Source organism: Rosa rugosa, chromosome 4 (assembly GCF_958449725.1).
Source record: "Rosa rugosa chromosome 4, drRosRugo1.1, whole genome shotgun sequence".
Taxonomy (NCBI): domain Eukaryota; kingdom Viridiplantae; phylum Streptophyta; class Magnoliopsida; order Rosales; family Rosaceae; genus Rosa; species Rosa rugosa.
The window spans coordinates 32508162-32650014 of NC_084823.1; the positions used below are offsets into that span (position 1 = coordinate 32508162).

The 141853-nt window shown below is 38.0% G+C and overlaps 12 protein-coding genes and 3 long non-coding RNA genes across 31 annotated transcripts in view; 8 read left to right on the top strand and 7 right to left on the bottom strand.

The window, feature by feature from the left end:
• The first annotated feature begins 846 nt into the window (after window positions 1-846).
• Window positions 847-1664, top strand: LOC133744663 (uncharacterized). Its single transcript, XM_062172732.1, has 2 exons — window positions 847-1218; window positions 1263-1664. The coding sequence occupies exons 1-2, from the start codon at window positions 847-849 to the stop codon at window positions 1662-1664; spliced, it is 774 nt and encodes a 257-aa protein (XP_062028716.1).
• Window positions 1665-22854: 21190 nt separating this feature from the next.
• Window positions 22855-26233, top strand: LOC133746494 (alcohol acyl transferase 1 allele GSa-like). Its single transcript, XM_062174668.1, has 3 exons — window positions 22855-23013; window positions 23388-23807; window positions 25170-26233. The coding sequence occupies exons 1-3, from the start codon at window positions 22951-22953 to the stop codon at window positions 26070-26072; spliced, it is 1386 nt and encodes a 461-aa protein (XP_062030652.1). The 5' UTR covers window positions 22855-22950; the 3' UTR covers window positions 26073-26233.
• A 920-nt stretch (window positions 26234-27153) lies between these two features.
• Window positions 27154-29509, bottom strand: LOC133707116 (uncharacterized). Its single transcript, XR_009844929.1, has 3 exons — window positions 29068-29509; window positions 28316-28391; window positions 27154-27382 (listed from the first exon to the last, which is right to left on the bottom strand). It is a non-coding gene; the product is annotated as an uncharacterized LOC133707116 (long non-coding RNA).
• Window positions 29510-42831: 13322 nt separating this feature from the next.
• On the bottom strand, window positions 42832-44652 carry LOC133707345 (uncharacterized). 3 transcript variants are annotated; one of them, XM_062132898.1, is made up of 3 exons: window positions 44540-44652; window positions 44205-44383; window positions 42832-43127 (listed from the first exon to the last, which is right to left on the bottom strand). In XM_062132898.1, the coding sequence occupies exons 1-3, from the start codon at window positions 44580-44582 to the stop codon at window positions 43122-43124; spliced, it is 228 nt and encodes a 75-aa protein (XP_061988882.1). In that variant the 5' UTR covers window positions 44583-44652; the 3' UTR covers window positions 42832-43121. The 3 variants fall into 3 exon arrangements, with proteins under 3 accessions (XP_061988882.1, XP_061988880.1, XP_061988881.1); XM_062132896.1 differs by having other exon boundaries at window positions 42832-43387; XM_062132897.1 differs by lacking the exon at window positions 42832-43127 and adding an exon at window positions 43395-43826.
• Window positions 44653-46461: 1809 nt separating this feature from the next.
• LOC133745475 (phytochrome-interacting ankyrin-repeat protein 2-like) lies at window positions 46462-49560 on the top strand. Its single transcript, XM_062173555.1, has 3 exons — window positions 46462-47197; window positions 48674-48845; window positions 48970-49560. Exons 1-3 carry the CDS (start codon window positions 47054-47056, stop codon window positions 49182-49184), a joined length of 531 nt encoding a protein of 176 aa, XP_062029539.1. The 5' UTR covers window positions 46462-47053; the 3' UTR covers window positions 49185-49560.
• A 694-nt stretch (window positions 49561-50254) lies between these two features.
• On the bottom strand, window positions 50255-56434 carry LOC133745474 (F-box/kelch-repeat protein SKIP25-like). Of its 6 annotated transcripts, XM_062173554.1 has the most exons (7): window positions 54554-55087; window positions 54105-54324; window positions 52573-52719; window positions 52279-52487; window positions 51532-51636; window positions 50549-50643; window positions 50255-50468 (listed from the first exon to the last, which is right to left on the bottom strand). In XM_062173554.1, exons 4-7 carry the CDS (start codon window positions 52333-52335, stop codon window positions 50411-50413), a joined length of 315 nt encoding a protein of 104 aa, XP_062029538.1. In that variant the 5' UTR covers window positions 52336-52487; window positions 52573-52719; window positions 54105-54324; window positions 54554-55087; the 3' UTR covers window positions 50255-50410. The 6 variants fall into 6 exon arrangements, with proteins under 6 accessions (XP_062029538.1, XP_062029537.1, XP_062029535.1 ...); XM_062173553.1 differs by having other exon boundaries at window positions 50255-50643; window positions 51579-51636; window positions 52347-52487; window positions 54554-56434; XM_062173551.1 differs by having other exon boundaries at window positions 50255-50643; window positions 52347-52487; window positions 54554-56434.
• A 6824-nt stretch (window positions 56435-63258) lies between these two features.
• On the bottom strand, window positions 63259-77212 carry LOC133744064 (ATP-dependent DNA helicase Q-like 2). 2 transcript variants are annotated; one of them, XM_062172193.1, is made up of 20 exons: window positions 77025-77209; window positions 76042-76259; window positions 74496-74642; window positions 74194-74409; window positions 73441-73545; window positions 72421-72525; window positions 72228-72350; window positions 71684-71772; window positions 69168-69204; window positions 69042-69075; window positions 68696-68748; window positions 68547-68624; window positions 68397-68462; window positions 68047-68113; window positions 67865-67918; window positions 66577-66684; window positions 65728-65792; window positions 65308-65386; window positions 63978-64195; window positions 63259-63707 (listed from the first exon to the last, which is right to left on the bottom strand). In XM_062172193.1, the coding sequence occupies exons 1-20, from the start codon at window positions 77092-77094 to the stop codon at window positions 63519-63521; spliced, it is 2121 nt and encodes a 706-aa protein (XP_062028177.1). In that variant the 5' UTR covers window positions 77095-77209; the 3' UTR covers window positions 63259-63518. The 2 variants fall into 2 exon arrangements, with proteins under 2 accessions (XP_062028177.1, XP_062028178.1); XM_062172194.1 differs by lacking the exon at window positions 63259-63707 and having other exon boundaries at window positions 64057-64195; window positions 65739-65792; window positions 77025-77212.
• An 8894-nt stretch (window positions 77213-86106) lies between these two features.
• LOC133744664 (protein COBRA-like) lies at window positions 86107-87178 on the top strand. The gene is made up of 2 exons (XM_062172733.1): window positions 86107-86567; window positions 87163-87178. Exons 1-2 carry the CDS (start codon window positions 86107-86109, stop codon window positions 87176-87178), a joined length of 477 nt encoding a protein of 158 aa, XP_062028717.1.
• A 2316-nt stretch (window positions 87179-89494) lies between these two features.
• LOC133745682 (uncharacterized) lies at window positions 89495-92092 on the bottom strand. Its single transcript, XR_009863739.1, has 3 exons — window positions 91566-92092; window positions 91375-91486; window positions 89495-89941 (listed from the first exon to the last, which is right to left on the bottom strand). It is a non-coding gene; the product is annotated as an uncharacterized LOC133745682 (long non-coding RNA).
• Window positions 92093-103262: 11170 nt separating this feature from the next.
• LOC133741992 (uncharacterized) lies at window positions 103263-106326 on the bottom strand. 9 transcript variants are annotated; one of them, XM_062169691.1, is made up of 5 exons: window positions 105718-106326; window positions 104542-104654; window positions 104052-104133; window positions 103864-103960; window positions 103263-103667 (listed from the first exon to the last, which is right to left on the bottom strand). In XM_062169691.1, the coding sequence occupies exons 1-4, from the start codon at window positions 105861-105863 to the stop codon at window positions 103870-103872; spliced, it is 432 nt and encodes a 143-aa protein (XP_062025675.1). In that variant the 5' UTR covers window positions 105864-106326; the 3' UTR covers window positions 103263-103667; window positions 103864-103869. The 9 variants fall into 9 exon arrangements, 4 of the variants coding, with proteins under 4 accessions (XP_062025675.1, XP_062025673.1, XP_062025676.1 ...); XM_062169689.1 differs by having other exon boundaries at window positions 103264-103667; window positions 104052-104225; window positions 104568-104654; window positions 105718-106299; XM_062169692.1 differs by having other exon boundaries at window positions 103265-103667; window positions 103864-103948; window positions 105718-106307.
• A 1925-nt stretch (window positions 106327-108251) lies between these two features.
• On the top strand, window positions 108252-109988 carry LOC133742256 (ubiquinol oxidase 2, mitochondrial-like). The gene is made up of 4 exons (XM_062169927.1): window positions 108252-108780; window positions 108892-109020; window positions 109121-109609; window positions 109726-109988. Exons 1-4 carry the CDS (start codon window positions 108364-108366, stop codon window positions 109783-109785), a joined length of 1095 nt encoding a protein of 364 aa, XP_062025911.1. The 5' UTR covers window positions 108252-108363; the 3' UTR covers window positions 109786-109988.
• LOC133742254 (uncharacterized) lies at window positions 109930-123060 on the bottom strand. Its single transcript, XM_062169926.1, has 23 exons — window positions 122846-123060; window positions 122318-122603; window positions 122137-122205; window positions 121835-121972; window positions 121620-121737; window positions 120138-120220; window positions 119713-119808; window positions 118186-118354; window positions 117966-118108; window positions 117812-117898; window positions 117411-117596; window positions 116720-116887; window positions 115960-116080; window positions 115793-115862; window positions 115167-115254; window positions 114935-115055; window positions 114559-114752; window positions 114362-114470; window positions 113443-113598; window positions 113120-113222; window positions 112483-112656; window positions 111935-112080; window positions 109930-110427 (listed from the first exon to the last, which is right to left on the bottom strand). Exons 1-23 carry the CDS (start codon window positions 123022-123024, stop codon window positions 110234-110236), a joined length of 3198 nt encoding a protein of 1065 aa, XP_062025910.1. The 5' UTR covers window positions 123025-123060; the 3' UTR covers window positions 109930-110233.
• A 7948-nt stretch (window positions 123061-131008) lies between these two features.
• Window positions 131009-135012, top strand: LOC133745505 (urea-proton symporter DUR3). Its single transcript, XM_062173589.1, has 9 exons — window positions 131009-131417; window positions 132023-132130; window positions 132236-132331; window positions 132448-132530; window positions 132645-132865; window positions 132968-133230; window positions 133333-133571; window positions 133782-134431; window positions 134518-135012. The coding sequence occupies exons 1-9, from the start codon at window positions 131232-131234 to the stop codon at window positions 134799-134801; spliced, it is 2130 nt and encodes a 709-aa protein (XP_062029573.1). The 5' UTR covers window positions 131009-131231; the 3' UTR covers window positions 134802-135012.
• A 1323-nt stretch (window positions 135013-136335) lies between these two features.
• Window positions 136336-137532, top strand: LOC133746329 (uncharacterized). Its single transcript, XR_009864066.1, has 2 exons — window positions 136336-136625; window positions 137284-137532. It is a non-coding gene; the product is annotated as an uncharacterized LOC133746329 (long non-coding RNA).
• Window positions 137533-140678: 3146 nt separating this feature from the next.
• The window catches only part of LOC133744665 (MDIS1-interacting receptor like kinase 2-like), a 3248-nt gene continuing 2073 nt past the window's right edge, over window positions 140679-141853 (top strand). The window contains exons 1-2 of the mRNA XM_062172734.1: window positions 140679-141198; window positions 141271-141853. The exon at window positions 141271-141853 is cut by the window's right edge and continues 1631 nt beyond it. Coding sequence (XP_062028718.1) covers window positions 140679-141198; window positions 141271-141853 — 1103 coding nt within the window. The remainder of the gene's footprint in view (window positions 141199-141270) is intronic.

Here is a 141853-nt window from a genome sequence, read left to right on the forward strand (position 1 = left end):
ATTCTTAGATTGAATCCATTGTTCATTTTGTTTTGGATGCTTGGCTTGAGCAGATGTAGATTGATTAGCTAGTAGTCCAGTTAAAATGAATTCTTTTTCTCATTGAACCAAGTATTTAAAACAAAACACGCTAACGTGTTTACCTTCCAAATGTCCACTCACGCTAACGTTTTTATCTACTTTCCCCTGGGCCCTTCGGTTTCAAATGCCCAGTCTGCAGAGTAGCTGGTTCGGCATAGTAGGATTCGGGGTATAGCATCTGCTGCTGTTGTTTTCATATTGTAGGTTAATTGTTGAACCTACTTGTATTATGAATTCTTATTCTTCTCTAGATTGCTCTGATAACCTGTGGGACAAATGTTGTAAAGTTTGGGTGTTACCTTTATGTATTTGGGCTATGTTGTATGGTTCGTATTTCAATTGTAAATTGTGGAGTTGTTGTGATTTGGGGAGCAGGGCGGCTCCAGAAGACAAATGATGAGTTATTAGAAGTGTGAATGTGTTTTCACAGGTTTTGGGTAGTCCATTTTAGGGGTGACTCTGCCGAATTTTTGGTAGAGTTATTTCTAAGGTGGGCCCCACAGGGCCACCTCGGATTTCAGGGTGAAATTCGGGGCGGGTCCTGTCAACTTGGTATCAGAGCATTAGGTTGTTAGGTTCTGTAGACTCTTTTCTTTCCTACTACTTTATATGCTTAGTGGCGCCTAGTACCTCTCGAGTGATGGTCCGACCGCGGCGGATCCCCATCATATACTCTTCGGTGCTAGTGCGTTCATTTTGTATGTAAAGTAGATAGGTTAATGTTCTAATCCTTGAACCTTGTTATCTTTCTCTTCTTCAGGTGCTATGCCTCCTAGACGCCGAAACCGCAGGGAGACTCCTCCCGCTCCAGGAGATGGGAATGCTCCTGAAGGACTAGCGAACGCCTTGGGACATATTGTCCAGCAGTTGACTGCAGCGCTTCCTGGCTCTAGAACTGATTTTACCATGGAGCGAGCGAGGAGACATGGAGCGTATAGTTTCTCCCATGCTCCTGATGCTATGGACGCTCAGAATTGGCTGAACAAAATGGAGAGAGTTTTTACTCATATAAATTGTCTGGAGGACCGGAAAGTGGGCTTGGCAGTAGACTTTCTTGATGGTGTTGCTTATGATTGGTGGGACATGACTAGCAAGGAACCAGGAAATGTTGGCCCGATGACTTGGGAACAGTTTAAGGTACATTTTAATAGGCGGTATTATGGCACAGCTATTCATGACAGGATGAAGTAGAGTTCTTACATCTAGAGAAAGGGGACAAGACCGTGTCGGAGTTTGAGCAGCGGTTCACCCAGCTATCCCAGTTTGTGCCAGATTTGGTAGGCACTGATGAGAAGCGAATCTACAGGTTTATTGAAGGATTGGGGGGTGATTATCGTCTGCAGTTGACAGCTGTACCATTCTATACTTACCATGAGGTGGTTAATGCTGCTTTGAGACTCGAGACTATGTTTTTGTCTGGTGTTCGACCTCGAGATGCGGGTGGCCCTAGCCAGGGTCCATCCAAGAGAGCTGCTTCCACTTCTGGTTCAGGATCTTCTGGAGGTGGTAGACGTGTTAGCTCGGATTCGATCACCCTATCTGATTTTGGAGGACTTAATATGGGAGGTGGTCAGTCTGAGTAGCAGTTCAGTGACGGCACTAGTCAGTATGGTGGTACCTCAGAGAGATTTCATATTGGGAGAGATCGTCCCCAGCGTTAGACGAGGGATGTGACGTGCTATCAGTGTGGACAGTAGGGTCATTATAGAAGGGATTGCCCTACATTGACTCAGGGTGTTACTCCAGACGTCAGTCAAGGTTCTAGTTACGCATCAGGAGGTTCATCTAGCGGCACTCACACTAGTTCTGCCAGGGGCGGCACTCCCACTAGTTCTGCCAGGGGCGGTACTCAACGAGGTAGTGGCCGCCGTGGACGTCCAGCGACTCAAACGAGACTTCATGCTATGTTTCAGCAGGAGGATTACATTCCTCCAGATACTCCCGACGGTACGATATTCTTTCCCTTGTGTTATTTTCTTATATTGTTTCACCGGGGGACGCGTAACCAATAGAGTTGGATTAGTTAAGCGTTTAGTCGTTCGTGTGAATTTCGAGGACGAAATTTTTATAAGGAAGGGAGATTGTAACATCCCATATCTCAATTTACCTGTTTACTAGTCATTTGGACGGTAAACGACAACTACTTTCACTTTTTACTTTGTTTCGATACTTTTAGTGGCCCTAAAAGTTGACTTTTTGTTCGGGTCAAAATTTGAGAAAATTTCCTTCATGAAAGTTGTAGAGGACGTTAAACCGAGCGGGTGCATATGTGATACATAAAAATCGGAGCTCGTATGCGGAAGTTATGAGTGAAATACAGAAGTTACTGTTCATGGTAAATTGGTTATAAATATGGAATTTTTACTGTGGTAGGTTTCCAAAACCGGAAACCCGCCTTTCTCTCTCCTCTTCCCCGAGCTCTCTCTCTTTCCCCTTTCGGCTTTCTTCTTCTTCCCCTCGATTCACCGCCGTCCGGCCATTAACCGGCGTGCAACCGGCCACCACAGGAGCGCCCCTTCCTCCTCTACACCCTAGTGACCTTGGGTTACGGCGATTTGGCCGGAAAACCTCGAATCGAAGCAAAAATCATCACTGTAGCAGTTAGAGGTTTTCAGGCGATTCTTCCATTTCCGGCCATCTCCGACCACCAAACTGGGTCTAGTAGGAGCGCCTTGAGCCAGTGACCAATTGCCCTCAAGCTATTAGTTCCAATTCACAGCGTGGAGGATGAATCGAAGGAATTTCCGAATCTAGGGTTTGAAATTTCTGGGTTTCTCTTCACCGGCCGATTTCGACTATTTCAAGGTAAAATTGGAACTTATTGTAGTTGAGAAAAATGTTGGGCTTGTTGAGTTGTTGTTGTATATGAAATTTGGTGACCAGAGGTGGAGGTGGCTGCCGGTGCGTGGGCCCCACGCGCCGCCACTGTGGGTGGCGTGTGGAAGTGCGTAGGGCAGCTTTTAATTTTGATTTTCTTTGCTAGTTAAATCCTATAATTGTTGAAGAGGTTGAATATATGATTTTGGTGAATTTTGGGAGAAGTTTGACATTGATTGTGAATTTTCGAAGTTTGGAGTTTCGGATGTCGATTTGTGGGAATCCGACCTTCGGATTTCCCTTATTCTGCTATGGAATGCTTTAATCGACGGATTGATATTAGTAGTGAAGTTTGGCTTGAATCCGGAAAGAAATGGAGATGTTGATTCACGTGGGGTTTTCCGGATTCATTATAGAATCGTACTTATTTATCGAATTGTTGTTTACGGAATACAATTGTGTACAGGACGAGGTACTGACTTATCACTCGACGAGGATCCTTACGCTTGGATACCACGTTAGCCGTATACTGTGAGTGGACTTTTGTTTCTAAATATTGATGCATGCAATTGTTTTTCCCGAAATAAGTATTTATTTAATTAATTATCATATTATTATAATTTACTTTCGGGAAATTGATATTCATTTATCTCGATTATGATTTGGGAAATGGATTAGTGATTTAAATTATTGTTTTTTTAAATTATCGAGCATATTAATTGGATTTAAGTTTTCATTACCATATCGATTGGAATTTTGAATTGAAGTTTGTTATGATCAATTTTGAATTTGTGATTTATATTGAATTTCAATGAAGTAATTTCCCGAGGCGATTTCCGGAATTATTTATATTTTCATTCGTCGATTCTGAGATTTCTGAAAGGTCTTCGAAAATGGGATTTTCGAGAGAATTTTACTCATCTATTATTCCTCGCCTATTTATTTATGAATTCGAGAATATTTTGGCGTGCGGGGCCACGTCGTTGGAATATGTTTTTTTCTCGTGAGATATTGGGGAAGCCTTACTGATTTTCGATTTTCGTATGATTTTAACCCACCATACCTGGGTCGTCATATTTATTGCTAGCTAGCCTATTAGTACTCCTCCCCGCTTACTCTGTGTTCGTGGGTGAGTTGAGCAGAGCATGGGATGCTCAAGAGTGTGGGACACTCCGACCAAAGCCTGGGAGGCTCCCTTATTCGTATGGTGATGACTTCTTCCCCATACTTTGTTGTTACTTGACTAGCGGGGCTAGTTTGATTTTCGTTTAACCAGCGGGGCTGGTCTTATTTTCTTGAGTATCGGAGTTTCAATCTTTTTACTTGGTTGTTGTGACTAGCATGGCTAGTCTGTTTTCTTGAGCTGAACATCAGCCGGTTTGTGTTCCTTGATTATTGCATGCATCGGTTTTTAATGAAATAAACGTGGGAAAGTATAAACTCCTTTTCTTTACAATTATTTATTTTTGTCCACTCACGCTAACGTTTTTATCTACTTTCCCCTGGACCCTTCGGTTTCAAATGCCCAGTCTGCAGAGTAGGTGGTTCGGCATAGTAGGATTCGGGGCATAGCATTTGCTGCTGTTGTTTTCATATTGTAGGTTAATTGTTGAACCTACTTGTATTATGAATTCTTATTCTTCTCTAGATTGCTCTGATAACCTGTGGGACAAATGTTGTAAAGTTTGGGTGTTACCTTTATGTATTTGGGTTATGTTGTATGGTTCGTATTTCAATTGTAAATTGTGGAGTTGTTGTGATTTGGGGAGCAGGGCGGCTCCAGAAGAATAAGGATGAGTTATTAGAAGTGTGAATATGTTTTCACAGGTTTTGGGTAGTCCATTTTAGGGGTGACTCTGCCGAATTTTTGGTAGAGTTATTTCTAAGGTGGGCCCCACAGGGCCACCTCGGATTTCAGGGTGAAATTCGGGGCGGGTCCTGTCAAGGGATGCTTATATAGAGAAGAGAGAGAGGAGTAAAATGATGAATGGAAGCAAAAGGGAGCAGCTCAAGCATTGTAAGAAGCATGGAGGTGGAGTATGAGAGTGATAATAGATCCTAAAAACAAGGGAAAAGAGTATGGAATAGATGGAGTAAAAAGAGGGAAGTAATGATGAGTTATTAGAGTGTAGAGTAGAAAAGATGACTTAGGAGAAGAGAAGAGCAGCTGCTCTCTTTATTGTGCATGGAAAACAAGAAAATGAAGAGTGTTGGAGTGGTTTTGGGTCACCAAAGTCAATGTGACAACCAAAGGAGAGAAGGTGCATAGGGATGCCTATTATCCAAAGGATAGTATGATGGACTAATCTTGTCATAATCTTGTAGGATTCTTCTAGGGCTCTCCTTGATAATTTCAGCATCATAGAGGCATAGACCTTTCAAAAATGCACAAGAAATCCGTCCAAAGAAGGTTCTAGGCCAAACTGCCATGTTTTGACTTTGTTTTCTGCTTCTGAAGCTTCCTTCAATTGAATCTCCACCGAGACTTCGGAATTGGCCTTCGACTTATTCATACCAAATGTTCCTTGATAAGTGTAGATCATCTTGGTAAAATTTCAGAGCTTAGTTCACCGTGGTTTAGCCGGAAATGCTGCCGGAATCAGTATAGGTCCGGCTCTACAGTTTTCGTCTTTTAGTCAGAAACTTGGACCGATCTTTTGAAGGCCTTACACTTCGAACTAGCTTTTCACTCTTCATAAGAAATGATCTTTAGGATGTCTAGAATGTATCTGGAAAGTTTCAACTCATTTGGAGTTCGTTTGATCAAGATGCCGCCCCTCCTTCCTTGTCTAGCTCGCTTTCTCCAAGCCGGAGTAAGAAAATGTGCTAAGGTTGACTTTTTAGTGCATTTCCATGCTTCTCCATCATTTCCTAGCATGATAAGGAAAACAATATAAATATATATAAATAAACACAAAGGTTAAGTAAAAGTACAAGATTAGGGAAATAATGGAATTAGATTAGTCAACATTAAATTGGACTTTAGAACAAGTAATTTCCATGTTTTAGGGCACAAATATGTATATGAATTATGATCCAACAACTGCCGACTAACCATCACATGCCATCTGGAGGGTACTGCCGACCAGGTGATGTACGGAGGGTACTGCCGACTGGAATACTATGAGGCGATAGCTAGAGAATGTTGCCGACTAACCATATTATGCCATCTGGAGGGTACTGCTGACCATGTAACGCATTGGAGGGTAATGCCAACCATAATATTGTATGGAGGGTGTTGCTGGCCAGACCATTACCTGGAGGGTACTGCCGACAAAGTAATGCATGTATGCTCTGATAACATAATTTACCTATTCTAATTCATAACTCCAACTCATAAATTTCTCATTTCACATTTAACTCATCATCTTTCCGAAAGGAAATGTCTATAGCTCGATGAAATAATAAAGGCTTCACCAGCTTCGTAAATCATCATCATGTCATTGAAAACATAACTTAAAGTGATTCTGATAAATTTTTTATAAATAGTAAAATCAATCAAGCCTCAACCATTATTAATTTAAATCAATATGAAAATAATACTGCATGCGTAATAATTTAAAAGCAAATGTCCACTCACAGTGAATCGGCTACAATTGCCATCAAGCCGAGACTTTCCAAGTCAACGGCTCGACAATTCTTCCATTCAAACCTTTTTCCGACTTTGATCCTTCATTCAATTTCAAGTAGTCATGCTTGGTCCATTCCACTTTTCCAAATTAGGATGGATTCATTTCTGCTGCTCCAACTCAACTGCTCCATCGTCATTGGTTCTGAAAGCCCAGAACAAAAACATTAATTCGGCTGTATTCATGTCAATGCTGCAGCGGTACTGGTTGGGGTTGAAAGTTTGGACCAGGGGGTTTTGGTGAAAGGAGAAGCGCTGATTCTAGCTTTGGAGGTGGTTTGACTCAATTCACGCCGGAGGTTAGAGAATGGGGAACTACAGAGTCGACATCTCCGGTGATAGTGCGTATGGTGGTTTTCAGGCCTCGGTGGTGATGAAACTTCTGGGTTTTGATGTCCGGCTCCCTCTAAGCTCTCTGATGGCGGTGGTGTGTGGAAAAGATTGTCGGACATCAATGAAATAGGAGAAGCAGTGCCGTCGAGGTTTTAGAGGTCGCATGTAGCGACCGGAGCCTTAATCGACGGTGCGGTGGCTGGGCTTTGGTCGGGTTTGTGTTGTGGTTCGATCGGTGGTGGCGGTGTCAAGAAAGATGGCCAGACGGAATCTTTTCCACGATAACAGAGAGGTCAACAGGAAAAAGAGAGAGAAAGGTCCCTGTGGCCGAGAGGGAGAAGGAGAAAATGAGAGAGAGGCTAGGGTTTTACCTTTAAATACTAGAAGACGTGAAAAGTCAGTTTTGCCTTTTCAATAATCTCTGAAAAATTTTGACATAGAAATAAACTTCCGTATATCGTAACTTATTCATACGAATTCCGATTTTAGCGTACAATGTGTCTATGAAATCGGTTTAACGTCTTGTACAACTTTCATGAATGTCGTTTTCTTGAAAAGTAGACCAAAGAAAAAGTCAAACTTGGATCCCATGAAATTCAAAATGAAAATGAAAATTAAAGATTTTAATCATTTACGATCAAAATGAACAGTAAACAAATAATTTTGGGTACGGGACGCAACAAATACTTGATTATGATGCCAAAAACAATTAAAAAGTGTTGAGGTGGCGAGCAAAAATGAACTCTACTATATGTTGGTACTTGTCCTTTGACACCTGTGATTATACGCATTTATATACGTGTAATTATATTTTTTTTTTTTTGAAAGGACGTGTAATTATATTTAAAACACTATAAATAAGCAAATCTCTATGTCAATTAATATGTAATTAATCTATTTTTATTTATTTTGTAGAAAATAAGCGGAATTGCATAAACGAGAGAAAATAGTGCGAAATTGGAGCAAATTGGAGTTTCCGACAAAAGAACGAAATTGTCAATGCAGGTCAACCGTGGTCAACGCCATCAAGGGAGCGGAATCCAATTACCTTCGGTAGTATTTGCGGAAGTGCATTGAGAAGAGAGAAGAAAGAAGAAGAAGAGGAAGAAGAAAAGAGAGAAAGCAAAACAAAGTAAAAGAGAAAAAAAAATTATGAACCATGCTGACGTCATGCACATGCCATTTCCTTTTCCCTTCTTCCTCACCCGTGCAGCCTTTCCTTTCTTTCTTTTTTTTTCTTTTTTTTCCACTCTTCCTCTCAATTTTGGACACATGTCCCTTATCTCTCTCCTTCTTTTCTACCACAACCAAACCACACAACCTATGGTAAATCTCATTCCTTTCTCTACCTCTACACACAGCCGAAAACATCACCAAAACAAAAAATTTCCATTTCCATTTCCCCACCTCAAAATAAGGGACATGTGTCCAAAATTGAGAGGAAGAGAGGAAAAAAAAAAAAAAAAAAAAGGAAAGGCTGCACGGGTGAGGAAGAAGGGAAAAGGAAATGGCATGTGTCATGACGTCAGCATGGTTCAGAATTTTTTTTTTTTTTTTTTACTTTGTTTTGCTTTCTCTCTTTTCTTCTTCTTCTTCTTTCTTCAAACTTCTCAATGCACTTCCGCAAATACTACCGCAGGTAATTGGATTCAGCTCCCTTGATGGCGTTGACCATGGTTGACCCGCTTTGACAATTTCTTCCTTTTGTCGGAAACTCCAATTTACTCCAATTTCGCACCATTTTCTCTCGTTTCCGCAATTCCGCTTATTTTCTACAAAATAGATTAATTACATATTAATTGACATGGGGATTTGTTTATTTCTAGTGTTTTAGATATAATTACACGCATATAAATGCGTATAATCAACCTGCTATCAGTTAATTTAGTTTGCATATATTTCTAACAAGATTTTCACTTTCCAAGTTCCCGCTTTTTCCGTGTTTTAATATTTCATCTTTCAAGTGTATTACTAGAAACTGTGTTAGCTCAGTGAACATTGGCTAATTGTATAAATACGAGAGACAAACTATGGTACTGTGATGTTTATCATACACTCAATTTACATCTATTTGAACAAAAATTATAATCTATTTGAACAACACATATCTAAGCTTGATTGCGAGAGCTTCTCTCTCTAGGTTTTAGAGAGAGAAAACAGATCTGAGAACTACTTCCCCCTCCCCCTTCTCTCTTGCCCAGATCTTGATCCATCCGGATCTAGATCGACGGCTTCAGAGTTGGGAGCGGGTCTATTGTTAAGGCTTTAGCACAGAAATGGGGGCAGAATGCCCATAATGAAAGCAAAAAAAAAATTGATTTGGGCACCCAGAGAATGCTCTGGACACCAGAAATGAACATCGAAAATCTCTTGTATGAATTGAAGTCGGCAAACACCAACACTCAGACTTCAATTCTTCACCAATCACACAATAGATTCAACATCAGTTTATCAAAACCATAAGAATTTCTTTCAAGACAAGAACTGAAAAACACATCTCCCAACAGTGAGGGATACCTTGATTACCGCTTCAAAACATAGAAATCCAACACCATCCGTCGATCCTCGACCGGACGACGAAGTCGAACTTCTCCGGCGGCTGTCCGGCATGTGAGTGGACCATGGTCTCGTCGAGATCGAGGACGATCATCATCTTCTCCGACGACGTCTGCGGCGGGAGCGGGCCACCGGTAAAGAAGAGCGCGCGACAAATCGGGGCTTCTTCGGGTCAGGTCGGGTCGGGTCGTGGGTTTGGGCGGTTGTCTTCTTGAGGATCTTGAAGCCTTTGTGGCGGTTGGGCGTGCCCACACAGGCTAGTTTGTACAACATTTCCATTATTCTGTATTGTAGAATCGCTGTAAATCTATATGTAATTAGGATTTTATTTAATTAGGATATCCTGTAATTATGGAAAGATTGTTTCCTATTAGAGTTAGACTACTCCTTTGTACTTGTATATATACCCTCATTGTGGGATGAATAGAATTATCGAATTAACCCTGAATTAAAGTATTCTTTTCTACTTGGTATCAGAGCAGGTTCAATCTTTGAACTTGTGCTGCATCCTTTGAATCCTGAATCCTGAATCTCGAAGAACACCACAAACCGCTGCGTACCACCACCGTTGAAATCAAACCATCCTGAATTTCAAACCACCATCACCCTACCTTTTTTCGAAAAAAAAAAAAAAAAAAAAAAAAAAAAAAAAAAAACTTTTTTTTCAAAAACATTCATATCCATCTTGAAACCCTTGAAAATCCAATCCTGCGAAAATCATGAATTCCTCAATGATGCAATCAGAGAAACATGCTATGGGGCATTCGGTGACTACCGAATTTTCTGTTATGGCTCAACGCAAACAGGGTCCTCCAGGCTTCTCAGGACCTTCTCCACACCGTCCTCTAGGTAAACCAAATCCATATGCAAACAAAAGGTGCATTATCTGTGGAGAATTAGGTCATAGCAAGGAGCGGTGCTATGAAGTGATTGGTTACCCTGATTGGTGGGACTTCACCAAGAAACCGCGAAAGAATCTGGGCAAGGCCGCTGTTGCTACTAACGAGGAAGTTTACCTAGACAATGCCTCCGCTAATGTAGCGCAGTCAGGTATGAAGGGTAAGGTTACTTTTAATAGTACATGGATAATTGATACAGGTGCATCTGACCATATGACCAATGACCCAAGTCTTGTGAAAAACCTTAGACGTTCCCCTCAAGACGTTGTCTCTACTGCTGATGGTACTCCAACTCCGGTCACCGGAGAAGGTTCTATTGCTTTATCTGATACCTTAACCCTTGAATCTGTCGTAGTTGTTCCATCACTAGCTTATAATCTCCTGTCTGTTGGTCAAGTTATTTTAGCTCTTGCATGTATTGTGACCTTCTATCCGTCTTTCTGTGTGTTTCAGGACATTCTGACTCGACGGATTCTTGGTTATGGTGTTAGAAGGGGGAAATTATACTATATGGATCTGACAGAGACTGGAAAGAAACAGAAGCATCTTTTGGGCCAAGCTAATCAGATCAACGGGGTAGAGAATGCGAAGGAAGCTGTATGGTTATGGCATCGCCGTTTAGGTCATCTATCCTTTCGTTATCTTAAGAAGCTGCAACCTCAATTGTTTTCAGTTGTTAGTGATTTGGATTTCCACTGTGACATCTGTGAACTGGCCAAGAGTCACCGTATTTCATATTCACCAAGTCTTAATAAAAGTCCTGTTCCTTTTATGAAGATTCACTCCGATGTCTGGGGTCCTGCGAAAATTCCTTCTCTCTCTGGAGCTCGGTATTTTGTAACGTTTATTGATGATTGCACTCGCATGACATGGGTGTCATTACTGAAGAATAAGAGTGATGTATTTGGAATGTTTACCGAATTTCACAAAATGGTGGCAACTCAGTATCAACAATCCATCAGAGTGTTTCAGTCTGACAATGGTGGAGAGTTTGTGAATGGCCCTATGATTGAGTTTTGCCAGTCACATGGAATTCGTCATCAAACCTCCAATTCTTATACTCCTCAACAGAATGGTTTAGCAGAACGGAAGAACAGGCAGTTGATGGAAGTTGTTCGTGCTTCCTTATTTGGCATGAATGTACCTCGGTCCTATTGGGGAGAAGCAGTAAAATCAGCAGCATATCTTATCAACCGTACTCCTTCACGGGTGATTGAGTTTCAGAATCCTCATCAGAAGCTTCATACACTTTTGACCATCCCTTCTATGCCTAATTTGGAGCCCCGGGTGTTTGGGTGCACAGCCTATGTTCATATTCCCAAGCCTCAACGCAGCAAGCTTGATCCCCGTGCCCGTAAGTGTATCTTTGTTGGTTATGCTGACTTCCAGAAGGGTTATCGATGTTATGATCCCCTTACTGGCACTATACATGTCTCTCTTGATGTTGCTTTTCGTGAATCCGAGCCTTATTACTCAGGGGGAGCTTCTCAGTCTTCCCTTCAGGGGGAGAGAGGTTGTGAAGGGAATCCTCGTTCTATTATTGATTTTGATGTCTTTGAAGACTTGGAAAATTTGGAGGATACATTTGAGGGTAGAAATTTGGAAACAGAAAATGCAGTTGCCGAACAGAGCATTGTGAATTCCGAAATAGACAATGCGACTGCCGAACGAAGTGTTGCGAATTCGGAAACAGAAAATGCGACTGCCGAACAAAGTGTCGTGAATTCCGAAACAGAAAATGCGACTGCCGAACAGAGTGTCGTGAATTCCGAAACAGAAAATGTAACTGCCGAACAGAGTGTTGTGAATTCCGAGACAGAAGAGACGACTTTTCTGGATAGTTTGAATCAAAATCAAGACGTATCTGAAGCTCACACACAAGATATTCCCCCTTCTGCATCACCAACTGAAGATCCCGGTCAGAATGATCCTCCTCAGGTACCCCTAAACTTTAATGAATCTTCTGGGTTAGAAAGTGTCGAACCTAGGAAATCACAAAGGGTTACCAAGGGAATTCCTAAGAAACAATATGAACCAGATATCAAAGCCAAAGCTAAATACCCTATAGCTAATTTTATGTCTAACCGTAGGATTTCTGGTCACATGCACTTGTTGTTGATCAATTATCTACTGTATCTATTCCTAGTAACGTGCAGGATGCATTGACGGATCCAAAATGGACAAAGGCGATGAATGAAGAATTGGAAGCTCTTCAAAAGAATGCAACATGGGAGCTAGTACCTATGCCGGTTGGAAAGAAGACCGTAGGGTGTCGTTGGGTATTTACTGTGAAGCTTAATGCAGATGGAACTATTAATAGATACAAGGCGAGGTTGGTTGCCAAAGGATATACACAACGCTATGGGATTGATTATGAGGAGACTTTTGCACCTGTGGCAAAGATTAATACTGTCCGGATTCTAATCTCACTTGCAGCAAACAAAGATTGGCCCTTGCACCAGTTTGATGTGAAGAATGTGTTTCTTAATGGGAATTTGGAGGAAGAAGTGTACATGGATGTGCCCCCAGGTGTTAAGAATTACCCAAGTGACGTTGGCAAGGAGTGTAAATTGAAGAAGTCTTTGTATGGTCTGAAGCAGTCTCCAAGAGCTTGGTTTGGAAGATTTTCAAAGTCCATGAAAGCCTCTGGGTACAGACAGAGCAATTCTGACCATACCTTGTTTATCAAACGCAAGAATGGTAAGATTACAGCTCTTATTGTGTATGTTGATGACATGATTGTTACAGGGGATGACCCGAAAGAGAAGAATGAATTGCAAAAGTATCTGTCAAAGGAGTTTGAAATGAAGGATCTGGGACAACTGAAGTATTTTCTGGGTATTGAAGTTGCAAGGTCTAAGAAGGGGATTTTGCTTTCACAAAGGAAGTATGTCCTTGATTTACTTGCTGAAACAGGGATGCTGGACTGCAGACCAATGGAGACACCCATTGAGATGAATCACAGACTTGCTATTTATCCTGATCAAGTTCCAACTGACAAAGGGAGGTATCAACGTCTTGTAGAAAGGTTGATTTATCTTTCACATACTAGACCTGATATTGCTTATGCTGTGAGTGTTGTTAGTCAATTTATGCATTGTCCTAGTGAAGAGCATATGGATGCAGTCTTTCGTATTTTGAAGTACTTGAAGATGGCGCCAGGTAAAGGGTTACTGTTTCAGAAAAAAGATGAATTGGAAGTTATTGGGTACACAGATGCAGATTGGGCTGGTGATAAAACTGACAGACGTTCTACATCTGGGTACTTCACTTTTGTTGGAGGGAACCTTGTCACTTGGCGTAGCAAAAAGCAGAAAGTTGTTGCCAGATCAAGTGCAGAAGCTGAGTTCCGAGGTATGGCACACGGAGTCTGTGAAATGTTGTGGATTCGTAATGTCTTGAAAGACCTGGGTTACAAGCTTAAAAAGCCTATGGATTTGCATTGTGATAATACAGCTGCCATTGAGATTGCACATAATCCAGTTCAGCATGATAGAACAAAGCATGTGGAGGTTGACCGTCATTTTATTAAAGAAAATCTTGACAGAAAGGTTATTCGCTTTCCATTCGTAAACTCAGAGGAGCAATTAGCTGATGTTCTTACTAAAGGAGTGTCCAGGAAGGTATTTGACAGCTCAGTTGACAAGTTGGGCATGATAGACATCTATGCACCAACTTGAGGGGGAGTGTAGAATCGCTGTAAATCTATATGTAATTAGGATTTTATTTAATTAGGATATCCTGTAATTATGGAAAGATTGTTTCCTATTAGAGTTAGACTACTCCTTTGTACTTGTATATATACCCTCATTGTGGGATGAATAGAATTATCGAATTAACCCTGAATTAAAGTATTCTTTTCTACTTGTATGAGCAAATAACTTTTTAGGTACACTCCCCTTTCTTTAGTACTTTGAAGACAACATGTGATTATGTTTGATTTGGCTATAGGATTTTGGAGATTTGCCTATTATTATTACAGCTTTAATAGAGAAGACACCTCAATCGGGACAATATCTTTCCTTCAATTTGATCTCATCGCTGACCACATCGTTTTTTCAGTTAATCATAACCTAGTCCTACACAGCTTTCCTCCTACCATTTCATAGAACCAAACAGATAAATCTAACATGAACCCTGCCACAGGCCTTGACTACAAAAGCAACGAATTAACAACCAAAAGGCAAAGTAATCAGCTCGAACACTAATTATAAGAACTCTGAGCCAGAGTTCTTCATGGGAGGGAGCAAATGATTCACTCTGAACAGACCAATTCTTTGCCATCTTCTTAGTTCATACGAATAGATTTCTTGATCTATAGCAAGACAGAGTTCAGAGCTGCCTCATTTCTTTTAACAGTAGTCATGCACATTTAAGAAAGGGAAGATGTTTTGCTTTCAAATCAGTTTCATAGTACATAGTACAATTCCAAAAGACACATGACAGTTTTTAATTTTAGTAGTTCCAACATGTTTTCAACATCATGAATTCAGCTCTGAAAACAAAGTAAAACCAATTGCAAGCAGTTTCAAAGAGGGGAATGCATCTCTATCGAGTGGAAAAAAAAAATTACTGATTGCCTGCACATTATGAAATTGTATGGTGAGTATAAGAGAACAACAGAGGAATGCCATGCAACAGAAGAAATAAAACATTTAGTACCTCAGTAGCATTCCTAACTTTCTTTTTGGACATAATCAGGCTTTCTGCAATCCTCTGAAAACAAAGTGAAATTAAAGAAATACAGGTCAGGCAAGAACAAAATGACAAATGGGTCATAACATTTTAATATCTCTACTACAATAAATCGAAGAGTCTAAAATATATATAAATAAAGAAACATTGCTAGCATCAGCATGTTCACATATACTTTAGTTGACAAAGTAATTGCTTTCTGATGATAACCAAAAAAAAAAAAAAAACTTACATCGATAGATGGAGTTATTCGTTTCTCTTCCAATCTAACTTTTGCATTTTTGATTAACCCTAACCTCTCATGCAAATGTAAGGTTCTGGAATTTTCAACCAGTGCTCTTGAAACACCCTGGACTGCAAAGAAAATGTATACCAGTTTTAGCCTTGCCAAGGAATCAATCTCTCATGATAAATGTATCTCACCAAGTTGTCGACCATTTAAATTGAAAAGAGTGGTCTCACCTGACGTATCCACCAGTAGACATAAGTAGAGACTTTGAACCCCTTTGATGAATTAAATTTCTCAACATCGCGTAGTAGTCCAATTAATTAAGCCACCCTATAATAAGCTTCTTATATGAGAGTTGGACCGTCCTCGATATAGTTACAGGGGTGGAGTCTGGAATAGGAAATCATGAAATCAATTAAACATAGAGATGCAGCAACATTAAAGAGAACAGCCATAGAGCATGAGGGTAGATGATATTCTAAATGGCAGACGTATAAAAGAACTGAAGGCATGAAAATTTTAAAGCTGTATGCCGAAGGGAGAAGTCAATTAAACCCAAATTTAATCCCAAATAGCCGCCCCAAAATAGCTGAAGCTAATATAAATTCAAGAAAGCACTTTGTTTCAGCAACCAGTGGCGGATCCAAGATTTGAGACTTGTCTAGGCTAATTAGAACAACCACTATTTTTTTTTTTTGCATAAACCCAGACACTATCACCAAAACTCTAAAAAAATTCTCTAATCTGCAACACAAAATGCACATCTTTAAATAAAAAATAATCACAACATAATCAGAAGCCAAAGAAAGCATCAAGAAATTCCAAAGCCCAACAAAAGCTTGACTGCTTGAGCTGAAAAACCAGTCATTGTTTGATGTTTCCGAACACCCACCAGAAATAGTGTACACTAACAAACCCAAAACTGATAGCCCCCAACTCACCAAGCAAAACCAATAGTAAGAGCAGTCCCAACAATCCCAATCCTCAACTTATACACAAAAGCCCAACTCACAATTACATCCGCCACTGGTAGCAAACAGAATCGACGAGCTTCTCCTTCTGCAATTTCTTTAAGAAAACCCCATTGGGAAAAACAGAGCAGGAAGAAGAACAGAGATGTATCAAAAATTCAAAACAGGAGAGATCGATAGAGTTTCATACCTTGTTTACGAGAAAGCGAAAGAAAGATTGTTGCTTTGGAGATTCCTTGATCTGCGTCGCAGACTGAGGCTACTGGACAACAAGGGGTGAGATTTTCCACAAGAAGGGAACTTGGGTGTGGATTGCTTGAGGCATTTCGCTTTCGAAGATAAGTAGTGTGAGGCTCCATCGAAAGAAAGATTGTTGCTTTGGAGATTCCTTGGTCTGCGTCGCAGACTGAGGCTACTGGACAACAAGGGGTGAGATTTTCCACAAGAAGGAAATTTGGGTGTGGATTGCTTGAGGCATTTCGCTTTCGAAGATAAGTAGTGTGAAGCTCTTGTTGCTTTGGAGATTCCTTGGTCTGCGTCGCAGACTGAGGCTACTGGACAACAAGGATGAGATTTTCCACAAGAAGGGAATTTGGGTGTGGATTGCTTGAGGCATTTTTCTTTCGAAGATAAGTAGTGTGAGGCTCTTTGTTGCTTTGGAGATTCCTTGGTCTGCGTCGCAGACTGAGGCTACTGGACAACAAGGGGTGAGATTTTCCACAAGAAGGGAATTTGGGTGTGGATTGCTTGAGGCATTTCGCTTTCAAAGATAAGTAGTGTGAGGCTCTTGTTGCTTTGGAAATTCCTCAGTCTGCATCGCAGACTGAGGCTACTGGACAACAAGGGGTGAGATTTTCCACAAGAAGGGAATTTGGGTATGGATTGCTTTAGGCATTTCGCTTTCGAAGATAAGTAGTGTGAGGCTCCATCGAAACACACAAATCTGACCTACTGAGTAGTGTGCGGCTGTGAGCTGCTGTGGGAGACTGGGAATACACACAACTTTTACAGATAATTTTTTTTTTCTTTGGGCTGGTATGGGCTAAAATATTGTCTAGGCTTGAGCCCATATAGCCTTCTACTTCTTTCCGCCCCTGTCAGCAACTATCATCACCTTCCAACAAAGCAGGGTTCTTCCTTATCCTAATGTAATCACCTCACACAATAGTTTATTTTCTAGCAAATATAAGATACTAACTGACACTTGCAATCTATACCAGTAGTTCATTGACAAATCTGTAACACAGTGAATATAATGAATGCTTTACAAACAAGGGCCCATCTATTAAATCGTAATAATTTCAACAGAAACATCAATGATAAATTCAAGGTTCAGAAAACTTCAGACTAAGATAGTAAGGCCAAAGCATTAAGAGATAAGACATCAAGTTAACTCATGTCCTAAGGTCTTCTAAAATTAAAAGCTGTCATGTGTCTTCTGGAATTGTACTATGTACTATGAAACTGATTTGAAAGCAAAACATCTTCCCTTTCTTAAATCTGACTCAAATAATGAAACAATACCCATGACAAAATAAAAAACAAAGCACCAGAAGAGTTTCCTGAAAAATAACCTGAAGGGGATCGATCAGAAACCTATATAGAGCAGAAAGTTTATGGACTGCTTGGATGAGTTGAGAATTGAGCTGAAAAAAAAGTTTCCTGAAAAAAAAATTCAAAATTTCATATTTTGTCTGTGACATACGAGTTTCACAGAAATTTTGGACAAAGTTTCAGTGTGAATTTTTAAATATACTTTGTGTGTAGATATTTCAGAAATTAAGAGTTTTGCGGAAATGTACGGAAAATTTTGAAAAATTTCGGGAAACTCCTGATGGAAATGATATAGCATATGAATTTCGTTAGTACTTCCAAATTATGGAAATTTTAGTAGTTTCAGAGAAAACGTTGGTTATTACTTACTCTTTGATGACCTACATCTTCTCTTTTACAGATAAATCGGATGTGCTTTTCTTTCTGTTTATATATATTGTTTTTTTATTTTATTTTATTGATTTGCATGGGATAAGGGATTTGACTTTGGGTACATAAAATGTTGCTTCAATTTCAAAGTTAGGTTCAACCATACAAAAAAGAATTCAGTGAGAATCAAGCTACTTACCCAATTTATATGGAAATTCTAGAGGAGTTGATTCTGGTACGTTCTTAAGAGGGGAGGCATTATGTTTGATATTAAAAACCTCACTAATTGTGATCAGCTACCAATAATGACTGTAAAACCCGCAATAAAGCGTGGGCATGCCACCTAGTGTACCTGGTTATTTATCTAATAGCAGAACTTGAGAAGGCTGTGAGCTTGTGATGCATTTGAAGACGGGGGTGCGGGGGGGTGAAATAGGTAAAATAAGTATGCATGACGATACCTCATTACGTAAGCCTTACATATATAGTTCATTGTTTGGCCCATGTCCTACATATATAGGGTGCGTTTGGGGGAGCTTTTTAGCTCCTCCGCTTATAAGCACCAACCCTTTTGGTGTTTGGTAAATTGGTTGGGAGCCTGCTTCTTCCAAAAGCAGCTGCTTTTTCCTTTGAAAAGCATAAGCTAGGCTTGGCCTCCTTTTAGAAGCAGAAGAAGCAAAAGCCGCGATATTCAGGGTTAGTTTGGGATTGCTGTGACTTTTAAAAAAAACTGCTGCTGCTGTGTTGTAAAAATAATCAGCTGTGAATTAAAACAGTTTCGTGTTTGGTAAATAATATTTTTAAAAGTGCTGTCAGTACATAAAACCTCTGGGCTGCTTCTAAAATCTGCTGCCAGTGATCTATAACTTTCAATTAAAGCTGCTTTTTATTTATTTACCAAACACAATAAAACCTAAAATTTTGAACAAAAGCTGATTTTTTTTAAAAGCGAAGCAATCCCAAACGGGGCCTCACTGTAGCGGTGATCACTGTAGATTAATTCAAAATACCAACTTCTATTCTCTCTTCCTTAAAGAAATTATGCATAGACACTTCTCTTCTTCTGATCAACTCTCTCTCTCTCTCCCCTTCTGGATCACTGGCAGCACCAACTACGGATTCCTGACGACACGACCTAGCCGTAGCTCGCTCTGCCGAACCAATCGACCCCGAATCGAAATCCGGAGGTAACGTTTTCTGGTGTGAATTGCCTGATTGTATTGCTTCGTCTATGTCGTTATGCTCTTTCTGGGGATTGAATTGCTTCGTCTATGTTTCTAGTTTGACATAGTCAACTTATGCTTTGTCGATTCTTTATGGATTATCAGTTAGTTATGATTTAATACCCTATATAGGAATTGGGGGATGTGGGAGAATGGTTGTGTTGGCATGGGAGGTTATGCTTTAGCTCCAATATCATGTCAAATCTTATTAGACATTCTAGGTTCTGGTTATGGATATTTTACTAGAAGAAAAATTGGTGTTCCAAGTGTTGCTCTGAAGTGGCATTCTTTAGTAAAGAAAGTATTCATCACTCTGCTAGTATTCTAGAGGAGTTGCTTGTGGTACTTAAGAGGGGAGGCATTATGTTTGGTATTAAAAACCTCACTAATTGTGATCAACTACCAATAATGACTGTAAAACCCACAACAAAGCGTGGGCATGCCACCTAGTGTACCTGGTTACTTATCTAATAGCAGAACTTGAGAAGGCTGAGAGCCTGTGATGCATTTGAAGAAGTGAGTGGGGTTGTATCAGTGAAATTAGGGGTCATCATTTGGCCCTTCGGCCCTTGCTTTAGGGCGGGCTAGCCCGACCCTTTCTCAAATAGGGTAGGGTATGGGCCATGCAAATGAAGCCCGGCCCGGCCCGTTTGAGCCCATTAGGGCCAAGCCCAGCCCGGCCTTTTAAGCCCGCCCAATTAAGCCCTAATCATTTTCTATTTTTTTTCTTTCTATTTTTTAAATATATTTCTCTTTTTTCTATAACATACAACTTATCTCTTTCTTTGTAATTGATTTCCTAAGCTTTATTTTCTTTAATCTTTGTTTCCTTTGTTAAACAACAATTAATTTTGGGAGATAGTTAATTGAATATAACTACCTTAACTTATTTATAAATGTTATAAGTTAATTCTAATATATATATATATATATATATATATATATATATATATATATATATATATATATTAAATATGATTAACAAAAAACAATGAGTCTTATATTACCTATATAACCATTGAGCCATATTTTGAGAAATAAAAATAAAAATAATGTATTTCTTTTTGTTAAACAAAATAAGGCCCTTTTCGACCCTATTTGGCCCTATTCGGAAGGCCAGCCCGACCCGGCCCTTTTGGCCTTAACGGCTCGGGCTTTTCGGGCGGGTAAGGGCTAGCATATTTAAGCCCCGGCCCTACCCGACCCTAAGCCCTAAAATATAGGGTAAGGCCGGCCCTAGCCTGGCCCATGATGACCCTAAGTGAAATGAGTATGCATGACGATACCTCATTACGTAATCCTGCAGATTTAGTTCATTTTGCTTGGCTACATATATGGTTCATTACTGTAAGATGATCAGTGGTGTTAGCTCAGTGGTTAGATCACCCACTACCTAAGATCTAGGTCATGGGTTCGAGTCACCATGGGGGTAAGAGTGAAATCTTTTGATCCTCTTTTAATATATATATATATATATATATATATATTTCAAGCCCTAACTTAGTATTAATTGCTCCTAACCTAGTGTGTGTATATATATATATATAGGGAAAATCGTTCGTACAGTACCTGACATTTGACCAATTCTAAACTTCTTTACCTTACGTTCAGAAAATATCAGAACGGTACCTGAGGTTCGGACCCCGACGAAAAATGGTACTTGGAGCATTAGCTTCGTTACAAAAACTGATGGCTGGCAAATTTTGATCATTAAATGACCAATTCACCCTTTAGTTTTTGTTTTCTTTGGTTTTTTTTTTCTTCATATAATAATAAAAGCAAAAAAAAAAATATTGATTTGTCAAATTTTATCTTTCGAGCCTGTAGATGTCGTTACGAGATCGTAAAAATTTTCGGAGGATTTTTCAGACACCCGAGCTATTTTTGATGATTTTTGGAAGTTGGTAATATCCAAAAATATAATTAAAAATAGAAATTAGAGGCGGTTTAATCTGGAGCGTCCATTTTAATCACCATTTGATCTCAGCCGTCGGATTTGAGTATATATAAGTTGAACCGGCATGAGAAGCACCAAATTACAGCCCAGACCGACCTCAGTCTCGACCCGTTTTGTAGCGACGACAGATCCGATGATATCTCCACTTTCCGGCCATCTCTCTATGTGAGACCGACGTCGTTCGACTCCTCCAGATGTCGCGAACCGGAGCCCCATCGTCCCTGCTCCGGAAGACCGGCGATGGAGGCAGGAAGAAGCCCAAAAACTTCTCCGGTTCGCCGGCGGGTTTTCCGATTCCAGCTACGTCGAGGCGTCTCACTGGTGTCAGAAGCTTCCTTTCAACCTCGTCGACCTATCCATGGTGTTGGTTTGTCCAGATGATAAGGCATGAGAGAGAATCAAAGGGGAGAAGAATTTTGAGATTTCCGGCGAGTTTCCATTTTTTTGCCGACCAATCTGTTTTAGTTTGCTTGCAATTATTCTCTTTTGAAGATTATGCTTTCTGGGTTTTGATTGTTTCAGTGTATAATTGCTAGATTTGGCTACTACGATTTGTTGGGCCACTGTGTTCTTGATAAACTTGAATAGCTAGAACAGAGGGAACGAGAGAGAGAGAGAGAGTAATGAATTCAGACATGAAAAGACAAAAATATCCTTTAGTTGTGACTTTTTGTAACGGAGCTCACGGCTTCAGATATCATTTTTCGGTTGGGGTTAGAACCTTAGGTACCGTGTTGATATTTTCTGAACGAAAGGTACAGAAGTTTAGAATGGGCCAAACTTCAGGTATTGTATGGACGATTTTCCCATATATATATATATATATATATATATATATATATATGGGAAAATCCAATCCAGAGCGGAGCTCCGCTTTGAAATTAACGTATGAAGTTCGAGTTTTGGGCCACTTTTTTGTCGCATATCCACATCTCGACCGTTCAGTTTTTAGGTACTAGTGTATAGATCATCTCTGCAAATTTTCAGCCAAATTGATGATCATTAAGGTATCTAACTCGCTTAAACCAATGGACGGACTGAATCTGTCAACCTGAACCATACTAGCTTTAAGGCAGTTATCAATGACTTAACGATCATCATTTTGGCTGAAAATTTGCAGAGACGATCTATACACTAGTACCTAAAAACTGAACGGTCGAGATGTGGATATGCGACCGAAAAGTGACCCAAAACTCGAACTTCACACGTTAATTTTCAAAGCGGAGCTCCACTCTGGATAAGATCTGTATATATATATATATATATATATATATACACACACACACACTAGGTTAGGTCGTTAGGGGTTGGCCCATGTCCTAGTATTAATTGCTCCTCATGTGGACATGATTTTCCCCAAACCACAACTGAGCCCTACAAACGTGGCCTCTAAAACTAGACCACAAAAACCTAAATATCTCCCCCAATAATATAGACAATAAATTGCAAGTCCTGCCAACAATTGTTTCTTTCACAACTTCTTTTTTTTGGTAAAATGGAGGCAACAAGCCCAAAAAAAAAAAATAAAAAAAAAGTATTCAGCCATTGTTAACAACTTCCCTAGGTCTAGCAACACCCAGGATAGCTTCAACAACTAGAGCGGGGAGGAGAGGTGAAAGTACAAATACCAGCAGAGTGATGAATACTTTTTTTTGCAAGGATATTAGCAACATTATCTTCTCTGTGGATATGCCTAATCTGGTAAATATCAAATTGGTTCATTAAATGCTTGCAATTCATGAGGTTTCTTTCACTACTTTAAAGCCACTCGCTCTACTAGAACATGCAGTTTTCACACTACGAATTTCAAAACCTTGCTTTCACAAGTCACCATCAAGCTGGGCTAGCTTCATCTACCTTTAATTTGTACAATTAATATACAAAGGCAATAGTTTTAAAAGTCCAAACAAATTTCTATATAGGAAGGCCCTAGAACCTCTGTGTGTGTGTTTATATAGATATATATCACTCAACAAAAGCCTACTTCTATCAACCAAGAGAGATACAGAGATATAGAGAGAGCCACCGAATCTGTGATAGTCAAGATGGCCTTATTGTCCCCTCTTGCATTTCAGGTGAATCGCTGCGAGCCGCGATTAATAACACCCGCAAAACCAACACCACATGAAACAAAAATGCTGTCAGATATCGACAACCAGCAAGGCATCAGGTTCCATGTTCCATTCATCATGTCTTACAAGAACAATCCTTCAATATTGTTGAAACAAAATGACCCTGTTAAGGTGATTAGTGACGCTCTGAGTAGAGCACTGGAGTATTACTACCCTTTGGCTGGCAGGCTCAGGGAAGTGCATAAGAAAAAGCTTATGGTGAACTGCAGCGGAGAAGGCATCTTGTTCGTCGAGGCTAATGCCAACGTCACGCTTGACGAACTCGAGGATGCAATTCTACCGCCTTGTCCATTCTTAGAGGAGTTCATGTTTAACGTGCCAGGCTCTGATGGTATTCTTGGTTCTCCTTTGATCTTGATACAGGTGAAGTGATCAACTTAATTATACGTACTCCATCTACTATATATAATTTCTTCTTTCAACTCTGCCATCCCAACTATAATTTGTTTTGTCTGTTCATTGATAGCTTATTTTTCTTTTCCTCTTTACTGAATGATATTTGCAGGAGATAAAATTTGGATTTTAGATATCCAAATAAGGAGTAATATTTTAACCACTAGATAGAGCAAAAATCCACACTTTTTCTTTTACTACTATTAAAAACCAATTAAATAACCTAGTACCATTTGGTCTTGTGGCATAAGTCTCTCATTTGTAAGTGAGAGATCGTGAATTTGACTCACAACAGATGCAATTAAAAACAAGTTGGATAAGATAAAAAGTCAATCCAATCTAAATAATTGTGTTCTTTTTAGTGTTTTAATTGGCTCTTATTTTTTCTTATCCGTGTTTTTCTTCTTTTTTATTTTTGTTATTTTTCTATTCTTTTTTCGCATGTTACCATATAGCTATCTTTTGATGCTTAGGGTGTTATAGTCGGACCTCCCAATTTGCTATTTAGACCCTCTCTAATTTTTGTAAAATTTATTTTCAATTTTACTCATTAACAATATGAGCATAAAAAAATAATAAAAATTTAAAAAAAAAAAAAATTGACTGTATGTAGCACAGTCGTAGTTGTGTTCTCATCCCCATAGATTCTTCTCCTTTTGAGTTCAACTTACCTAGCTATTTGATCTTTCCAGGCAATAAGAATCGATCTTTGACAATGTAACCGGCCAAGTGCCCAAACCTCCCTTTTGAGCAGCAAAACAAGTAAAGAAGTCATCAAAATCAAAATGACTAAAGACCTAGAAAAGGCAGAGCTCAACAAGAACCAATTCAACGTCATGATTTTCTCCTAGTATAGTTTTTTTCAATTTATATAAATATGATATTAGGCAAGCCTTCAATTTGAACCTCAACCCAGCCACATACTTAAACTGCTGAGTCCCAATTCAATCTCAGAATCAAGAACAAGTACTCAATGATTATGAAAATCATTTCTGGTTATATAGAGATTAAAAAACTTTGAGAATAAATTAAATCACAAGGATAAATAGGACAATTATAAAATAGATTTTTATTAAGAAAATTAAAAAGAAATTATTCTACAACCCCCACTTTTCTCTCCCACTATTTTCTCTCTGCAATAACTACTACTGAATCTATTTCTTTTGCAATAACTACCCACTTTTCTATTATTATTTTAACAACAAAAATTTTTCGTACACATACAGAACATGTGATTGCAGACTAGTATTTATAATCTCTAGACATAGTAATAGTTGAAGCTTAGTCTAATGTACGCCAAAAACATTTCGTATTTGCAATATATTGATGTAGGTAACCCGTCTGACTTGCGGAGGCTTCATATTTGCATTGCGGTTAAACCACACAATGTGTGACGCATTTGGTTTGGTTCAATTCTTGAACGCAGTAGGCGAGATTGCCCAAGGCGCAGAAGCACCTTCTACTCCACCAGTGTGGGAACGAGAGCTCTTGAGCGCCCGAGATCCCCCACGAATTTCATGTACACATCATGAATTTGATGATACCATTGACTACTCGTATCTGAACTCTGCAGCGACGGTCCAACGATCTTTCTGTTTTGGTCCCGAGGAGATAAAGGCCCTTAAGGAGCATCTTCCACCACACCTTTCCACCTGTTCATCCACATTTGATTTAATAACAGCTTGCGTGTGGAAATGTCGAACAATTTCACTTGAAATGGACCCAAAACAGATTGTCCGTCTATCATGCGCAGTTAATGCACGTGGTAAACACAACAGTTTATGTCTTCCTCCAGGATACTATGGCAATACATTTGCATATCCGGCTGTTGTTTCAACTGCAGAACGTTTATGTAACAGTCCGTTGGGATATGCAGTGGAGTTGGTGAAGAAATCGAAAGCTAAAATGAGTGAAGAGTATTTAAGATCTGTGGCAGATTTTGACGAGATAAAAGGACGACCTCCACTTGCAATGGGAGGCATGAGTGACTTTATAGTTTCGGATAACACACGAACAGGTTTGGGAGAAATTGATTTCGGGTGGGGAAAGCCAGTATATGCTGGAGTTGCTAAGTCCATCGATCTGATTAGCTTCTATGTCAAGAACACAAACAAAGCTGAGCAATATAAAGTTCTGGTACCAATATGCTTGCCATTATCGTCCATGGAGAGGTTTCAGCAAGAGCTCAAGAAGATGATTAGTTTCGACAAAGTGGAGATACCATCATATATATAATTAAGTACCTCATCAAGCACGATGGTTTAGGGTTATATCACTTATATGCAATATGCTCATGTCATCTGGTTAAAGAATTTTCTGGACTTGTACTGGCATTGGTTTCAGCATAATCATCTCTAAAATATCATAAATGGTGTGTGTTATTTTTTTGTTCTTAATTTGATTCATTTGCTCTTTGTTAACTTTCCTTTAGCTGAAATTGATTTTACAACACACCATCTATTGAGAAAATTTATATACACCTATATATAAGTCTACTTAATAAATGGATCGTTGTATCAAAAGAAAAGGATAGGCATTAGTTTCGACGGGTCTCAAAGAGACCAGGTGATCGAAATGATGCAGTGTCTCAATAGGGATTCTCAGTGGGTGAAGGTAGTGTGGGCACTCTAAACTTAGGCCTCGTTTGGTTTGCACTAGTTTCCCTTACAATGTTTGGGAATGTCCCTTACAATGTATAGGAATGTCAGGAAAGTAATCTGAAAATGATTTTACTTTCATTTCCAATGTTTGGTTTGTGCATGAATAGGAAAGTAAGCAACATCAAATTTTCAATAGTATCCTTAATATAAAAGCATAAACACTTCAAGATCCAAAATTTTCTTGGATAAATTGGTAATAATAATCTTTAAAATAATATTTAAAATAGGCAATTAATGTGCAATTAATGAAGGGAAAGTAGAAGGAAAAGTGAATCTCATGGGGTGTGGGAGGATTCACTTTCCCTCCTATTTTCTTTTCATGCAGGAAAGTTGTTCATTTCCTTGAGCGTGCCAAACACAAGAAATGATCAAATTTTCATTCTCAAGCTTTCCATTCCGCGAACCAAAAGAGACCTTAGTGATGGTGTTGTACGTGTTCCACTTCGGGATTAGGTCCAAGACACATCTTGATAATGACAAAAAAATTTGAGGGTATTCTTTTTCCTTAATATATTGGTTGTAGATTATTGGTCTAAAGTCAGAAAGAATACTAATATGGTGCATCTATTTCCATCCTACTAAATACTTTGTTCACCCTTGTCACGCCCCGAATTTTAAATACAATTAAAATCCGAAACATGAATTATACAACTTAATAGAATAAACGTCCTGAATTTTTTTCTCACAAACAACCACACTTCACACCTCTCAATATTACAATAAATCAAATCCTCAAGTTAATTATTACAACACACTCTCACCAAATCAAATTGTAAGGCTCAATGAGCTTAACTCACCTCACTATTACAAATGCTGTAAAACTATAACAAATACTCTAACCCGCTCGATCACCGCCCTGATTCTCCTGACCTGCAGGATTACCCGCTACACCGTTTGAATAGTGTACCGGGATTGCAACAATACAAACCCGGTAAGCTTTTTGCAAAGCTCGTATGAGTAAATGAAAGGATTGCACGATTTAAAGTAACCAAATCAACTCATGCATAAATTTAACTCAAGTATTTTCTTTGCATAATAATTGAAGTGTACAATGTCACTTCAAGCATCAATCAACTCACATCTCAACATGACTACTCAAAAACAAACAACTGTTTACTCAATATATACTCACAGGCTTATGATTTATTTATATAAATCATCCCATGCAGTATATTATACTTACAGGCTTATGATTAATTAGATTAATCACCCCATTCAGTATATCATACTTACAGGCTTATGATTAATTATATTAATCACCCCATTCAGTATGTCATGTCATACCCAAGGGCATATGATAACTCGTTTATCCCCCAAGCAGTATGATGGCAGACAGACTAGAGCTCTAACTGTATCGTAAAGTGTCACCTGGGCTAAGGTTCACCTTACGAATGACTGCTTTTCTCAATTCACTCGACTCCTCATTTAATTCATCTCAACGACTCAACTATCGCACTTTACTCAATTACCCATTATCATAGACAACACAACATCTAAGATAAATCACATATTCCAAGGGTAATGCTCAAAATATAACTCAGTAAATCACACCATCCAATATATATTCCACGTAAATATATATATACGTAGTCACCCACACAAGAGTGACCACTAATACCAACTATAGTTCACATGCAATAAAATCTAGAAATTCATTTTTATAGTTTAAATACATTTTACTTACCTATGGACCGTAGTCGATCAAGTCCATATAATTTAAAACAAATATTTATTTTCGTAAAACAATTTCCACAATTTCTCAATTAAATAAAATCACCGAATTTCGGTTCGTGAATGAACCATGTGCGATTTACTCACCTCGATATTCCCGCTGCGTCTTCAATTCAACACAATACACACCGAAATCGTTCACCCAAGGGAGACCGTCAATCACCTAATCACACATGACCTTAACTTAGCCAATAGCTCAAAAACATACTCAAACGACAATCCAACGGTCGGATCGAAATTAAATGATGATCCAACGGTCGGATCCTCACGGATCGCCTTTAGGATCACCCCCCAAAAATCATCACGAAGATCCAACGGTCAGATCTTCCTGAATCGTCCTTACTAACATCTTCACAAATTTATACAAAAAATCCGACGGACGGATTCTCACGAATCGCCTCCCTAATCACCGTTTTGCATTTATACGAAGATCCAACGGTCGGATCTTCGCCCATGACCACACAAAGCCACTGGGACAGTCATAAGATCATCGTATCAAAACTACAAGTCCATCTGACGGTCCTAACTTCACATATCACAAATCTAACGATCGAAATCGATCGAAACTTAAAAATTCATAACTTCATCATACGATATCCAAAAATTATGAATTATATATGCAAACGATCGTATCGACACGTAGAACACAAAAATGGACAGAAACTGTCCTTGGGGTGTCCGGAGGTCGCCGGAAACCACCATCACAGTGGCGGCACAGCCACCCATCCGAAGTCAAAATTAGACAAAACTCCCAACATCAAAGTCCTTCAACTCAACTCCAATTTCACTTTTCATAACTACACCAAAGTCAGATTATAAGCCAAAAAGTAGAATTTTACCTCGCAAGTTTTGAAACCCGAAGAACCCTAGTTTCCCAATCTTCAAAATTCGATCACCCCGGATCAAATCGCTGCAAGCCTTCTTGGGGATAGCTTCTACTTCCTCTGGGCTAGAAAAGCCCTCAAAGAACTCGAGCTATAGTGGCCGGAGCTGGGAGAACCAAGGTGGCGAAGGAAGACGATTTCCAGCTCGGCTGTGCGGCTTCTCGGTCTTCTAGCGGCCACCACGATGGTTATCTCAAGTCGATGTCTTCTGGAAAGTTGTAGAAAACTTCACGGTGAGAAAAATTGCTTTTGGAATCAGGTCGATCGGAGGCCTGTAGAGGAAGATATGGCCAGACAAAGTAGAGCCCAGAAAAAGTGGGGAAGAGCGATTTCGTCTCCGACGAGGCTCTCTTCTCGACCTTGTAGAGCCTCATACAGCTCGTATTTCACTTCGATTTCTTCTACAAACTCGTAAAGGGGGTCGAGACCAGAAAAACCCACTTTGTTTCACATCAATCGGTGGCCGGATGAGGAAGAACGAAGGTGACGAAGGGAGGGGGTCGCGGCTGGGCTCGGGAGAGAAATGGGGAGAAATTTCTGGAGTTCCAGAAATTCTGTCCTCATTTGCAATATTCGGATTTTTTTTCATATTTATAGAAAATCCCAATTTTCAAATATTCGTAACTTATTCATACGAACTCCGAATATTACGTTCCATATGTCCACGAACTCGTATCGACGCGCTCTACAACTTTCATGAAGAAAGTTTTCCCAATTTCCCAATGTATAAAAAGTCAACTCCTTTGACCCCCCTAAAACGTTCAGTTTTCAAAATAAAATCGCTCGAACTAATTCCACACTCCTCTAAGCTTCGTACTCGTGTCCACGACCACGAAATCATTTCCAAAACGTCATCGGAAATTAACTTGAATTTTTCAGGTATTACACCCCTATAACCAAATGTTTTCTTTAAAATTTCAAAATTGTCCTTAACAACAATTATTAACAAAAAAAAAATGAAAATGAGAAATCCATTTGTTTTAATTAAAACTTTACATCGCTATTATCATATCAGCTTTCTATACCAATATATATATATATATATATATATATATATATATATATATATATATATATCATCTTAGCTTCTTCATCGCCGGTCGACCAAACAAATAATTAGATAAAACTTTCAAGCTATAGCAATTAGCAACAAGTGAAAAGAATTGTCGGTTAGTATTATTTTGTTCTACTTCATGTGACTCGTGTTTGATTCTATGTCATAATAGTTGATGAAGGGAGAAGATAGAGAAAAGCAAAAAAAAATTAAAGAGTAAAAAGAAACTAGAAGGCATTGGGCTGATGGTGCGCTAAGTTTTCTTTCCTTTTTCTTTTCAGTTTCGCGCATTTTCAATGGTATAATATTTTTTTTCTTTTTAAAATTATTTGAGGGTGAAATTGAAAGTTTCAGAATAAAAATTCAATTGTAGGGTGAACAAAGCATTTGGTGGGGTGGAAATAGCCTCACCCTACTAATATTTGGAAGGCTTTTACGAGGATATATAGATCAAAGACTCTAACAAGAAGAAAGAAAAATAACTCACCACCAACTCTGAATCCTCAGCACTACTAAATCTTGATAAGAAAGAATACTAAAAATTCTTAAGACCCATCCTGCCACGATCTATTTTTAAAGTAGCTTGTGGCTATTGCTCTGGTAACGGTTTGTGTGTTTGATATATGATGACAATATTCTAATTTTTATTTACAACACACTAACAACTGATTTCACCTTAACACACGCACTCTCTCTCTCTCTCTCTCTCTCCCCACCACCCCCCCCCCTCCCCCTCCTATGTGCAACTATCATAACACACTAACAACTGGTTTCACCTTCACACACACACACTCCCTCCCTCCCTCCCTATGTGCAACTATCATAACAGATTGCCATACATAATATTGATCACTAGCTCATCACCAGATTATTAGCTCACCATGTATACATACAAAGTTTAAGCTCTAGACAATAATTGAAATCAGAGAAACTATAGTTTAATACGTTAAAATATGAATCTCACATGAAAAAAATGGAGACATTGGTAATAGGCAAACTCCATCTATTGTCAATTGATTTTGGTTGTGAGATGCAATATTTATCATGGTATTATAGCCAAGTTATCTCATGTGTGAATGTCTCGCTGTGACATGTTGGTAAATTATAATTCTAACATTGTAAAAATCATGGGTTCGATTCTCACTAACATATGTAAGTGTGGGTTGGGCTAAGGGTTTTTTTTATAAAAAAAATAAAAAATAAAAAATAAATTCTCGCTGCCACCCGGGTTCCACATCACTCAATATAAGTTGTTTACATGCATGGCTTGAAAATTCGTTACAAGTGCAAGAACGTGTTAAGACTATAAATCTCACATACGAAATAATGACTTAAGCTATAGATTTATAAACATTTGTATAAAGTGGCTAATCATTCATTTGTTTTCACACCATCTTCATTTTTTTTTTTTTTGAAAGAAATGTGGATTTCATTAACTCATGCCAAGATGGCCATTACATATCCTTCTGCTGCCTTCGACTAGACAGATCAAGAAGTTGTAGTAAGAGAACTACTGTGATACATAGAAACAGACCACCTATATTCGAACTAACCGTTCACTTATTAAAAGCGAGCCTATAAACTATAGAAAATAGCAAGACATAGTAAATAGGCCCCTATCACACCTATCTATATTTTTTCCTCGCCCTTTAAGCTAGGGCTAGGAGGTTCTGTCGGGCACAATTGCATCCCGGTCCATCGAGAGATTGGGCCTAACAACAGACTGAAGCAAGCTTCACAGTTGTCCAAACATTTGAAGACCCGAATGGACTCGAATGCTTCATTAACGTGCCCAAGCCCATTATTTTCGTCCTTCATCTTCCTTTTTTGGCCCACAGCAGCATTGAGCCCATTTCCAAGAGCTATAAGCATAGGCCCAATAGTTTGACCAGCCCAATTAGGTCCAAACCAATATCCCACAGGCAGCAGCATGCCAGCCATAGTGTCCGACCTCGCCGTTGTAGGGAAGTATCCCGCCAGTCGCACGACCCCTTGGACCATAGCCAAAGTCGACCCTCCTAGCCACGACCATACCAGCCACATGTGGCTACCACCAGGCAACCATCATGTGAACCATCAAGAACTGGGCTCGGAACACCCATATCAAGCATGGTATCTCCATCAGCTCCGGTCGAATCTCGCCGTACATCATTCCTGCAAGCAGCTTCAGCCTTATTCCGCCACCCATCCGTGCCTTATATGATGGTGTCAAAGCCATTGAAGTCATTGATAGGAGCATTTTAATGTGGTATTTTAATAGTTAATTCCTCACATTTTGCTTAGTTAATTCCTTAACGAATCGATTTTTAACTCAATTTCTATTTTCTTAGGTACATTGGAGTAAATGATGGTGAAATAAGCATTAGGTCCACACTTACCTATAAATGGTGGAGAAAAATGGAAATGTACTAAAATGTCAATTTTACACATTTTCCTACTCCGGCTAGGAGAAACCAAGCCAAGCAAGGAAGAAGGAGCGGCCGCCGGACCAAATGAACTTCAAATGAGCTGAAACTTTCCAGATCCATTCTAGACAGCCCAAGGATCATTTCTTATGAAGAGTGCAAGAACTTTTGTTGAGTGGAAGGCCTTCAAACAATCAACCCAATTTTCTACAGAAGCAAAACTGGAAAACTGGACCTGTAAGAGGTCCAGCAGCATTTTCGGCCCAACCACATGGAATAAAAATCTGAAATTTTACCAGGGTGATCTACACTCATAATGGAACATTTTTTATGAAGAGGTCATAGTGAAATTGGGAATGCTTGTTGGAGAAATAATTGAAGGAATAAAGGGGCAGAAACTGATCTAAAAAACAGCTCAACATCACATGTTCATGTTTCCTACCCACATGAAGAAAGCTAGATGCTTTTCTCTTTTTCCTTGGATATATTTTTCTGCTCCAATAGATCATCATCACTTCCATACTTCTACACCTTCATGCCTTGCTTTCATTTCATCATTACTCCATCTTTTCCATATTTTACAAACCACTTTCATTATTTTTCTTCCATTTATCATTTCACTCTTCTTTTTCTTCCCTATATAAACACCTTCTCCTCTCACTCTAAACACATTCCTTCATCCATTCCATCTTCTTTGTCTCTCCATTTCCTTTCCATTTTCCTTTCCAACATCCTCTAGGGCAAGCCACGAAGTTCAAGCAAGGCCAAGGAAGAGAAGAACCAAGCCGTGAGCATCATCATCCATCCTCCACCTTTGAAGCTTGCTTTCGAGTCTCAAAGGATTCAACGTTATTCACCCATCTTCATCTTCCATCCACGGTGTAATTCGACCTCTACTTTGTAATCTTTGCTTTGTATTTCGTTGGTTTTGCCTTAGTTGACATATATGTTTGAACAATTGTTAATTTCTGGAATTTTATGATTAATTGAGAATTTTCAGATTCATATATTGTGATTCAAGAGTTGCTTATGTGGGTTTGTTTAATTAAATTTGCATTATGGATAACTTTTGTATTTTAATCTTATGTGGTTGCAAACACTTAGGGTTTCGATATAATTGGTGCTAGGTTTAAGAACATGAAATCGACTTTTCGTTTTGTGTAAACTTGAATCAAAGTAGTAAAGGTTTTGTACAAAGATCGAATTTAATTAAAGAGAATTGCAATTAGGTGGACTTTTCCATACTAAGTTGTACACTTGAGTTGATAGCCTTTCTCTATGTGTAATGCGTTAAACATGACATGATTGACTAGCTTTCTAGGGTTTGATTGCATGTTTGATAGGATTAATCTAGGTGCTTTCGCTTAGGTTAATTAGCATTGAAAAGTAAAAAATGGGAATTCATTTGCTTTCGAATGTTTCACATGATCAACTCCTTTCTCATGACTTAGATGAACAATATTAGGGTTTGAATCAATTTTAATCATAAGTTTCGGTTTTGATCTTTGTTCTCTCATTCCATTCGTTTAATTATGTTTATGTGTTTTATTTGTTTTCTTAACTTAGTTTATTTTCGAATCCAAAATCCAAAATTCCCCCTTTTTCGTAAATATGTTTATACTTGTGAATATCTTTGTGATTATATTACTTTGTTTTAATTTTAATTGTTTAATTGTTTGACAATGACAGGTGTACCCTCAATCCCCGGAATAGAACGATCCCTACTTGCTTATACTACTAATGATATTTTTAGGGTTAAATTATGCGCTTGCTCAAAGCGTAACAATTTTTGGCGCCGTTGCCGGGGAATTGAAAAATCACTTGTTTTTGTTTATAATTATTGTATATAAACTGTTTGAAACTTAGTTAATTAATTAACTAGGTTGTTTTTTTTTTTTATTGTTGAATACGATTTTAATTGTAAGTTGTAAATTGAATGGAATAGGTGAAGTCGTGTTTATTAATATTGGCCTAAACCCCTTATTGGTACCTAGTTCAGGTCCCTTAAGGTTGAGGGCGGCCTTTATTAACATTCATTGAACTGTCTAACACACTTAGGACCTTTTACATCCTAGTAAGAATATCCTATGTGAGATGGTGTCTAGGAAGGGGACAACGTTCATGACGGGTTTTTGAATCCAGAAGTGCTTATAAATGGGCCTAGCTCATGCCAAAATGGATTTTTCCTCTTGTGTTCGCCCTCCCCTACCTGGCCATTTCAGTAAGGTTGCCCAACGGATGTAGGAGGGACTTTGTGTCTAGACGACTATACTTGGGCCGCACGTCCACTTGATTTACCGCTTGGAATTAGATTTGATATCAATAATGTTTATAACAAAAGAAATACTTGTGCATACTCTTTACGTGTAAATTATTTTGTTGTTTCACACTTTATACTTGTAAAAATACTTTTTTTACGTTTTATACTCACTTGTATACTTAACTTGTGTCTTATGTACAAAATACTTGTTAATTATACTTGTAGTTTGTAATTCATAGTTACTTGTTTATTTTTTTTTGTATTTCTTTGTTAATATTAAGTTACTAACTTTATTTAATGTAGGTACCGTCTGGCTGCAAGACGTAAAATACAAGCGCTGCTTGGGAGGCAACCCAATTCAAAATATAATCAGATTTGCTTTCTCTTCCCCTTTTACTCCTCCATTTTCTTTTTGTTTTAGTAGTTATTTTCGTAAATTCCATCCCTATATGCTTACTTATTTCATTGCATGCTTTTAATTGATTACATTGAGGATAATGCAATATTTAAGTGTGGGGGAAGGGATTTATATTTTTGTCTTTCATTTTGAATCCTATAAATATTTTTGTCTTTCATTTTGAGTCCTATAAATATTTTTGAGTCCTATATTTTAAAAAAAAATAAAAATAAAAATAATAATAAAAAATAAAAAATAAAAAATAAAAAAATAATAAAAATAAAATAAAAATAAAATAAAATGCATTCATTCAGTCTTATTAAATTCAGCTTTTTACAAAAAAAAAAAAAAAAAATAAATAAATAAATAAATAATAATAAAATAATAAAAAAAAATATCTCCCAAATTGTATATTTTGTATTTCTTAGTTAATTATAGTTACTAACTTTCTAATTTCTATTCTGTCTGGCTGAAAGACGTTAAACTCAAGCGCTGCTTGGGAGGCAACCCAATTCAGAAGTAGCTGTGAAGGAGTCTACCTACACAGATTTGCTTTCTCTTTCCCTATCTCTTTTTATTTTTTAATTTTTTCTCTTTTGTTTTTATTTTAGGATTTATTTTCATAAATGTCTTCTATCTATGCTTATTTGTTTCATTGCATGCTTATGATTGATTACATTGAGGACAATGCAATATTTAAGTGTGGGGGAAGGGATTTATATTTGAGTCTTTTATTTTGAGTCATATATATTGGAAAATACAAAAAAATCGAAAAATGTCAAAAATTAAAAAAATTTCGTTGATTTTATTTATTGAGTCTTAGTCCTTTGTTTTTATTTTTGAGTCATAGGATGCCCTTTTAACTGTCTAGGATGAGCTTATATCTCTGAAATTAAGGCTAAAAGAGGATCACAACATTGAGATGATTTTAACATGGTATTCTTTGGTTAATTGAGATATATGAAAAATGTATGCACTTGTAGTGGATATGGATTGCATGACCTTGGTACAGAATATGAGCATGTTAAGATGAGTTGTGATTCATAAAATCCATGTGAGATAATTGAACCATGTCCCTTTTTCTTGGAGTGAAATGAAAAATATATTCTTAATTTCTTGGCGATGTTTTGATGATCTCATTATTCTTTCATCTTGATTGACTGCTTGCCATAGATTAAGTTTAATTGACTAGAGAATGCTAGAATTCGCTCTTGTGCTTGTTGAGACGTGATATCAATACATGGCCCTGATTCTGGAAAGGATAGAGGTTCTCTAGGAATTACCACCATTGCTAAATAAACTTGTGTCCCCATTTGTGCCCGTCGTGGGACCCCCCTAGATAAACCCCTTTGAGCCTACATTAAGCCTTTTCTTTCATCACCCTAAAAATCCTTAACCCCTGAACCTTAGTATAGTGATAATCCTACCCTTTGTTCTAAAAACTTAGTGGAGCTATCTTTTGAGACATACTACATGGGTTTGGTGCTAAGGACGAAGATTGAGAAGAGGTGAAAGTTCAAGTGTGGGGATAGACTTGTCCATAAAGAAAAAGATATGTTGAAGCCGTGAAAAAATGAAAAGAAAAGAGAAAAATTGTGTACGGCTAAAAAGAAAAAGAAAGAAAAAAAATATATATGTTTATGGACTTTCATCCCCCATACTTAGTGATTTTGGAGTTTGCTTTGAATTGAAGGCCCACTACAGAAAAATTTGACCTTTGTCCATTTCACTAGAGTTCAAAGGAAGTTTAGAAGGAAGGTTGGGCCCAACATGAAGACATTAGCCCTTTTATTTTACCTCTATGGGTGTGGCGTTTTGAGTTGGTGGATTTCTAGAAGTCTCTCTACATCTGCATGAGCTCTGCTAGGTTTTTAGGATACTTTGACATTCCATACCTTTCATTTCTGAAAACTTTGAGCCTTAGCCCCATTACAACCCTTTGAGAAGACCTTCTTGATCCTTAAGATGGGACAGCCTTTGATGTGGAGATGAGTTACAAGAGTTGAACCTATGGCTTGGGTCCATTCGTGCAAGTAGTTGATATCCTTCATGAGATCTTTTGAAAAAAAAAAATTATATTCACAAAGTGCTTTTCGTTTCTTATATATGTGAGCTATTTGACTGCCTTAAAATATGTTCTCTCACATATAAATGAGTGATTATAAGCTTTTAAGCATTGCCTTGATCTGAGAGAAGAAAGAGTGGATATACCTTGTGAGGATATGAATCATACTTGTCTGAAGCATGCTAAGCTAAACCCCATCACCATTGTTACAACCAAGTCCTACTTGTGTATGTGTGGATCATATGTTTTAATTAACTCTCGAATGCTTAACATTGATTCTTGGTTGAGTGCTAATCTTGGTGTTGTGAAAGTAAGAGATTTCTGAGACAATATGTTAAAGGGCAATAGAGGTCTTTGTGATGTCAACATCTTGGTCTTTGTCTTTGAATTTACTCTTTTATGTGTGACATTTTTTTCTTTGTGTTTTGCTTTGTGTTTTACGTTTTTGGTTTCTTTGAGTCTTTGTGTTTTTGTTTCCATACTTAGTCATTTTTTTTCGTTGGTTTCTTTGTTTTGTGTCATAGTCTTTTTGGTTTGTTAGTTTTTGATTTTGCTAAGGGACTAGCAAAAGCTAAGTGTGGGGGAATTTGATAGGAGCATTTTAATGTGGTATTTTAATAGTTAATTCCTCACATTTTGCTTAGTTAATTCCTTAACGAATCGATTTTTAACTCAATTTCTATTTTCTTAGGTACATTGGAGTAAATGATGGTGAAATAAGCATTAGGTCCACACTTACCTATAAATGGTGGAGAAAAATGGAAATGTACTAAAATGTCAATTTTACACATTTTCCTACTCCGGCTAGGAGAAACCAAGCCAAGCAAGGAAGAAGGAGCGGCCGCCGGACCAAATGAACTTCAAATGAGCTGAAACTTTCCAGATCCATTCTAGACAGCCCAAGGATCATTTCTTATGAAGAGTGCAAGAACTTTTGTTGAGTGGAAGGCCTTCAAACAATCAACCCAATTTTCTACAGAAGCAAAACTGGAAAACTGGACCTGTAAGAGGTCCAGCAGCATTTTCGGCCCAACCACATGGAATAAAAATCTGAAATTTTACCAGGGTGATCTACACTCATAATGGAACATTTTTTATGAAGAGGTCATAGTGAAATTGGGAATGCTTGTTGGAGAAATAATTGAAGGAATAAAGGGGCAGAAACTGATCTAAAAAACAGCTCAACATCACATGTTCATGTTTCCTACCCACATGAAGAAAGCTAGATGCTTTTCTCTTTTTCCTTGGATATATTTTTCTGCTCCAATAGATCATCATCACTTCCATACTTCTACACCTTCATGCCTTGCTTTCATTTCATCATTACTCCATCTTTTCCATATTTTACAAACCACTTTCATTATTTTTCTTCCATTTATCATTTCACTCTTCTTTTTCTTCCCTATATAAACACCTTCTCCTCTCACTCTAAACACATTCCTTCATCCATTCCATCTTCTTTGTCTCTCCATTTCCTTTCCATTTTCCTTTCCAACATCCTCTAGGGCAAGCCACGAAGTTCAAGCAAGGCCAAGGAAGAGAAGAACCAAGCCGTGAGCATCATCATCCATCCTCCACCTTTGAAGCTTGCTTTCGAGTCTCAAAGGATTCAACGTTATTCACCCATCTTCATCTTCCATCCACGGTGTAATTCGACCTCTACTTTGTAATCTTTGCTTTGTATTTCGTTGGTTTTGCCTTAGTTGACATATATGTTTGAACAATTGTTAATTTCTGGAATTTTATGATTAATTGAGAATTTTCAGATTCATATATTGTGATTCAAGAGTTGCTTATGTGGGTTTGTTTAATTAAATTTGCATTATGGATAACTTTTGTATTTTAATCTTATGTGGTTGCAAACACTTAGGGTTTCGATATAATTGGTGCTAGGTTTAAGAACATGAAATCGACTTTTCGTTTTGTGTAAACTTGAATCAAAGTAGTAAAGGTTTTGTACAAAGATCGAATTTAATTAAAGAGAATTGCAATTAGGTGGACTTTTCCATACTAAGTTGTACACTTGAGTTGATAGCCTTTCTCTATGTGTAATGCGTTAAACATGACATGATTGACTAGCTTTCTAGGGTTTGATTGCATGTTTGATAGGATTAATCTAGGTGCTTTCGCTTAGGTTAATTAGCATTGAAAAGTAAAAAATGGGAATTCATTTGCTTTCGAATGTTTCACATGATCAACTCCTTTCTCATGACTTAGATGAACAATATTAGGGTTTGAATCAATTTTAATCATAAGTTTCGGTTTTGATCTTTGTTCTCTCATTCCATTCGTTTAATTATGTTTATGTGTTTTATTTGTTTTCTTAACTTAGTTTATTTTCGAATCCAAAATCCAAAATTCCCCCTTTTTCGTAAATATGTTTATACTTGTGAATATCTTTGTGATTATATTACTTTGTTTTAATTTTAATTGTTTAATTGTTTGACAATGACAGGTGTACCCTCAATCCCCGGAATAGAACGATCCCTACTTGCTTATACTACTAATGATATTTTTAGGGTTAAATTATGCGCTTGCTCAAAGCGTAACAGTCATAAGGAGAGAGTTAGAGGTCTCTGGCATCCAGATTGCAACGCCTCCACCACCATATCCCGGGACTCAGCCATCATGCATGTCGAGACTTTTAGATATCGGGTTGCCTCCAATCAAGCCACCACCCATTAGATCACCACCACGATTTCAGGTCGCTATTGAGCAGAAAATTGCCCTTCCAAGAGGACAGTGCCACAATTGACAAATCACGAGGATTGTGCCCATCTCTCGCAAAGGCATCAGATAGGAGGAAGAGGATTGGACCTATAGGTTTGGGATTTGGAAGGCGGTTGGAACCGCCGTATGCATCGCTAACATCAGTAGACGGCGTTAGGATTAGCGCTAGAACTAGAGTTGCTAGAGAGAATAGGGTCTTTTTTTTCTTTTTTTTTTTGCCTCTCCAATAATTCCCTCCCCAAAATTTAAGAACTCTTCAGACCCTTCACACCATCTTCATTAGGAACCACATCAATTCATAAATTTAGTGAGGTGAATTTGAATTCACTAGTTCCACGACACTTCCTGTTTTTTGTTGTTCCTTCTCAAGAATTTAACCTTGACTTCTCTCTTTTTCTTTTTTTATTCTTCTTTGGTTCTATCTTCTGATCATTTTGATCCTTCTCTCGTCTTTCTTTCTTAATTTTCTTTTTCTTCCTCATGTTCTCTCTCTGCCCTCCTCTATGTAATTCCCTTTCCCCTTGTCTTTTCTTTTCTTAAAAAGAAACCTCCCGAAGATAGTAGGTCCTTGTGGTGAATTATGTGCTGGCTGCTCTATAACCATCTACGCAGCGGAGTGGCAAATATCTTCCAAGAGGATGATAATGCGGAGTGAAATCCACACTCCCATTTTTACATTCTGCATTTTCACTTCAATTTTTGTATTAATTTCTTGATTAAAATTTCAATTTTACCCGAATAATTGTGCAATGCTTCTCTCTCACATCTTTGCTTCTACCACCACGATTTCAGGTCGCTATTGAGCAGAAAATTGCCCTTCCAAGATAGAAGTGTCAACTGAAGAGTTGGATAAAATAGTAGACAAATATGGGGTTCTCATATTATAGAACCAAAGACTCCATTTTATGTCAAACCTCAGTTAATTGATTTATGTTACTAAAGAAGTTGAACTTTGAATACAATTATTAAAAGAAAAATTAAAAAAGAAACCAGTTTACCTAAGGATGGTGTACTCAATCTAGATTTTAAATGATTCTGTCTGACTTTTTATAAGCCGTGGATTCTCGTGAATTATACAGAATCTACGGATTATTTTATTGAACAGAGTCTAATATATTGCATTAGAAAGATTTGTTTGGATTTTAATAAGTGCATAAATTGTCCTAATATAAAGACCAAAATAATATAATAAATAAATTATTTTTTGGACAAAAAATAATATAATAATTATTATGACTTGAAAAAAAAAAATCATTGACCCAAAGCACCAAAATGAGCCAAAATTATCTCATTTACCTCACCAACAGATTTTTATTCCCACTAACCCAATTTAAAGAGAAATGACTATGCTACCCTCAACCTAATTAAATAACTACTATCATGCCACACCCTCTCTCTCATCCCTCCAATATGCTCTCTCTCTCTCTCTCTCTCTCTCTCTCTCTCTCTCTCTCTCCCTCTCTCTCACATGATCTCGGTCGGATCCCCGCCGATCGTCCTCGTCAGCGTAGTCACCAGTCGTTGGAAACAAAGACGACGGCGAGATCGTGAAGGCCGTCGTGGTTCACTATCGGGGACGACTCTATTGGGCGTGCACACCTGAAGGTGTGGCATTAGTTCTCTGTCAATCAGATCTATATTTAATGATGGGCAAAGTGTTAATGGTCGATCAAGGGAAGCTGTGATTGAGGGAGTTTGCAAGAGGTTCATGGAGAAAGTTGTGACACATCATGAAGATAAGCACGCAAGCATTGCTTTTGTAAGAGTTTTGAGTTTAGATGAATAAAAAATAATAATAATAAAAAAACGTACAGTTTGAATTGCAATCATGACTAAATGAAGACTATAACACTCAGATTTTTTTTTATTTTTTTATTTTTGGGAAATGAAGCTATTAAACATAGACCCAAATAGGCAATAAACCTCTCCGACCCCTACGAGATCTCCAACGACCTCTTTGAGGACCTATGGCAAGATTTTATAAACTTTTATTGCTCCCCAATAAAGTCCATTATTGGGGGGCAAATAAAGGTTTTTTTTTTTTTTTTTTTTTTTGGGGGGGGGGGGGGGGGGGGGGCGGTAATAAACCTCTCTGGCGAACTAAGAGATCTTCGACAATCCCTTTGGGAACCTCCGGTGAAATTTTTGAAGAAGTCTTGCGGCAGTCGGTGACCAGAATTCAGCCGCAGTTGAAGGGACTCCGGCGAAGTCTCTTATGGCTTCTCTCTCTCTATCTCTCTATGTAACGAAGGGGTGAGAGCAAAATAGTCTAAAAAAAAACAAAAATTAATTGGGTAGGGAAGACCTTATTAGAGTCTTCATGGGTAAGTGGGAAAAAAAATAAACGGGTGGTGTAAGGGAAAAAAAGTTCATAGAATTAGGGTAAATGGTCAAAAAAAAAAATCATGAAGGGCCAATACCATATTACCATCAACTCATCAAGTACTCATCTCCAAATTTCCAAAGTTTCAATGTTTCTGCATTTGAGAAAGATCTGAAACTTTGTGGTGCCGCACTTCCAAAAGTGTCAGACAAAGGACACTGACGCACCTGATATGAACAACTAAGATGCAGAGATGAGCATCAATTTCCATGGTTTTATATTTCTGTTGCATTTGGGTTCATAACAGGATTTCGGGGAGTTTCTGGCTCTTTAGTGCTTGTGGCGAAGTGGAGGCACGCATATTACCAGTTCCTAGACATGTAAGACAGGTTCTGGGTGATGATAGCAAAGAGTATGGCCAGACCGCCAGAGTGAAGAGAATGTTTATTAGAAGTTAGATAATACTCTTATTGTAAGAATCATAATTAACTATTCCACAAATTGTCATTGACAAGCATGAGATTTACACAAATTTACTCAAAACTCATGAGGTGTAGATCAGTCTCTGTAGTTGGCCCACAGAAAACAATAATACATTATTTTGTTTTGTGGCTCCTAACAAGAAATTGATATGCTCATATATTTGCTTCTATAGGCCACTTGTGTGGAGAAAACTTGAGAGCAACTGGCACAAAGAAACATCTGCACACCTTGTCCTTCCAATTTCCGACTCCATTGAGTTATTTCTATTTGCAACACCATCAAGGCAACTTCATTAGTCCTTCAAAAGTTCAAAGAATTCAAACTTTCCTCAAATCAGGAGACAAGTATACTTTCAAAATGTGTAACAAAATATTGATAGCCATCCACAAAGTTAAGAATTAATAATAAACTGGAGGGAGATACAAAACCGTAGGGGTTAAAGGATAAGAAACAACACAACAAGTACAGGCTTTGGAGCATTTCTAACAGTTCTCCATACAAACTGTAAACGTCATGGCATTCTGCCTCATCCTCTTGAACACCCAATCCCCAAAGGAACTGCATTTAGAAAATAAAATAAATAGATATTAAAGGTTCCCTTCTGAAATTCAATTTGGTTATTATGTCTAGCTATCAAAACTTGCACACTGTGATGCACACTTCTTGAGAAAAAGTGGTTGTTATCTAGAAGATGCAATCTGTGAAAAATCACCAATTTAATTTACAAAAAGCATACTAAAGTTATGATAGAGAGGAGTACAGTAATGAGGATAATGAACTCATATTAGCTAAAGTGTAAGAGAAGGAAAAGGTGGAGAGATCATGGTTCTCATGGAACCTCCGTAACACATCATTGCTTTCTCAAGAATCCGACCTGTACTCAATTTCCAGAACTAAAAGTTCATCCTAACAGGCCAAACACTTTCTCCCTTCACTTCATTGCTCATACAAATCAATATCACCCACCAAACTTACAGAAACCACCTTATTTAAGTATCTGTCATAGCAAACATCAAGTACTAGTTCAATAATCAGGTCACCTTCCAAAGGTCAAAGCTAAAGCTTCTCGAAAACAAAGCTAGCTAAAAGCTTTCCTGTCATCTCTTTTGCCATATATACAAGTTCAAGTTCCTATTCAACAAGCCTTTAACTAAACTAATTTCAGCATAGAATCGAACAAATTTCATCTAAAAATTGACCTTCTTAAACCTTCATCCATAGGCCAGAAGAATCATAACTCTCAAATTTCCACATCAAATTCAAACAAAAACCTAGCTATTCATTTTGGGTATACAAAAATTTCATTACTTTTGTTTTTCAGGATTTCTACAGAAACAAACATAGCATCAAGATAATCAGGGATTAATTTCATTACCTGGTTCATAACATCTGGATTAGCTTCAAGAGGAAGCCATCTCTTAGCAGACTGGGTTCTGTACGAAGCAGCCATTTGCTTTCTTCTCGGATTTGATTTGATATTCTGGTGCCTTTTCCTTTTCGTGCGTTGAGGTATTTCCCATATAATTCCCAATAAGAGAACAATAAATCCAAACCCTAAGAGCACAACAGTAAAGACGAGAAATTACCTTGGTTAGTAGAGAATTCTGGTGCCTTTTCCTTCTCGTGCGTTGAGGTCTTTCCCATATAATTCCCATTAAGAGAACAATAAATCCAAACCCTAAGAGCACAACAGTAAAGACGAGAAATTACCTTGGTTAGTAGAGAATAGAAAGAGGTTGAGGTCACTTCTCATCAGGTCAAGATCACTTCTTCGTCAGTTCGTCTTATACTGTTTGAGGTTCTTGAGAGAGAGACGTCAAAATCTCACGTCTAGATAGTGGATTTTTTTATAGGGTTTTGTATTTATACCAAGCACTGTAGAATCATCCACAATCCAGCATCTAACAAAATTCTTGAATACCATCAGATTTTGGAATGACTTTTTAAAATCTTATTTAAATACCATAAGATTTTAAAGGATTTTTTTAAATTAATTGAATACTCATAGACTTTCAAAATCCAAAACAATCTTATAGACTCCTAATTGAATACACCCCCTAAGGGCATCTCCAACAGAGTAGCTAAACTCAATTTTTAGCTATATATAACTATTTCTAATGCAAAATTCAGCTTCAACAGACTAGCTATAGGTAAGTTAAATTTAACTATAGCTAAAATATATAGTTAGCTATATTTAGCTAGAGTATCCTACATAGCTAAAGCAAAAGTTATATTTCTCTCTCTTCTTTTGTCCACATGTCAGTTTATGATTTGGTAAAATATAGTTATTATTTATAAATAGCTACTATTGCTGGAGCAACATTGCTAAATCAATAGCTATATTTCACAACTTTAGCTAAATTTAACTAAAAAATAATTTCTACTAAGTTTCTTATTGTTCTAAACTAGTCGTTGACTTTCTTACAAACCCGGTCCTTAATTACCTTTCTCCAATCTCCATTGACATAAGCGCAGAAAGTTCAATTGGTTTTTCAAAGCACGAACTCCATGTTTTGTAATTTCAGCTAATTACAATATTTTTGAAAACTCCAATACATTGATAAAATTGAAGCTAGAACCTTGCAAACCCTATACATCAAACAAAGAAAAGCTGAAAATTAAGAGAGGGTCTCTTTGGACCAAGAGATTGATTTTGTGAAACAAAACACAAGAAGAGAGTGAGACCATAAAGATGCTTTACTAATCTTCAGTGACATCTAATCTTTATTCTACATTGGGTCGATAGTTTCTACAACTAATCTCATAAACAAAAAAGAAAATGATGAAGATTCAAGAAAGTTTGGAGACCAATTAAAGACCAAAGATGCCAAAGAATTTGGTCTACGTACGTTTTCTGGAGACTGGCATGAGGGATTTACATGTTGACTTTAAGTGCAATTTTGGAAACACAATCAACTAAATGTGAGTGTGAGTGTGAGTGCACAATGTAAAAAAAGGGGTGTAGATTTCATTGCCCTTGAGAATTTTGGATTGATTTCAATTCATTTGAGAAGATGATTTGGATCAGATCAAGAAGAATATGCTATACATTAAAGGATGATTTCATGATGCTTACCAGTGTCCAAAAGACACAACTGCACGTTCTTACCCGTCAATCCGTCATCCATGTTTCTCTCCCGCTCCTGTTAGGAATAAGTGTACAGGTTCTTCTAAAACTATTGTTCTGTTTTTTTTTTCTTTTTTTCTTTTTTGGTCAATTATGTTTGTGTTGAGTGTTATGTGTTCATTTTAGTTTTATTTTCATTCTGTGTTCAATTTTGCTATCAGTTGTGTTCAAGCTTCGCCAGAGTGAGTGAAGAACAAGAGAACATCTGACGGTGGCTCACTCACTGACAATGTATAGATATCAAAGATGTGCAAGTTCACTACTCCAGGCCCATCTATTTCAAGGCCACATTTTGAAATCTCCATTAGTATTCCCATGACCATGTTTGTTACCAACCAAATTTGGGGTCAATCTTCCCACAAGAAAAGAAAACCAACATCATAAAAGTTTGAAACTTTGAATAGAGGGGGCCAAATTGAAATTCCACACATTCTTGGATTTAAGTGAAATTAAGTGCTTTTATTTTAGGAAAAAAATGGGCTATATTAACAATCTTGTCCACGCGTGTGAAGATTGGACGAACTTCCTCTGTTGACACGATCTTCTTCTTCTTCCATTCATCTGGCTTGGCCTCCCATTCTCCTCTCTTTCTTAGGGTTTGGTTTCTTCAGCTTTCTCTATTCCTCTACTGCTCTACACCCAAACCCTCTCCAATTCCATACCTCAATCGTCTTCTCTCATCACCAATCAAATTGGAAACCCATCACATAAGGATCCAATCTTTTCTTCTCTCTCTGAAACACCTCAAAAAAATTGTTAGGGTTTTGCATCGATAATGAATTTAATCTCGTCGCCGCTGGCCGTCTCCGCCCTCGTCATCTTCGAGATTGAGAATCTTCGTGTCTTCGGTCCCGGATTGAATCCCTACTGCATCGCCAATCACTCTCGCTAAATCTCTCTTTGTCTCGTTTCGTTTTTTTTTTTTACCTGATTGTTTTTAATCCCTTTTCAATTTCCAGTGATTTTCCTACAAATCATGTAAATCTTGGGTCTTGAGGTGGATTTTGTTGTAGTTTCTTGCATAGAAGAAGAGCTCGTGGTTCAAAGACTGGGTTTTTCTGTGTTTATCTTGGTGGGTGTTTTGGGTATATAAGTAAATGGAAACTATGCTGCAAGAGCAGGAGCGAGGATCGCTCAGGCGGAGCTTGTCGAGGAGGCGTTCGTTTCGGTCTGGGGCGGGTATGGATGATAGGGGATGGACTCTGCTGCATGTCGGTTCTCGCAAGGGTGATCTGAAACAGGTAATATTTGTAAGCTCATTATGTGAAAGTGAAGGCTGCTAATTGTTTGGTTATAGAGATATCATTGAGTAAAATCCATGTTGAAAACTTTTGTGAAAACTCAAATATGGTAATGCTTTGGTGAGAGAGATGGCAAGGATGTGGCGTGAACAATATGCAATAGAGATATCATTAAGCAAAATCATGGTCGAAAAACTAATGTGAAAATTCAAATATGGTAATGCTTTGGTGAGAGAGAGGGCAAGGGTGTGGCGTGAACAATACCCAATAGGTTTGCTAAATAGGATATGCGCTGCCACCATTGTTTTGATACAGTAAGAAAAAGAATGAGATACTTGTTAGGTTGAGGTTATGCTACATCAAGTGAACTTCATTCATAGGGTGTGTTATATCATGGTCTGGTTCATGCTCTGGAATTCTGAATTGGATATGGACCATAGTTAGATTTAGTTATAACTATTTCATCCTAAGGGAGTATCTTGATTGCTGACTGGAGGTTTTGATTGAAACTTATCTATCAATTTAATTGAGCTCAGTCATAAGCCATGGGAATACGTGAAGGCCATCTTAATATCGGAATGAATGGCACAGTGATGATCTAAGTTGCTTATTGCCGTACTTTTCATGTATTCTTTGAAATCTATATTTCTATAGTTGGGTGGTTTTCAGATATATAATTATTTTTGTTGTATACAGTATACTGTTTGTTTTTTTTATTATTTTGCTCTGTAGCATGTTCGTGCCAACTGGAATTAGAAATTAGGTTCTTTTTGTGGCTTTTTTTTCCATCCAGTAGTAAGTTTGATGGTTTCTCTTGACCTTGTCATTGATCATTTATTTGTTCTTTAATGATTTGAATGATTAACTGTACTGTTTTCTGGACTGCATAGTCTCTGACTTGAACAAGTCGAACTGTATGATATCATCCACATATGTACTGGTGTAAAAATTCATAAATTTTGAACAGTTTCCTGAAACACACTGGAAGTTGTGAACTTTATAGTTTTGGATAATTTGAAATTCAGAAAGTTTTGAATTAGCGTCGGAATGAAAATTCTGAAGTTTTTCTGAAATCCCATTGTTTACTGTGATCAGCCGTAGATCAGGCCTAGGTAAACCTAAAGTAGAGACCTTGGAAGACTTCTGCACATGTCTTTTGGAGGATTCTTGTGTGTTTTGGTCCAATTTATATGATGTTTGTCTTGAACCTTCCACTCCGTAAAACCAATTTTCATTATTCTTCTATATGTTACAGATAAAAGCTGTTATTTCTTGTTTGGTTATTTTTTTTTTTTTGAACATGTGCTGACAAATAGCCCCATGATTATACTCTAGGCTTCTTTTAAGGAAGTTGAAATCCAAGTTTTGCTTTCCTTTGAACTTTCTGTCACCTACTTGAGGCTCCAAATAATCAGTTAATTTCTATTTGGTCTCTAATCATTTCAAACTTTTCTGTTCATTCAATTTTTTGGGCAGGTGAGGCGACTTCTTGACGAGGGAATGGATGTGAATGTAGCTGCTTGGGGTCCCAAATCTAAAGGGATTACCCCTCTTCACCTCGCTGCTGAGGGTGGCCATCTTGAGGTTATGGATGAGTTGCTTGAGCGTGGTGCCAACATTGATGCCAGAACCAAGGGTGCTTGCGGCTGTAAGTAACTTGGCTCGTCTCCCTTTCTGTTACTGCGTTTTTGTTTCAACTCATATGAAAACAAAGAACGGTAGTTCAAATATATCATATGCTGATGGATGTTTTCTTGTATTCAATATAATAGGGACTCCGCTTCACAATGCAGCCAAAGAAAGGAGGAGGGAAGCAGTCAAATTTCTAGTAGAGAATGGGGCATTCTTGCCAGATGACATGTATGATTGTAGGTTTAATCCTCCACTCCATTACTGCCCTGGTCTTGAGTGGGCTTACGAGGAGATGAAGCGTCTCCAGTTAGAAACATCATCGTCAGGGGACAGCTCTTACAGCTCTGAGAGCTAAAGCTTGCTGCTACTGTGTTCGTGCTGCATTATTTTGGTGATTCGTCTTGGGATATCTACATAACAATATACCTATAGAAATAACAGGCCTCTGTTCACCATCTTATGTTTGTTTCCTGCTGCTGCTGCTGTCTTGCATAAAGGATATGATGGTTACTCTTAAAAGCACTGTTATGTGCTTCCAGTTAAACTGTTGTTTGTGTGTGTTTTATTATAATGGCCAAAACCTCATATTGCCTATCATCTTTCTCCGACAGACTTGTGATGTAAAGAATTTAGTTCTTGAGATTTTACTAGATGTACATGTGTGTTTCATGTTTGTATGAACTGGATGTCCAATCCATATCTTAGTTATGTTCCATCTTGTTATTAGAGAACCTTGACCAATTTTGATTTTGTTAAAGTAATCTGTCCTAGGGATTGCATAAGGTGATGGTGTCCCAAACTGCAATGACAACATTCACTATGCCCCTTGACGTGCAACAGAAGCAACGGAACGAACTTGAACAACAAATGGAGTTGTTGACTGTGTGTATCTTAAACACTGCGGTCCTATGCCAGTATGAAAACAATTCACTTTGACAAGACGAGTACAAAGGGCATTATATACACACTGGACTCGCTCTAGAATCCTCACTACTGATTGCTTACTTGAACGAGTTATTTTTACGTCTTTTTAAGGTGGCACAACACTTGGATATGGCTATTTGTGTCACCTCTTTATTAACCCCGGTTAATCATCTACGTTTACTTGGGTTAATACTTGTGCTATAAAAGTTTACCATTTGTACAATTGCTTACTGCAGCTTGCTACTTCGTGTATGTACATGCTAGTCTGAGACTAGAAAGAATGCCCGTGGGCTGCTGTGGGTTTTATTATCAATTGATCTATTTGTAGTAATGCATTCTAGATTTCTAGCTAGGTTGTTTTTGATGAAATACATTAAACTAAGTGTATTGCACAGTTGTGAAAATATTTATCTACATTGTCAGATGCAGTGAGTAATGAGCTCATGTAGATAAATAACAATTTCAATTCTCACTCTTAATAACAATTGGAACTATTTGAAATGAAGAAGTTCAGAAGATGAAGAAAATATTATTAACCCACGGATAGGATCCTTTAATCTTATACAATTCAATTAATAAAGCTAGCATGGCACTTTCTTGACATTGCAAAAGATCTAATACAAATTGAGAAACATATCTCTAGTATGGCCTATACCTCTAATCTGATCTTGATCGTCTCCCACCTTCCATTCCATAACCCCACTGCAGATTAAGACTGCAGAATGTAATATGTTGATCAAGAAACCTTTCGCTTAAACAGATCAACCAAGAAACCATATGCTGATCTTTACTTGCCTGATCTTTGCTGTACCATTTGATGAATTTGGATCTCTATGCTTATACCTGTTAATCGGCAGAAGTTCCCTTTGGACTTTCGGGGTAGCAGTTGCCTGAAAATAGACAATGAATGCCATCAACTCAACAAAACCTCAGTTACAAGCAAGCAAGCAAATGGATACTTGCAATTTTTTTTTTTTTTAATTTGCTTATAGTCAAGAAATGAAGGTGATATTTGCACTCAAAACCGCCTCTTGTACTCCTGTCACCTGCCCCAATATATTAAGGATTTGATTCTCATAATTGTAAATAGTAAATACTCCATGCATCACTGTGCTGGATTCAGAGCCAATGTAACTAGTAAATAGTATATACTCGATGCATTATTTTACTAAAAATGGTCGTGTTAGGGATCTACATTTGTCAGTTAGCCAATTTACTACAAAAACCAAATCAATGTTTGTCACTATTTTAGGGCTAAGATGCCCAAGAATTCACAAATTTAAACCTGGCTTGACCAACTGAGCCCTGAAAATGTTAATACGTGTTCATTTAGTTACTTTTGGATAGCAATGTTGACATAATTGACGCTTCATACTGGCACACATTGAAATTCAGGGTGCACATTGGCACAGAGAAAAGTCTGGCTACCGAAGTGACACAGTGGAAAAAATTTAGGGTGATAGCTACATTTTTCACTTTCTAATTAGAAAAAATGACACATCTTCTGTCACATACTAGATCACTTCCTAATGAGGTAGTTAGTCGAAACCAGCAGTAGACAGACCAATACCTTTCAATCTAGCTCCTTTACATGGAACATAGGGCAGTTAGTTTTCACCAATGTTGGAATCGAGTTTTTATTTTTATTTTTATTTTTAAATTGAAAACTTATGTATTTTGAGTTATAGAGATAACTGGAGTGCAACAAGCTTTTCCAGATGTGGCCTCCCTTTAGAGATTATAAAAAGTGAAGTTATAAAGATAGATAAGGGACATACAGTCAAAGCAATCACTGGAGCATTGAGAAACTGAGTCTTGAGGATACCAAGATTTTTGTAATTGGGTCGAAAATCATGGCCCCATTGGCTGCAACAATGTTCCTCCTGCCAAATAACACACATATCAGAACTTAGAAAATGATTGTTAAAAACTGAGAGAGTTGACATCATGGAACATTAGGATGGTATTTGACATTTCTGATGGGGGAACAAAAAAAAAGTACAAATTACACATTAAATACAATGGATAGACGGTCAGAAAAGGAAGGGGGAATTAGCCTATAAAGGGCAAGGAACCCATCCTCAAAGCGCAGTAAGTGGCACAAGGCCAAGAAAATAATTAAAGGAAGAAAAACATCATAAACATATGTACCGACAACATGCAAGTCAATCGGATTATCTTAAAGCCCATTTAAGTACACTATGCAAAAAGTAGTTAATAGCACAGAATATGACGTCAAATTTTGTCCATCAATTAAATAAGTAAGCAGCTATACCAAGTTTTCATAAGGGAGGGTTAATTCATACGAGGTATTAATTAGGATATCGTGTTCTAAGATTTATGGTATCTCAGATCAGAGGACCCTGGTTCCTATATTGTAACTTCTCTTGAACTAGTCATATATCAGCCTTATAAGACTGCTCAGTACCAGATAACTAAACTAGTATGACCACTATGAGGATAATGGAAGTAATACGCATATTTGACATCACGGTATGATGAGATGGTGAATGTGACATACTCACATGAATAGAAATTAGAGAGAGACGACCAGCATGATGGCACTTTTCAAGTTTTGACATAAACCTCTTACTCTTCGATATCTTTTCTGGCGTCACATACAATATCTTCAAATCTCCTTCACCCTTTTCGAGGGCCTTGTATATTAACTTCTCTTCCTTGTAGTTGATGTCAGCATATGAGCTGGAATCCCTAAAGCTTCCAAGCCCATCACCTGAAGTAATATTCTTGTCAGCAAACCAGATTGAAATCTTCAGATACAAAAGTTCGGGTGAATGAAGGATAGAATTTAAGAGAACCTGGTCCAGAATCAAAGAAAGCAGTGGGCTGACAACAAGAGCAACTCCATCACGAAGAATAGCTGGAAGCTGGTAACAGAGACTCTTGCCACCACCTGCAGCCATAATCACTGGAACATCTCTTCCACTCATGACAGCATTGATAATCTGAACAATTAGCCACTATCAGCTCAAACAGAAAGGAGGAGAAACATCTTATAAAAACATTGTATTTACCTAAACTAAAAGGCTAAACTACTGGAACTAACACCATGTAATAACTACTCTAAGAAACAAGAGAAAGTGCAACAACATCAAAAGAAACAACTAATATAGGATAAAGATCAAATACTCCGACTACCCTTCCAGAACTTGAACCAAAGCATGTGTTGTTCATCATTTAGGAAGCATGGAGAGTTTTACCGCTAATAACTAGTACTTGTACTGAATTAGGAAATCAAATGATATATATAAAAAAAAAAATTTTAAAAAGTCTGGTTAATTAGCCAGTCCCCCTGTTTTCCAAAGATATTGAAAATTAACCAACAAGGGGTTAGTAGAAAGGATCGGGCCCATGGTTTACCCCCATGTGGTCTGTTCAAACCCCCTCATGATACCCACCCCTCTAAAGAAAGTATGGTTCGGCAGGAGGCCCCAGTTTCAAGAGGGTTTGGGAGATTTTTGGTATCATAAAAAATATACCGAAAACTAATGTTTTCTTGTTGCTACAACTGATAATCATTTATCCTCCATTCAATTTTTTATTGATAGTGTCGACTGTCAAGTAATGTAATATAGACCTTCATGACCCTGCATTGGAGCTTATAAAGAATTGAGCCTCTCCACCAATTGCCAATTGGTTAGACTGTTAGAGATCCATTACCTTATGAGCTCTTCTGCAAGGTTTTACATTTCCAATTGGGGACATTACTTTCAACAGTAGGAAACAAGACCTTTAACAAATTATAAAACAAAATACAAAAGGATATGGACAAGCAGGCAAGCTATGAATACAAACAAAGCACGTAGTACAAATGCCGCAAACCAAATCCAAAAGAAACTAGCAAACCAACTAAGAATGTAAATCAACAGCAAAGAATCACATGAGTAGAATAACCTTAAAGTGATTAGACGACCATGCTACCAATCTAACTCTACCCCATGTACGGAAACAGAGAGAACAGATCACCTGTTTAAAAAACCAAATCTCATTCTACTCTCGGTCTCCCATTTCTCCCATTAACTGTCACAGAATCAGTCAGGAGCCTGACAGGAGGTATAGTTTACCATGCGGTGGATGTCAGCGTTTAGCGTGCTTTCATTCTCACTTGTGGACTAACACCAAACTTAACAGACTTAAATCATTAATTTCTAATGCACAACATCTGCCACCAATCAAGGTGATACCCAAAGGGAATGTGTAGTAAGATCCTTTTCATTTTGTTTTTTTTTTTTTTGTTTTTTTGTTTTTTTTGTTTTAAGGTCTACAATTTTCTACCAAAGGAAGTGGCCAAATATACAAGAAAGAGAAAGAAGGCAAGAAAGGAAGTCACCTCTCGCTGATTTGCACGATATGTGGAGATGCCAAATACACTGAACCTAACATCATGCTTAAGAATCCCACTCAAATGATCCAGACCAGTCTTCTGTGGCTGTTGAATTAAGCCCCATTAACAGGGGGTCCAGGACCTTTGGAAGCTTCCAGTAGAGCTTGTAGTTCAGATTGTCTTTCATACAACCTCTCTTGTTGGTCAAGCAATACTTTGATTTGGTCTGAAAAATAAAAAATGTGGAATAAGCATAAATTACAGCCACTTGAATATATAGGAAAACCATGGTAGAGCATTGTATTTCATTCATGAAAAATGTCCTAGTCCAGTGAACTGAGAGCCTAATACGGATTACAAGATGAATCAAATTAGATGCAACGACAAGAAAAACAATATCACCAAAATTGAAGGATGAGTTGAACATAATACATCTTGTAAATACAAAGGCTTACACCAAATGCGAGGTATGGGAAAGGCAAATGCTAGCCAGCCATACCCCCGTTTCGCTGCAACCCATCATCACCCAATCATCACTGCACCCTGCCTAAATTCCTAATACACTGGACAAAATGCCTCTTCCAAAATTCATGACTCCTCTTCAGAAAGCATCACGTTCAGCACCTTCATTTAATTGATTTCGCATTTACCTTCTAAACAATTCAAAAGGCCACCTCCACAAGTTGTATCCACATCTTTTTTTTTTTTTGGGCGGCAAGTTGTATCCATATCTGAACATACATACATCCCCACATGACACTGGGTCAGTTGTATCCGTATCTGAACATCCCCCACATGACACTATCAAAAAAGGAACAACACCCAACTACTGTATCCCGTGTCTTATTTGCAACCACTTCTTCTCCCCAAAATCGACAAATTTTCACTTTCGCCATTCAATGAACAAAGAATTACAGAAAGAAAGAAAAAAATATATTAAATCAAACAATATCCAAAAAAAAAAAAGAATAGTCGAAAAAATCGATCAAACCAGCTGGCACATTCTCGGCAAGATGTGAATCGCCACCGCTTCAAGCCCCGACGGCGTTTCCACATCCCACACTCTCGGCCGCGGCGCCGCCACGTCCACCACCACAATCCGACCGCGGCAAACAGCACAAACACGGCCGCCTCCTGCCGCAATCTGATCCGCCCCTTTCAGGCTCTCTGACTCCAGTATCTGGTGCCACGCGTCCCTCCCCGGATCGTACCTTCTCAGAGCTCCCTTGGCCTCGTCCACCACGTACATCACGTCCTCGTCCATGGCCGCCACCGGCCCCGTCCACCCGGCGATCATTCCCTCCGGCATGTCCTGCCAAGTGTCCTTCTCCGCGTCGTAGACGACGCCGTCTTTGAGGGCGTCGCCTTTCACGTTCACCATGCAGAGCTTCCCTCTCCAGCCGACGGCGTCGATCGCGTCTCTGCTGAACCTGCCGTCTCGTAGGGAGCTCACTCTCTCCCACTCCCACTCCCATCCCAAGTACTCGCTCCCGTTCGGGCTAGTACTATTGTTCTTCTTGCTCAGGTCCCACCTCTCGACGGAGCGAGCCACGTTCACCGAGAAGTGGGACCCGATCCCACTCGCCACGTAAACCGCGCCTCTTAGGGTTCCAGCTGCGCACCAGCGACGCGGGGTGGCGAGTGGGGGACCGAAGTGCCAGCTGCTCGTGCTGAGATCAAAATTGAGCGGCCGGGGGAGAGCAGGAGAGAAATTATGAGTGGTGGCGGCGAGGAGGATCAGGTTGCCTGATGCGGAGACGGATTGGATCGGGAGGTTTCGGGATATGAAAGCCGGGTGGCGGAGGAAGAGGCGGAGAGGCGGGTCCGGCGGCATGGAGGGAAGAGCCCCCCACTTGGACGAAACCGGGTCAAAGTTGTAGAACTGGATCGAATTCGAAGATGAACAAGACAACAGAGCATAGAGAGAGAGAAATGGAGGGAATGAGCGCGTGTAGATGACGCGCCGCCACGAGCGGCAGACGGAGTATAAAGTAGTGGGGTCAACTAGAGAAAGACAGGCCTGGGCTATATGGTCCGGGAGTCCGGGCAGGAGGGGCTGCTGCTGCAGCTGGTTGTGGTTGTGGTTGTCGTTGTCGTTTTGACTCAATCTTCTACGTTTTGACACCTCCGGTATGGAGTTTGCCATAGAAAATCTGGATGTGGGTGGTTTAGATTTGGAAATCTTGGAAGCAATAAATAGGGACCGAGAAGAGAAGGTATCGTATCCCTCAGAACTTTTGGGTTTAACTCCCTTTTTAGGGTGATGAAAGAAAGGGCTTGTTTTGGTTGGAGCAGAAATAGAGGGAAAGTCATAAAGGAGGTGAGTGAGGGAGTGGTACCCGAAATTAAAAGACAAAAGCAGGGGTGCCTTGCTGCCTCAGTCTCCCTTCTCAGGCTGAGGGTCCCTTTCTGTCTTTGTTGCCAAGTCACTACTTTTTATGGAAAGCCTAATTTAGTTACGTAAAGTTGACCCCCAAAATTTGGGAAAAGCCTAATTCCGTTACGTCCTGGTTTAGCGGGCTTGCTCTCCTGTCCTTTGATTTCCTTTTCGCTTGCATCCCAGCCGTCCAAAGTTAGTGACAACAATAATTAGAGATTTTAGTTCTGTTTAGTGTTTGGTTGAAAGATGAGACTTTTAGTCCTCTAAAAGGTTATATTTGGAGATGGCTGGCAGTGTTGAAGAAAGAGAGACAATTGCAGGGTTTTTGCAGCTTGTACTCCCCAACTCTTCGACCATTGAAAAAACAAAAAACAAGAAGAAGAAGAAGAATACTCTGCACACTAAGCTATAAACCATTTTTTTTTTTTTCTTTTTTGAAGGAAAGACGACAGACTATATTAAATGATAACAGAAGTTACATGGAGCGATGCAAAAGCATCGAAATAAAACAATAAAGAAAAACGAGATGCACATACGCATCTATTAGAAAGAAAAAACAATAAAGGATAATAAGATGCACAGACGCATCTAGAATGAAAGGTAACCAGGATGTGACTTGATGTCGAACGACATCGCTGCACTACACATGTCACAAAAGCAGTGTAAATGTAATAGTAACCGTAACCGGTGATATGATCACCTAGGAGAGGTGATTCGCCCACCAGGAGTTCGAAAGTAACCGAGGGTGTCAGAAACTCGAAAATTAGCAAACGAACTCCTAAGAACCAGAACCAATACCATATCAATATGAGCAGCTGTCTCGGATTCAAGATCCGGATTTGTAAGCGACCAAGATCCCAAATACGGATCCAAATCCGGCCCGAGCCCAAAGTCAAGTCTGCCAAAGCAACCTTGACAAAGGCCCAAGCCCATGTGAATCTGATAAGGGCACCCAAGCTCATGGGCACCCTAGCAGCAGCTCCTCTCCGGGCACCCGAGAGCCTCCGCACCCAAACACCACTGATCAGAGGAGCCGCACCGATATCCCCGCCTGAAATCCACCAGAGAAGGCCGATCCCACCCTCGTCACCACGACGCCAAATACTTTCACCGGCGCTGCCCTCCTTGGCTCAGATCCTGTTTCGAAACAGGATTGTGAAGATGCTCCGCCATACCCCATTCCCTCTCAGATCGAAGGGGCTATGACTAGCCAAGCCTGAACTTGACAAACCCCATGCCAGCAGCTCCACGCCACCACGATGGGCGAACTCGAGTTCCTTGCCCAACCACCTCGCCGCCATCCCAAAACTCGATTTCAGTCGAGCCCGGCTTGGCCGGAATCTCAGCGTCGTCCCAACAACCTGGTCTATTTGAAAGCGCCCTCGCCGCCATCCGTGGGGGACGGACTCCAGCCGAACTCGATCATCCTGGCTCAGTCGAATCCGTGAACCGCCCTGGATCCCAAGTCTTCCAACCACCAGCAATCCCCAGATCAGTTGGCAGCCGACCGGAGTTCAGCCTCAAACCTCGATGTGAACCAAATGGAGAAGGAGAAGGAGGAAAAGACGCTGATCTCGACGTCAATGAGAGAAACAAAGAGACAGGAGGGACAGACTGAACCGTACTCGATAGTTGCGGCCCCATGGGAAGGGACGAAATTTTTCTCCATCGAAGATGGAGGCAGGTACAGAGACGCTTGGCCATGGCCGGCGCTCTCAAAAACCCTAGCAGAGAGGGCTACTAATTTTTTTTCTTCTTCTTAAGAAATAGGGTTTAGTAAATCTAGTTACCATAAGAGCAAGTCCACCCGTTGAAATTGGCTGGTCAAGACTATTCACTGCTTTTTGCCTTTCGTTTCCACCTTTTTTCTTGACCAGTCAGATACTGTTCACAAAAAGTCACTCTGGGTCAATTTCTTGACCTGCCAACTGACATTTGGTGACTTTTTGTGAACAGTATCTAACTGGTCAATAAAAAGGGTGGAAATGAAAGGCAAAAAGCAGTGAATAGTCTTGACTAGCCAACTTCAACGGGTGGACTTGCTCTAACATCTGCAAGGCTAATGGCCCGGAAAATGCTCAAGAAAGCGTGTAAGGAGAAATCTGTCTAAAAAATATTGAAAGAGATGATTGGAGACAAAATTCATACAAGTCGGTCGTATTTAACTTATTCAAACGCAAAAAAAGCATGCAACAATTTAGTAAAGGGAGCTTTTATTCATACCTCCAAAATTGGTATTTGAATCTCCTCACTTAATAGACTTCCAACTTACTTTTACAAATAATCAATTTACTATCTACACCTCCTTAATTTTCCCACAATGCCCATTGTCCAATAAAATAAATAAAAGTTTTTTTTTTTTTTGTTTTCAATTCATACCTCGAAAAATCAGTAGTTGGATCTCTTTCAATTTTTGAAGATTTCGCAATTCTATTTTACCTTAATACAAAAAAAAAAAAAAAAAAAAAAAAAAAAAACCCTTTAGTTGGTAGTCGTCACTCACTCTCTCTCTCTCTCTCTCTTATTATCATTTGTAATTTTATAGGGGTTGTTTACAGCCTTGTACGTGTGAACTCTTTTCAGAAAATTTTCAACGTTTTATGATCTTATGGAGGTTAGATAGCTTATGTTTCTTTTTGTTGAATCAATGAAATACAATGACTCCTTCTCCCCTTGTCAAATCTTCTTTCCACCATCATTCTTGCTAACAGTTCCACAATTTTTTGTTTCCTTATTTTTTATCAGTTTCATAGCTGAAGCTCTTTTTTCATATGAAACCTATTTCCATTGATGGGTGATCAATCACAAAGTTTAGAAAATTTTGACAACATAGATAACGTTTGCCGAGGTATATTTTAAGGTTCACGTTGGAGGAGAAATGGAAAACATTAAAGATTACTACTATACGTAGTGGTAAGAAATTTTCTTTTTCTTCCCTCTTTTGTGTCTTTATTGGTAATTTGACATGAGTTCACCAATAATGTTTTGAAGTTCTTTGAGACTAACCTTTAAAGAAATATTAATACAAAATGTTGTCGCTAAAGAAAAAAAAAGGGGGAAATAGCAACAACAAAAAAAAAAAAAGCAAGAAATTTTTAAGAAATACTAATAAAAAAATGTTGTAACAAAAGAAGAAGAAAAAATAGCTTTGTCACTTTGACAACTGAGCGCCAAACCTAGCTTTCTATAAAATTAGCACTTGTTATTTAAAATATTAATTGAAAGAATTTTGTAGCCCAACTAATCTCTCAAGTAGATTCGCCTCTGATTCTATCACGCTGAACTACACTCGTATTTTATAGCTATGAACCACGTTAGACTATTGCATACAATTTTGGTTTTGTGACGTGAAACAATGCACACGCAAGATAGACGTGAAACGATGTCTCTCCGTCCATATCCAATGTTGCCTTCTCAGTTCTCATCCACATCTTTTAGAAACCAAAATTCAGAGTAAATTAGGAAAGTGTCGAGTTGTTGGTGTGGGGGGAGTGTTGGGCGGTTGCAGACATTTGAGTGGCTCAAAAGTAGCCCCTTCTTTATGTCTAAAAGCACATCCTCCTTTCGCATGCATGCCGGGGGGGGGGCTCTGACGTTTGCTTCTTTCTTTAATTTATTAATTTTTGTGGTAGAAAAAGAAAGCATCTGTTCCTTTCCCTTTCTTTCTTTAATATTAAAGTTCTTTAAAAGGTTAAATTTTCTTGTTTTATTCGTTTGGCGTGCAATTTTTAGAGCTGTGTGGTACTTATTGTTTTATCTGTTTGGTATAGGAATAAACAAGTCCTAAAAACTTAAAAGCCACGTTTGAATCTAGGTTTCGTCTACCACAAATTATTAAATTATTAAACTGATACATCAAGTAAACTAATTCCATGTAGAGATAAATTAATTTGAGATCAAGTCAAATTAGGCTACTTATGTACGGAGTCCATCTATCTCTTTACCAAATCTAGTTTATTTGATGTATTCGTATAATTTTCCTTTGAATTTATAAGAAAACTAAGAACGTTGTTACGTTACCCGGGTAAATATTCTAGAAAATAGTTAGACAGTACATAGACAATAAAGAGGAGCCTAAAGTTTAGATAGATGAATTTTTATTTTATTATACAACATATACGTAAATACATACTTCAAATAAAAAATTATGTTTGTATTGAAAAACATGAATATGGAAAATAAAATGATAGTACTTTAGATATAATTGATCTTATCAAAAAGAAAAGTACTATAATTGATTGAAAACACCATATAACGAGTATTTAAAATGAAAAAGTCATTATTAAATATTTGATACAAAAAACTAGGCCTGGGCACGGGCCGGGACCGCGTGTCAATTAGCTAGGCCCGGGACCAAGCCCATTTATTTCGGGCCGGGCTCAAATAAAGATTTTCAGTTATAGGGACCGTAAAGGACCGGACCAAATAGGCCCGGGCCGGTCATGTCGGGTTTTCGGGCCCAAACGAAGAGAATAACCACCGTACTAGAGTCTAGAGAATTGTCGATTGACCCGGATTTGATTGTTGCTGGGTTATCGAAGAAGGGCAGAATGGATTATTGCTGGGTTTATGAAAATTAGATTTCTCGATCGAATTCGAAATCTGGAAAGCTAGGAGTAGAAATCGATTGACTGATGAGGGATTCGACGGGGTTTGAGGCTTCGACTGGGTTTGAGACTTCGAGGCTTCGACTGGGTTCGACTGATTGCGACTGGGTTCGAAGCTTCGACTGGGTTCGAGACTTCGATTGGGTTCGAGACTTTGAGGCTTCGATTGGGATCGACTGATTGCGACTGGATTCGAGGCTTCGACTAGGTTCGAGACTTCGAGGCTTCGACTGGGATCGAGACTTCGAGGCTTCGACTGGGATCGATTGGGTTCGACTGATTGCGACTGGATTCGACTGGATCGATTGGGTTCGAGACTTCGAGGCTTCGACTGGGATCGACTGATTGCGACTGGATTCGAGGCTTCGATTGGGTTCGAGACTTCGAGGCTTCAACTGGGATCGACTGATTGCGACTGGATTTGACTGGGTTTGAAGAACTGAGGTCAAGCCGACAAGTTTGGGTTCGTGTTTGGGAAAGGGTCGAGGTCTCGGGGATGGCTGCGAAAGTTTGAGTCTGAATGTTGACTGAAGTCACCGAAATATCCTATATTAATTAGGGTTATATTAATCGGGCTTATCTTCGGGCTTTGGAGATTATGGACACCAGGGCCCGGGACCGGCCCGTTTATACATAAATGGTCCGGGCTTTTTTTTTTGTGTTTTTTTTTCTTCAAAGCCCGGCCCGGACCTGACGGTCCGGATCGATTCGGTCCGGGTTTTCAGGCTTTCGGGCTAAAATGCCCAGGCCTACAAAAAACTAAAACTTCTGAACCTTTTTTTAAACCCGAACCACCCCACTTTCCAGCCCAAGGATCACAGTCCGCCTGATCCTCTATATGTTTTTGACAATTTTCGATTTATTGAGCCGGCTACAAGGATTTTTGAACGTTCGGGCACAATGACTTCGACATCATTCGCAGTGAAACTGAATATAAATCTGAATCATTTGGTGACATAAAGTTATTTTTCTTCTTTTTTTTGAGGGAAAAATGTCACACTTTTATAAATTTCAGCAAGCAATACAATAACGTCTTGTCCATATGGCCTTCAGAAAAAAGTCATTACATAGAGCACACTACACTAGCACACCCCCCTCATACAAGCGTAGCACTTGGCACACCTACCTTTTTGAATTAAGGACAAAAACAAGAAACTAAGTAAACCTCTAAATCAATAAACTACCTATGAAGCTACTTGTTTCTTGTTGATATTTTCCACTCAAAAAAAGGAAAAAATGCCCATCAGCCTTTCATGGAAAAAGGATGAAGACCCAAAGCTAAAATAAAAGCTAAACCCTTAAAATGGGCAGGGTGCAGCGGTCCTCACATTGCTTCCTGAATAGATCAACATAAAGTTTATGAACAGATACATGAAAATACTATGGAGGGCTATAAGGTGATTGGTCAAAGTGTGTTTGAAAAAGAAAAAGGAAAAAATTTACTCTTTTGTTTCAATATGTTTTCTTGGACCATGCCTGATTGCCTAATGATGGTTATGTGAAACTTAATGTGGATGGCACAAGAGCTGGTCAATCAGGACAAATTGGTGCTGGTGGAGTATTACGAGACCATAATGGTGATTGGCTTTCAGGTTTTATGATTAATGTTGGTAATGGACAGGTCCTTACTGCTGAGGCTTGGGGCTTGCTTTCTGGCTTGAAACTTGCTACTGATTTATAGGTTAATAGGATTAAAATTGAATCTGACTCTGCCATTCTCATCAAACTCATTGTTGAAGGCTGTGAAAGTTCTCATCCTCTTGGAAGCATTTTGAACAGCTGCAAGTCTCTACTTAATGGTTTTGAAGATGTGAGGATTAAACATATTTTTAGAGAAAGCAATATGACAGCAGATGCCATGGCTAAGAGCAGCCTCTCTCATGATCCTAGGATTGTTATTTTCAATACTCCCCCCCCCCCCCCTCAAGCTTCAAGTGCTTTTATGGATGATATTTGTGGCGTAATGAGGAGCAAAAGATCGAAAGTTAGCCTCCATGGCTAGTGTTTCTTTTTGCTTTAGGCCCTTTGGGCCTCGTTGTAAAAAAAAAAAAAAAAAAAAAAATCCTATTTTATAATCCACACTCTATGTTTCATTTTTTAATATCTTTAGTTTCGTCTTTTTATAATGTAGACTATAAAAATATGATGTTGAGATATTAAAAAAGAAATATGATGAGTGTGAATTGTAAAATTAGAAGTGAATTTTACTCCCAAATTAAATGGAAGATAATCACATTTTAGTCGGTTTGAAAGCCGACAAGAAATATAATTAGAATGACCATAGTTTGTATCCCTATTCCTTCTATAATCTGTAATATAGTGTACTGTTGTGCCGTATTCAAAACTGAGCTCCTCCTACAATACAGGGGATCAGTTAGGGATAGACAGATAACAGCCAAAAAAACAGAACCCTTTGGTTATGAAATGATCCCATCATGATTCATCATCACTACTCTCTATAAGAAGCGGCTCTGTGTTCTTTAGCCTTTTTGAGGATCTATTTTCAGTTTCTTGTTCTTCTTTATCCTCAACAGGCTGCTTTGCTTCTGCATACATACTCACTTGTTCAAGGATTCTACTTCCGTATTTCTCTGTCTTGACTTTCCCAATGATCTTCTCCAACTGCAAGGAAATTAAATAAATTTTAGGTATGAATTTAGGTCAAAAGGCAGACACATGCTGTATAGCAAGGCACATACAATGCACAGACGAGTTCAGCACACAGTACAATGCACCAATTTGTGCTTACTGGTTGGCACAAATTAAACAGAATTTCAAATTTCATTGCTCCATAGCAGCATATGAATGTGAAGTGTAGATTTTCTTGACAACTAAATTAGGAACAAGCTCTGACCAACAAGCTGACATTTATACCGTGGTTCCAGGACTAACCTGTTTCATTGAATTTGGCTTCTGGTCATCTATCATGCTGATTTGTTGAGTAGACAGAACAGAATGAGGGAATATCCCTCCATGATCTGAAGAGAGTTCCTTCCGCAGCCCGTCGAGCTTTTGTTCCAGACATGAAGAAGCACGACTACGTTTAACTGATCTTACACCAGCTACTTTCTTCTGTCCGGTAGACATTTCAAGCTTAACACTACTTCTCCCTAAAATGCGAAATGACCAGGGAATGATAACAATTAGAGCTTGACTAGAAAAGAAGCCAAAACAAGTCGAAGACATCATAAAACTTTCTTTTCTAATGAATATCAAGGGTTTCTGTAATTTCTGGCCAATTGGAAAGAAGAAATCTAGGTGATGAAGATAGTGAGGGTCAAGTTATATTTTTCTTTGCTCTGTGAACATAATGCACTTGCAATATGAAAAATATAAATCTTTGGGACCATATTTTCAATGCATAGGATTGAAAGAGCTGTCATAAACAAGAAGCATATAATGGGGACCAGGTAGAAGGAATCATCAAAAATAATTTTCTTAACATGTGGTAGACCTTTAACACCAAAATTACAGGGTATGCTACTTACCTAGGTGGTCCATTACTCTTAAGTGAGTAGACAGTCCATTAGATTTTTATTTCCAGGGAGTAAGTCACTTTCATACTGTCATTGACATGGCTACCTCAAATTACCAATGAAATATAGACATAACTAGAAGGAATTCAAGAAAACTTGGTTACATATGCATTCCAAGATATTGTTGATGTGTATACAATATCCACAGAATGTGGTTACCAAAATGGTTAACTAGTGCATCTTCAGGTATCCAGCTGACATGCCATAGACAGATAAGGGCTAGTTTTGAAGAACTAGAACTCAGTTATAGTATGAAGGAAGCTATATAATTCATCCCAGTGAGAATACCACATTCATCAGGTAATGGCAGTTTTGCCAAACTCAACAACATAACTGAGACAACGCTAGAAGCTCAATACTTAACTATTTACTGTAGATTTACTTCAGAAAAGGAGAAACACAGAACAGGCAACTCTTGACGACTGTCAATGGCAACTTTAAAAGTAGCAAGCTTGACATCAGGGTATCCTAAAACTAAAGCATGACACACACAGTCAAGCTTGTGGCCTTCAGAGTACATAATTTTGGAAATGTAAACAATAGTCATAGACCTATAGTTTTCAACTTTTCATACATGGAAAGAATAGTTTAGAATAAACAAAAAGAAGCAAAAAATAATAAAATTTAACATATACACGTGCGTGTGTTGTATTTTTTTTTTTTCAAAAAGATAAAACACTTCTTACCTTGCAATACCTGCTTTGCCAAGGGTCCTAATGTTACATATGCATTTGTGGCATAAGCTGTATGCTGAAATTCTTCTTTCTATATCAAAAACAGAATGATTATGTACGGCATACTTGAACCGACCATATTATAGAAAGTTGAAGGGTCTACTAAAACAGCGAACTGCTTTAGCAGGTTCACAAATTGCATCAGCATAAAATAATCAGGAGCAATTTTTTGTCTAAAAACTTTCGACTATTTAATACACTGCCATACTTTGGAACACTGTTATCAATTTTGGTTGTTGAAAAAGAGGATCAAATTTTTTTTTTTAAATTGAAAATATCCAACAAGGAATGGACCAGTACAATAAAAATGGTTAGGAAGAGTCAAAGTCAAAACATGCAACTTTCTAAAGGCCCAAGTGTCAAGTTTCTTACCAAAACTCTACCTAATATAAGCTGGATGACAAGCTGCTCTATTTCCTCTCTCTTCAGCTCCGAACCTAAGTAATTTATAAGTCAATGATAAGTTTCCATTCCCATAATCAATAGCATGACAGTAGTGCTCCGAAAGAACTCTTAAAGATATTGATATCCTACAAGACCCTTAAACATGTTTATTCATACACGTGACACCAACCCAGACAGAGAGAGCTTTTAAATACACTGATACACTACAATATTCCTAGACTTGGTTATTTGAAGACCTGAACCAAAGTAGGAACATCCTATAAATATTGGGAAAAAAAATATAAAATAAAAAAACAAAGAAAAACCACCACAGACCTTCTGCACAGCTCTTTCTTGTCTCTCAATCAAATTACTTCCATCAACATCTAACCTAACTATCAACAGTTTAGCTTTCTATCACTCAATATCCTGTGAAACACACACACACACATTTCAACACTCTTGGATCCAATAAATGCAACCCATGAACTGACCAAAATGTGATTCAACAGTACCAAGTTCTAGAAACTCCAAATTTTTATTTATTTATTTATTATTATTATTATTATTATTTTTTTTTTTTTTTTTATTTATTTTTTTTTACATCCGAACCAACCATTAGACACAGCCACACAGTCCATACTCATCAGTAAAGCACACTCTCGCACACTAGCAACCAATCTCCTATCACAAACTACAACATGAAATAGTTGTTCATAATTTACTTGTACTAGCAACATTACATTGATACGTGTGGCTGTCTCCGTGCTCTTGAGGTACATGAAAATAATAATAAATCCAAGACCAAAGAAATAGATAGTCAAGCCATAAACATACCTACTTCCTTGCGCTTTATCTTAATTTTATCAACTAATTGCAACACTGTCAATCTCTGATCATTTTCTTGCACATCTTTCAGCATAGTAACCATAAGCTTCGCATGACCTGCAAAGCATTTAAGAAGAAATTATTATTCCAAGTGATTCTATGCATGCATTCTGTTTAACAAAAAACCCAACAAGATAAGAAAACAAAGTCAAAAAGCCAACTGATAGTACAAGAAATTAAGAGGATGCTCACATATGGTTCACTATATGAAGAAAAAAAGAGAGATGATAAAAATGACAATTGAATCAAACTAGACTGTAGGAATTCTAGATATAAGTTTTCAAAAGTTATATGGCATCATTCATGTCAAACATATGGATAAACAGAAGATTGAAAGGTATTAACTCGTTTCACTAGTAAATATGTAGATAAGCATTCATGTTGTTCCTAATGTACCATATTTAGGAGATTATACCTCTCATTACTGAATGAACAAGCATACTTCAATGAACAACAGAGGAATATAATTTGATACTCACTCCGTGCTGCGCATTTAAGCAATCAAAATAAGCTGTTTAACCTAACAAATTCCATCAGATTGTTTGGCATATCACTATTGTAATGAAACGTGCAACTTTACATTATTGCATCGAGAAGAGTTCGTGTTGAATTTTATGAGCACTGTTCTCTTTAAAGGTATAATATACTTTGATATTTCTCATCCCTCCTTAAAGTTGATTAATTTTCTTTTTCTAAATAGACCATTACATTTTATCTCTATATCATAAACTGTACTGTTTATTCTCTGTTTCATTAATGAAATCTCTATATCATTACATTTTTATAGGATATCCTTCTAAAACGTAGCAACTTAAAAAATCAGTGTCTTTCCCTATTACATATCTACTATCCCTCTCTCTTCACTTTATAACCAACAAATACAGGTCTTGCATTTTGCAAAGCAGTAATTATCAAAAGATCAAAGGAGAGCAGGCCAAATTATTTATCATTTCATACAGTTGACTCTAGCCTTAAAATTAGGAGCAAAAATATTTATCGTTCCCACAGTTGCATATTGCTATTCAGAAATATAATGGACGAATCTTAGTATGGTACAAAGTGAATTCAAATCGGCAACAAAATGTAATAGTTGTCATGCAGGAAACAGAAAAGAAAAAAGGCATATGTTGAAGACAGAGAAAGAAATGAAGCAATACAAATCTCATTAATGCATATTAAAAATGAACAAACAACTGATAAAGCATTATAATGTTGAAGAGAGCTCAAAGAAACATACGAGAGACGTCTACTTCTTTAACCTCATTTGAAAATGCACAGTTGTCACACATCCCTGAGATAGCATTGATTGCAGTTATAAATTTAGGAATTGATAATATCAACGAAACAAATTGTGTCCTCGCATGTGAATAGGCAAGTGCTTGTGTGCATATACAGTATTAACCAATAAAACAATGGTACCATTGCAGTCCTGTAATGGCTCAGCAAAGTGGCGAAAGAAAGAGCTACGACGGCATTGTCTTTTTGACTGCAACAGAAAAGACCAATAGTTAACCACACAGTTAACACATTTATTAAAAATGTATTTGGGACAAGGCAGAATTGTTGAGGAATTATATAACTAGAAGGACAGCAGAATGAAAAAGCAGGTCACAACACATATCACGAGTAAACTGGTAACTTTCGAGTTGTGTTAGGCTTCACCCTACTCCATAGTTAGCTTCATGGTTGTTGTTTGGGTTGGGCTAATTTTCATATACCATAAAGTGGACCCCGACACTAAATATGAAGCTTATAATGCAGGGCACTACCTGACAATAGCGTACAATGTCATAAAGGTTCTGCAGTCCGGAGTTTTCATAGAAGACCATTGAACTCTGCTCAAAGGAAGGTCATACATATACATTACGGAGTGTTTTAGGAATTATAAATGAAAAGGTGCAAATGGTAGAAAATAGCACCTGCCTAGGCATGTCAGCAGGTCTAAAGTAAAGTAGGCATTGAGAAGGGAGTCCATCTCGACCAGCACGGCCACTTTCCTGCAGCAAAGAAGGTTACAAAACGGATAAAGTTCAAAAAGTATGTAAGCTTAGCTGGAACGGCAGAAAACCTGGTAGTATGTTTCCATTGATTTACTCAAGCTGTGATGGATGACGAACCTGACTACAAGCAGTAGCCAAAATATTAGATAATTAAAAACAAAACTGTCAGGAATATCCTATGAGGGACTTACCAGGTTATATAAAAGTATTCAGACAGTTTATTACAGTATGTAGAGTGTATATATATGGACAAAAGATAAGGGTAGTTTGGAATATTCTAGCCAATTAGTGTCCCAATAGGAAGTATAGTGACTATTATACTGTTAAAAGTATCAAGTCCCGACATACTCTCAAACTAGCAAAGTATACTTAGAGAAAAACTCAAACGCATGGTGGACGATGTCAAATACTAACCATCAGGTTTGTTGATTCCCATACCAAATGCTACCTGGAATGCATATGTAACCTTGGGTTAAGAAAGATAGATTTCCAAAGAAAGATAACTTTCTGTAAGAAAAGGGTCAGTCCAAGCAAACATACAGTGCCAACGATGACCTGTAGTTTGCTCTTGCTCCACCTGTTCATCAATAAAAAGGGATCGACAAATTAAAACAACATAGAGGACACACTACCGCACAATAATGCATGATCTGATTATTCGACAGCAGTCACAGCACTCAATAGAATTAGATAACTCCAAGAAAAGTCAGAGGTATCTAAACTTCCAAGAAGATTATACTAGTTCCTCAGAATAGACATCAAAGGGTGATAATTGCGTTTAAATAGGTTGCCTTGAACAATCAGAGCTGGGCATACAATTACTGCCAAGAACTTCTGTCAAATAGTAATCAAAATTGTAACCATTTTATAAAAAATCAAAACTTAGATTAACGAGTTTAAACTTAACTATAATACCTACAAGCCTATATATATATATACAGGCCCGTTCCAAAGCGGACATCCGCACTATCGCTAAAGTGCGGACGTCGATCTTCTGCAGCGTTTCAGGCCGCGACGGCAGCGCGAATCAGGCCGGAGGCATCCTAAACCTCTTCTGGGCAGCGATCGAGGTTAGAGGAGATCGAGGCTGCAGGTTTCTGGGCAGTGACCTCACCTGCAACTGCAGGTTCTGGGCAGCTCTGCAACCACGTCGCCGGCGACTCCACCCAACTGCAGACCGGTCCGTCCGACCCCTGGCCTCCGTCCGGCAAGCAGCGCCGCGCCGTCACGGCCTGAGCGGGGCTGCAGCGTCGACGTCCGCACTTTAGCGAAAGTGCGGACGTCCTCTTTGAACGGCTATATATATATATATATATATATCTATGTGTGTGTGTGTGTGTGTGAAAGCATTAGGTAAATATATATCTCTACATTATAATGGCAAGCTAGCAGCGAGATTAGAATTTTTCAAGAAGTCAAAAATTACAAGGAAAGGGAACTTGCAGGTTGCAGTAAATAATGGTGAAAAGAAATCAAGCTATCCAGAACAAAATTAGAGAAAGATGAAGCAAGGGAAACAAGAAGCGGCCTCTCCTTTCAAAATTTTAATTTATACATGCACAATTGCATCATACAGTTAAATTTCTTTACTTTATAGTACTTTAAACCAAAGTAAGATATAGCAAGTTGAAAGCGTCTAATTTTCCACAATGGGCCAATTATTAGAAAGATTCCTAAGCCTTTCACTTCCAACACATGATCTAGGAATGCAATCAACATGTTGTGTATTCCAAAGGTAACCTTAAAGAAACACTTTTTCTCTCACCAAGTATTCCTTAATTACTTCATAGGGTACCAAAGCCAAATCAAAAAAAATTTGTCTATGACTAAAATATGATGTTTCAGAAGTCCCCTGTTCTCAAAGAATGGCTTTCTTAGGGATCAGACAATTATATGTCATATTTGTGCAAGGACTAATTTAGAGAGTTTGTGAACAAGATAGATCTCAAACACATAGGTGAGAGACTTAGCACAAATGAAAACGGGGAAAAGAATAAAGTGCATATCATCGGGGTTTCAATTCCATCTATACTAAACTCATTTATAGAAATAAACCAAAAATTGCATCCAGAATTTCAAGAACTGTAACTTAACCACTTTATAATGCAAGATAAGCTTTCAGAGCAAGATTGTCCCAAAAAAATCAACAATTATGTAATTCCATGGAGCCACTAATCAAATTATATTATATATATATATATATAGGATTTTTCTTAGGTGCGGACGTCCGTACCAAAATTTCGGTACGGATTTCCGGTTTTCACCCACTTTCCGATCACATATTTTGATCTTAACCGTTCAGTTTTTAGGTCCTAATGTATAGATCATCTCTGCAAAATTTCAGCCAATTTGGTGATCGTTAAGGCATCCAAAACTGCAATTTACATGAACGAACTGAATCTGTCGAACCGAAACTGTTCGTGTACATTGTTGTAATTTGCAGTTTTGGATGCCTTAACGATCACCAAATTGGCTGAAATTTTGCAGAGATGATCTATACATTAGGACCTAAAAACTGAACGGTTAAGATGTGAAAATGTGCTCGGAAAGTGGGGGAAAACGGAAAATCCGTACCGTACGGACGTCCGCACCAAAGCCGGACTATATATATATAATCTAGCTCTGCTAAGGAGGTCCGTTCCTTAGCTAAGGAACGGATTTCCATATTTTGACCACTTTTCGATCACATATTCATATCTTAACCGTTCAGTTTTTAGGTCCTAATGTATAGATCACTTCAGCAAATTTTCAGTTAAATTGATGATCGTTAAGGTATCAAAAACTGCAATTTACAATTATGAACACGACCGGTTCAGGTTGGATAGATTCGGTTCGTTCATTGATTTAATCGAGTTCGATACTTTAACGATCATCAATTTGGCTGAAAATTTGCAGAAGTGATCTATACATTAGGACCCAAAAACTGAATGGTTAAGATGTGAATGTGTGATCGAAAAGTGGTAAAAATATGGAAATCTGCTCCTTAACTAAGGAACAGACCTCCTTAGCAATATATATATATGCAAACCATCTCTACAATTGTTCAGTGACATTACCGCATATGAACATTTTCACGTGCATTTACGTCCATATCTGCATGATAATGATGAGCTGATATTCCCCTCTCACGCAACTCCTTTGCAACCTAAAATTCCAAATGTAGAAGTAGTAAATCTCTAATCATCCACCACAAACTGGAAACTTTGGTGCTACAGCCTAAGAGAATGAGTATGCTATGAATATATATTTATAGTCGATTAAAGGTAGAAAACTTGTCCTTTTTTTAGTTTAAAAAAAAAAAAAAAAAAGTTTTACCAGCCACTATCAAGTGGTTGTATTGTACGAATTTAAAATAAATCAATGTGCTTTCAAACTTGCTTAAACTACAATCACTTCCAGATTTTGATAAATATATCATCAGTTTCAGCAATTTTAGAAATGACAACTATTTCATGCTCACCTTCACAGCTAAGGAGATTACACCAATTTCAATTATATCTAAATGCCTCCTAATCTATGCATGCGTATTAAATGAACATACAAACAATTTGTGACGGTTGATGAAAAGGAGCTAACAATGGAAAATAAACAAAAACAGACCTGTTCACATTCTTTTCTAGAGAAGCAATAAACGATGCCAGAATCGTTGTCTGAATAAGAGTCTCGAATGAATTCAGCGATTTCATCAACCACCACTTTGCCAATTGAAGACTTCTCTCGTACCTACGGCATAAGGAATTATGGCTGCAGCTCTTAAAATGCAAAGCCAGAAACTATAAACAAGTAAGCACACCATATAAAAGAGATTTGGCCTGTTGACTGTGCTGACAAACTTTACACATCTTGGAATGTGGAGCATATCCATCAGATCACTTTGGACTTTCTGGGTAGCAGTTGCCTGAAAATAGACAACGAAAGCCATCAACTCGACAAAACCTCAGTTAAGAGGCAAGCAAGCAAATGAATACTTGCAATTTTTTTATATTTCTTATAGTCAAGAAATGGAGGTGATATTTGCACTCAAAACCGCCTCTTGTACTCCTGTCACTTATACAATTTGAATTGATAGAAATACCCCAATATATTAAGGATTTGATTCTCATAATTGTAAATAGTAAATACTCCATGCATCATTGTGCTCGATTCAGAGCCAATGTAAATAGTATATACTCCATGCACTATTTTACTAAAAATGGTCGTGTTGGGTCTACATTTGTCAGTTATCCAATTTACGACAAAAACCAAATCAAAATTTGTCACTATTTCAGGGCTAAGATGGCCAAGAATTGACAAATTTAAACCTGGCTTGACCAACTGGGCCCTGAAAAAGTTAATACATGTTCATTTAGTTACTGTTGCATAGCAATGTTGACATAATTGACGCTTCATACTGGCACACATTGAAAATCAGGATGCATATTGGCACAGAGAAAAGTCTGGCTACCGAAGTGACACAGTGGAAAAAGTTTGGGGCAATAGCTACATTTTTCACTTTCTTATTAGAAAAAAGAACATCTTCTGTCACATAATATATAACTTCCTAATGAGGTAGTTAGTCGAAACCAGAAGTAGACAGACCAACGCCTTTCAATCTATCTCCTTTACATGGAGCATAGGGCAGTTAGTTTTAACCAATGTTGGAATCGAGTTTTTTTATTTTTAGTTTTTATTTTTATGTTTTATTTTTTATAATTGAAAACTTATGTCTATTTGAGTTATAGAGATAACTGGAGTGTAAGAAGTTTTTCCAGATGTGGGGCCTCCCTTTAGATATCATAAAAAGTAAAGCCGTAAAGATAGTTCAGGGACATACAGTCAAAGCAATCACTGGAACATTGGGAAACTGAGTCTTGAGGATACCAAGATTTTTGTAATCGGGTCGAAAATCATGGCCCCATTGGCTGCAACAATGTGCCTCCTGCCAAATAACACACATATCAGAACTTAGAAAGTGATTGTTAAAATTTGAGAGAGATGACATCATGGAACATTAGGCTGGTATTTGACATTTCTGAGGGGGGGAAAAACAATGTACAGATTACACACATTAAATACAATGGATAGGCAGTCAGAAAAGGAAGGGGGAATCAGCCTATAAATGGCAAGGAACCCATCCTCCGAGCACAGTGAGTGGCACAAGGCCAAGAAAATAATTAAAGACAAAAAAAACATATGTACCGCAATATCTGACAACATGCAAGTCAATCATCCTATCTTAAAGCCCATTTAATTACACTATACATAAGGTAGTTAATAGCACACAATATGACGTCATAATTTGTCCATCAATTAAAAAGTAAGCAGGTATACCAAGTTTTCATAAAGGAGGGTTGATTCATACGAGGTATTAATTAGGATATGGTGGTTCTAACATTTATGGTATCTCAGATCAGAGGATTGTAGCCTGGTTCCTATATGGTAACTTCTCTTGAACTAGTCATATATCAGTCTTATAAGACCGCTCAGTACCAGATAACTAAACTAGTATGACTACTATGAGGATAATGGAAGTAATACGCATATTTGACAACAAGGTATGATGAGATGGTGAATGTGACATACTCACATCAATAGAAATTAGGGAGAGACGACCAGCATGATGGCACTTTTCAAGTTTTGACATAAACCTCTTACTCTTTGATATCTTTTCTGGCGTCACATACAATATTTTCAAATCTCCTTCACCCTTTTCCAGGGCCTTGTATATTAACTTCTCTTCCTCCTTACTTGTAGTTGATGTCAACATATGAGCTGGAATCCCTAAAGCTTCCAAGCCCATCACCTGAAGTAATGATTCTTGTCACCAAACCAGATTGAAATCTTCAGATACAAAAGTTCGGGTGAATGAAGGACAGAATTTAAGAGAACCTGGTCCTGAATCAAAGAAAGCAGTGGGCTGACAACAAGAGCAACTCCATCACGAAGAATAGCTGGAAGTTGGTAACAGAGACTCTTGCCACCTCCTGCAGCCATAATCACTAGAACATCTCTTCGACTCATGACAGCATTAATAATCTGAACCAATTAGCCACTATCAGTAAATCTCAAACAGAAAGGAGGAGAAACATCTTATGAAAACATTGTATTTACGTAAACTAAAGGGCTAAACTACTGGAACTAACACCATGTTACAACTACTCTAAGAACCAAGAGAAAGTGCAACAACATCAAAAGAAACAACTAATATAGGATAAAGATGAAAAACTCCGACTACCCTTCCAGAACTTGAACCAAATCATGTGTTGTTTATCATTTAGGAAGCACGGAGAGTTTTACCGCTAATAACTAGTACTTGTACTGAATTAGGAAATCAAATGATATATCAAACAAAAGTCCAGTTAATTAGCTAGTCCCCCTGTTTTCCAAAGATATTAAAAATTAACCAACAAGGGGTAACTAGAAAGGATCGGGCCCATGGTTTACTCCCATGTGGTCTGTTCAAATCCCCTCATGATACCCACCCCCTCTAAAGAAGGTATGGTTCGGCAGGAGACCCCAGTTTCGAGCGGGTTTGGGAGATTTTTGGTATCATAAAAAAGATACTAAAAACTAATGTTTTGTTGTTACTACAACTGATAGTCATTTATCCTCCATTCAATTTTTTATTGATAGTGTCGACTGTGATGCAGGGCTCCAGTTTCTGTCTTGCGGCTAGATTAGGACGAGATCCTGCATCAGACTGTCGAGTAATGTAATAAAGACCTTCATGACCCTGCATAAAAGCTAATAAGGAATTGAGCCTCTCTACCAATTGGTGGAGAGATCCATTACCTTATAAGCTCTTCTGCAAGGTCTTATAATTCCAAATGGGGACATTACTTTCAACAGTAGGAAACAAGACCTTTAACAAAATACAAAACAAAGTACAAAAGGATATGGACAAGCAGGCAAGCTATGAGTACAAACAAAGCACGTAGTACAAATGCCGCAAACCAAATCCAAAAGAAACTAGCAAACCAACTAAGAATGTAAATCAACAGCTGACCAAAAGAATCACATGAGTAGAATAAACTTAAAAGTGATTAGACGACCGTGCTACCAATCTAACTCTACCCCATGTATGGAAACAGAGAGAACAGATCACCCGTTTAAAGAACCAAATTTCATTCTACTCTTGGTCTCCCATTAACTGTCACAGACTCAGTCAGGAGCCTGACGGGAAGTATGGTTTACCATGCGGTGGATGTCAGCAGTTAGGGTGCTTTCACTCTCATTTGTGGACTAACACCAAGCTTAACAGACTTGAATCATTAATTTCTAATGCACAACATCTGCCACCAATCAAGGTGATATCCAAAGGGAATGTGTAGCAAGATCCTTTTCATTTTATTTTATACAAAGCAGTCCACAATTTTCTACCAAAGGAAGTGGCCAAATATACAAGAAAGAGAAAGAAGGCAAGAAAGGAAGTCACCTCTCGCTGATTTGCACGATATGTGGAGATGCCAAATACATTGAACCTAACATCATCAGCTTGAGAATCCCACTCAAATGATCCAGACCAGTCTTCTGTGGCTGTTGAATCCCCATTAACAGGGGATCCAGGACCTTTGGAAGCTTCCAGTAGAGCTTGTAGTTCAGATTGTCTTTCATACAACCTCTCTTGTTGGTCAAGCAATACTTTGATTTGGTCTGAAAAATAAAAAATGTGGAATAAGCATAAATCACAGCCATTTGACTATATAGGAAAAACATGGTAGAGCATTGTGTTTCATTCGTGAAAATGTCCTATCAGACAATCTATTCATATCTTTCTTATTTTTAACTAAATTTTGAATCAGCAAAACTGTCTGCATTAATATACCAAAACATAAAAGTCAAGTGAAATGAGAGCCTAATACGATTACAAGATGAACCAAATTAGATGCAAGGACAAGAAAAACAACGTCACCAAAATTGAAGGATGAGTCAAACCTAATACATCTTATAAAGGCTCACACCAATGCGAGGTATGGGAAAGGCAATAGGTAGCCAGCCATTCCCCCGTTTCGCTGCAACCCATGATCACCGAATCATTGAGGCAATCACTGCGCCCTCTCTAATACACTGGACAAAATGCCTCTTCTAAAATTCATGAATCCTTTTCGGAAACATCAACTAATCTACTCCATTGTACAATTGAACTTAACATTTCTACTCATATGTAACTACAGCCTTAACAATATCATTCAACCTGACCCATCTTTCAAAAAAGCTACTGTCTTTTTTAACTGAAACTCATTATTCACTGACAAGATTACTTATTTCTGGAAACTGATCATTCTGATTTATCATAATCGCCACGAAATTAGGTTTCAGGTTAATAACGAGCCCAACTAGAATATCAAAATGAAACAGATAATAGAGTTTCAGAGCTGAAGAAGAAGAAGAAGAAAGATGGCGGAGGATTATAAGCACCTTGGACGCTTTCAATTTCAAGCTCCACGTTCAGCAGCTCTTCTTCTATTAAAGCCTCTTGGGTCTCCATGCCAAGTCCTTAAAGCGAGAGAGACTGAGAGAGTTGCGCTATGCTGTTCAGTTTCTGCAGAAAATTTTATAGTGAGGGACTGAGGAGGAGGGACCCCAACTTGCAAAATATATAGGAAAAAAAAAAAAAAAAGGGTTCCGACTCAAATTCTGAATTTTATACGTGAGGACACTTCTACAATAATAATTTGGTGTAGAGACATAAGCTCGTTTTGCTATTGCACTTTTATACTTTTTATTCTGAATAATAATTTTATTCAGAATAATAATTTTATTCTGAATTTTATACTTTTTGCTATTGCACTTTTATATTCACATATACTGATGCAGAAGAATGATAGTACAGTACGAGAGCTTTTCTCTCTCGACCTCTCTATAGTCGTTGCCAGGCCTACCACAACAACTCTGTAATCTCTCCCTTTCCCACACTCCCTCTCTTCTCCTCCTCTCATCCTCTCTCTCTCCCCTTCTTTCTTGTTTCTAGTTCTTCCCATATTCACAAAGTGATGTTTGCAATCACGGACGTGACTTGCCGCTTGCAATGGCGCTGGTTCCCCAAGGCGACGGTGCCTTGCTATATACTTAGATCGACGCATTGTCAGCACCCGCTTACCATTCTTTGGTGAATCGCTTCTTTTCCTCTGATTAAGCGATCTCTCCTCCCCATCGCTTCTTGGCACATATCAACCCGATCCGGCAGGTCTCCGACCGAGGCTTGGTGGTCTATGAACATCTTAACAGACCTTTTCTGTTTTGATTTATTGATCATAGCGGCTGCTCCACCAGGGACGTATTCAAGTTGATGTGCATGGTGCCTTAGAGTTTCTTCTTGTGCCCTACGGTTCCGTTTTTGGTGAGGGACATTAGTTTCATTTTATTTTAATAATTCGTTGGAAGATAGTAGCCACGACAACTCCTTGGAACAATTTGTTATGTAACTCCTCTCGATGATCACTTACGGTGCGTTTGGATGAGAAAATTATAAAATCCGTAGGAATTTATAAATGATGGAATCTTTAATTCCATCAATCTAAAATTTCATTAATTGCAATTTCTATTGTTTGGTTGCATCTATTTAGGATTTGAAATATGTAATAAATTAAGAAAGTTTAAAAAAAAATAAAAAGATAAAATAGAAAAAAGTCTTGTTTTGGAAATAAAAATTGAATACTGCACGTAAATGACACCTATTTTGGTGGAAATTGAAGTGAGGAATTTAAATAACGAATTCCTTCGTTTTTTTTCCATAGAGAAATTTAAAATTTCCAATCTGATAATGCCAAACGAGGGAATTGGCTTTTAGGAATTATGAAATCCTCCGATCGTGGGTGAGGCCGGACATGGTGCAGCGGCGGAGGCGTAGGGCGGCTCGGTCGAGGCTGGGTTCCAGGCGGTGGCTGGATCTTCGATTTCGTTGCAGAGATCTGGATCTGATTACTCCGGTGAGCTGGGTTTTGACGTCGGCCGGGTTCTGGGTCGGTCGGCTTTGTGGTGTGGCGGTGTTGTGGCGCTGTGATGCGCAACGGCGACGGTTCAGTGCAAGGCGGCGGGTTGATGGTGGTGCGCTCTGGTGGCTTGCCTGGTGGACGGTGGAGCTGGTTGGTGGTGGTGTGCGGGAGTTGGGCTGGGCCTTACTGTCAGGGCCATGCTGCTTGGACTTTTACTTCTTGTTTTTTGTTGTTGTTTTTACTGTTTTTGTTTGCAGTGTGTTGTTTACTGTTGTTTGTTGTTTAGTTGGTTTGCGCATTTTGCGAGCAATAAGTCCCTACATTTGGCGTGTAGGGCATGTCGGGCCTCGTGCCTGTGGGTGCACTCTCAGTGCCTTGTCTGCTCTAGGTAGGAGGCGAGTTCCTTGCGTTGTCAAATGGTCGCTGCCTCCTAGTGGCAGGGTGAGACTTCGTGCCACTGGATGTAGATTCCAGTGGCAACATGATAGGAGAGCTGTGAGAATGGACATTATGCTTAGCTGTATAAGAGTTGCAGATCTAGTTATCTCTTCGTTGTGTCACCGCTGGGAAGCAAATAGAACCGTCTAGAGCGAGTTCTTTGCTAGTTGGTGTGGTTTTGAATACAATTGTTTAGTAGAGTCGTCACTTGATCTCTTTTCAGGATGTACTCTAGGTTCTTATTGTAATCTGGGGTTTAGGCTCAATGTCCCCCCCTTGTATTCGACAGTTTCTTTATGGAGGCTTGAGAGCAGCCGCACCGGCCCTTATTTCAAAAAAAAAAAAAAAAATCCTCACTTTCAATTAAATTCCATCATTTTTTCCCTCATCCAAACGCACTCTTAGAGCATCTCCAACGGTGGTGTCAAAATCCACCGTGGAGCTCCAACGGATACAAAAGGCAGATCTCTTCCTCTTCAACCCATCTTTCAAATCCACCGTGGATGACAATTCTTGGTTTCAACGGATACAAAAGGCAGACTCAGGTCATCTGTCATTTTATTTTTTATTGTTTCTCCCCTTCTCCTCTATCGTTCTCCTCAATTTCATGCTACCTAGATCAAAGTCATTCATGATCTTTCTCATCTTTCTATTTCTTCCTCCAATACCCAAATCTTCATACCCAAACCTTCAAAAATCATTGATATCAAACCAAAAATTAAATTTTCCAAAAGATTTGGGGAAAAAGAGAGGAAGAGAGTTAGAGTTTGGAGTTAGAAAGAAAAACTGAAGAATTGGGTTCAAGCAGTTCCGATCACATCTGAGTGTCGCCATGGTCGATCACAGTGTTGAGGTCGCGATTGTGTTTGCGATGTTGGAATCTGGGCTACTTGTGGTTGCTTGGATCTGTTCAAATTTGTTAATATGGTGGCTTTTCTAATTGCCCAGAAAAGCTAGAAGAAGGCGAAGAGAAACAGAAGAGAAGAAGATGGAGAGAAAGAAAGCAATAGTGCAATTGTGTTTTAATTAAATACATTATAATAATAATAAAATATTTATTTATTTTAACCTATGGGTTGGAGTGAAAAATTGAAAAATTGTCAAAATTGACAATTCCTTGTAGTTGTCAAATTTCAAACTTAACTCAAAATTTTTGACCTCTCCATTGGAGATGGTCTTAGCGCTTCTTGAAAGCAAGACAACTTCAAAATGGTGTAGATGCAATTTTATGTCTCGTGCTTTTGCGAGGACGAAAAGGATGGCGTGATAGGTGATGTGTAGAGTGAGATAGGCGAGATATCCTGCCCTATTTATTTAGGGTTTCCTTCTTTATTTTTCTTCCCAAATTCTCCTTTTTTAGTGAGTTTCCTTATTGAATCAGGGCTAAAATTCTCCATCATTCTACGCCTCATGTGCCATGCCCTTGTAGCGCTAAAATCACATCCCAAACACAAGTTCTGCGTTTTCTCCTACTTATGCCAAATCCATGCATTTCACATGCTTATCTCCTTTATTTTCTCCTTTGCTCCAAGAAAAACCTAAAAACAAGAAACTAACATAAATAAAATATAATAAAGAGAAAAGCATAGTATAACAGAGTGAAGTAAACAATGTAAACGTCGCATTTTATGCTCATATCAGTTGAATCCTCCTCTAACAATCAAAAGCTCCATTCCTTTCATTCAGGTTTTCTCTTTCTACAATTATTATCTCCCAGTGCAGTTCATCCTAAGCCCCACAATCAAAACGATCTTCAAAATCCATGGAATCTCCGAACTTCTCTTCTGGCTCTACCTCCTGAACTAGATAGAGTGGCACCCAGTTCTCCAACACCATACTTTATGGAATTGGAATATTGGCAAACCCAACTCAGCAACAAACTTCCACCAGAATCGAGGTCATATTTTACGAAGATTGTGAAACTGCCGCAAGCATCAGCAAAGATTTATGAAGATTGTTAAAAGCTGAAAGCCTGAAACCATAGCTTTGACAAAGTCATCGAACGTGGACATGCTTTTGTATTTGATTTTCTTACAGTTGTCCACCCTGTAAATCACATGCACCACCCTGAATTGCATATTTTAGGAGATGTTCATATTTGTTGAACATCTCCATCAATGATAGGGGTGACAGTTGTCCACGTTCATGGGCGTATATATTATTATCCATAAGTAGTCTATCTTCTCTCCTCACAGACAGCCTTTAGCCACACTGAGTTTCACAACCTTCACCTTATACTTTTCTTCGGAGCCTCTCACTACCTTCAAGAATGTTTCCACGTAATTGGGGAAAGAAGATATGCAAGGAGAGGGAGGAAGTTCCAAGGCCGGCGTCATATTTTACGAATTTTGTTACTTTATACGAGGCTAAAAGAGAAAAAGGATCAGGAAGTCGGAGTAGAATTAATTTACCAATTGTACATGGTTTGACTATAGAGGTGGTCAAACATCCAATGCTTATTCCTTATGAGGGCATCTCTTAATTATGAAGACTGGCTATAGATGAATATTTTAGCTCCTTTCTGGATTAAAAAATGAGGTAGAAATGCTTTACGGATCGAAGATATTTACCATTGCTTTTTTAGACAAACGGTTCGGTCATTTGCTGGCCATTACAGAAGGAAAAGAACAATCGGAATATACTAAAAGTATTCATATATTTGTGGATTTCGTTGAAGTAAATTTATGTCCCACGGACGAAACTGACTTGGACTTGAGATGAGAACTTGCTTTGGTCAAGAGAATATTGGGAGATGCTGGATCCAACAGGGAGCTAAAACACTCCTATATATGATATGATACAAAATTCTAATGAGATATTTTTTTGGCTACTAGAGTATTATCTGATACTAATGAGTATCTTGGAGCGATACCAATTTTCTAGTGATAGTTGGTTAGCGCTTCAAAAGTTTCATGATTGGGAAACAATTTATTTGAATTTTGTGAATGAGATTTTTGATAATGATGAAGAAGCAGAATGTGACATTAAAAGCAATATTCGGGTCCCCACTCGAAACAATGACTTCATTAATATATATCTATAATAATAATGATAAAACTGATGAAGGAAAGGTTTTGTTGATAATTGTGTGAGACTTTCGAGGATTTGCAAGAGTTTTAGTGGTGCATATTGTTGATTATGGGAGACATTTACCAAGTGAGTATGTAGAGCTGGAATTAAACAACAGGTTTCTTTTAATGCTCATCCATTTATTTGTATTTTTATTTGAGAAATATCTGAAGTAGATCCGCTTACTTTCTTAGCTAACCGAAAGCCTTCAGTTCCTGAAGATATTTGATTGAGAAAGAGAAAGAATAAGACAATGCAGTTCGAGGTTTTTAGGATACTGGGTCATGAAACTGAAACTATGACATCGAGGGATAAATTTTACCTTGCATTCGAGGGCTTAAAGTTATATTGTTTTTTTTTTTTTGTGAACTTTCTTATTATTCTTTTGGAAACTATGTAAAATTCTGGAAGTAATATGGTGTGATGAAAGTTTGATTCGGAAGTAGAACGATGGAATTAGTTAAACAGACGAAGTTAATTTGAGTAAAAAAAAAAATATATATTATCCATAAGTACGTTCCTTTTTAACTAAGTCATTAGACATTAAGCCAAACTAATTTTTTTTTGTCTTCATAAGGCCAGTTTTGGCATAAAACGAGCACGAGCTTGTTTCATATTTTCTTGTCCATTTTCATTTTCCCCCCTGAGCTTCTCAACAAAGTTAACATCAATTGATGAGATGTATCCCAACTGACATTCGAAGGTTAGAGAAATGAGGAGGTCACTCTTATAGCATTGTCCTCTTTTTAATTTTGCCAAATCTAAGCTGGATGATCTTCTTCCATATCTAAATTTGAAGATTATTGTTCATCCCAATTTTTTTTTAATTTATAAGTTTGAAGATTGTAATTCATTAGTGAGAGTTTGAAGGTAAACATCTTCCTCTTTTCAATTCTCCAATCTCTGAGTATATTGGTGAAATTCATGATTGATTATTTATTCTTCATCTATGAGATCGCATAGTCATTATCCATCCTACTGTAGCACTAATTCATTTTTTTTTTTGGTCAAATGATACTTCATTAAACAGCCCAAGGCTGGAGAGACAACACAAAGCCAAGCCGAAAGCAAAGCCGAAAGAGAAAAGAACCCAAGTCCAGCCCAGAAAGAGGACGACAAGGAACATAAAGAAACAAAAGAAAAAGACCTAGAAAACTGGATAAACCAGAAACGCAGCATACAGGAACTAAAAAACAAGGAAAAAAAAAGAACCAAGCTCCCCAAACTCAAAAATGGAGCTGCCGAAGAGAAATAAAGCAACCAAGACCTCGGCTGAGTCAAGGGCGCTCAAATTCCGGGCTAGAAGGCGGAGGGCATGGTAAACCATCACGAGAAAGAACAAAAACCAGGGAAGAAGGAGGACGATCAATCCAAACCTCCGGGCACTTCTTCCGCACAACTAGCGAGGCCACCAAGTCGGCAGCAGAATTCGCTTCTCTGGGAATCCAAAACCAAGCACACCTTTGAACCAAGGTAAAATCATTCCTGATTTTTGAGATAATAGGAGCAATTTTCCAATGGCAAATGCTTGAATTATTGATGGAATCCACTAATGACTTTGAATCAGATTCAAGGAGAATGGGGACATGAGGGATGCGCTTCGTCAACTCCACCGCTGCCAAAGCAGCTCTAGCTTCAGCCTCCAGGGAGGAGCCAGACAAACAAACCCGCGTAGAGCCATCGATAAGGGAGCCATGACTGTCCCTAGCTAAAGCGCAAACACCAGTAAGGTTTGTCTCCTTAACCCAAGCAGCATCGATATTGATCTTAACATGTCCAGGTGGGGGGGGGGGGGGGTGGGGTTCCAGGAATGAGGGTGGTGAGAATTTGGAGTGATGGTTCTGATTTGTGGGCGAAGATGAAAGCGGAGGTTGTGATGGGGAATGGGGTGTGGAGTAGCATTAGGAGCGGAGGTTGGGTTTGGTGAATGGGAGGCTATAATTTGGGGATGATGATGGAGGTTCGGATTTTGTGGAGGGAGAGCCAAATGCTGAGGGTAGGGGGTTTGAATATGGTTGAAGTGACTGTGAGATGATAATGGAGGGGCCAGGTTTGGATGAGGAGCTTGGACTGCTCCCGTATGAGTGGTGCTATCAGTAATAGAAAGGGGAGACAGGGAAGTGGGGAGATGATACGAAGAAGAAGGGGGAAAAGAAATACGTACCTGAGCATGATGAGTTTCTGTTGGAAGTTCAATCACAGGACTGACATTGTGGTGTTTGCAGGTTATATATTCAAAAGCAGCCGAACCCGCCTTTCTCGCAACAGAGATTGGATCAACAGGGATTGCGTCATACACAAAGGCATTCCTAGCCTTCCAGATTTCCCAAAGAAGGTAGGCAACTTTAGTAAGGAATTCAGCGTTGATTGTTTTACAGCCACCCGTTAGGGGAATGATTTTCTCAAACCAACTATCAATATTATCAATGGACTGTAGATTGACTTTATAGTGTAGCTCAGAAACAAACCAAGCACACACTGCACCTGAACATTGGAGGAAGATGTGCTCAATAGATTCTGGATGCAACTCACACACCGGGCACAATGGGGTTGGGGTAGCTTTCCTTCGATGTAGATTCTGAAAGGAAGGAAGAGCGTTTACCAACATCCTCCAAATAAAAACTTTGATTTTAGGAGAAGCCTCGATATTCCATATTGCCTTCCAAACCAAAGTGTTCACTCTATGTGAAGAGTGAGCATGCTGAGAGGTGGGTACCACATTAAGGGTGTGAATGTAGTGATAACCGGATTTGACCGTGAATTCGCCATTTTTTGTGATAGGCCAAACGACTCTGTCGACAAAGGATTGATCCCCAATAACAATTTGCTCAATCTGATTGCATTCCTCAATAGAAATTAAGTCCTGAATCTGATTAAGGCACCAGCTATGAGAGTTCCAATCAATAATGTCTTTCACTTTATGTGGTCTAGAATGATCAACAGGAAGGCATGAATTATATCTCTTATTTTCAGTTAAGCAATTTTGATTTTGGCTATGTAATCATATTGAAACGTATGAGTAATTGAAATTACAAGGACATAATATGATTTTCTGGAAAATGAGGATTGCAGTGCACTGATCAATCTCTACTGGGCAGAAACTAAAAATAATCAACAGAAACCGGATTTTTGGTTACGCAGTGAAAATCTCAACTTCTGAGATTAAAAACACTGCGGGACTCTTACTCTTGAGAACCCAAAATAAGAATTAACTTATGATGAAGGATATGTTCTTTACAAACTTGAATAGCACTAGCTTGGCTACAATGATTAGACAAAATCTAATACGAAGTTTGTCTTCCGTCTTGAACTCCTTCTTCACTTGAACGATCACCAAATATCGCTCTCCTTTCTTCACAGCTCCTCTATTGATCTCAAGAGAAGTTAAGCATATGAAACAATGATCAAGAACACTTCAACATGGATCAAGTGTTTTGACTCATATGTAGACTCAATTATCAAACATGCAAGAGGCCACCAACTCTTCTTGTCTTCCAAGTTCTCTCTATTGCCGTCTGTTTTTCACCCACATGAATAGCTGCAGTCAAACAAACCAGCCAACACAGCTATATACCCTAATCCCCTTCTACAAGGAAAAAACCAATCTTTTTGTGTTAAAGAAAATATAAACAATTAAGGACACAGAATCCTAAAATACTTAGGAAATCAATAATACAATTTGGCACAAAGAAAAATATCTTTAAATGAATAAAAGATATTAAACCCATTAAACCCCAAAGATACTTTCCCGTTTTGTATGGAATGCCAACACACCAAAACTTGTACCTATAGTAATTATTTGGTTTTGGTTTTAATGATTATTTATGGATTTTGGTTAGCTTATCGAACTTGCAATTCCTCAATTCTTTATGAATTATACTTTATATTGTGGATTTTGTATCTCCAACCTCTCTTGTTCAAGTAAAAAAATAATAATAATAAATAAATAAAACTTTTCATGTTCAAGATTTATGTCGATTGACTTGGAAAAAGAAGTTCATAGCCAAAAAATGAAGAGTTAGTTCATCTTGCTCACCAAAGCTTTCTGAACGTTATCAATGGCGTCGTTCTTCTCCATTGCCAAAGTTTTCGCCGTCGTGCTTATCTTTTCATTGTCATCAAGAGATGTAGGGGCATTCAATACAAATGATCCAAAAGGGAACATCACAGTGAGGTGTGAGATCATATATACCAAAGACGGTTATCTGGTCCGAGTTACAACATTGAACTTTGAGAGGTACAGAACTTTTGAACCTCATGGCTGGAAGCTTGGTTGGACATGGAAAGGCAATGACCAGATTTTTCATTTGGAAGGGGCAAAAGTAATCTATCAGGGTGAGCGTTTGCTCCGCAAAACTGCACAATCTATGTCTTGCAGTAGATCACCAACTGTGGTGGACTGCTGCAATGGAGGGATGTTAACGTCTAGGATTCAAGACCCAACTGGTGCTACGTCATCTTTTAAAATGCAAGTTGGGAAAGCTAGGCAGATAACCAAATTAGTCAACATTCTGATAAAGTATACAATTGGATCTCCATATCAATGTGGGCCAGCTATAATTTCGAAAAGAAATTTTGGCATCATCACGTCGTGGAGTATTGTTTGCTTATGTACTACCCCGAAAATTCGTTATTAATTTCTTGAAATTTTCAGAAGTTAATAAAGTGTTATTTAGTACAATTTCGTGGTTCGGGAGTGGAACGAAAGTGTTTCAGACGAAAAATTACTCGAAACGTTTTATTTTCGAGCGGTCAAAGAGTTGACTTTTATTCGTTGAGTTTCTCCAAAAACTTCCTTCACGAAAGTCGTAGAGCGCGTTCATACAAGTTCGTGGATATGCGGAACACGAAAATTGGAGTTCGTATGAAGAAGTTATGGCCATCGGAAAAAGTTTTCATTTTAGTATAAATAGGAAAAAATCTCGAAAAATTCATAAGTTTCCAAAAAGGAAAACTTTCCGGAAACTCTCTTAGCCAACCCTGATAGGAGCATTTTAATGCGACGTTTTAAATGTTATTTCCTCATATTTACTTAGTTATTTCCTTAAATAAATCGTTCATTTTTAAAAAAAGTTTATATTTTTAGGAATTTTAATAAAAGTTTCTATTTTCAGGTCCCATGGAGCATAATTGAGCTCAAAGGAGAAAGAGAAGCTAGAAAACGTTGGAAATGGCAAAGGCAAGGCACACGGGCTGCAAAATTGAGCTGAAACGAAGAAATGAAGTTTTCCTGGTCCAACCAGGAAATCCTGTTCAAAATAGGAAACTTTGTCAAAGCAAGACTCCTGAGTCAACCAAGAAGCATGGTCGGAAAAATAAAGACAAATGGGGAAAAGAGAGGAGTCCTGAAGGCACTAGGAGACCACATGGCTTGAAAATGACGCAAGAAAGCTCAAGATTCTTCTAGAATAATTGTGATTTTTGGCAAAAAGGAAGAGACCTAAGTATATTAGGGTTTCTTGGACACAAAAGGAGTGAATTTTAAGTAAAATAATTGTTTTTTTCCGTGAGATATATAAGGGGGTATAAAAAGTGACGTTTTTGGGACTAAAAATATGTCCAGATACATTCCTGGAGAATTTCAAGGGATTGCAACAAGAAAAGGTCCAAAACGAGTCCAGATTCATTGTCTAGGTTCATTCATATTTCTTTGTCCGAAAATGAAGAGAAAAAAAGATAAATCCTTGGAAAATTCGGCAATAATATATTTGAAGGATTATGGACTTTATTTTGGTGGCTTTTGATTGGTTGGATGACACAACATGGCTTATGTGGCATTATTTGATTGGTTGAAGCTGTGTGGAGCAACCAGATAATTCCTTGGAAATTAAAAGAAGATTCATGAAGCCTTTGCCGTCCCCTATATATACCCCCACTCTCTAGACGTCTCACACACCTCTTCCCCTTCAGAAATTCCAACGAAAAAAGTTCTCTCCACTCTCTAGTTTTCAAGTCTCTGCGTCTTCAAGCAAAGAGAAGAAGAAAAGAAGAAGCCGTGAAGCCTCCTATCCGCCATCATCCACCTTGTGCCGTGAAGCTTTGAAGCCTTGCTTTCAAGATTCAAGACTCAACGTCTCAATCCTTCAACCATTCATCCTTCTCGGTGTAATTCCATCTTATTCCTTGTAACCTTTTTGGTTTTCTTTGTTTGATTTCGTATGAACTTGATTTCTAGTTAACATATACGTTAAGGGAAAAGTTTAAGCCCGTTCTTATGTTTGAATAAAATTTTGATTCTTATGAGTTGTGATTCTAAGTTGCTTTTGTGAGTTTGTTCAGTTAGTTTTGCTTGATTGATATCTTTTATGTGTTAATCTTATTTGGGTCGACACTTATAGGATTTGCATATAATTGGTGCTAGATTTAGGTTAACGATTCACCTAATATTTTTGTCACCCTAAATCAAAAGTAGTAAAGGCTTTGGACAAAAGTCGAAATCAATTGAAGAGGATTGCAAGTAGATGAACTTAGGCTTAGTTTGGGATTGCTGTGCTGTGAGGGGAAACACTTTCAAACTTGCTGTGAGAGGAAGCACTTCCGAACTTGCTGTGAGGAGAAGCAGCTGAGGTGTTTGGTAAACTGTTTTTAAAAGTGTTGTGAGGTCCAAAAGCAATTTCTAGGTGTTTGGTAAGTTGCAAGGCAAAAGTGCTTTGGTTGGGTATAATTACCAAAATGGTCATACATGCTAAGATATGCTACTAAAATACATAATTTTATTTTTTGATTATGTAACCATACCAAATAAAAAAAGTTCTCATGTATTATTCTTGTACCATTGGTTGGACTGAATAAAAGATTTACTTTAAACCCTTCAATATGCATATTATGTTTTACTACATAAGTTGGGTTTTCGGTTTTTTCACTGTTATCTCTGGTGCTACTATATAATTTTTTCTAAAAATATTATGCATTTTAGAAATGTTCCTATTGTTTATTACAAAAAGAAAATGATATGTTCTTATGGAAATTTTATGTGGGATATTCGGAGCAATTTCATCCCTCAGAGTAAGATGAACAATCTGAGAAAGTACAAAATTATTTTGTGGTAGTGTAGACGAACCTTTTAATTAGTTGTCATTGGTAAGTTCAAGCTAAATTCAACTTCTAGTTGTCTTAAAAGAAAAAGACGTGCAAACACAAAAGACCACTATTGTTCGTACTCGCGGCAAGTTCCGTTCATGGCTTCATGCTCATCCAAGCTGATCCACCAAAAAATAGAGAATCTTGTTAGAGTTGCTCTAAGCTTTTGCAATTCTGGGCAGAGAACACCAAGTTCCGAAACAACTATCAAATACAAAGTGCGCCAAACAATTGGATCAGTTTCTCGCCAAGTTCCGAAAACAACTGATCATTTACAAACTACTAAACTTGGATCACTTACCAAGTTCCAAAACAAATGCTACCAAACAATTGGATCATTTTACACTTTCAAACCACTTGGATCAATTAACAAGTTCAAAAAACAACTGATGAGTTACAAACTACCAAACTTGGATCACTTATCAAGTTCCAAAAACAACTGATTAGTTACAAACTACCAAACAATTGCATCATTTACAGAGTTTCAAACACTTGGATCAGTTACCAAGTTCCGATACAAATGATTTGTTATAAAGTGAACAAAAGCCCAATGCTTTGAAATATCTGAAATTACACCCAAAATCTTAGCAGGGGACTCAGTTACTTCTCTGCTGGAGCTCTCTTCCTCTTTGCAGGGGACTTGGTCTTCATCTTTATCGCAGTTGTGAGATGAATGAACTAGTTTACAGTTCATAGCTGCACAAAAGATGGTTGTGTTGGCTTGGGTGGTGATGCATAAAATGGTTGGGATGCAGAGGCTTGCATTGGTTGAACTTCATGTGTGGTTTTTGCCTTCTTGGGTGCTCTATTATCCTGTATAGACAGCGAATCTGTGGCTTAATAGGGGGTATGGACAGAGTTATCTAGGACAGAAAAATACCATTTTTGGATTCATCAATTTAAGTCACTACTAAAGTACTAATAACAATTAATAGAATTATTTGGCAACCCATACATTCATTTGATACCATACTATAACAGAATTAATAGAGTTTATCAAAGAAACTGAAAACTATAACCAATTCACTTATCTATCTTCTTAATCAGCAACCAAAACGTTCCAAAAAGAGTTTATCAAAGAAACTGAACTCCTTATCGTTCAGGAGTCCATTGATGAGAAGGATAGAACTGAAACTGTTCAGGCATTATATGTTGATATGGACATACCATATCCACACAGGTTGCTCAAATACTGATAAAAAAAAGAAGCATACTACAAACAACCATGCTGCACGATCATAATTGCTTCTCAAGCTATGAAAAGTTGACTATGGATTGAAGCTGAATCTGAAATTCATCATCTCTAAGTGGAAACATAATCGGTTAATTTAGCAAAACAATAATGTAACAAAGAGAACTAAGCTGAAACCATACTTTTAGTCGTTTAACATATATAAGTAGAAAAGAAAATATGATCTTCCCCACCGTTTTTTAAGAAACCCAGAAAGCTTCAACTGTTGAAATATATACATATAAAAGAACCATCATGTCTGTTTATACAAATAGGTTGTTTTATTACACACGAGTTACAGCTTATAAGACCTAATACTCAAAACTTGAAAATCGATCAAGCGGGAAGAACACATCAACTGGATACTTACCTTAAAAAAGATCAATATTTCCGTCAAAAGATGGTCGCCTGTGACCCAAGTAACTAGCCTATTCCTCAGCTACAGGTTGATATCTCAAGCACCTTATCCTTATGTGATAAATTAATTTGTTTACAGAGAAACTTCCTTTACCCGATCGAGGTACTAATTTCATATGTTCTGCAAGAGTTCGAGTACGCAATTGATCGATTTTCAAGCTTAGATACTAGCTTGTTTGATGAGCTTTAGTTCAAGTTTATATCATTTTTTGCGATAATAACTTAAAATAGAATAAAAGAGATTAGCAATTAGCATTGTTGGTTTCAGTTATCAGTAAACTCAGAAGGACTGCAATGGAAACTTGGAAATTAGCAGGAAAGTTTGGTAATTAGTTAACTGTTTGTCCTTTCGTTGCCCAGATCAGAAAAGAGATGTGAGCTATAAAATAGCTTTTCTGGAGGGTTAGTGCTTTCAATTATCTATAAGGACAAGGACAACGCACCAAATACCACTCAAGGAACACCGGTGGAGAATAAAGAGAAGCATACATATTCAAAACAGCCATCTTTTTTTAAATTTCTTTTCTGTAAAGTGGTAAGTTTCTAACATTCATAGTTTCAAACTTTCAATTGAAGAATCAGCGAGTCATTGTCATACCGAGCTTGAGCCTTGAAGAATCAGCGACTGACTGAGAGAGAAGAGTCGAACCCAGAATCTGCTTTGTTGCTTGACGGCTTCAGGAAGAGACCAAAGAGTCGAAGAGAGCAAACTGCAAACCAATAGTGAAAACTGAAAACCCAGAAATTCGTGAGAAAGAGAAACTGAGATTCATGAGAAATTCGACTCACTTGCTCAGTTGATGTGTGACCGTGCTGGAGCCTGGAGAGGGAGAGAGCCAGAGAGGACAATGGCGATGGCGACTTCGTCGGTTTTGAAATTTGAACCCAGACTGAAGAGAGGCGATGGCGATGGCGATGGCGTGACAATGGATTCCGTTTGATTCTATCTTCAGAGGAAGGAAGCTAGCCGGCGAGAATCCACGAATTGAAGAAGAGGAAGGAGGAGATGTGGAATGATAATGATAATGACGGCAAAGAGAGTGACTGCCTCGCGAATCTTTTGTTTCGATGTAATTTTCAGAAAAGGAGGAGGACAGAATTGGCAGGAAGTTAAAATTTCATTAAGTTATGCACTGTTCTTCCTCCGTGTTTTCCCAAAGCAATTCCTAAAAGCTACAAATTGTAGCTTCTCAATTTCGGCCTTACGGAGAAGCCATTTCAACCAAAAGCTGCTTTCAGATATTTTACCAAACACCATGCTCTTGGCCCAAAAGCAGAAGCAGCCCCAGAAGCACCCTAGGAAGCAATGCCAAACTAAGCCTTATTCATACTAGGTTGTGCACTCAAGTTGATAACCTTTCTCTATGCTCATTGCGTTGGACATGTATTGATTAGCTAGCTTTCTAGACTTTGATTGCATGTTTAATAGGATTAATTTAGGTGCTTTCACTTAGATTAATTAATTAAGGAAAGTAAAATATGGGAAATCATTTGCTTCGAATGTTTCACATGATCAACTTCTCTCTCATGACTTAGATGATCAACTATAGGATTTTAATTGAATTCAATCATATGGATTTGGTTTTGATCTTTGTTCCTTATGTTCCACCCTTGTATATGTGTTTTTGTATTTTCTTTCTTTTTATTTTAATTTTCGAAAACCCTAATCCTAAAACCCTTTGTTTCGTTACTTTGTATATATCCTTTATTTTATTTTTGTAAATATAATACTTTTTACTTTTCTTAATTCTTTATTTGTTTTACAATGACAGGTGTACCCTCAATCCCCGATCCGAACGATCCCTATTTACCATATACTAACGATGACATTTTTCAGGGTTAAATTGCGCGCTTGGTTTTAGCGTATCAAACCCCCGACCTGCGCCCAAGCATTCGACCTGACCCGGTCGGAACTCCATTCTCCGCTGACCTATGGCGACGGACTCAGTCCAGACCAACTAGCCCAGTCATTCTCTTCCGACCCTTGGCAGCGGCTTCCCCTGGAGAGCACTGCAAACGGAGATTGAGTGGCGGCGGTGGTGGTTTCGTCGGACCCGGTAGGATTTTCCGATTCCGGCGGCGGTTGAGCTCCAAACCGGTCATGTATGACGCCCTCCTCCTCTAGATCACAACCATGGCAGCCTTGAAGCACGATTCAAAGTATGGTGGCCGGAATCACGATTTGAAGTTCAACGGTGCATATTTCTCAAGCTTGTTCAAGCTTGATCTAGGCCGAATTGGTCTTAACTCCAGGTATGAAAGTTGCTCTTCTCATCAATGTCTACATTCTGGACGGTTGGATTAATCTAGTCTTGAGTTTGGCCAGTGGCGATGTGTCGCTGCCTGTAGCTGCGCTTGGTGGGGTTTCGACCATGTTAGGGGCATTTTCTGGTTCTATATACCGTCTACTCGTCGATACGAGCATTTTGATATATAATACGTAATTTTTGGAGATCGTATGAATTTGTTAGGGTTTTTACCGTTTTCGATTGTCTCAACTTTCGATCCTTGAGGATCCGGCCGTCCGATTGACTTGTAGTTTTGATATATTGACCATAGAAAGTGTTCTGGAGACTTTGGGTGGTCTCGGATGAGGTTTTGCCCCGATTGGCGTGACTTTCGGATTTTTGGATCGAATTGGGAGATTCGAAATTTAATTGTTGTCATGATTCGTGTACTGAACCGAGTCTATATTTTCCTTTGGTGCTTGGCAGAGTACGTTCTGTAAATTACCTAATTTTGTGAAGACGCAGCAAGAATTTTGAGGTGAGTAAATCTCATGTGGTTCGTTTATGAACCGAATTTCATTATGGTCGGTTTAATTGTTAAATTGAGAAATTGTTTTTTGAAAATAAATATTTGTTTTAAATCATATGGACTTGATCATCTACGGTCCATGGGTAAGTAAAATGAGACTTTAATTATAAAAATGAACTTCTCGAGTTTTGTGATCGTGAACTATAATTGGTATTAGTGACATTCCTGAGTGGATGACTACGTGTGTGTGTGTGTGTGTGTGTATACATATCCTATCGAGAGCGGAGTTCCGCTTTGAAATTACGGAGTGAACTTCGAGTTTTTGGTCGCTTTTAGGTCGCATATCCGCATCTCGACCGTTCAATTTTTAGGTACTAGTGCATAGATCATCTCTGCAAATTTTCAGCCAAATTGATGACCGTTAAGGCATTGATAACTGCCTTAAAGCTAGTACGGTTCAGGTTGGACAAATTCAGTTCGTCGATTGGTTTAAGCGAGTTAGATACCTTAACGATCATCAATTTGGCTGAAAATTTGCAGAGATGATCTATACACTAGTACCTAAAAACTGAACGGTGAACGGTCGAGATGCGGATATGCGACCTAAAAGTGACCCAAAACTCGAAGTTCACTCCTTAATTTCAAAGCGGAACTCCGCTCTGGATAAAATCTGTATATATATATATATATATATATATATATATAGAATGATTCTCAGGTGCGGACGTCCGTACCTAAGAAAAAGGTACGGATTCCCATTTTTCCCCCTCTTTTCGATCACACATTTAGATATTAACCGTTCAGTTTTTAGGTCCTCATGTATAGATCATCTCTGCAAAATTTCAGCCAAATTGGTGATCGTTAAGGCATTCAAAACTGCAATTTACAACAATGAATATGAACGGTTCCGAATCTGTCGAACCGGAACCGTTCGTATTCATTGTTGTAAATTGCAGTTTTGAATGCCTTAACGATCACCAATTTGGCTGAAATTTTGCAGAGATGATCTATACATGAGGACCTAAAAACTGAACGGTTAAGATCTAAATGTGTGATCGGAAAGGGGGGGGGAAATGGAAATCCGTACCTAATCCTTAGGTACGGACATCCGCAACCAAGAACCCCTGTATATATATATATATATATATATATATATACATATATATATTTATTTATTTACATGAAATATATATCTGGATGGTGTGTCATTGTGTGAAGTATAACAATTGTGATTTTATTCGGATTATTATATCGGAGCATTTACTCTGGTCGGAAATATAAATTGTTGATTTTATTGTGTTGAAAGAGTATTTGAGTTTTGATTTGGTTTTAGATTGTAAAACCGAGTATTGTACAGAGTACAATTTCGTTATGGTGTTCATGGTTAGTTTGTGTGACCTGATTTCGAGGAAAAACAATATATTTTGAGAATGTTGATTTATATTGTTTTGAAAGGTATTTGGAGTTGCGGTGTAACATTTTGTGTCGAGTGGGACCTCTTTAAATATTTTGGTCTTTGTACCGAGAAAATCTTTTATGGAGATTGGTGTAACATTTTTGAGTCGAGTGGGATCTTTTTAAATGTTTTGTTCCGAGGGTCGAAAGGCCTGAGGTCTGGAGGTTTCTGGGATAACCTCGATCAGTGCAGGAATATCGGGATACCAAGCCTTTGCCTGGGTGATTGGTTACGATTCAGTTAGAGCTCTAGTTTGTCTGCAGTTGTACTGCTTGAGGGATAACTTTGTGTTATGGCACTCAGGAGTACATGTTGTTAAAAAAGAGTTTTGAGTGTATGCTTTCTTTTGTTGTCCAAGAGGGACATGGGTTTCATATTATGGTGTGAGTTGAAATAATATGATTTATCACTTGGTGATGTATGTTACCTTTGAGGGTAAGGATGTCGAGTTTTGAAAACGAGTCTTTTTGTCAAATCGTTTATTGGTGTTGAAGGGTGATTTTCTTGGCTTTAGCGTGAGTTGTTTGATTTCTTATTTATTTTCCTTGTTCATTTTTATTGATTGATTTTAATGTAATCTCTTGAACTAAATTATCTGTAGGGATTACCATGATTTTTATTGTTTGATTTTAATGTAATCTCCTGAACTAAACTATATGCAGGGATTACTATGTTTTTGGATTGTGTGTTTTTTGGTGATCTCCTTAACTAAATTTTCTATGCAGGGATTACTGTTTTATTTATTTTAAATTGTGAGTGCATTTGTGGTTGAGACTTGTAGTGAGTTGAGAAATGTTTTATCATGTCGTCGTCGTGATAATATTTTTGGTCGAGAGGAAAGAAAAGTGATTTCTTGGTATGTTGTCGAGATTACAAGTGATTGATTTTTCACCGTGGTGGCATGTGTTTCCTTAAAAAGAAAAGGATTTATTGTTGGAATTACTCATTGGGTTGTTTTGTTGTCCTTGAGTCGGAAATGAGTTTTGTGGTTATTTTGGTTTACTTATACGAGCTTGCAAAAGCTTACCGGGTTTGTTGTTTCAACCCGGTGCAATATTTCATGGTATAGGGTTATTGTGTAGGTTAGATTAATATCGAGTAATCATCGTCAAAGTTGAGATGTACTTTCTGTAGTGTGGACTTAGAAGGGTACTCTTAGTTTTAATCTTCCACTGTGTAGTGAGAGTGGTGAGTGTGTTTACATTTTGAATTGTTGTTTAGTTTAATTTGTAAACTCTCTGTAATGTAATATGTGACTCTAAAGAACGAGTCGGTATTGACATTTATTACTTAGTTTAAATGAAAAATTTTATAAGTGTTTTCTTGTGCTTATTAAGTTATCACGTTTCGGATTCGAATTTCTTTATTCGAAATTTGGAGCGTGACAACTTATTTGCCCCAATAACGCGGGAAACCCTCTAAATGCACTATGTCTATTTCTGCTTTGGCAAACAATAATCCATTGTATCCAACACTAGAAAGGCAGTATTCTCAAGCAATATTAGTTGCTTATTCACAGAATCCTTTCCCATTGATGGTTGGCTGGAATGTCATTCATAATGAAAAGTCAGTGTGGATAGTGAAAGTGATGATAACCAATCATGACAACGCTATACATAGGAATTAAAATGTTTTGATAAAACATCCACAGATCAACAGTCAGAAAATTGTGGAGGGGCTTGAGTACAAGTTAAATGATAAAGAAATGCTTATCTGGGGGAAAGAGCTTCGGAATGGAGACGTGCTAACAACTTTAGTGACATTAAAGAAGAGTGCTTCAATGATAGTTGGAAGTGGGTGGTACTACCCCTTGTTAGCAGCTTTCAGTGGAGATGACTGCCAGATTCCTCCAGTACATGAGGCAAAAGAGTTTTCTACATCTGAAGGTGAAGAGAATTAAGGGGTTGCCAATGCCTAAGGATGAGCAGAAAAGGCATCCTATTTCTACTTCCAAGATTTCATAGACGGAAATCGAAGACAACTGTAGGTGTTTTGCTCATTCTTACCTCAACATTTGCATGTACATGTGTTTTCAAGTATATATATGAGGAGTAATGGCATCAAACAACTAACCCTGGAGATGGGATATCGACATGCTGGTTTACTTTCGTGCTGTTAGTTTACATGCAGGACATTAATGGCAGAGGACATTCCAAAATTAGGACATCAATGGCTGGGCTGCTGGACTGCAAGACTTTTCTTATGAACTTGTCGACATTTTGGAGTAATATAGAACTGGCGCTATCCATATTCTCATGTTGCTTCTGAAGTTGTGAGTTCATGGATGCAAGCATAACACATTTAGCTTGCGTGTCATCATCCTTATGCTTTTGATAAGCAACACGTTGCTCATCGGTTGCATCTTGAGCCAATGGAGTGTGAGGAGGTGCATTTTGTAAGACATAAGCGATCTTATCGAATGTCAATACAATTTTCAAATTGCGGAGCCAGTCATTGAAGTTTGGGCCCTCAAGACGATTTTCATTGAGAATTTTGGTGATAGGATGTCCTGACATATTGCAGTCTACATAACATAAAATAAAAGAAGTGAGATTGATTTTAAAACCAAGTGACTCGGGTCTTAAGAATCAAATGGCACCCTCTCACTATTTTAACAAATTCCAAATCCCTCAAGGAATTCGAGAGTATAAATTAAAACTCTTAGTGAGTATGGAAGACTCATTTTTATTAAGTCAACCGCATCATAATAGAACTATAAGTCAACTTAATTTCCATGAGAGGATACTCTTATCCAATCACATCAAATGTGAATATCCATAACTTTGGCCTCTAAAGTAATTAAGTCTCACCATAATAGGATATTGATAAATTACTCTAGTTAAGCTATACCCAACATCTCATGTAAGTATAGAGATCAAAAATTAAATCTCATCATAATAGAATATTGACCAAGATTTGTCCCTACCTTACAACATCAAATGTTGAATAACCTCTCTTTAATGCTCCTACCAAGAAATACCTCCGTTCGGAATGATATTCACATGCAAGAACATCTACTAGGAGATTACAATGTTGGAAGGCCACAAAGAAGCATTCATAATGACTTCTTCGTTTTTCAACTTAATATCACTTTGAGGGAATATTAAGGTCTCATCTTTAATAATCTTATTAATAACAATCACATTGCATTTGCTTTGATCCTATTGCAATCACACATTCATTATACTTGATCTATAATAAAATACTCTCACTAATTGTTTTCAGAAAAACAATTTGATTTCATCAAAAACATTTTTCAAATGGAATCATGGGAAATATAAAATTACTTAATCAAGTGCAATGAACATACAATTATAATAGGTCACATAGGATGATTATGGACTTGTTGTTTGATCCAACATGAGCCAATATGTTGGATCAAGGTCATGTTTGGGTGGTTGATTTTAATTACGCGTAACGATTACGAAAATTAAATAACTAAGCTAAGCTATTACACTTTGCACTTGAACTCCTTTCAAGGCTTGATGACTTCAAACTTCTTCTTTGGATCATCCTCATGTGCCTCCATCTTCGATTACAAGAGTGGATGAGGGGCATACAAGCTCCCATTTAATTTAATCAAACTTGAATAAATTAAATAAGCTACTTAGTTACACAACCAAATGAATTAACTACTTTAATTACATAACCCAAATGAATTAACTACTTTAATTACATAACCACATTCATTCAAAATGAATAGTCGGCCAATCACATGCTCAATTATATTTGGCCATAGTCCATAATCATCCTTTAATTAACCAAGATTAATAAGGTTAATTAAACAAGCATAATTAACTCAATCAAAATAAGTTAACCACTAAATTACTTTAATTTAATGCAAGTAAATTAGTTGAGTGATTTAGGGGATGATGATGTCTTACATCATGCATCACTAACTTTTGGTGAGTAATTTAGGGGATGATGTCTCACATCACTTTTGATGAGTGATTTAGGGGATGATGTTTTACATCATGATTCACCAACTTTTGGTGAGTGATTTAGGGAGACATGTCTTTTATCTCATAATTTAGGGAGACATGTCTTTTATCTCATTCCAACTTTTGGTGAGTAATTTAGAGAAACTAATAGTAAAGATGACTAACTCTACCAACCTTTTGGTGAGGGAAACATGGAAATGATTTTATGTCATCATTAACTATTAGGTAAATTTGAATTCATGAATTTATGGATCAAAAGTGAAAAACAAACACCATGAAAAATTAGCTAGTTCATAACTAGATTAGACATGTTCCAAAGCTGGAAATAAAATTTCAGCTTTGTGTTCTTCCATTGAACACTTGTTTACTTCATCTTTGAAGCCAAAAATCATGCATACCCTAAAGCATATATAATCTAACATGTTTCTAAGATTAACACCTTAATTAAGAAACATATAGAATCCCTTAATGCATATCTCATATGCATCAAAGTTTCATAAAACTTAAACCACTTCTTACATGTAATTTCCAGAAAACTTTTTCTAGCTATCATAAAATCTACCTTACATCACATGCTTCATAACTTTTATGATAAAGCAAATTTTATGATCTAAATTACATATTACTCTAAGCTTAAGAAAATCACATCAACCAACATACTTAGCCATGTTTATAACATATCAAAATTAAGCCAATGGCTCTGATACCAATTGAAGGAATGGATGGATTTCAAAACTTTTTAATTAGTGCGGAATTAGTTTAACCATTAAACTACTAACTAAACATAAAATCCATTCCTTTAACCCATGATCTTGGCTTATTGTGATATGTATATAAACATAGCATGCATAGTAAGGAAGAACAAAGAGGGAGTTTATGTTCTACTCACCCTTGGAGCGTGATTTTAATCCGATCCAAGTGAACCACCAAAGTTCCTCTCCTTGATCTCTCCTTTTGTGTGTTTCCTCCACCTTGAAGCACCTTGAATTAAGAACTCTTTCTTGTACTCCTTCTTGTGCTTGTAATCTCCTCCTTGATGTAACAAGTAAAGCCACAAAAATATATGGCCTCTAAGGATCTTCACCAAGTGAATCAAGAGATGAAGAAAGATGAAAGAAAAGAAGAAATTATGCAAGTGTTCTTCTTTCCTTTAATTTTGTAATGGACCAAGAAAGAACTCTTTCTCTCTCTCTCTCTCAAAAATCTCAAAATAATAGTGTGGAGACACACTTATTCTCTTTGTCCATGCTTTCAGTTTTATATAATAGGAAATAACTCCAATTACTAAAAGAAACTATTGACTTTCATAAAGCCAATATTTTGGCTGGTCCATACTTGTTATTGGGCACTAAAAATGTGTCTTGGGCTTTCATTTAAATCTCATTTAGTGAAGCCCAAGTCCACACGAAAAGCCCGACAATCGTTTAGGCCCAATAGGTTCGGTTTTACCCGAAAAACCTAATTATGTCCAAATAATAAATCTAATTAATTATTTGGTCATAACCAACTCTTGTTTAATCTTCTTCATATACAATCTCAAGGATCCACTTATATGGTGTGCGATCTCTTAGGTTCTAATTAACAAGGCAGTGAAGTTTATAGAAACCATTCTATTTTGTTTACGAATCAAAAACTCCATTTTTGATTCTCCCTTGTTATTAGGATTATAAATGTTTATTAATCCTCGGGGACTTCACAAGTCATGAGTGACGTCTTGCAACATATCATGACTACCCTAGTTAATGTAGAATGACAAAGAACCTATTCAATTGGAATTACAATACAATACGGTCCTTCTCTAACACTATGTTCTAAATCACATCATCGGGGTATGGAATTGATATGTCAATCCCCTAATGTGATTTTCATTCTTATGTGATTCTTAGAATGTGATTAAAAACTCCTTTTTAATCTCATTCAATGCTTTGGCCAAAGACTCATTGAATCACATCTTTGAACATACACCTTATTTACTTAAGGATAGAGATTCCTTATTGTACACTCACATGTCTCCATGACCGAATTGATTATACCAATGAATGCATCTATTATATCCATTAAGGGACACAATATTATTGCATCATCAAGAGATAATCCATTCACTCATAAGACAACTATGGTGTCTCAGGTCAAAGGACTAATTTGTATTATTGCAATTTAGAGTTCAAGTTTGACATGTAAGTAAGACTCCATACAAGAACTCTAATGATCGCGTTCAGTGTACTCTTTAAATTAAGAGCACCCACATACTTATATTAGTGTCTCTACACAAATGACAAGAGACATATCATCCTCCATATTGAGCATACATAGTATGTGCTAGTCTTTCCGGATTATCAATGTCCAAGTGATAATCCTATGACTAGGAACTTTTTAGGATAAGAGTGTGAAAGAGTAAAGGTCTCACACATCTAACTCTTTAGATTACTTTATCTTTAACTCATATTCCTTGGACCTTGTTCAATCAAATATCAAATATAAGCAATGAACAATAAACTTGCCCTTTTGATTAATAATAATTACATCAAAATGATTGTTTTAGGACACAATTCCTTCAGCCCCGACCACCGCAAAGAAGACAAGATCGAAGGTCCCAAGACCCCCATCTCCCGTCCGGCAACACCTGCCATTCGTCTCTGAGGCGGGAAGCCCCGATCGACGATGAGGCGCCGCCGGACGAGTGACCACTGCTCCTTCACTCTTTCCAAACCCTAGTTTTCTCTCCTGTTTTCTCGATGCGAAAGTCGAGGGCCAATAATTAGCCAAAGAGTACAAATTTTAAGTTTGATTATATGTTAGTAGTTTTTGAATTTTAAGTTTGATTATATGTTAGTAGTTTTTGAATTTTAATTTTGATTTTGTTTATGTTTATCTCTGTGTGGGAAGGTTTCCCATCACACGGTAATTGAAGGTGGCAAGAGAAGGTCTATCAAGTGTACAGTGTGGTGCAGTGCGGTAGGGCGCTGCTGTGACTCAAATGATGTGTCTCCATTCTTGGAGATGGCAAGCGTAGTTACAAGGCGGGCTGAGACTTCGTCGCCCATGGTGAAGGAAGGTCTAGGGTATTGAGAACGGCGATGTGAAGAAAAAAATCTAGCTCCGATATTTTCTCAATACTTAAAAGGGATCTTCTATCCATAACTTCAAAATTGGCATTTGGACCTCCCTACTTATATAGACCTTATTATATTTATAAATAACCAATATGTTATCTACACCTCTCTAATTTTCCCAAATGCCTATTGTCCAATAAAAAAGATAAAAAGCTTTTTTTTTTTTTTTTGGAATATTCTATTCATACCTCTAAAAGCCCATTGTACTATTCTTTAGCCCTTCCCCCTCTTACAGACTACAAAAAAATCTTATGAATTTTATAGTAATAGAAATACATATATGAATTCATGCACAAAACAAAAATGAAGAACAAGAAAATCGTGGGAGATGAAAAAGGAGGGGTCTGTATCTGGGATATCTCAATGGCTTGAAGGCAAAACATTAAAAGCTGAAGATGTCTTGATTTTCGAATACACAGATCTATAGTAATCAAGATAGTGAAAAAAGAACATAAAACTTCTAAAACCCATACCTTGTGCGAAGACTCCAAAAGGATGCTTTGCTCAATTACTGAATCATCACTTTCTTCCATAGAGTTTGATGTATATTTTAGGGTTTACATTGGAGAAGAATATCTCTCCAAGTTGAAGACTACATATTGACTTGGAGGTACGAACAAACTCTTCTTTTTTTTTTTTTGGTTTATTAGTAATTTGACATGAGTTGACAAAATCAACTATAACTTGAAAAAAAAGAGGTCCAAATGTCAATTTTGGAAGTATGAATAGAAGCTCCCTATTTGAAAATATAAAAGGAAGAATTCACTACGTCAATAATGGCATCAGACGACAGTTTTGGACTGTCGTCTGATGAGTCTGGGCGCTGTTGTTAAAGCCTGTGCCATCTGATGGAATTATCAGACAACAGCAGTGAACTGTCGTCTGAGTAAATTTTACACAAGAGCAGCTACTTACATGACTGTTGTATGAATACCAGAAAGAACAACAGCGCCATATATGGTTACTGTTGTCTCTATGAAGCTTCTACATCAAAGGATTAGTTTTTTTCTGTTGACTGGATTTAAACAACACAACAGGCTGCTTGAAATGGCGTTGGCTGTCCACTTTTGATACTATAGGTTTCTCTAAATAACTGTTGTTTGAGTTTTTATTGGACAATGGTTTTTGATGTAGTCTTGTTGTGCTAAGATGGTTCCAACAACAGTTTTTGCTATCATTTTAGATGTGTTTAACTCTCTCAGACAATTGTTTTTACTTAGTTGAGAGTGGTCTGAAAGTGACTCTTATGATGTACATTTTCTTTTATGGAAGAACAACAATCTTTATTAAATGAAACTAAGGATTACATTGGGCGATGCAATAGCATCGAAAGAAAGCAATAAAACTACGATGAACAACATTTGGACTTATATAAATGTAACAATAGTTCCATATATGGGAAGCAGTCAGCTTGTAGGGCTTAGATGGGTCATCTTTGGGGAAAGCCTTCACTGCATGGTGTGCTCACTTTTCCTCTATGACAAGCAGCTCGTGTCCTTGAAAGAAATCCAAGGGATCCATGCCTGGGGTGCTAAAACTTCCAGCGACACATTTGTCTTCTCTTTCATTTGGACAAACACAACATGTGAGAAAACATGAACTAGCAGCAACATACAACCAGTACCTATTCACATGAGAGACATTTTAGGCAAAGCTTAAGTCTGGTATACTTATGAGAGAGCAACAGACATGAATGATTCTCATTTTGTTATGTTGTACCAACAAATTGCAGTTCACATTTTTTCTCCTATTTAGCGTGCAACAATATCTCATAACTCAATCTGACCATTTTTCAGGTTGGAAAATTAAATCAAACTTACCATTCATCATTTGAACCTGATAGAGTAGGAACCAGACTTTTTCCAACTCTCTAACAATGCCTTGTTCCGAGGATTCAACAGCCACCTGCAGCACCAGCTGTATCAATGACAGATCCATGTGACTTCAATATGATAAAAAATAAATAAAAAATCAAATAGATAAACGAGATTCATTTCCAATATCTTACTTGAGAAAATGCATAAGGAAACCCTGAGTACATTCATGCTGCTCAACCGCCACAACAGATTGCACGGCAGAGGCATTGCTAGCTGCAAGGAAAAGAACAATAGCATAGGTAGCTCCCAAAAGATTGATCAGGTCTTTTTGTTTGTTTATGTTGGCAGGATACCTATTAGTCATCCTGTCAGGAAAATGTAAATGACATACGGGTTTAAACAGAAAAAGAAAAAAGAAGCAGCAATGATATTGACAAGGTACTTTATCTTTTCTAGATGCATGACCCCATAATTTATATATTGAAATTCATTGAATTAGATTACTGCAAGTAGTCCTTCTAAAGTTAACTAGAGAAAAATTATTATCATTTTTCTCTCTGGATACTTTCCTTAAATTGGAACCATCACCGAGTTTCAATGTTTTAATTGATCAAAACTTAACAGTTAAATAGAATACTTTGGACTGAAAACTATGCCCTGATATTGAAAGTGAGATCAAACCAGTTTTAATATGTGAAGGATGATACATTGTTGGAGCTCCACTGTCGGCATTAGCTGCAGCTACCTTGGCAGCAGCCTCTTCGTTGTTTGTAGCGCTAACACGAGACGGGGACCTAAGAACCATAGTAACTCATAATCACATGCCAGGAAGCTTAAAAATTATTAGACTCTATAGTAACTAAAGCAACTACAAGACCTTCCAACAAACATCATAAGAAAAAGAAAATACAATATTTCTTCAATAATAGATCATCTACTTGACCACTTGAATATCATCTTTTTTAATCTGCACTAAACTAGTGAAATAAACACCCTCTCATCTCTACAAACTAACTGTGACTTGGATCTTAAACAGCCAACAAATAAGACAGAAAAGTGATGATGGTTAAGGATACACTTTCTCCTTTCAGGCAATGAGCACCAAATGTAAGTCTTTTATTAAGTAAAAGCAGCTCAAAAAAGTTGCAGATTATAACACGTGAACGAGCATTCTATTCTTACAATAGAACTACTATCTACAGGGTATGCAGTAGGACAAACATTAATATATCCCACATAGCCTGCAGACCACAGATATCACATAGAGGATTGGCATTCTGGTTTGAATCCCAATATTGTGGAAATTGACAGAAACTTTCAACCAACAATTCTTATTGAATGAAGGCTGTATTGGCTACAAGAGACAATTCAAACATGCCAAACTCACCAAAAAGAACATAGTCTACAACTCTTGTAAAACCAACATTTTCCTAATGTCCAAGACTACTTCAACACTAACATTTACAGAGGGCTTGTAGCAAAGTCATTTTCTCTCACATCCATAATTTTATGATAATTTAGCAGATGCTCAGATGAAGACTGGGTCTACTAAAAGGCAAACACAAATAAATTTCAATTTGATGACTAAATTTCAATTTAGCAGATGCCCAGATAAAGACATGGGTCTACTAAAGGCTGCACAGTTCTTGTTCCAAATTTCAAACCAAAACATTCATATACAAGGCTAACAGAAACATAGTCAATAAAACCAACGAGATAAACAATGAGCGACTACCGAAACCAAAGTTCACTTCTAATTTGACCTGAAACTACAAGTGAGCCAAGGAATTGATGAACTGAAGAATAAAGAAAAGAGAAGAGGGATAGGGAATCGTACGGGAAGGGGCGGAGTCGAACCTGAGCTCGGCATTGATCTTGTCGTCGTCGGTCTCGTCCTTGATGAAATCGAAGAAGCACGGGGCCGAGAACTCATAAATCTTGTCGATCATCATCATCGTCATCGAGGACGCCATCGTGTAAGGTTCCTCCGTCGCCGGCGGCATTTGGTGTCTAAGAAATCCTTCTGGTCTAAATGAGAGAGAGAGAGAGAGAGAGAGAGGAGTGAGAGAAGAGAGAGAAGAGAATTGGGATTAATGAGAGAGAGTACTGGAGATGAGTATAAGTATGGTGAATTTTGGCTAAGTGTTAAAACGAAGTCGTGTTATTCATCGAAATGGAGGGAGTTGAAAAATTGAATTTTGGCTGAGTGTAGAAATTCAATTAGGGCAGCAGTGTTTAAAAACTTAGACAACAAAAACGCACACGATTATTGTCTGAAGGAGAGTTGCACAACAGTCGTAGAAAAACTATTGTCTGAATATATAGTCAGACAACATCAAATACTAACATTATATGAATAATAATCGCACAACAGACACAAGAAAAACTATTGTCTCAAGATATAATCAAACAACATCAAATATTAACATTATCTGAATAATAATCGCACAACAGACATGGAAAAACTATTGTCTAAATTAAATTACTCAGACAACATCAAAATGCCACCATTGTCTGAATAATAGTTGCACAATAGATAAGTAATAACTATTGTGTGATTAAAAACAACCAGACAACATATTTTCTCAACTATTGTGCTAATCAACCTTGAACAACATCAATGGAATAACTATTGTCTGAATTGTGTATTCAGACAACATAAAAAAAAACAATCATTGTCTGGTTTATAATTGCACAACAGCAATGTAACAACTGTTGTCTGATTCGAAAATTCAGACGACAGAATAATTTTTGCTGTCGTCCCAAAGTATCAGACAACAATTAAAAATTTTGCAGTTGTTTGATGCCATTATTGACGTAGTGGAATGTGAAAAAAAAATTAGTATTTGGATCTCTCCACTTAATAAACCTCAAACTTACTTTTACAAATAACCAATATGCTATCTATACCCCTATAACTTTCCCATAATACCCATCGTCCAATAAAATCAATAAAAGCTTCTTCTTTTTCTTTTTTTCCAAAAGATGATAGCCTCAGAGTCCATCACCATGAATCAAAGTGGCCAACAACACGCATATGATCCATGAACTAACGGACCTGGGTGTGTGTGTGTGTATATATATATATATATATAATCGATTTTCTTCCATACAACAATATATTATCAGCCCTCAAGTAGTGGATAGGTAGTGTGTATAGTTTCTCTTATCACATCAATTAATGACTGAGCACTTTTGGGTTGGTTGCAATAGATTGCGACTAAAGCTAATGGAAACTTCAAAATTTGCTTATTTGGTCTTTCAGAGGTCAACTTAAGAGATCCCCTTCGCCCTTCGGTAGGGTTCTGATGTTCATGAACTGGGGGAAATAATAATAATTGGTTCAACGGTGAAGAGGAAGAAAGCTTATTTGCATGCTCGAATGTTTGACATTAATTGCAAAGACAGCAAATAGGCCCATGATACATAACAGTGGCCAATGTGTAAGTTCTGTAGAATATGAAGTTGCATGTAAGGAGCATAAACTGACCCGTATGTGCTTAATAAACTTTTGCTATCTCATTACAAGAGGGACTAAGAGAGAAGAATATGTTGATGTCAATATTTTGCTAGGCTAATGGATTAATGAGAGAAGGCAATGAGATATCAGAATTACTCTTCGTATCTTTGTGATGATGGCGTTATATATGCTATAACAAATCATATATTCCTATTTGCTATTATGGAACGAGAGGTTTTTTTTTTCTTTCCTTTTTTGTGTCTTTAATCGTAATTTAACATGAGTTGATAAAGTTGACTATCACTTGAAAAAAAAAAAAAAAAAAGAGGTCCAAGTGCCAATTTTGAAAGTATGAATAGAAGCTAAAACAAAAACAAAAACCATTAGAAAAATAAAAGTAAAAAATGGGCAAGTAGGTGTAATTTTATTTAAATCTTATTTCTGTACGTAATTTATTGGTTCGCCCATGGTTTTGCAACTTATTAAGGTTTTTGATAATTTAACTAAATCCAACTTGGCTCATAGATATCAGAAGGCATCACGTAGCCAATTTGGCTAACTGCGAGTATATAAATACAATATCCATTGTAAACTTGGCTACCACGCAAAATCAACTTGCTTCTTGTTCCCCAAGAAAATTCTGAATCTTAGCTTTCCTTTTTACGTCCTACTACTCGCATCTAGAACTTTCGTAGAGCACTAGAGCTCACCGCCATGTTGTAATATGATAAAGGACGTAGATTGGCCATGTTAGGCTACAGGCAGCCAATTTTGCCTAACCATAAACACGAGAGAACGTGTCGCAATCACAGTCATACAAGTCACCATCACCACCCGATGCTTTACCAACTCTGATCATTTCCATCACATGAGTAGGCCAAACCGAATTGTCTGAACCAATGACTTTCAACTGATATATAAACCCTAGAGCCGACTCTCTCTTAAACCCTCACAAAAGCCTTAAACCCTGAAAACCAAACAAAAACTCTTCTTCTAGTTCTCTGTCATTTGTTCTGATTCCAAAACCTGATAGATTGATTAAGATGATGGCGATGACTCGCACGCAAGCGTGTAGGCACATGGCGAAGTCGGCGGCGCACGTAGCAAGTGCGCGCCTCTTCTCCACGGCAGCCAGAGCTGCCACCACTAATGCGCCCACGGCCAAACAATTGTCCTCCATAATCATTCCTCTAAAGGATGCGGCCGCAGGCGCATGGTGGAACAACGGCAGCATCATTTACCTCGTTCAGAGGGTACGCAGTGGTAGCACTCTGGCTCTCGGCCGTCAGGAGAAGCAGCAGGAGGAGGAGGCTGATCATAGCAACTCCGCCGTTTCAGTTGCCGGACACGGTGGTGGTAATAAGGACGATGAGGAGAAGGCCATCACCAGCTACTGGGGGGTGGGACCGAACAAGATTACCAAGGAAGACGGTACTGAATGGAAATGGAATTGCTTCAGAGTATGTTAATTACTAATTAATGGTCGATTTTAACGAATTGTTAATTATATCTCTTTTCTTTGATGAAATTAATTTTTGACTAATCTCTGATTTATTTGATGAAATTTGAAGCCATGGGAGACGTACAAGGCCGATACCTCGATAGATCTCCAGAAGCATCACGTGCCTACAACTTTGATGGACAAAATGGCCTACTGGACTGTCAAGTCTTTCCGATGGCCTACGGACCTATTCTTCCAGGTATTCTCAACTTTTAATTTGCTTGGTCATTTTTATGATTTGTCACTTTTTGGTAGTTACTTATTTTTTTGAGTATATGCTGCATCCTTGTTATATGCAGAGGCGATATGGGTGCAGGGCAATGATGCTGGAGACAGTGGCAGCAGTGCCTGGAATGGTAGGAGGGATGCTGCTGCACTGCAAATCGCTTAGGCGATTCGAGCACAGTGGCGGCTGGATCAAAGCTCTTCTAGAAGAAGCCGAGAACGAGCGTATGCACCTCATGACCTTCATGGAAGTCGCCAAGCCCAGGTGGTACGAGCGCGCGCTTGTATTTGCCGTTCAAGGTGTTTTCTTCAATGCGTACTTCTTGGGATATATGATTTCACCCAAGTTTGCTCATAGAATGGTTGGATATCTTGAGGAGGAAGCAATTCACTCATATACCGAGTTCCTCAAGGAGTTAGACAAAGGTAACATTGAGAATGTTCCAGCTCCAGCTATTGCTATCGATTATTGGCAGCTACCACCCAATTCCACCTTGAGAGATGTTGTTATAGTTGTTAGGGCAGACGAGGCTCACCACCGAGATGTCAATCACTTCGCTTCGGTAAGGACTGAAGATCGCATCTGACTCTTAGCACATCTGTTTTCAATAACTGCTGTTCCAGAGGTTCTATATGTTTATATTTGGTTCTAATTGATACAAATTGAATTGCTTTGCAGGACATACATTATAATGGACGTGAACTGAAGGAATCTCCCGCTCCAATTGGTTACCATTGAAATCCATGAACTCACCTTGTATTAAGACGAGCAAGAAGTCTGATAGTAAATGACATGGTTTTTGGGTTTTGCCCGAGGTGATGATATATATAAGTTGAAGACATGTATGTAGCTTAAATAAAAGCTACTGAATGGTTATAGAGATAACCTGAAGGTGCAATCAACTTCACTATAAATACCAGCGAATTCATGATTTTGAAACATTCTCTAATTTTGTGACATGTACATTCTTTACTGATAAAATACTCTAATGATTTCTGATTTCTATTTAAAAGATGCCTTGGTTTCTTTTAGTCAAAAAGCATTTACCGTGGTATTATCATATATGCAACAGTGACATACATTTCTCACATCATTGAAGCCACACTCACACTAACAGTGTAGCAGCTTCTCAAAGTTCAGACGCTTTATTTTGGTAGCATGCCAGAGTTTGATTACACCAGATTTTCTAAAAGAGATCCATCACCTCATACTCATGGGATATTCTAAGAGGTGATTGGTTGGAAACAGGCCTCTCCTCGGACCACAGCTCCAAATTAACAGTACCAGTTCCCCAGTGGATTAGGCACTTGAAAACCTGACTGACATCAAACCGATTCAATAACCCCAAGCCAAGGCATTTATCAATGAGCATCCATTCACCTGTTGCAACAAGAAAAAGGAAAGGCAATTTTCATCAAAGATGACCATTGTAGGAGAAAAATCCAAGCAAACCCAAACTATCATTGCTTGCACACTGAACTCAACTGCCAAGTGTGCAACTCATTTCCTTGTAGCCCAAAATACAATTAATAAAATAACCATTGTGGGTCGACAACTCAAATTCCAACCATTGGTAGGTCTTTTAGTCTCTATGTTTCACAGAAGATATTGTAAATTGTAATATCAATCAGAGTATCTAGTATATGATATGATCAAAGAACAAAGAAATATAAGATACAGTAATTTGGAAAGTGCACAGATTTTGACTATTCTCATACAATTTGTGTTCATTTTGCTCAAGTTTCTGACACCGACATAAACTTGTAAACTGCACCTCACTTACCAACGTGACTACATCCGTGTCACATTTTAGGGACAAATCAGAAATGCTAATAATTCAAACCATTGAGTGACATGCCGTTTAATGCGACCGGGCTTTATTTTAAAAGATGTATTAACTACCTCATGTTTTAATCTTGAGCTTTTACTATTTTAACATTCTTGTCCTGCTAAGTAATTGCTGATACTATGTCAGTGTAAGAAGATACATCACGACCACTCCTTGAGGAGAGATGTATGATATTGAGATTACTCATAAAGTCATGATAAACCTTACACTCCCAAACACTGGAACTCATTCCAGTGTAGAGAGTTATGTGTCTATCAATCTATGGACTGTAGAGTAAATTCTAGTAGGATATATGTGGTTGAAATTGTTTCTTCCCAGTAGGCTAATATATTTGGACAAGCATGGGGCATTATAGATGGTATCAGAGCCATATTTAGGCCAGCACACCAAGGTGCAGGTACACTTCCTGAAATAATCAACTACAAAGATGCATCCGCTGCATGTGGGTTTGCAATGTGGTGGAAGATAAATCTAACACACAATCCCCAGGTATCTAATTTTTGAAAACTTGCGTCACAATTAAATATGCCGGAACAAATCAAGTCTCCTAGTGGTTCCTAACCAAGAAGCAACTGTTTCCCTTAGGTCCCAGTCCTTGCCAATGTTGACTCCCTTAGTATCCTTGACTACGCAAGATTTCACAAGTCAAGAACCGCCATAAGCTTATATTCTTCATTCTTGTTATGACTATAATGACATATTAAAATAGGAGGAAAAAACAAAAAATGCATAAGCATTCACTAGTTTTCCACTCGCACAAAATTTGGGAATTTTACTCTTTTTACTTTGTTAACATCAACAGCTCCAGCCATGGTAAATCTATTAAGTGGTATGCTTAATAAGTTTATTCTTTTTTAGTTTTTTACTTTGATTTTTTTCCCCTTAGACTTTGCAAGCACAACCATAACATAGAAAGTGAAAAGACTTTGTCACTATTAAAGGTTTCAAAAGTCAAAAGTGATTCTATACTATGAGCAGGATGATATAGCTCCAACTTTTCATTTTATGAATCCAAAAGATGAGTGATAGATAAATTACCATTAGGCATTAAATTCCCTTCATAGAACTGCTCATTAGATTCGGGCCCAATTTCATGCTTTGACCCATCAATGGCCGTAAATGAAACATAAGATTCTGAGGGGTGCAACAGGGTGAACATCGGGTGTACTCTCAAGCAGACCAGTCTACAAACATAAATTGACAACAAATAAAGCAATTAGGATACAATCACAAGAGAAGGGGGAAAAAAAAGAGAAGCTAGCAGACAGAAAATCAGAACTACACATTGACCAACTAAAGATCTGATTAGGCTCCCCATCACTGGAAGAATATGCCAAATCAAGGCTTACACGTTAGGACCAGCCTTTTTATGGCTTTCAGAAGTATTTAGAGGTGGTGTCCAGCGACCTTCATTAATATGAGTTATATTATAGAGATCTGAGTACTTGTAGTGACTTGGAATAGTCGATTCCACCAGAAAAATTTCAAACATGCATTCATATGAGCTCAAACACAGAAACAATCGTAGGCAAAACACACACACACACGCATTTGAAGGAAAAAGAAGTCGATGTTCCAGAACGAACCTTGAATATCCACCAGAACCAGCACCAACTTTGCGTGCTATAATGCTAGAGTCGATCCGGAAAACCTTGGGATCATTCTTTGGAATATATAACTGTCGTTGGAGAACCAATCCACCCCCTATATCACCTTCTAACATGAGAGATTCCTCCTCCCCGGCATGCTCGAGATTTCGTCTGCGAGGGAGACTTCAGAGAATAAATGCAAGCTACAGACTACCATAATTGCCATTAATATGGACACAGATATATCCATCCGAAACTTAAACAGGCTCTGAATCGAGGTGAAGGTCCATTCAGGCCTATGTCACTAACACCACCTACTCCAATGCCATTTCAAAACTGGTTGAATGGATAGATATCAGGGAAGGTCCATTTTGCTAATCTTGAGTCTACCTAGGGGCCAATCAGTGACATCTTTTGGAGTTCTAGAACGCTCCTAAGGTGATATGAACAATTATATAGAACTCAATGAGTTTTTCACTGTGATACAAAACCACTTTACTTATCATCTCAGTATGAGTTAATATAAGATGGTCTTCCGAAGAGAAGTGGTGGAAAGTAAATGCCCTTGGGTTTTCTTTTCAATTAATGCTTTATAAAAATATGCAGCTAGTAATAGTCTACTCCAGAAACTCACTCAATAACATTGTATTCCTCGGAACATCCAGCAGAGCGGTACTCGGTACCACTATATTCTTCATAACCATTAATATCAACCCTACTGTGAAGCCACTGTGTCCCTGAAACCATGACCACATGAAAAAATCAATTATGGAAAGCATCAAAATTAACACAAGTTAACTTAATAACAAATGCAGGAATTTTATTCTTAAAATATTGGGGGAAAGACTACATGGCATAGCAGAGAGCAAGGAAATTATGTAAGGACGTATATCTACATAATGAAGAGAAGGAAAGGAACAGTAGAAAAAAAAAAACCCATAATGTAGAAAGTCCTACCTGAAGGAAGGTGAGTCATGGAAATGATTCGACCACCAATCCAGGGCACTACTTTAATAACCCAATCACCACCCTTCAATTCAATAGGCGTCCTTGAAAGCTCTATTCCTTTCTGTGCAGAACTCACTTCTACTGCTGGAATACGCTTGGCATTTTCTATATTTGATAAATTAAAACCCATTAATCCGTGGACCCCTAATTAGGATTTTTACAAATACACACGACCACACACACACACAAATATATATATATATATATATATATATATATATATATATATATATATATATATATATTCTATTAAGTGAATTTTGAAAAAACATCTTCTATTACATTTCAGGGACATTTCTGGGGTTACTGAAGACTTCAAAGGAGAAATGTGAACATGAGTGGAATACTTCCAGGATCTAGAAAAAATTTATAGAATTCTTGCGGATAAAATCCAAAAATGAGGACAGAATAGACAATGGCTCAAAAATTCCACCAAAACTCTCAGTGAGATTCTTCACCAGTGCTTTTTATCAACTAACAAGAAATATTATCAAATACTACTTAAGATGTGGATCCTTCAAGTTAAATTTGCTCATGATGTTGCAATTTGGATATACAGAAAATGCATGCTGATCACAAAAAGATAAATAGATCTCTAATCTTTCTTTAAAAGAAAAAAAAGAAAAAAAAGGAAATTCTTAATTGTGGTAGTCAAAAGAAAAAGAAAAATCTAGTTTCGTATCAAAAATAAAAAGAATAAAAAGAAAAGAGAAAATAAATAAATAAGGATAGTTTATTGGAGCTTAGTTGAATTGGGCAATCCATTAAGACAATTCAGTCAAGGTTACTGTCATCTGACAAAGAAGTAGCATTTAGCAATATTTTATGTTCAGGATAAATGACTAAGTATGAGCATCAAAGAATTTACCCAAACGAGTTCTGTACTGTTTCTCACTGGTAGAAACCAGCTGCGAGACCTCCTGTTCTGAAGGCGTTGAAAGTTGAAGAATCTCTCCATCCTTACCCCATATATCAACCTATTTGAGGAAGTCAGGATTAATATGGGATTTTATTAATGTATGCTAGTCTCAGGCATTATTCTTGTCTCTCAAGAAACAGACATACCATGGCACCTCCACCAAGCAATAATTGCACATGCAAGCGACGGTTTGGTCTCTTCCAAGATCCTTCAGTTTTTGAAATTTTGAGAGTAAGTGTTGATGATTGAAGTTCAGCAACATAGTGTGTCAACAAGAATCCTCCTTCCAGGAATTCATATCCATCACCATCATCTTCATATAAAACACCTTCAGCTTTCCCTGTACATGAAGAGAGAATTCATTAAGCTGCCAACTACAAATTTTTAGCCTACAAAAAGTTAGGAAAGATAGATAGTATTTTAATTTAAAAATATTCAAACAGCCAGCAAACTAAATTTTACTGTAAGAAATTGATCAGGGAAGCAAACAATATAAACAAAATAACACAACTCAATTGTTACCATGTTCATTTAAAGCCACAAGGAGTGTCAAGTCATCTAATATATTAGATTCACCAACATGCTGATGAGGAGGACCCACAGGAATAATTGCTCCACCTTGCAAATATAACGCTGGTAAATCCTACAATAAACAGAAAAGAATTAAAAGGAAACAAAGAAATGAGGGCAAACAAGAGATTAACAATAAACAGACAAAATAACAAAGCCTATCAATATGTACAGAAATACATACTGGATGTGAATCATCAAAATCAAAACTCATCCAGATTCCTTTGGGCAATGTGCACTGCAAACCATCCATCCCCCGACCAACCGCAGTGCTGATCATGATAAATAGGATGTCAAAGCAAAATTCCAGGATCAAAGACCAAATACGGATTTCCAACTGAACCTCACCATTATCAGTGAGTTAATCTGTTAATGAAACTAGAAAAAATTAAACGATCTACATGCTGCAATGTATCCACAGCGTGCGTTTTTAAATTTACACTTCCTTAATTTCCCAATATGCAAAGGGAATAAAAGGTGGAAATAACATTTAATATCTACCCATAATATTTGATAAACTCTGAGCTTCACTTATGCAACAAAAAATGAATTGTTTGAAAAGAACCATATGAAATGTTGGATGAGGTATCTTTTATTGTCAGTATGTTTTTCTATAGAAAGGATTTACAGATTAGAAAAATAACACAGGAGATTGACCAGCCTTTCTCTTGATAAGTGATGTCAAATTCAGTCTCAGTTTGCTTAAGGCATAAACACAAGGTACAGATACCATAAAAGATGGAAGCCAGACTAGGAATGCACAATCTACAACGACTTTCATACTGTAACACATAAGAAAGTGGTGAGAACCTTGCATACACTAGAACTGGACCCAACAAAAAAGAAGTCTCCAGTTTCCTTAAGCTGGTATCTTTGGGATCTGCACAAGAATCAGATGCCTGTAATTAGTGGCTTAACAAAGCAGAGATTCACCTTCTCCAAAAGAAGTCACAACATTCAACAGCATGAAATCCCACCAGCAAAAAATGTAGGACTTGCCACTGGAGTACCCGTCGTATGAGCCATATAGAAGAGAGTGTATAAATGAGGTATAAGGCGGTAGCGCCTCCTCAATGCCAAGCGGCATACTTCTTCACACTAATATAGAAAAGCCAAGTTAGTTCTGAGCAATAGCATGCAGAGTAGATCTAGATCTGAAAAAACAATAACAAACCTAAGAAGAAATAGTAGATTCCAGAAGTATAGAAGTGGAAGTCATTCACTACTTGATGCCTAGGATTGGAAACATAAGAGCTCGTCCAAACTATTGTCCTAGGACATGTAGCCTCCTCCACTTATATGGGTAAACTTATCCAATGCCATACTTTCTACATCTCTAATAACCATCCTTGAGAAAAAGTTCTGATTACTATTGCAACTTTTTTATCCAAACTATAATCAACTCAATATTACATTCCATGATTCCAATGCATCCCTATTTCTCCCTATACATGACAAAACCATCTCAAATGAATCTACCTCAACTTCTCTTAAATTGGTGCTACCCTCTACCCTCCCATGAAATCTTCATTCTTAGTCATCCCTCTTCAGGCTTTCAAGCTACTACAATCCTCTCCTTTATCCAAACCTTCATTTAGCTCTTTAGAGATTTTAATGAAGACTGATGATAAGCGTGCACAGTAGTTATTAAAGATTTGTTTTATCCAATCATTGTTTGATCAAGATAATTAAGAAACAACCACGAAAAAGAATTCATAATCCTCGAGAATGACCAACCTCTTCCCCAAAAGACCACGGCTCATGGTCAGCGGTGTCCTGTTCAGAGTGCCCACGGCAAAAGGGAAACAGAGAACCTATACCCACCCATCTTCCAAAGAGCTCAGGTGTTGCATTTCCAGCAAAGCCACCAATATCAGGCCCCGACATTGGCTGACCACTAAGTCCCTGAAAACAAACTAACAAGTATCTTATAGGAGTTGAATAAAGATAAGCAGCAAACTAGTTGATAAACAATTCTGTAGTTTTTCTCGAGTAACTGGTTGAAAGAAAGAACTTTTCTTCATCTATTTTAAAAACCAAACCAAGCCTTTCAAGATTTAGAGGAAAGATCTTGAAATTGATAATATCAAAACATATGAGAATACAGCCTTTTAAGAAAATATTAACATGGATATGTTTAAGGAAGAGAATGAAAAAGTATCAGGAATGATAATTGATAGTATATGGTCAACTACAGTGGGATCTGATAATCAAGGGTTGAGATTAAGACACTAAAGTTACATTCATTTAATCTCAACCTTAAAGGGTGGGTGACCTGGAGTACATTTCTGGATGTAAATAATACTAATCTTGTAAGATCACAGACCAATTTTTGTACGAGAAGCTAACTAGAGAAGAGGCAAGGAAATCAAATTCAGGTCTACAATTTTTCTGCACTTTTGGAAACCAGACTAAAAGAATTACATACCAATTGAAGTACCATGGGAATACTCATATGTAGGTGTTCCCAAGTTGAAAGATTGTCTCCGGTCCATGTTGCAGCATACCGCTGGCTACCAATAAATCCAGCTCTCGTGAGGACAAAAGGACGTTTCTTTGCATTACCCAATTTCATCCCTTCATAAGTTGATCTTGCCATCAGCAACCCATAGACCTAATCAGCAGCAAAATCAACAACTTTTGAAGTTCAGATAACATTGATGAGTGCAGCACACTGCAATCTGATAAAATAACATGAAGACACCCAGAAACTGGAGGAAATCAAGTTTCTAGCCAGGGTGGCACAGTGGAGCAAACTGTTCAACAACATTGAACCAAAAAATAAACTTAAAAAGCAAAAGCACAAGACTGGGGTTGAATAAATGATACATTGTGGTAGTGTGAGTGATTCTGGCAGCCTCCCAGTTCATCATCCCCCTTATGGATATTGCTCTCAGGCATTGTTTTTGTGACAACCTGAAGAGAAAAAAAATCAACACCAACTGAACAAATTGCAAGCACCATCAAGCAATTATAGAACTACCTTAAAAACAGCTGGTTCATTCATGTCATTCCATATACCATCAACACCATTACAAATGAAATCTTTGACTAAATTGGACCACCACGATCGAACTTTTGCCTGTGTAAAGTCTGGGAAAACACAAGGCCCAGGCCACACCTCCCCTGTAGATGGAAAGGAAATTTTAAGACGGTAAAATACTGGGTTAAAATTTCAAACCCAATACAAAGAGAAAAGTTACCAACAAAAGGTTTTCCATCTGCTTTCGAAATCCAGACATCAGTTTTAGAACCACTATCATACACAAAATAACCATCTTCCACTTTTATCCCTGGGTCAAGCATCCATATTGCCTTGAAACCATTTTGGTGGAGATCCTTCACCAAGGATTTTGGATCTTGAAAACGGTCCTGAAAGGTATTAGCATAATGACATTTCATTGAAAGATTCCACTCAATTTATAGAAAAAGAACCAACTTTATAAAATAAAATAAAAGAAGTGGAACAGCAATACAAATACAGTGACCACTGACCAGCACTAAACAAATCAACAGCATTGAATGAAATATAAGCCATCAAACAGACCAATCAAATACAGCTAAACAGCCTATACCATACACCACACACCCACCCCCCCCCCCCCCCCCCCCCCAAAAAAAAAGAAGAAGATGAAGAAACAGCTGGTTCCTATTAAATCCCAAATCCCATGACCCGCAATCTAAACATGACCCATAAGAAATCCACACAGCCTCCCCATCATTAAAAAGTTTTGCTCTGTCGCCAATCTATCCAAAAAGCCGAAATTGATAAGTTTATCTTTATTTAGAATGAGGGTACTAATTTGATCTCGTAGGCTATGGAATATGAATGTATGCCTAGGATTGAGCAATGTCTAATAAGGTAGAACTCAACCCGACAAATGAAGCCAGAGAGCAGCTTAGTCAATACATGAACCAAGCTGATGAGCCAATAAGAAAGCTTCACATTAGGGATGATGATTTGCTTTGACATAAAGAAAACATATATATAATGAGATTCCACTTCAATGTGCTTAGTCCAATTAGAGAGTGGACAACTACTTTACTAGCAATGGAAATTGGCTAACCGATAATATATTTGCAACTTCTAATTCCCAGGCATTATACCCAACTTGAGCACTCTAACAAGCAACCACTGACAGAAACCAAGGCCTCATCTCAAATTGCTATTGCTAGCTGAAGTTGATTTTTCGAGCCTTAGGCCGTGCTTAAGGGGCACAAATATCCCCTTTTTTAGACCTTTGGCATCCCCGCCAAGAGGAAATCATGCATCTTCTGACAGTAGGCTTTTCCAATTTGGGACGCGCGCAAGCTATGTTGCTATTTACTTGCATACCCTGTACACAAGGGCCCCGTGCTGCTTTTCCTCACTAATAGGGAGTCGGCATCCAATAACCATGGCCCTTGTGTCCCGCCTACGCAATAGGCTGAGTTGCATTAAGATACCATATGCAGTCAACTCCTAGTTGTGGTTATGTACACTAAATCCCCTAAAGCTTTACTGATGTGGAATTTATGGGCATCACAGCCCCGGGCACCTTTTGCTCTCTTGACAGTTATTCTCAAATTGAAGTTCTGGATATTAATTTCCAATCCTAAATGCATTAAAAGCCTCAGAAACTTTACAAGATTATCACCTGAACAGAAGATTAATGATGACATTCCGGAAATGTACATAGGATGAAATCAATCAATTGTCATACATCAAGAAACTTTAAAGGAAAACATACCTTGTCAAAAGTGAAACAACGAAAACCATCCATATAATCAATATCCATCCATACGACATCACAAGGAATCTTTTTCTCCCGAAAAGTTCTTGTAACCTGCAAATATAAGTTGGTCAATGATCATGAAAATCGATTTACTGATGCACTTAAGGTTGGTGTTGGTGTTGGCGCTCGTAATTCGTGATTTAGGTGATATTAGTTCTCTGTCCCAGTGGGCATCTTGTCCATCATTTTGTACTATATCTATTTAATTAAATTTTGTCTCCTATCAAGACAAGATAACCATACAAATAAATCAAAAAATGCTGATAAGTTTGTACGGTGACAGATTCCTATATATAATGTGCAGGAACGAATGAAGAATTTGGGGGGGGCAAATACAGTAATAGAGAGAACCTAACTTGAGATAAATACCAACTACATACCTCTTGAACTCTCTTATCAGAGTCATAGCTCCAGCGACATTGTTGATAACCCAAGGACCACTTTGGGGGCATAAATACAGTACCTGGTGAAAAAAATTTCACTGATTTAAACAATTATACTAACAATAAATAATAAACAACTAACTGCACTTTATTCAAAGATTACCATGACTAATAAACATATACGTCTGCATTCACATGTTTGATGTATGCATTTACAGACAAACATATAGTCTGTGTAATATATGCTGTATACAGTTCAATCTGATCTTTGATTATTCAATTTTCATAAGTTGCATACTTAAACATATCACATAACATACAACTTCTTCAGGCTGCTATGTGTCTTCTCTTCAAGACCCTTCAATAGATATAACAGCCAATCAAATGTAATATATATATATATATATATATCCATCATATCTTATGTTACATTTATAATTCATGGTCAACCTTCAGTTATCAATGTAACAAGAAGGTTTTTTGAATATTAATGGTAACTGAGATATCAAGAGTCTGAAAATACAGTAATATCATTGTGACATTAGAGAAATTATAAGGAAACTTACATAAAAATACTACATGAAATATCAGAAAAGAATTACACCTATTGCAGGCACACGTTGAGAAATATCAAGGATACCATGGATATTGAAGATGATAGTACTCTTACAAATATCATCATTTCTATCAAATTAATATAGGGTTTTTTAACTGGACATAGAATTATAAAGTTGAAGACTTAAATGCAAAAACAACAGGAAGGCTAATACCAATTCCAGGTACTTACTTCCACCATTTATTCTATGATTCATTTAGATAACTTTGCCAAGATCATGATCTAATTAGGGCCTACCCTAATCTACTAACTTTCTAGTCATGTCTATAAGTTTCCCTTGAAGGTTGTTAACTTGTTTTATACATTTTATGTAAACGCACTTATGCACCAATTAAGCAGATATTCTCCAATCAACTTTTTGTCCAGAAAGGAGTGGTTTCATGTCAAGCCATGTTATATATATCATTTAAAAATCCATATTCTAAATTTCTTCTATGTTCTAAATTTGATCTTTGAGCTGCAAGTGCCAGAAGGAATGTTCAAGGGCATACTGTAGTGTGACTTGGAGTGCCAGACAACTTTGCCTATTGTGGACAGTTTTTGGGATGGCAAAGAGAAAAGAAACAGTTATAGAACTCGAACTCCAATGGCCTTAAGCGTTCCCTAGTTACTTTAGCACATTGCACTGCTTTTATCATGAGCAATTAAATGGGGAAGCTTTTCTTTCTGAGATTTTTTGAGCTTGTGAATTTTAAATTGTGGAATCTTTAAATCCTAATTCATAGATCTACATACTGGACTTGTTCTCCTTCCAGAAACACCTCAGAACCAAAAACTTAACACTGGAAAATACATAATTGTCACAGAAACATTTGAAACAGACTTATAAAAAGAAGTGTAAGCTAAATGGTTTGAGAAATTACCAATTGCACGTGATAAAGCGCTCAAAACAGCATTGGGTGTAGCAAATGGACCAAAAGTAATGACAGGATAAGAGGATGGAGCGATGAACTGTATCATCGATTCTTTTCTTAAATCAATCTGCCAGTGAACAAAAAACGTACACCAAGTATAAGTTATAAACTAATAGGCAATGATATTTTGAAGTTAACTTCCAACGACAACAAAATCATAGCACCTCACAACGCTTTGTTGTATCAGCAAGAACTCCTAATGCCTCTCCAGAAGGAAGAACAGCTAGCACCCAAGGATGTGACTGGTACAATGACGTAGTTCCAGAACCATAGCCCCATGCATCCGAATTCCAAGTAAAAACCTAAAACAAACAGAACTACTAATGAATCGCCTCCAAAGAGTAAATAGTTTCATCTACAGCCCCAGTAACTTGAATTGGTTTCATTCCAACATCAGTCACCAATCTGCACCACCTAGAGAAAAAGAGAAAATTACGCACGCATAGGTCATCAAAAAGTGACTCACTCTTTTTCCTGTCCGCTCAAGTTGCCCGCTAACCTCCCCAGTGCCGTATAAAGAGGTACCAACAGGAAGCTAGATGAAACAAAGTACATCATGTTAACTATAGCACAAGGAATTATCAAAGTGAAAACAAAAATAGATAGTATGAGGAGAACGAAACACAAGATGTAAATTCATTACTGACCTCAAGTTTAACAATCTGCTGCCCAAGAAGACGTTCAAAATTTGGGATATAGGACGGCATGTTCTGACTCTGAATCGGTGTCTCCCTATCCTTGCCATTAACAAAAGAGAGACTAGGATGTGCTGCTTCTCTATCATTTGCAGAACAATCAAATCGGAACACACCATCCTCAATAATAGGCTCGAAAATCATATCTCCTGAAGTGACATCTGCAGTGACCGGCGTCCCTTCATCACCAGCCATTTTGGATATCAAACTTTTCGTAACCAACTTAGTACACTTCTTTCTGCAAGCAAAACTTTTGCATCATAAATCTCACAAGTTCTAGAAAGATGATATGGCGAAATAGTGAGCGTATGATTTCACTTCAGATCAGCATAAAACTAGCGAAAACAGCAAGCTATAAACACAGGAAATCATATCTCAGGTCCAAACAGAATCAATCAAAATTTGACTGAATCAATCGAAACGGGCAGCATTGGCGTGAGGAAATTGGATTCGGGGAGAGACGAAGCAGAAGAAACGAACCTGATGAAGGCAGACTGAGAACCAGGCTTCTTGTTCAACCTCAGCAACGAAATCGGGGTTGGATGAGCGGCACTGTAAGAGTTGGTATCAAAAATGGAAGTGGTACTTGGAAATCGTCGGGTGAATTTGGAGGATGCTTCACCTACTAGTGTGGCAGTGAGCACTGTTGCTTCTCCCATTGGAAACTGCAGGACAGTCCTCTATGTATTTTTTTTTTTTTTTTTTTTTTTTTTACGGCTTGGTTCATTTTTTTTATTTTATTTCGTGTCCTTTTGTTTATTATTTTTATTTTACTGAAAGTCCGAGATTCATGAGAAAGAAAAGGACCTGAAATTATTTCGACGCTTTGTACTTTTGTAGCGTGGCAACAAGTGAGTTAGGAAGAGCTGACACGTGTGGATTGTTGTGATCCTGATATTGATGGACAAAAATCAGATCAAAATCAAAACAAAACGTCCAGTTTTCTTAATTATTTTAGGTTTGGTTCATCCCTCTTACATTCTAATGCTTACTCTGATACTCATAGTTGGAGTAAGATTGGAGTTGCTGAATGTAGTGATAGCAGAGCTCCCTTGAACGATCTGATTTGGGAGTCTGTTTAAAGCTTGAATGTTACTTTGTCATGATTTTCTTACCTTATGCAGCAAATCTAGCCAAACTTCGGATTGGTAATTCTTCTGTTTGTTTTCTTCGTGGAAGAGAGAAATGAAAATTTTTAACTAAATTGATCATCCTTAAGGTATTCATGATCGTGATTTACCATTGTGAACCTGAAAGGTTCAGATTGCACAGATCCGGTTCGTCTATTAATTTGATCTAGTTTAGTACTGTTACAATAATCAATTTAGCTGAAAATTTGCATAAGTGATCTACTCAAGGATACCTAAAAACTGAATGGTAGAAATGTCAATATGTGAATGAAAAGTGAGTCCCATAAGAGATCCCTTACAATGACAAAAAAAAAAACCCCGCTAGAAGAGCCATGTGTGTATAAGGAATTTATTTATTTATTTTTAAAGATTTTAAAAGATCGTTTGTAGGACTCGCTTCTGTATATATAGGGCTTTTCTATCAAAACATTCCCTTTTTTTTCATTTTATTATGAGACCCACTTTTCGATTACTTATCGGCATCTCGACTGTTCAATTTTTATGACTCCATGAATAAATCATTTCTAAAATTTTTTAGCCAAATTGATAACTCCTAAGGTATCGAACTAGATTAAATAAATGGATAAACCAAATGTCGTATCGACCAACTAAGGGCAACTCCAACCATAGGCACCATTTGGGGGTGCTATTCTCATTTTAGCACCCCCTTGTTGCACTATTCATATAGGACTCAATTCTCATCTCCAACCATTAGACCTATATGGGGGTGTTATTTTCACTATTCTTGACTAAAATATAATATAAGTATAATTTTGATGAATATTATATTAAAAACATGTTAATTTAATGAAATAAGGTAAAAAAAATCATTTAACATTTTATCATAATATTTAAAAATTATTCTTATTATTTAATGAATTTAAAAAAAGATTTTAATTTTTTTTTGTCGGCATATACGACAAAAGTGTCGGCACATACGAGTAAGAATCTAACTATTTAGATCATAATTTTTAAAAATTATTCTTATTATTTAATGAATTTAAAAAAGGTTTTTCATATTTAGATCATAATTTTTTTTTTTTTTTGGAACAAAAAGGAAATAATAACCCTTCAATTAATAAGAGCCGTTCATCACTTTTTTCCAAAAAAATCTGAGCCATTGGATCTTGAATAGATCCGTTACAGTCAAAAAAAAAAAAAAAAAGGGTAACATCGGACCGTCCAAATTGATCAGGGCAACATCTGGACCGTACATTTCATGACCGTTGGGGGTTCCAAAGGTCACCAGGGGACAGCAACTGGCGTGGGGCCCACGACTGCAGACAGAAAAGCCTGCGATCTTCTCTCTCCAGCGTTGGTTCCGCGCGTGCTCTCTCTTCCCAGCAACTTTGGGGCGCGTTTCCTTCAATTTTTGCCTCTAGCACGTTGGTTCGGCATGTGGGCTGAGACAGCAAGTGGGCTGAGACAGCAAGTGGGCTGGCCCCCCATGTACAGTGATCAATTCTGGTCTTGGAAAAGTCTCAAATATGAGACTACAAATGAGTCCAAGTCCTATATTTATAGGACCAGACCCCCCAAAAACACAAGGTTGGAGATCCAAAGTCTCAAAATGGCCCAAAAATAGGTTTGGCACCCCAAGGTTGGAGTTGCCCTAAATCTGTCAAACCTGAACTGTTCATGTTTATGATTGTAAATCACATTTATGGACACCTTAACGATTATCAATTTGACTGAAAATTTGCACAAGTGATATACTCATATAGATCTAAAAATTGAATGGTCGAGATACCGATATGTGATCGAAAAGTTAGTATAATAAGCGATCATGTGCGTATGTGTGTAAACCACACACAGATAGGGCCCTTTCACTAAGGGATTCATTTTTTGTTTTTTTGGCAAATTTGAGGGACAACATGGACAACCGTTGGATATATTTTAATGACCTTGGAAGGCTGATATTAAGTCAAACGATTTCGTCAGTCTAACACCTATAATCCCGAATTCTTATCTCCCTAATTCTTTCTGGCAAGTATCAACAAGTAGTGAGGGATATATATATATATATATATATATATATATATATATATTTTCATTTGAAGGAACAGCTTGTTGGACTCACTTTTTTTTATCACATATCGATATCTCGACCGTTGAGTTTTTAAGTATTTATGACTGGATCACTTATGTAAATAGACTCTCAAATCAAATTGTTCAAGGGAGCTCTGCTGTTACTATATTCAGCAACTCTAATCTTAGTCTGATGTAGTTTTGAAGCTAACCAGCTATGAGCAAAGTATTAGAATTTAAGAGGGATGAACTAAACCTCATAATTGAGAAAATTGGACATTCATCTGGAATTTTGTTTTTATTTTGGTTTGATTTTTCTCATCACTGTTAAGATCACAACAGAAATAATCCACACGAGTCAGCTCTCCTAACTTACGAGTTGCCACACTACAAAACGACGAAATAATTTCATGTGACATTTCCAAAAGGTCAGTAAAATAATTCTGATACCAATTAATAAATAAATAAAAATAATTTCAATGGGAGAATTACATGTGTGTAATTCCCTACTTGTCTGACTTCTTTTTTGAAACAAATAAGTTCACATATTCTCTATTAGAGCACATGTTTACACCAAGTATAGACCCTATTATCCTAAAATTGAAACCCTTTACGAAGTCCCTATTATCAGTGGTTAGAGTACCCACTACCTATGTACGAAGTCATGGGTTCGAGTCACCATGGGGGCAAGAGTGAAACCCTTTGATCCTCTTTTAAAAAGAAGAAAAAAAAAGACCCTATTATCCTAAAATTGAAATATAATAAAATAAAAATTTGGGTAATTATCACAAATGGTACATGAATTTATCATCTATCTTATCGATGGTACCTGAACTTTAATTTTGATCACAATCAGTACCTGAACTTTTCGATTTTATTTCAAATGTTACCTATCACTAACTTCCGTTAATGTTTCATTAAAAAATGACATGTGCCAAACAAGTGACTCATTTTTTAAGGATAAATTTGTAAAATTACCTTCTTCTTTTTTTGTTTTTGTAATATCACTTATTTTCACTTATATTGTGACAATTTGGCTATAAAAAATGAGACTATCAAAAGGAAAACTTTCAACTTCAATTAAAAATATGAATGACAGGAAAAAAAAAGAATTACGAAAGTTTTGATAAGCTTTTGGTTTTAAATGTTTTATAGTTTGTCCAAAAAAAAATTATAGTTTTATTTGAAATGTTTTGTCTGTATCTATAAAACAAATTAATTTTTGTTGAGATCTTGTATTTAAATTTTATTTTCATAAGAGGGTAGAGATACATTTTTAATTGAACTTATATTTTTATTAACATATTAATTGATCAAAATATCTAGTAAACAAAATTACTTAAATGAGTATTTTCGTCAAACTACTCTTGAATATAGGTCATGTGTTTTACACATGTTAGTTTTTAACGGAACATTAACAGAAGTTAGTGATAGGTACCATTTGAAATGAAATCGAAAAGTTCAGGTACTGGTTGTGATCAAAATTGAAATTCAGGTAACATCGATAAGATAGATGATAAGTTTAGGTACCATTTGTGATAATAACCCTTAAAATTTATAGTTTGTTGCTTTGTCTGAGCTATGACCAATGATTAAAATATCGATTTATACATATTTATCGAAATTTTAAAAAAATGAGATATTGGAAATATCGGGGATATTCTGAAAAATATATCTTTTTTAAAAGAGTCAATTTATTGGATTTACATATAAACATATATGCATGTCAACTTCATCTATACCTAAAAATAGACTTTAGGTAATTGAAAAGTCGCTCACTGATCTATGAAAGTACAATAATCAGACCAAGATATATGAGCCATATAGTACAAACTGTAGTAATAAACATGATAGTTATAGATGTCTCTGGAGTTGCCGATTGTTTTGTCCTATAAGAGGATAATAAGGATGAATCCAACTGGATGACTGATCATGTACTTCTCCATATTGATTATATCCATAAGCGTCATAGCCAAATTGATTGTTGCTTTCATGAGATTCATTTGAGGTCTCACTGTGCTAGCTCTATGCCTAAACTGATAGAGTTAAAACTTAAGGCAACTGAAGAAACATCAGATGGAGTACTTTGATCATCAGTTGCACCTCTAATTCTCCTCCCATAGACAAACTTCTCTTGAGCACCATGTCCAGCTATTCTAGTACAGACTACAAAGAGTCACAGAGTCTCGGACTACACAGTTCCAAATGATTCATATAACTGCACCTTATTTTTTTACACTCTTGTGCGGATCATAACCTCATAGTTTGTTTTCATCATCTGAAAACCTTCATATAATTGGGACCAATCCCATATAATTGCGAAAGATGAAGTAAGTGAGTTATTTTTTTGAAACATGGCTACATCAAGTTTGTTTTCTTTTGTTGATATTGCTATATCATGAATTCTCCTCACCGAGGTTTGTCTTGAGGAAATTTCTTCTTACCTGGATTCCACTCCTCACTCAGATTTCCCTCAAAGGGAATAGTCCTCATCCAGATTTGCTTTGAGGAGATTTCTCCTCACCCATATTCGCCTTGAAGAGATTTCTCCTCACATAGATTTGCATTTAGGGAATTACTTCTCACCTACATTCTCCTTGAGAGGATTTCTCCTCACCCAGATTCGCCTTGAGAGGATTTCATTTCACACAAATATGTCTTCTGAGGTTTCATTTGGAAGTATTTTTTACCAAACAGGTTGATTTGCCTCTTTATTAGACCATATCCTGACTAGAAATCGTTGTTAAAATTTTACACCTCATATAACCTTCATATTACATAATGTATATATGTTTTTCTATGAATAACAGAGTTTTTATATCTATTTTTTATTTTTTTTCACAAAATTTTACAGATATTTCTTCATTTTATCAAGATATATTCTAAATATTGTATATATCGAGGATATTTGACGATATCGGAGAAATTTCGTAAAAACGGTAGAAGATAAAATATTAGGGGTTTTGTCCATTTACCCTATTTCTAGGGATTTTTTTCCCCCTTACCCCATTAAGTTTTTTTAATTCCCTCTTACCCAATACACTCTAAGGGAGTCTTCCCTAATACCCCATTAAGATTTTTTTTTTGTTTTTAATACTATTTTACCCCTCACCCCTTTATTACTTAGAGAGAGAGAGAGAAACTATAGGAGACTTCGCCGGAATCCGGTCACCGGTCGCCGGATTCCGATCATCGGCTGCCGCCCACCGAAATTTGCTGAAAATCTCACCGGAAAGTTTTTTTGCCCCCAATAGACATCTATTGCCATAGACGTCTATTGCCCCCCAATAGACGTCTATTGCCCCCCAATAGAACTTTCGTTTGCCGGAATGAAAATTAATATTCCTAAAATTAGACAAATAAAACTTTAATTAACGAAAAAAAAAAAAAGATTACATCAATTTAAAACATCTATTGGCCCTCAATAAAACCTTTTTTCTTTCTTTTTTTCTTTCTTTCTGGGCTTCTGCCACATTTTACCACAAAAAAAAACAAAAAAACTCATCTTGGGCACCTAGAGAAAAGCTCTGGGCACCCAATCACCAATCTCACCGGCAGAGATGCTCGACTCAGGCCACAACCCATTTTCACCGTCGTCTCAACCCGGACGGCGTCGTCAAGCGCGTCACCTACGAGCAGACCTGCGGCCACGCGCCTCCCTACCTCATCTACGTCGACCACGACCACCGCGACATAGTCCTCGCCATCCGGGGGCTCAATCTGGTGAAGGAGAGCGACTACAAGTTGCTGCTGGATAACAAGCTCGAAATGCAGATGTTCGACGGCGGCTACGTCCACCATGACCTCTTGAAGTCCGCCATTTGGTTGCTTAACGACGGCGGCGAGACTCTGAAGAGACTTTGGTTTTGATCTTTGGCTGTCGAAGGCGAAACCATCTGAAACCGGAATCGGAATCTTCCGGTGAGAGTTGCTGTGCTTCTGCCCGTGTTTCGACGACAACCACTAGTCCACCACCGGACTTCCGACGACGTGGACCGGTCCTGCTCATCTCCTCGACCTAAATCCTGTTTCGACGCCGCGCCGGAGTTAGAGATCAGAGAGAGAGAGAGACCGGAGGTGGAGATCGGGGAAAGAGAGAGGAGAGAGAGAGATCTGAGGCAGAGATCGGGGAAGAGAGAGGAGAGGAGGGAGAGGCATAAAATGTAATTCATTAATTAGATTGAGGGCAGAATAGTCATTTTTCTTTAAATTGAGTTAGTGGGAATAAAAATCTGTTGTTGGGGTAAGTGAGATAATTTTTACTTATTTTTGGGCTTTTGGTCAAGGACCCAAAATATTATCCTCCTATGATCAATCAGTCCCTCGAAAAAGAAGGATATCAGAAAATATATAAAAAATATTGAGATATTTCAATCCTTGCATATGGCATTGTAGCATTGCACAGAATATGGGTTAAAAAGCTCATCTACATCATAGGGTAGCATGACTCATCAAAGAAGTACCAAGAATTAGGCCAAGGCTTACATTGACAAGAGATTTTTTATTTTTTTTTTTAATTTTTTTGGCAAGATACATTGACATGAGATTGCCTGCTGCCCTCCCCTGCCACAATTAGCATCATAGATAATGACCATCACAATGGCGAGGACCATTTTAGACAACAGAACACATGGGTTTTGTACCGTGCTTGTTGATAAAGATTTTCAGCGGATCAAGATCAGGTTCCACCTGATCCAACTCCTAATGGTTTCATAATTTACATTTAGATTTGCATAATTTCTTAAGAAAAAAGGAGCGACGAAGTAGATTTTGGGGTCCTTCTTGGTGGGTTCTGGGTAGCGTTTGAGGTTAATGAGGTACAGGGCAATGTTGCAGTGAAATTTGTTGTTGGTGCGTGTACAAGAAATTCTACACTTTGGAAAATGGGGATTCAGATAATGAGGTGTTGACCTAGATTTTTTTGATCAAATATGCTTTAGCTAGGGCCATTCAAATTTGAGAATTAATTATGGATGATTTTGTTTCATAATATGTATGTATAATGATACAGTGAACATGAACAGAATAAAGTAACCTAGTCAATATGGAAGTGAAATCCTAATTAAATTTACAGAAATATGGACAGATCCATTGTAGAGGATGAGGAAATACTATAAACACTAATTTAGAATGTGTATAGGAATTCCATTATAGAAATTTACCTGTGAATATATTCATTTGCTTCCGAAAAATAGCTCAATCATATGGATTGGCATAGAGCCACTAAAGTCAAGCAACTTAACGCATGGAAATACGCAATCACAAGTCCAATAATTGTTCTTTCTATAGCTACTTGCATGCTTGCTTAGTTGCTTACTAGTCTGGCTGCTCAAATTACATGAATCTCCTTTGTCCTGTTTTGTTTTCTTTCTGGTCTGAAGAATCTCCTTCTGCCCTCTAAGACAGAAGAATCTAATCCATAAATTCCAACTGACAGACTATATATGAAATACTTGTATAGAAAACCCATAAACGTCATTGTACAGACAAACCTCCTAGTTTGACTCGCACAGTCGCACTTCACACTTGGCACTGCTAACAAGAAACTTAAAGCAACCTCACCCCTCTGCATTTCTGTTCTCATTAGCTCATTATCATTTGCAGCTATTTTTGTCTTCCATGTAAAAACAGAAGCATCGATACAAAATATATATATAACTGATATAACTGGAGGCCGTGAAGCTGCTAAGCTCGTTAGCTTTAACTTGATGGCTAGCTCTGGGTCACGGTGTCCGCCGTTTGACTTTTCCGGCAAGTACTACGACGTCGTGTCTGGAGATGGCTGTGGGAGGCAAAGCAGCTTCTTTGAAGGGAAGGCAGTCCTCAATCAGAGCGTTGGATATTCTGTTATTCTTGGCTTTGGAGCCTTCTTTGCTGTCTTCACATCTTTCCTGGTATGTATATGTATATGGCCCCTATTTCTCTCATCTTCTATCTTTTTGATGAATAGAACTTTGTCATTGATGGTTAAATTTTTCAGTTGAAATAAAGTCCACAGCTAACAATTTTTGGAGTTGACTTCAGGGTAAAGAATATAGGAGTTACCAGCAATTCAACTTTTGTGTGCTTTAGCTCTAAAAGACAATAGTAAGAAAACAATAGAAAAGAAAACTTTTACCCTTAGATAAATCCCAGTTTTCTTGGAATAGCAAGTCCCTTCTATCAACATTTTTGATTGTATATCGATCTCACAACAGAATCTTAATCCTTGTGTAGTTGTGTTACAATAAGTCGTTGTCTCTCTATTCATTATCAATAGATTTTTTGTTGGATGATATAACTTTCTAGTTTCTACACTCGATTGTTTGTGTTCTGCAAACTGAGTACACGTCTTTACTTTGGATTATAATGGTTTATAAGAGGACCAACTAGCCCTAATGTCAAGACTCAAGAGGCTTTGTGAAACTTAAATCATCTCACTACTGTATGAATAGCAGGACATGAAAAGACTAGTCAATGTTACATTTATATCATTTTCATTACTGTATCTGTGAATCAGGTATGGCTGGAGAAGCGGTATGTTGGTTCGAAACACACATCCGAATGGTTCAACACTGCCGGAAGAAATGTTAAAACAGGGCTTATAGCTAGTGTGATTGTATCTCAGGTACAGTCCCTGGGATTTAAGCAACCATTTGCAATTTTTCTATGGAGAAGGGTAATTTTGGTGGACTGATTGAGCTTCCTATGTTTTGAAATTTTTATTTTACAGTGGACCTGGGCAGCTACAATTTTGCAAAGTTCAAATGTTGCTTGGCAGTATGGAGTAAGTGGCCCTTTCTGGTATGCTAGCGGAGCGACTATTCAGGCACGTCCAAGCTGATATGTACACTGTTGATTGTTAGAGTCAGTTCATTAGATTAATAAAATGACCTCTAAAACCATGGATAAATAAGAGATTGTTTGATTTGGTAAAAAAAATAGGTACTCTTGTTTGGTGTAATGGCTATAGAGATCAAGAGAAAGGCTCCTCATGCTCACACTGTATGCGAAATTGTAAAAGCTCGGTACGTTTGGTTCCATTAAAAGAACTGATTTGATGCATCAAGTTTCAAACCTCACAGGATTTGTGTCCAAAAGCTCATAGATAATCAATTGTAATCATCAATATTTCTCCTCAGCTGGGGCACGGCCGCACACATAGTCTTCCTCAGTTTCTGCTTTTTGACAAATATTATTGTAACGGCAATGCTGCTGCTTGGTGGTTCTGCTGTTGTAAATGCACTTACCGGAGTAAACATCTATGCTGCTAGCTTCCTGATACCTCTTGGTGTAATTGTGTACACTTTAGCTGGAGGTCTAAAAGCCACATTCTTGGCAAGCTATATACATTCTGTTATAGGTAATCATTAACATCTCCCTTCTACGTTGTTTTGATACATTTCTTTTTATCTATTCATGTCGATCAGTCTGACATATTTGTTCTCCATGTATTTGGTTTCAGTTCATGTGGTCCTAGTCATATTTGTATACCTTGTATATACGGCAAGCAATGAGCTCGGTAGCCCCAGAGTTGTCTACGACCATCTGGTAGAGGTAGCAAGTAAATCAAGAATCTGTCAGGAGCCAATTTCTCATCCTGGGCAGTCTTGTGGTCCTGTTGGTGGGAATTACAAAGGGTCTTACCTAACAATGCTGAGTTCCGGAGGGCTAGTCTTCGGGATTATCAACATTGTTGGAAACTTTGGCACTGTTTTTGTTGACAATGTAAGTTCATAAAATTTTAAGACCAACTAAGAAACATATTTCACATGTTTAAGTTCAGAAATTTAGTTTATCACACTTCAAGTAACCCCCCGGAAACTTCAGGGATATTGGGTAAGCGCCATAGCTGCACGGCCGTCATCAACTCACAAGGGTTACTTGTTAGGTGGGCTTGTCTGGTTTGCAGTCCCATTCTCTTTGGCAACATCACTAGGTCTGGGAGCACTGGCCCTTGACTTACCCATAACAGCAAGTGAAGCAAGTCGTGGTCTTGTTCCTCCTGCCACAGCTATAGCTTTGATGGGAAAAGGAGGATCAGTTCTTCTTCTTACTATGCTCTTCATGTGAGTTTTAGCTTATACATATTTAATATTTTGTTGCAAAGGAATTCATAGACATAACGTCTAGGAACTTGATGTCAAGTATTTCAGCAGTAGCATATTCTGTTATAGACCGTTAGAAATGTTTTGGTTAAAACACAATTACACACATTTTGGTGAAGATCTTTTGAATACTTGAGGTTTTGATCTTCCAACTATCTTATTTTTGAACAGGGCAGTGACATCTGCTGGTTCTTCAGAGCTTATAGCAGTATCCTCATTATGTACATATGATATCTACCGCACATACATAGATCCAGATGCAACTGGAAAGACAATCCTCAAGGTATCTAGGGCTGTCATCCTTGGTTTCGGATGCTTTATGGGGTTGTTAGCAGTGATACTAAACAAGGCAGGAGTTTCATTGGGTTGGATGTATCTAGCAATGGGAGTGCTCATTGGCTCAGCAGTACTCCCCATTGCTTTTATGCTTCTATGGAGAAAGGCAAATGCAATTGGAGCAATTCTAGGAGCAACCATTGGTTGTCTTCTTGGGATCATCACTTGGCTATCGGTTGCGAAAATTGAGTATGGCCGAGTGAATCTTGACACAACAGGCAGGAATGCACCAATGCTTGCTGGAAACCTTGTCTCTATACTTACCGGTGGTGCTATACATGCTATCTGTAGCTTTGTGTCACCGCAAAACTACGATTGGGGCACCACTAAGCAGATCACAGTGGTTGAGAAGGAAAAGAGTGAGCTGCCAGCGGAAGAGTACAGGGAGGAGAAATTATTGAGAGCAAAAGCATGGATAGTGAAATGGGGTGTTGGATTTACTTTTGTGATTGTTTTGTTGTGGCCTCTTCTAAGTCTTCCAGCAGGTAATTCCAATAATGATTCTAACACTCCTTAAGTTGCCACAATAAGAATTAAAATTGATTATTTCTTACATTGTCAATTGGTGCAGGGGATTTCAGTATAGGGTACTTCACATTCTGGGCAGTGATTGCAATAGCATGGGGTACAATTGGTTCCATTGCCATCATTGCTTTACCGGTATTTGAGAGCTGGGAAACGATCCAGAGTGTCCTTCTGGGCATGTTTACAAATGACAGGCTCATGGAAAAGGTTGAAGAAATGAACTTGAGGATGCGCACAATCATGTTGGCTATACCAGAAGCAGAGAGAATTTACTTGCTTGAGAAGGAGAAGGCTAAGAAGAAAGAACCATTAGAGCAAGTGCAACCATAAGAGTTGGTCAGTGGTTGAAGAAGCATATGATAGTTACAACAGAATTTTCTTTTCTGGGTATAATGCTTGGGCATCAAGGGTATGCAACCAGGGTCAATTCTTGAGCCTCTAACCCATGTCCATATTTGTCAATCATATATGTATATAATAACTGTATAATGTATAATCAAGCAGTGATTCATGAATGCATTTTAGAATTTGATTCAGTACACATGGAACTTATTTTTCTAACTAACTACTTACTGTTTTACAGTTTTTACTTATGTCTATTTTGTAGGCATTACAAAGTAAAGATCTACCAAACAAAAGATGTAAAGATGCATCAATTATTTATTATTGTATGAAAATACACAGGTTGTTTAAGAATAATAGAATTGAGAGAGATTGATGAGAGAATTGTATTTCATTATTGAGAATAGGAGCCTTATATATTGGGATTACAAAGTACATGTTCTAATGTTATAAGGAAAACTAATAGGACTAGGAATTCTAGAACCTTCTCTCCTATTACAACCATGAAACTAATCCTAGTTTGAATAGGCACACAAAACTGATTTTCCTTCAACACTCCCCCTTGTGCTGCTCAAACTTGATGGTGACGCTTCGTCCGTTGCCTCGTTAAAAACCTTGCTCGAGTGAAAAACCCTGTGGGATAAAAACAAGCTCGAGGAGGAGAAAAGAGTATAACACGTCCTTCACTTCTTCTAGATCGAACATGTAGGCATTATAACTCCCCCTGATGTCGATATCTCCCCCTGATTGCTACAATCGTGGGAGTTCGGATAACTTTCTCAATCCGATGCTCTTCACATGTTTCTCGAAGGTGGATTTACGTAACGACTTAGTGAACAAGTCCGCTACATTATCCTCTGATCGGATTTGATTCACTTCAATCTTTAGAAGCGATTGTTGTTGCTGATTATAAAAGAACTTAGGTGATATATGCTTGGTGTTGTCGCCCTTGATGAAACCTAACTTTATTTGCTCAATACAAGCTGCATTATCCTCATAAATGCATGTAGGTTCATCCGTGGTAGACTTCAAACCACAACTTCCTTGAATATGTCTAATTACAGACCTTAGCCATATACATTCACGCACAACTTCATGTAGAGCAATAATCTTTGCATGATTTGAGGAAGTAGCAACAAGGGTCTGTTTTGTAGACCTCCAAGATATCGCAGTGCTTCCCATGGTAAAGACATAACCCGTTTGGGAGCGACATTTGTGAGGGTCAGAGAGGTACCCTGCATCAGCAAAACTAGGGCTGGGCATTTAAGCCCGAAAACCCTCAAACCCGGACCGGCCCGTCAAAGCCCGACCCATACGGGCGGGGCCCAATTTTTTTTTTGTCGAAACGGTCCGGGCCCGGGCCTTGACTTTCAAGCAAACGGTTCGGGCCGGGCCTTGTCTTTCAAAGTGGCAAAAGCCCGTCAGGCCCGTATTAGGGAAAAAGAGACAGATGTCAGTGTTTTATTGGTCAATATAATGCCTCAAAATATTTATCATAGGATCAGGTACACATAATTATGGGCACTGAAATACCTAAACCTAAGCAACTAATCAGTCTCGGCCTCATTTCTTCCCTCAAACCCGATCTGAGAGAGCCTCCTTCACAAAGCCGATCTGAACCGAACTTGAGAGCTCGGCCTTCGGCCGCTTCCGCCATGTCCGCCAACGCCAAGACCTCTCTCTCTTCACTTCACTTCAGTCTCAGCCTAATCAAGTAGCCAATTCATCAATTGTTCCCAAACTCGATCTGAACCTTCATTGAAAACAGTCAAACGCTTGATCTGAACCTTCAGTTCCCAGCACCTTATAGAGGTAATGCTGAAACCTTCCAGTAGTTTACTGATTAATTTCCCGTATGGTTGATTGCTGCAAGTTTGGCTTGGACTGTTTGTCTATTTCTCGGATAAGGACTATGTTCTCATTCGGTAGTTATGTATGTGTTGGAGAATGGGTTTGAAATGGTTGATGGATGAGTGGCTTGCGTCTAGTTTATTTGATGCAGGGCTAGTTTGCGTCTAGTTTATTTAGAGCTTAATCATTGAACAGTATGTATATATAATAATTAGATCTCCCTCCAGGTCAAAGGTTTAAGAAGATCTTAGTTGGGGCCTGCGTTATATATCAGAGAATATGAAGTTCAAATCCTTCAGGGACTTCTAGGTTTTGACCTTTTGCATTTTGGGTTTGAATAATTTACTCTTTTTAAGACTGGTTATAGCCAAACCATGAGAATGATTATGTTCATAGAATATGTGTTTCCATTCTCTAGTTGAGTTGTGTTGAACTTGAGATATGAATTGAGATAGCTCATTCTTAATTACTTGATGTATTTGCTTCCTGCATTATTTTGTGCTTGCTTGCTGCCTTTTGTTATTTTGCTTGCTACATTGCTGTGTGTAGTGCTAGTTGAGTAAAGTTGCAGCTTGAATGGTTCTTTGTTTTCTAAATCTATTTATGATGGCTGTTATAGGGAAAACTGTGGAAGCCAATTAATGGATGGCTGCATTGCTGGTGAACTGCTGGATTGAAGACTGGAAGAATGTCTACTAAGTTGCTATATTTGAATTAGGACTTTCTATTTCATTCCATATTTGTACTTGAATTTGGACTTCGCATTTAAATTTGGACACTTTGTATTTCAATTGTAGCTTTAATTGTTCTTGATGAGTACTTGAATTTGGATATTATGTATTATGGATATTTGAATTTGCAGCTTCAACTTTGGATCTTGATATTGTGTTTGATTCAAATCTTCACCAGGTTGATATGAATGAAATCTGGATATATAGCAAGGTAGATATAGAAATGGTAAAATACAGGTTTTTGGGCCCGAAAGCCCGCAAGCCCGGCCCGAAATGAAACGGGCCGGTCCCTGTTTGTGTCACAGCAGGCCGGGTCCGGGCCCAATGAAAAACGGGCTGGTCCCGGGCCCAGTGAAATTATAGTTGGACCCGGCCCGTGCCCAGCCCTAAGCAAAACCCATCAAAACATCATTGTCATTTTGATGGAGTGGAGGAGGGTGAGGCCGGCCACCCTTGGTGGTGGCGGCGGCAATGTTGCCGGCCATGGCATTTTGGACGATGGCTCTTGAGCCAATTTGGTCTGATCTCATCCTTCCGTCATTCCTTTTCTCTTTGTAGGGATAAAATAGGCTCATATCAATCGTACCTCTTAAGTATCGAAAGATTGTCTTTACACCAATCCAATGGCGGCGTGTTGGCGCAGAGCTATGTCGAGCTAACAAGTTCACTGCGAATGAGATGTCCGGTCTTGTGCATTGAGCTAAGTACAATAATGCGCCTAAGACCCTTCTGGTGTACATCGCCGCCATCAAGCAAGACACGTCACACCCTAGTTGACGTAGGGAACCGTCTCCTACCCGGACTGGGAGACGGGCTCTGCCAGCCCAGCATGCTTCCCCTTCACCCCAGTAGCTCCACCGTCAGGAGACCCCGACGCCATAGACTCAGAATCGGCACCGGAGGACGCCGCCGATGTCGTTTTGGCCTTGTTTCTGGATCCACAAGGCCGGCCCTTTTTCTTGTACACCTTCGAAGCTGGAGACCACTTCCCACCAACCAAACCTGCATCAGAAACCTGGAGGCCGAGGTTTTCCGGCTGGAGAGTGCCCGAAACCAAATCCAAACCATGTTTGGCACGCTTACCATCTTCAGGGTCGTCCTCATCTCTGGGACGACGCATCCCCACCACCGGAGTTTGGGTCGAAATAACTGCAGCCCCGAGAGACTCAAACGCTGGTAGTTCACGGATCTGCACAGCTTTGGGACCTTGAAGGAAGATAGCAGCGGAGAAGAAATAGAGGGCTGAACGTTTGCCCTAAAGACTAGGGCTGGAACGATCTGTCCCATTGTCGGCTGCGAGCCCGCCTCCACCACAGAATCAGTCTCCGAGTTCTCCACCCTTGGGCAACGCTGGCCACCATGATTCAACATGGCGCAGAAGTTACAGCGCCCTAGAAGCCTTTCATACCTGAACCTTAGGGTTAGAACATCCACAGGAGAAACCCTAACTCGACGGTCAAAACGCACCGGGTCATGGATAGAGAGAACAAGCCGGACCCGAGCATCTCCCCAACGCAGCGCCGTACGATCCACCTCCAACACCTCGCCAATCGTCCCACCAACCAACCGGACAGTAGGTTCCGTCAAAATGCCCGGAGGTATGCCTTCCAACGTCACCCAGATCCAAAGAAAATCCAGCTTCACGGCAGAGATCTCCGAGAAGCCATCATAATCATTCAGAAGAATCACGGCACGTTGAAAACCCCACGAACCACCCTTCTTCACTCGAGCAACATCCCTTTCATGGGTGAACGTAAACAGAAAACGTTCTCCCCGTGGTTGGACTTCTACGGTACCAGACAACCTCCACATCGACCTCACAGCACTCCGGAATGAATCCAGTACCAACCCCCTGCAGGTATTAAGCCTCCCAACCAAATAGAAGTTTCGAGCCAAAAACTCCTTCCCTGGAACCCTGAGATTCCCCAAGTCAATTGGTTCTTCTCCTTCCTTGAGAGACAACTTGGTCGCCAGTCTGGCAGTCATGGAAGTGATCGCTGCAACCATGAAACTAGGGCACCGCACAACTTGGAATACTCGAAACCCTAACCCTAGCAGAGCGAGAGAGAGAGAGAAGGAGTAAAAGTCGCGGTATTCTTTCCACAATGTTACACGGTTGCGGTTTTGTTAATTTGTATTACTAAACACATGAAAACTCATTAATCGAATAATTCAACTTAGATGTAATACTCTTTCTATGTAAGCAAACATGTGACGAATTAGTCTTCAACAAGAAAGCCATCGGTCTCTTGCCTGGCAATCCAGAGTCACTACCCCGATGGAAAGCATCGATTACTTCATGTCGCCCAAAACTGAATTTGGCGCAAGGGAGAGTGTTGCAGGAAATTAAGGAGGAGTGTTGCAAGAAATCAAGATTTTGTGTGCCTAGTCTAAATAGGTTTAGGATTACTTAATCTAGTTGTAATAGGGTTAGCATATTCCTACTTGTACTCAAAGATATTGTATTTTCAATCCTCCATAAATAGAGGCATCTATTATCAATAAAAGTATCTCAATTGTCTCCCAAATTCTCTTTTTGTAAAACAATATGTCATAAATCCTTGCACAAGAGCTCGTGCTACCTAAATTAATCTCGTGCTACCTAATATTAGAAAAACAACTCAAACTCAGACATCTCTACATTGCACCTATATACTCAGGATAAATTGAATGTTTAGACTACTATGATGAATGTCGATGGATTCATGGTGTTCCTGGAATGTAATGGTAATTTTTTTTTTAATAAGTAAATAGGGAATTAGTCGATATTAACTCCTTTGTGACGATCAATTTGAGACGTCAAGCACCCACCCACAATTTCAAAAGAGAGGAGATGGCCACAACCGAAAACCCACCGACCCGTTCCTCTATTTAGGAAGTCTCATATTCACATATTGAGTACACCTTTTCTTTGCCACCAACTATGTAATATTTTCTTATAAAGCTCAATAGTCAATAGTCAATACTGTCATTATCTTTTCTCTGAATTTATTGACAGCTAGAAAATTCAAAATGCATATTCAATTAACTTCGATGATAAGAGAATGAGACTTTGACTGAATTTTGTATCAAGTCTTCCCCAAACCACAAGCATCCCAAGACCAGGCTCCTCTAAAGTGAAAACTCTTTAGAGAATTTTCACTTTAAAAGAGCCGGATCCGCATCGCAATTAGTTAACAAAGAAAAGTCAATGAAGATACATATTGTACACAGTATTCAAGTCCAGCTAGTTCATGGCACTATAAACAAAGCTCTGAGAGCCGGAAGTACCATAACAAAAACCATGAAATCTTTAGCTTCTAGTTATGCTGGAATTTCTTCCCTAGCTTGCCTTATCTTGTATGCCATGCTGGTTTCATCACCAAATATAAACATTGCATTTGCTTCTTCTGCTAGTACTTCTACTGAAGCAGAGGCCCTTCTCGAATGGAAATCTAGCTTTAAAAAAGATACCCAGAATAATCTGACCTCATGGACGTACTCTCCAAGAGCAAATGCAAGTCCATGCAATGTTTGGACTGGTATTTCTTGCAACACTGCTGGAAGTGTCAACAGAATAAACCTCACCAATTCTGGTATACAAGGTACACTACATGAATTTCCATTCCTGTCTTTCCCTAATCTTGAATATGTTGACCTCAGCTTGAATAAAATCTTCGATGCCATCCCGCCTAAGATCAGTTCTCTCTCCAAACTTATTTATCTCGATCTATCCTACAACGAATTGTCTGGGAAAATTCCACCAGAAATTGGTCTTCTAACAAATCTTGAGGTCCTGCACCTTGTGGGAAACCAGTTAAATGGCTCAATTCCTGAAGAAATAGGTCAGCTTAAGTATCTCTACGAGCTTGCGCTATACACCAACAATCTAGAAGGTTCAATTCCTACTTCTCTTGGTAATTTGAGCAACCTAAATTTTTTGTTTCTGTATGAAAACCAACTTTCGGGCAACATTCCTCCAGAAATGGGAAACCTTCACAATTTAGTTGAGCTCTATTTGGATACCAACTACTTAACAGGTCCCATCCCTCCAACTTTTGGAAACTTCAAAGAGCTAACTGTCATGTCATTATGCAACAACAATCTTTCTGGTTCCATCCCTTTAGAACTAGGAAATCTGAAGTCTCTAGTGCAACTGTACATTTGCAAAAACAATCTTTCTGGCTCAATCCCGGCATCTTTAGGTGACCTTACAAACCTTACACATCTCTATCTCTATCAAAATGAACTTTCTGGAGCTATTCCGAAAGAGTTGGGGAGCTTGATATCTCTTGTAGATCTAGAGTTGACCATGAATAACCTCACTGGTTCCATTCCTACCTCATTTGGTGACTTGAGCAACTTAGAAATCTTATACCTCCGTGACAACCAACTTTCTGGCTCCATCCCCGAAGAGATAGAGAATCTCATGAAGTTGACTGTACTGGAGTTGGACAGTAACCAATTCTTCGGTAACCT

Bases quoted from the DNA above. Each gene is read 5' to 3' on its own strand.
- LOC133744663 (XM_062172732.1), top strand. From the start codon at position 847: ATGCCTCCTAGACGCCGAAACCGCAGGGAGACTCCTCCCGCTCCAGGA. The intron at 1,219-1,262 runs GTACATTTTAAT...TATTCATGACAG, and splicing joins TGACTTGGGAACAGTTTAAG to GATGAAGTAGAGTTCTTACA.
- LOC133746494 (XM_062174668.1), top strand. From the start codon at position 22,951: ATGAATACTTTTTTTTGCAAGGATATTAGCAACATTATCTTCTCTGTG. The intron at 23,014-23,387 runs GTAAATATCAAA...CTTGCATTTCAG, and splicing joins CTGTGGATATGCCTAATCTG to GTGAATCGCTGCGAGCCGCG. The intron at 23,808-25,169 runs GTGAAGTGATCA...ATATTGATGTAG, and splicing joins CTCCTTTGATCTTGATACAG to GTAACCCGTCTGACTTGCGG.
- LOC133707345 (XM_062132896.1), bottom strand. From the start codon at position 44,582: ATGAGAAGTGACCTCAACCTCTTTCTATTCTCTACTAACCAAG. The intron at 44,384-44,539 runs GTAATTTCTCGT...TTGTGCTCTTAG, and splicing joins TCTATTCTCTACTAACCAAG to GGTTTGGATTTATTGTTCTC. The intron at 43,388-44,204 runs GTAATGAAATTA...TTCTAAATGCAG, and splicing joins ATCCAGATGTTATGAACCAG to TTCCTTTGGGGATTGGGTGT.
- LOC133745475 (XM_062173555.1), top strand. From the start codon at position 47,054: ATGGAAACTATGCTGCAAGAGCAGGAGCGAGGATCGCTCAGGCGGAGC. The intron at 47,198-48,673 runs GTAATATTTGTA...TTTTTTGGGCAG, and splicing joins GCAAGGGTGATCTGAAACAG to GTGAGGCGACTTCTTGACGA. The intron at 48,846-48,969 runs GTAAGTAACTTG...TCAATATAATAG, and splicing joins AACCAAGGGTGCTTGCGGCT to GGACTCCGCTTCACAATGCA.
- LOC133745474 (XM_062173553.1), bottom strand. From the start codon at position 56,244: ATGGCAAACTCCATACCGGAGGTGTCAAAACGTAGAAGATTGAGTCAA.
- LOC133744064 (XM_062172193.1), bottom strand. From the start codon at position 77,094: ATGGAGACCCAAGAGGCTTTAATAGAAGAAGAGCTGCTGAACGTGGAG. The intron at 67,919-68,046 runs GTACCATTGTTT...ATGCTATCTCAG, and splicing joins GCCATTACAGGACTGCAATG to GGATGTGTGACAACTGTGCA. The intron at 65,387-65,727 runs GTAAGAAACTTG...TTTTTGATATAG, and splicing joins TTATATTAGGTAGAGTTTTG to AAAGAAGAATTTCAGCATAC.
- LOC133744664 (XM_062172733.1), top strand. From the start codon at position 86,107: ATGGCGTCGTTCTTCTCCATTGCCAAAGTTTTCGCCGTCGTGCTTATC.
- LOC133741992 (XM_062169689.1), bottom strand. From the start codon at position 105,863: ATGCCGCCGGCGACGGAGGAACCTTACACGATGGCGTCCTCGATGACG. The intron at 104,226-104,567 runs GTATCATCCTTC...TTTTCCTGACAG, and splicing joins GACAGTGGAGCTCCAACAAT to GATGACTAATAGGTATCCTG. The intron at 103,961-104,051 runs GTAAGATATTGG...TCATTGATACAG, and splicing joins TTCCTTATGCATTTTCTCAA to CTGGTGCTGCAGGTGGCTGT.
- LOC133742256 (XM_062169927.1), top strand. From the start codon at position 108,364: ATGATGGCGATGACTCGCACGCAAGCGTGTAGGCACATGGCGAAGTCG. The intron at 108,781-108,891 runs GTATGTTAATTA...TGAAATTTGAAG, and splicing joins GGAAATGGAATTGCTTCAGA to CCATGGGAGACGTACAAGGC. The intron at 109,610-109,725 runs GTAAGGACTGAA...ATTGCTTTGCAG, and splicing joins ATGTCAATCACTTCGCTTCG to GACATACATTATAATGGACG.
- LOC133742254 (XM_062169926.1), bottom strand. From the start codon at position 123,024: ATGGGAGAAGCAACAGTGCTCACTGCCACACTAGTAGGTGAAGCATCC. The intron at 118,355-119,712 runs GTATGTTTTCCT...AATACCTTTCAG, and splicing joins GTTGTTTCACTTTTGACAAG to GACCGTTTTCAAGATCCAAA. The intron at 116,888-117,410 runs GTATGTAATTCT...GTTTGTTTTCAG, and splicing joins TTCCCATGGTACTTCAATTG to GGACTTAGTGGTCAGCCAAT.
- LOC133745505 (XM_062173589.1), top strand. From the start codon at position 131,232: ATGGCTAGCTCTGGGTCACGGTGTCCGCCGTTTGACTTTTCCGGCAAG. The intron at 132,531-132,644 runs GTACGTTTGGTT...ATTTCTCCTCAG, and splicing joins TGCGAAATTGTAAAAGCTCG to CTGGGGCACGGCCGCACACA. The intron at 132,866-132,967 runs GTAATCATTAAC...ATTTGGTTTCAG, and splicing joins CTATATACATTCTGTTATAG to TTCATGTGGTCCTAGTCATA.